Here is a 144,179-nt window from a genome sequence, read left to right as displayed (position 1 = left end):
CAAAAAACAAACATTTATAAATACATTAAGAAATTAACATTAAAAATTATGTAATTAACAGTAAAAAAAAAGGGTTTGAGGTCTAAGGTTCTAAACTCAGTGTAGAAACTTTGCATAATTTATTACCACTCTGGAAAAATGTCAGCTACCTATTTTATAAACTGTATTACCACAGGGAACATGTCAGTATACTATATTCTTGGCTCCACCTTTTAATTTCACACTAAAACAAATTGCATGAATGCCATACAAATTCACGCCCACCAGCATTTGGAGAAGTCTGATTGCATTGGCATGTTCCAATTGTGCCCCCGATGAGCCGAACTTCACCCCCTCACACACACTCCGTGTCAGTGCACAAAAGGGAATATTGTAATGTACAAAGTCCCTGGCACACAATCATCATGTGCACTGCGCAAACACACCAAAAACACTTTTTTTTCATGTGTCAGTGAGTCAGTGCATCTCTGTGACGCATTGACGTGCACTGCAGCTGTGTGCACGGGGTCTAACAGCCATGTTAACGTGATAAATCAGATGAATCCTCTGACACATGGTGGACTGTCAATGGATGTGTGATTACATGCTCATTCTGGACATCCTGCTCCTGTTACTCAGCCGGGATGATAGCTGATCACAGTGCTGCGTGTGCATTGCCCACACATCACATGTGTAAGCGTCACGTGCGTGAACCGCCTGGTCAGCATGGTGGCCGTTATTCACAGCTGATCTAAAGAGAACGGGTGAGAGAGAGACAGTGAGGGAGACAGAGAGAGGGTGCCGGCATTCACAGTCTCATGTGACAGCTCGGTAAGTCACTGCATGTTAACATGTCACATGAGACTGTCTATAAAATACATGTAAATATCCAAATAGTTGTGTTGCTCCTGACCAGTGTTAATTTAACACCGTCAGTGAATTTACTGTGTACAGACCAGGGAATCAAAACATTCAACCACACATTATTAATGGCCTAAATGATGTGTTTTCCCCAGTGACACGAGAGGAGACAGAGTATGAAAGCAGTGCTATTATACGCACATATATTCTCAGTGTTTCACGGGTGCGGGCAGGACAGGCCTGTAGCGGGACTGGATGTACACACACGTTGCGGGTGTGGCAGGTAACGGTCCGTTATTCAGCGGGGGCGTCCAGGAGCCACGTCGGATTTGGTGCTGCTCAGTTTGCCACGCCCCCAGTGAACAGCTGATTTCCAAAGAGGAAGCGAAAGTGCGGACAGAGAGTGTGTGAAGGTGGTGGTGGGGGGGATTCCGACCCAGGAACTGTCCTTACACTGCCCCCCCACTCCCCACCCCTGCTTGCTTTCCACCCAGACCTCGGGTGCGGCATTGTGGGGTTTTGTACTGTGTTGTTTTTATTCCTGGTCTTTTATTACCCGAGGCCACCATATGGCCATCGGGTATTGCAAAGACCTGGCGTCTTCACAGGGAACTGTTGTGTGGGCCGCTGAAGAGGAGGTACTGCTGGCCCACCACCAGAGGGCGCCCTGCCTGAAGTGCGGGCTTCAGGCACGAGAGGGCGCTGGAGCAACCGGGAGTGACAGCTGTCACTCATCACAACCACATCTCCATAAAAGCCGGGCAGCATCGTCACCTCACTGCCGAGAAATCGTCTACCGATCAGGTAAACGATCAGCCGTGATTTTGGTGTCATACAACTTTCTGAACATTTGTAGACGTACCTGTTTGACTGGTCAGCAGCTGGAAGCTGGGAGGAGACGACGTCTTCGCTCCTCCGATAAGTAGTCCTTCAGGCGCTGCACGTTTTTGTTCCTGTGTGACTGATTGAGAGGTGGAGGTGTTTCCCACCCTTTCTGACTGTTTGCTGGGTGTTCACACACCCACCATCACCTGTCTGTTCTTCCTGCCAGCAGTACCTGATCTGACAGCTGGAGGCAGTGGCCACCTGGGGACCCAGCGCTTGGTGGCTCCGGGGTGCTTCAGATCTGGTGGCAGTGGAAAGCGTGTGGGATCCGGCTCTTTTCTGGATGGGCGTCTTCTATCCTCAAGCCTGCCCACACGTCACCGTGACTTACTGACTGTTGATCTCAATTGTGTTGTCTGTTGCGCACATTCACAACATTAAATTGTTATATTTTGGCTTATTCCATTGTCCGTTCATTTGCTCCCCCTGTTGTGGGTCCGTGTCCCTACATTTTCACAACAGGGAACATTCTTGGGACACAGACCTTGGACAAGTTCAAAGATAGCTAACCTTGAGATATTTTAAGATGTATTTTAAGAGGTTAAAATGTCACATTCTGTTTGAATCTGTTCTGCTTTGTTTTTGAGTGGTGGGGGGATGACAGCCAATCAGAGTAGAGCTGCACCGTGATATCTTCAAAACCGCTTTGTTTTGTGTTTAAGTCTCTCATACACTGAGGAAAATAAGTATTTGAACACCCTGCGGTTTTGCAAGTTCTCTCACTTAGAAATCATGGAGGAACATTGAACTTGTTACCTGTATAAAAGACACCTGTTCACACTCAATCACACTCCAACCTGTCCACCATAGACAAGACCAAAGAGCTGTCTAAGGACACCAGGGACAAAACTGTAGACCTGCACAAGGCTGGGATGGACTACAGGACAACAGGCAAGCAGCTTGGTAGAAGACAACAACTGTTATGATTATTTATTAGAAAGGGGAAGAAACACAAGATGACTGTCAATCTCCCTCGGTCTGAGATTCCATGCAAGATCTTACTTAGTGGGGTAAGGATTTTTTTTTTTTTTTCCTCATTTAACCTTTATTTTACCAGGGAGATTAAAAACCTCTTTTTCAAGGGAGCCCTGGCCAAGATGTAGCAATAAAAATACAGTTACAGTATAACAAATAAATTAATTAAAACAAATACATGTGAAGGAGGATGATTCTGAGAAAGCTCAGAACTACACAGTAGGACCTGGTCAATGACCTGAAGAGAACTGGGACCACAGTCACAAAGATTACATTAGTAACATGATGCTGTCATGGTTTAAAATCCCGCAGGGCAGCAAGGTCCCCCTGCTCAAGCCAGACACATGTCCAGGCCTGTTTAAACTTCACCAGTGACCATCTGGATGATCCAGAGGAGGCATGGGAGAAGGTCATGTGGTCAGATGAGACAAAAATAGAGCTTTTTGGAATCAACTCCACTTACCATGTTTAGAGGATGAGAACAAACCCAAGAAAACCATCCCAACCGTGAAGCATGGGGGGTGGAACCATCATACTCTTGGAGTGCTCTTCTGCACAGGGGACAGGATGAGTGCACCATATTGAAGGGAGGATGGATGGGGTCATGTATTGTGAGATTTTGGCAAACAACCTCCTTCCCTCAGTAAGGGCACTGAAGATGGGTCATGGCTGGGTCTTCCAGCATGACAATGACCCCAAACACACAGCCAGGGCAACTAAGGAGGGGCACCGTAAGAAGCATTTCTTAGTCCTGGAGTGGCCCGGCCAGTCTCCAGACCTGAACTCAATAGAAAATCTTTGGAGGGAGCTGAAACTCCACAGCTGAAAGATCTAGAGAAGATCTGTATGGAGGAGTGGACCAAAATCCCTGCTGCAGTGTGTGAAAACCTACAGGAAATGTTTGAGCTCTTTAAATGCAAACAAAGGCTACTGTACCAAATAACACTGATTTTCACAGGTGTTCAAATACTTATTTGCAGCAGTAACACAAATTATTCAAAAAAATCATACATTGTAATTTGCGGATTTTGAAAATTTCAGACCCCTCCATGATTTGTAAGTGGGAGAACTTGCAAAATCACAGGGTGTTCAAATACTTATATCTGTCACTGTATATTATGTAAAAGCTGCCGAGAAATAAAAACTTAAAAACCGAAAACGTCATTTTTGGAACCTTATAACACCTCTGAACTTATTTCACGGATGTTAGCATGGTGACATCACAGGCTGGTAGCTAGCTGCAAAACTCTGTTCTGTTTGTGTGTAAATATATCCTCTGTCATATAATATGTAAAAGATCGCACGAAATAAACACTTCTAAAACTGAAAACACTTTGTAACCTTATAACACATTTTGCAGCGTTATGTGCATGCTAATTTCTGCTAAGTCAAAGCTAACTTCCTATGGCATTAAATTTGTGTCAATACCAGCAAATGCACAGAGGGTGATCTACAAATATTCCTTGATTTGCATAACTTCCACTTTTGTCAAAAGCTCATGTACATGCACACAAAGCCTCCTGCAGACGCTGTTAAGATGTAAATATTGTTTATGACTGACTGATTAATAGAGGGGCTTTTGTGAGCTACAAATTGCGTGTAAGACAACAAGATCTTAATAATTAAACAACTGCAAATTATAAAGAACACAAGGCTCGTACGGCCGAGGGTATTTTAACATTGCATTATATTTTATTCTGTTATTATTCTTTTGTGGGGGAAGATTCATGTCCGCATTGACCTGCACTCTGGGTGGTCCATCTGCACTTTTTATTGCACGAATCATTCGTGCTGGCTCTGTACCACATCCTGGGTATTTGTACACGGCCGTACATTTGTCTGTCCCGTATGACTGCAGCTAGAATTCTGTTTGTTCTTCCAATTCATAGGTGCTCTAGCGTGACAGGGCCCTTACCTACATTTGTCTTGTAATGTTGTCGGGTAAAAATCCATTCATTAGAAAAATGTCCAACCTCAGCTTAAATAAAATAAAAACTGTGCTTCCCCCGTCTGTTTGGGGTCACCACAGAGGGAATGATCTGGTTCTGCTCCACCTGTTTGACACTTTATATTCACAATCATAAAAAATGCAACATAACATCCCACATTTGCACTTACACCACATTTTCTGACTTTCTGCTGAAACGTTTTCCCACAAATGTATCTCTATAGCTGAAGGACAAGCGATCCTTGTACTTTACATTATCGGATTAAATTATCGAGATTTGTTATCACGTGAGATATCACATATCTAGCAGGTCTTCTCAGATCAGGATTAGATTTTGAGACTTGATCAAAATGTTGAAAAATTCTCATTTATGCAATGTTGATCCATCACCAACATCTGGGTGCTGATGAACACAAAAAGTTCAGAAGTTTTCCTCTGAGTAAAATGTTGAGTGAAAATGTTTTTGGTAAAACTCAGCACACAAAAAACCTGAATATAAATCGAAACATTTTATCACAGTACCTCAGAGTCCGTGACGTTGAAGGGAATGGGTTTAGTCGGGACTCTTCCCCACACCAGAGTGAAGGTCATCATGTTGCTTTGACCCTTGGTCACTTCAGTAACAGTCATATTGACGTTGGCGCCACAAATGTCATATTGCAGTGCTTCAAAGTCTCCTGCAGACCATAAAAACTGATCACATGCTTTCACGAGACATCTTTAATATTTGTTTATTTGTTCTGATCAAACTAAACAGTTTATTGAGAAAACATGAATATAACATATTGGTTAGAGTCGTGTAAAATTTGATTCTCTAGTCAGGTTTCTTGTAACTAAATGACTTCACAAACTCACCACATAATCACTAATATTACGTTGTTCCGCTAACATCAGTTTTTATGACTTTTCATACCTCTGTCTGAATTAAAGGTGACTGTATTCACTTCCTTGACTGTGGTCTTGTTTAGTGACCTGGACTGAGTCGGGTCTGATGGACCAAAGGCTGTTCAAGGCTACTTCCACAGCGTCTGCAGACGCTGTGACAGGGATCAGGCCTTAAAAAAAAAAAAAAGAAAGGTAAATTATCTTCAACAACAAGCAAGACCAAGAACTGCCCTATCACTCAGCCACATAGGGCCATATCTTGGCAGTACGGTATATAGTACAATATGGTCTAAAGCAGTGGTTTTCAAACCATGAGGCTCCCCCCCCCCCGCCAGAGTTCTTCAGGGGGTGTGAGGGATGGGTATCATGAACCAGTTCTTTGAGAATGATTAAGAAATGATTCGATCCACCGACAACAGCATTTTTGCTTAACGAGTCCCTTATCGGTCCTTCAGCGGCCGTTGTTTGAGGGTGTTTTATCGGGAGAATGAACATTTCTTTACGTTGATTACAGACCCACTGCAGAGTCTATAATCAACGCTTCTGTAATGGCTCTGCTTTGAAGCTTGAAACAAGAAGCAGTGCTCTGACCCGCTCCTTCGTTGGTTGTCTGCTTCGCTGCTTTTCAGAAGTGACAAGTCTGCTTCTTAATCCCTCTCAAAGCCATTTGAAAATGTCAATTGTGAGTCACTTTGTGTGGATTAAAATTACTAACTGGAACTCTTGTCTTGTTGGAGGTAAGAAATTAGAATTGTCCTCCATTCTGTTCACACAACTCCAAACGTTGCACCGCTCTCTACTGAGTCAAGTTAGAGTCTGGCTGGAATTAATAACTTCAAAGCTAATCACAGTTTAAATCAAATGACACCTCTTTCCAAACATAACAGACTAAAACTTTTTTCCTTCCAAAATGAGACGTCCTGCATTCTTTATGAATTACATTAATGTTGACAGGCAGTGCAGCCGGCTGCAAGAGCTCAGCTCAGAGGTATAGAGTTAGATTTGTGCCATGTCTGAAAGGAAATGCTTTTGAGAAAAGCTACAGATTTTGTTTATTTCTACTTATGTCCAGAGATCAAGGATCCAGTGACCAATTTCATATTTATTTACATTAAGACTCAGTAAAATGTTATTGACACAAAAAAAACCTGCAAAGCCTACTTTTAGTACACAGAAAATTCACAGGAGGTTTTGATTAGGGAATCGGATCGATAAGCGGAATCAATAATGGCATTGATAGATAAAATCTTATCAATACCATCCCTTATTATTTATGTTAAAATGTGTTAGTTATGCCAAAGACATTTAAAAACAGATGTTTCAAAGTTTAAAAACAATGTTTAAAATATGACAAAAGATAAAAATAGAATAGAAAGTTCCTTAAAAACACATGTTTAAAATGTTTGAAAAGGGTGTAAAATGTGTGAAAGAATAGAAAGTTCTTTAAAAACATGTTTAAAATGTTTACAAAGGCTGTAATGTGTAAATGCATAGACAGTTCCTTAAAAATGCACAAATACTTTTAAAATGTGTTTAAGATCTGTAAAAGAATAAAAAGAAACACATTAAGATGTTGAAATTGTATATATGTGTATCGGTGGGGGGGCAGCATTCATTTGTTCTCGGAGGGATAGGGCTCACTATCCCACACTTTGAAAGTCCCTGGTCTAAGGTACATAGGGTAAGTGCACTTTACTATGCAGCACATCATGGAAAATGGTAATAAATAGCTAAATGGCATGAGAATGACAGTCCAAGTGTTTAGTTTCCTGATGCATCGTTGCGAGATTTGGATGCTAACCAGGTGATGACTGGAACAAGGTCTTTGGTACCAAGTCTTTTTGGAGAATCCTTGGATATTGGTGGAATGGTTTTTGTGTCAAACAAACAGCTACTTAGAGACAATCAGACAAGAATTATCACTGCCACAGTGAGGGAACTTCAGCTATAACATTTTGGCTAGGTGTCTGCTCCCTTGGGCATGATCCAGCATAAAAGTACTGTTGCGGCTCGTCTTTAGTCTTCTCAGGATGTCGTCTTTTAGATAAAACAAACTAATTGCAAGTGATATGCTAGAAAATGACACAACACTTTAGAATAATTCAGCCTTAAGCAAGATAAAATGCACAGAGTTTTTAAGTTTATTTAAGCCTTCGACACAAAGCTTAGACAAACTGAGTCCTCTAGAGAGACTGAATATGACAACCGCGCTCGTCTATTTATTGGAGACCCGCGGGCATCGCTCCTCCTTCGACTTTTTTATTTATTTCATTCCCAAGACATGGTTTTCTATTGGAAGCGTCCTCTAGTGAACCCTAAGCAGGTGTTAGGCCATTATTTCAATGTGACAAATGCTCCCATTAAAACATGAAGGATTTACAACTGATTTTTTTTAAAAGACCTTCAGCCACAGGTGCAGCTGGCCTGAGGCCCCCTCCGCACGTGGCCTCAGCCACACGTGCAGCTGGCCTCAGGCCCCTGCACGTGGCCTGCGGAAAAGCACCTAAAAGGCCTTGGAAAGCCCCTGACAGACTAAATGACTAATAGAGCCCTTTTTTTTGGGTTGAACACCTGCTAGTTCAACCAGAGGACATACAGTTCGGATCAGGACACTTGATAGTTCATCACAGTTCAAATATGGACCTAAAAATTCTTCTACAGTCCCTCCTCTGGGACTCGAAAGAGTCCCATTACATCAACTATACTCTTGGGTTGTTTACTGACAAGACATCCTCATTTGTGCATTGCAATAAAAAAGAAAAACACATCACTCGACTTACTGATAACTCTGGTGCGGATATGAATATCAGTGATACTTCACACGGTAAATATATTGCAGTGCAGGTGAACCTACATACTAAGGCACAAGGTGAGCAATTAGCTGGATTATATCAACACAAGGTGACATTCAAACATTGAGTTTTGGTGTAATTCAAGGCACTTAAAATGGCCACATAAAACAAGTTACATCAACCTCTTAATCATGGCAAAGTAAAGGCTTCACATTGACATCAGTGCAACCAATCATCTTCTGGCATCTATTGACTCACTCAACCAGAGGCTCCAACCCATTATACGTGGTTCTACATATTATTTTGTTAAAGCATCACACATTTATTATTTAAATGCATCAAATAACCCCTACGTTACCGCTATTTAGTCAACCAATCAAGAAACAATTCTAAGGTTAGCGCAGCTATGTCTAGTTAAATGATAAACACAATAAATGGTTTCCCTTCATGTCCGTCCTTAAGTCATTTGCCTTAGTCAATCATATAATGGTTTTCATTATAGGCCATTTCTCAACATTCTCCACTTTGTTTTTCTTCTTTTTCAGCTTGTTTTCTAATGCCCTTTTTGGCCAGACGCCAAATTTAGGCGATGCATGTCTCTTGAGGCATGCTATAATTTAAGAAAAAGGGGTCCCTATGGTGCATCTTTACTACTAAATCTACAAACACGCCGTGTAAGGGTCCCCTTTTTATAACTTTGCAATGTGATATCTATGTGTATGCATTTAGCTTTATCTGTGTTACGCAGATGATGGTAAGGACAGACATTTACCCAACCTTCGTTACTAACATATATCCTTTGTTTTTATTTACACTCAGATTTCTGAAACCAGTCCGCAATTCAAACTCAAGAACCAAGATCATAGTCCGTGTTCAGTGCCATTACGTCAGTCCGCGCTCCTCAGCATTTACTCAGCATCTGAAGTTTTGGGAGAAGTTGGGGAACATGGGGAGGTTGGCCTTTCAGGGGTAGTGGGGGAAGGATCAGGAATTCTGGCTTTCAGACAGTCGTGCAGTTCTCTGATGGATCTTTCCAGCTCCTTGTGCTGCTTGGCCAGGTTGTACAGGGCCCCCAGAGAATTCTTGCCCACATTCAGGGTGGTGGTGGCCAGCCCTAGCTGTTCCCTTTCCATATGCTCCATCATGCAGGCTAGCATGTCCATACTAGACTGAAGACCACACAGTTGAGTATGGAGGCCCTCCTGAGCACAAGAGATGTTGGCATTGCCACGGTGTATCCTGAACAGGTATGCAGCTGTCTGACTTAGTTGTGGCATGATTTCCTCAAATAGCTCATGGGGAATGTGATTTGTGAGGGGCAGGAGCTGCTCCAAGGTTTTTGGAACAGACTCTTGTGGAAGACGAAGCTCTCGAACCAAGATTGCCATGTCCAGTGGGGTGACCATGACCAGATTAAGGTTGTGCAGTCCAGGGGACAGGAAGTACAAGGGGGAAGGCATTTCGTGTGTGGGGGGAGTATTGTTGATGTCGCACAGGCAAGTGGGTGGGACACTCTGGGCATTTAGCAGCCTGTACAATGCTCCCCTCTGTCCTGGTGGGTGAGTTTGGCTAAGGTCTACCCCTGCTGATCCTCCTCCAGAGGTACTGGGCTGATCAGAATATCTCTCCTGCCTTGGGGGTGGAAAGCTGGGGACAGGTCCTAGCAGTGAATTGGGTCTAGGATGCACTCGGGCGGTTGCTGCATATGGCCGACCTTGGCTGCCTCCCCTGGAGGGTATCGTTGCCACTGGCACATGTGACTGTCTCCATGGCATCTGCGGAAGGGGTGTGTTCCTGAGTCCAAAGGGTCCTTCAGGTGATGGTGGAGTCCTCGGGCCGACTCTTGCTACAGGCAGATTCTGTGAAGCCGTCATCGCCAGGTGCTGGAACGATGAAGATCCTTCTGTTGCCAACTGGTTTAGCTGCTGGATGGAAGGCGGCTGTGGCGACCAATCATGTCTCGACCATCCCTCCTGCATATCCTCTTCTCCAAACAGTTCTGAGAGTCCAATCAGACTTGATAGAGGCAGATCAGGCATAGGTCCCTGATCAGGGGAGTCTGGTCTCTCAGCCATACTCCTGTGTCCTAGTAATATACATATACGTTCATTATTACAGCTCCATGTCATTCTTTCAGATATTGTCTATCCTATCCCTCATTTTTGTGGGTGCATGTGTGTGAATGTAAATGTGCGTGCATGTCTTCTTCCTCGTCTACAATATCACCAAGCACGGTCCATCCCAGTCCTCCCTATCTGGGGTGTACGCCACAATATTAGGGAGCTGGGGGCTGTCGGGGAGGATAATTGGTATTTCATCCATTTCCATATATTCTGGTTCTCTGTCTGTTTCGTTTGTGCTTTCTTCTAGGGCTCAGATGGCTAACAGTGGGAGCTGTCCTACTGTGGATGAAAGCAATTTATTGACCAGAAATTTTATCAAGGGAATACCACAACATATTACCAGCAAGACCGCCACCCCTGTTAGTGCCAAGATTACACCTATCTGGTATAACCAGTCTTTCCATGATATCCACCCTCTCCTTAGAGTCCCAAACAGTGAAAACAGTGGGCCAATATTCATTCCATTCCCTACAATGTATCCAGAATCGTCAGTTCCATTTCTCCCTCCTATGGAGTTACTTAACAGTTCCTGTTGCATCTCTTCAAGTGTGATTAAGAGCTCTGTCAAATTTCCGTCTTCCCCTGTACGCATGGGAATAGCTGTGCAACATTCGGTGGCTTTGATCATAATACAAACTCCTTGTTCATCAGCCATCATCATCTCGATAGCTAATCTATTTTGCATTGTCATTAGCGAGGTGGCGTGCAGTTGTTCGGTTAAGGCTCCTACTGCTGCCAATGTCCAGTTCAGGTATCTTTGCTGATTATACCACAAGTAATTAATCCACTGCACCTCCTGGAACCTAGAACGGATTTTTGGAGTAACCCCGAACAGAGCCAATGCCCATCCCCATTTATCCGCATCTTCATCTGCTTTAACTCTGCTACTGTCTATGGCTTCTAACTGTCGGGGTATCCCTTCTGGTATCCCGTTTCTTACTGTGATGTTGTAGTCTGTTTTAAACGTCATTATTCCTCTTTTCTTACGAAGTTTCTGTGGCATGGGTTGTATTGAGTTCGGCATTTCAATTACTGTTATTGCTCCTGTGAGCATCACAGGAGCACAAAGGCCTTTCCAATTCGGGGACAGCGATGACAGGAGTTTCCTTTTTTGTCCGCATATCCAAAAGATGTCAGCTAAGGGTACCGTTCCCTTAGCTAAATTTGGAGTAGATACCCATGAAGCATAGGTGAGATTCAGTCCAATTACAGACCCCCCTGTGGCCGGTACTATTTGTTCACACTGTATGCCTGCTGCTGGCAGGGTGTGACAGACGGTAATGTTCCATGCTGTTTTGGCCGGTTTGTATTCTTGCTGCTTTTGCATACACTGTATGTGGTGTTTTGGCTGGGTCGTCCCTACCTGCCAATCGCTTATGTATTGTGCTACTAAGCCTTTAGCTATACAGAATGGGTGTATCATCCCTTTCTCTATTTTAATCATAGGTGGAACGGTTCCTTCTGTACTTAGGGGCACTGGACAAAGTTTACTGTCGGCAGCATATTTTTCATCACCTACTGCCATTTTCATAACACATTGTGTATAGCATTCTGCTTGGTCTGAGTTATGTTGGGGACTCCTATAACAGTTGTTGATATCAGGTAGGGGTTTAGCCTGAGGTATCACACCTTTCCGGTGACAGGCTATGCAAGGCTTTTCACTGATCTGCCTAGCCGAAAATTTCAACCATTGGTAAAATAAATTGGTCTTCAACCCTTGTGTGCGGGCTAGGTCTGTACTGGGATCCCATCTCCCTAAGTGACTGCTTGTTTCTAGGCTTCTAATTGTCCTCTTTTTCCTTGGTTTGATTTTTACCCATTTTGTGGCTTCATGTACTGTAACAGTTACGTCTTGCTTGGTTTCCCTGCATCCTCTTTTATCACAAATTACCTCTATGTTGAGTGTTCCCTCCTCTTCACATTTGATGCTAATGGCTTCGCCTAATATGTAATCCCCCAGCTTTCCCTGTATTCCTATGTTCTTGTAGCTTCGGACAGTGGACTTATCTCTGTGCTTGTTCTGTTGGACCTCAGTGCTGCTTTTGATACTGTTGACCATAAAATTTTATTACAGAGATTAGAGCATGTCATAGGTATTAAAGGCATTGCGCTGCGGTGGTTTGAATCATATTTGTCTAATAGATTACAGTTTGTTCATGTAAATGGGGAATCTTCTTCACAGACTAAAGTTAATTATGGAGTTCCACAAGGTTCTGTGCTAGGACCAATTTTATTCACTTTATACATGCTTCCCTTGGGCAGTATTATTAGACGGTATTGCTTAAATTTTCATTGTTACGCAGATGATACCCAGCTTTATCTATCCATGAAGCCAGAGGATACGCACCAATTAGCTAAACTGCAGGATTGTCTTACAGACATAAAGACATGGATGACCTCTAATTTCCTGCTTTTAAACTCAGATAAAACTGAAGTTATTGTACTTGGCCCCACAAATCTTAGAAGCATGGTGTCTAACCAGATCGTTACTCTGGATGGCATTTCCCTGATCTCTAGTAATACTGTGAGAAATCTTGGAGTTATTTTTGATCAGGATATGTCATTCAAAGCGCATATTAAACAAATATGTAGGACTGCCTTTTTGCATTTACGCAATATCTCTAAAATCAGAAAGGTCTTGTCTCAGAGTGATGCTGAAAAACTAATTCATGCATTTGTTTCCTCTAGGCTGGACTATTGTAATTCATTATTATCAGGTTGTCCTAAAAGTTCCCTAAAAAGCCTTCAGTTGGTTCAGAATGCTGCAGCTAGAGTACTGACGGGGACTAGCAGGAGAGAGCATATCTCACCCGTGTTGGCCTCCCTTCATTGGCTTCCTGTTAATGCTAGAATAGAATTTAAAATTCTTCTTCTTACTTATAAGGTTTTGAATAATCAGGTCCCATCTTATCTTAGGGACCTTGTAGTACCATATTACCCCATTAGAGCGCTTCGCTCTCAGACTGCGGGCTTACTTGTAGTTCCTAGGGTTTGTAAGAGTAGAATGGGAGGCAGAGCCTTCAGCTTTCAGGCTCCTCTCCTGTGGAACCAGCTCCCAATTCAGATCAGGGAGACAGATACCCTCTCTACTTTTAAGATTAGGCTTAAAACTTTCCTTTTCGCTAAGGCTTATAGTTAGGGCTGGATCGGGTGACCCTGGACCATCCCTTGGTTATGTTGCTTTAGACGTAGACTGTGTTTCATAATTATTGTATGGCCTTGCCTTGCAATGTGGAGCGCCTTGGGGCAACTGTTTGTTGTGATTTGGCGCTATACAAGAAAAAAGTTGATTGATTGATTGATTGATTGTAGGCTTTTGATTTAATGTATACCAAATTATATGTTTTTCCTGTGTTTAGAATGCCTTGTTTAGCTGCTATTGCGGCCATGGCCACGGCACAGTCCGTTGTATGTTTTGGATGTCTATTTTCTCCCATACTGACCACCAGTAGTATTGTCAATCCCTTGAATAATTCCTTAATCATTGCTCTGATGACTGTTGAGATGTGCTACTAGATGTGCTACTAAGTGAGCCGTCACTAGATGAGCTGTCACTAGGGATGTGTGGTGTATCTGTGCTTTGTCTGGGTTGTACTTCCTGTGGTTCTTCTGTCGGTAAATCTACTGAGTTGCTGTCCGAGTCTGATGTCTCCTGTGGCCTGTCTATCTGTCGGTCTGTATTTCTGTCTGTCTGTTGGCCTGCGTCTCCAGTTGTTTCTGAGTCTGCATCTGAGTCTGTCGCTGCTCTATCTGGCAGGGATCCACTACTCTCTGAAGCTGTGCGTCGTCTTTGTTCAATCAGTCTCTGTGAGCGCCTTGGCCTGAGTCTGTCTGCAGGGAGGAGTGGCCTTCCCTCGGTGCTTCTTCTGGCTGCAGGGAGGCGTGGCCGTCCCTCGGTGCTGCTGTAGGGTCTCTGGCTTCTCCTGCTTCCCCCCTTGGCCCGGCGGCTCTGCCAAGACGAGCTTGCCGAGGCCGCAGGGGCGCTGGGCCACCAACCCTACAGCAGTGGTTTAAATGAAACCAAGTGTCCTTACCGTCTACTTTGACTGCTGTACGTGAGGCAAGAATAACTTTGAAAGGACCTTCTCGGCGGGGCCTGTCCCACTTCTTTTTGAACACCTTGACGTAAACCAGATCACCAGGCTGGATGCTCTGATTTTCAAGTGGAATCTCTGCTTCTCTGTCTTCTGTAGCACCTTTGACCTGCAAAAAGATAGTTTTGTGTATTTGGGTTAACTGTCTCAGATAATTATGCCATTCGTCTTGTAGCTGCTCCAGCGATGGTCCTTCGTAGGGTCCTCTCAGGTATGGAATAGGCATCGGCCGACCTGTAAGAGCTTCAAATGGTGTCAAATGGGTTAGTCGGTTAGTTTGTGAGCGCATTGACAATAAAGCAAGCGGCAACGCATCCAGCCAGGTTAGTTTGCCATTGCTGTCTGCTATGATTTTTGCTAGTTTGTTCTTTAAAATGCCATTAGCCCGTTCCACCGCCCCATTTGATTGGGGGTGATAAACACACCCAAACTTCTGTTTGATACCCAATTGTTTGAATGTTTCTTGTGTAACCTTGGCTACAAAAGCCCTACCGTTGTCAGATGAGATAGTATCTGGAATGCCAAATCTTGGAAAGACATCTCGGCACAAGAATTTGGCTACCGTTTTATGGTCTTGATTTGCAGAGGCTACTGCCTCAATTCATCGGCTGAATCTGCATATCACTACCAAAACATATCTCATTCGTTTAACTTGATTTTCAGCTCCCATGTCTATGAAATCCATCATAAGATGTCTGAATGGCCCATCAGGGACCGGAATGTGGGCTAAAGGGGCTGTGAATGATTTCCGGACATTGTACTGTGCACATACCTCACACTCATTCAACAAACGGTCCACTGTAGCTGCCATATATGGTGACCACCAGACAGCTTTTAGTTTGTTCATAATTTGGACTCGCGAACAATGATCGGGTCCGTGGGCCCAAATGATTGCATGTCGTAATAAATTGGTGGGTAACACAAAATGTCCATGACTACTGCGCCACAGCTTGTCCGCTGGCCCCTGACTGAGTGTCTCAATAGCGCCTCGTTTAACCCACATTCGTTTTTCTTCTCCACTGGCCCTACTTTGAGCCACTATCAGTGCGTCAAGTGAAACCAGTGGGGCACAATCTTGGATGGTTAGCAGGGGAAACATATTTTCTCCTTGTGCTCCTTTGCGAGCTGCGTCATCTGCTAGATTGTTACCTTGAGCTATGATGTTATTATTCTTTTGATGACCTGCACATTTAATGATGGCTACCTCAGACGGTAATTGGAGAGCTTGTAACAGTTGGGAAATCGCTTCTCCATGAGTGACAGGGGTGCCATCTGCTCTCAGGAATCCCCTTTGTTTCCAAATGTTTGCATGTACATGACATACGCCATAAGCGTAGGCTGAGTCTGTGTAGATATTAACACGTTGATCTTTAGCTATCTGGCAAGCCATAGTTAAGGCTTTGATTTCTGCCAGTTGGGCTGAACAAGGCTGATCAATTCCTTGGGACTCCAGTAATTCAAAGGTCTCGCCATCCGTGTTTAGTTTAACAATCCCCATACCCGCATGCAATCCCGCGGCATCCCGAAAGCATGAGCCATCCACGAACAGGGTTAGATCTGCATCTATGGCGTGATTATACAAATGTTCTCTGGCTCTCAAAAATTTCTCTGTCTCTGCCACACAGTTATGTGGAGTACCATCTAACGGTGTGGTCAATTTGGTGGCGGGATTCACCGTGTGACAACGTTGTATTGTTATTTCTGGAGCGGACAACACAACTTCATATCCAGTGCGTCTAGCTTGTGTTAAGACAAAACGTTGACTGGTTAGCAGGGCATGTAACTGATGCGACGTGTACAACGTTACTGCATGTCCCATGATTATGGATGATGCTTTTTGAAATGCAAAGGCAGCTGCTGCTAGACCCTGATAGCATGGTGGCAATCCTGTTTCAATGTTGTCAAGCTTTGTACTATAATAGGCCAATGGTTGTTTTCCTTCATTTGTTTCCTGCATTAGTACAGCACAAGCATATCCAGTTTTTTCAGTAATATACAAATGGAAAGGTTTCCCATAATCTGGGTTACCTAACGCGGGAGCAGATTGCATGTCTGTTTTTAGGGCCTCAAAAGCTCCCGTTGCCTGATCTGTCCAGACGAGGAGAGCTGCATTGCTTGTTTGCCCCACTGCTCTAATCATGGCACGCAAAGGTGCAGTTTTTATAGCATAATCACAAATCCACGGCCGACTGTACCCTGCCATCCCAAGGAATGAAAGCATCTGTCCCACTGTTTGGGGTTTGGGAGCCTTGATTATAGCCTCCACTTGGCTTGGGGCTATACATCGCGTGGTCCCACACAACTGTCTTCCCAAGTATTCTACTTGTTGTTTGCAGAACTGCAATTTGTCCTTACTTACTTTATGACCTCCATCTGCCAATGCATGCAATACAATTAATGAATCTTTTTCACACTGTTCTTGAGTCTCTGATGCAATAAGGAGATCATCCATATATTGCACCAATGTACTGGGTATGTCAAGGTGTTGTAAATCTTCAGCCAGGACTTTGTTAAAGATGGCTGGGGACAGGTTCAGTCCCTGAGGTAGCCGTGTATACGTTAGCTGTTGTCCCAGAAATGTGAATGCAAACAAATGTTGTGAGTCTGGGTGCACAGGCACACTGAAATAGGCTGAACACAGATCTATTACTGTGTACCATTTTGCTCCAGCAGGGATGCTTGATAGTATAGTATGCGGATCAGGTACTATAGGTGCATCCATTTCTATTATTGCATTGATAGGACGCAAATCATGTACCAGCCGATACTCTTTGGTATTGTTTTTAGGGATAGGATAGATAGGAGTATTGCATGGGCTTGCAGTTTTTATTAGAACTCCAGCTGCCATTAGTCCCTTAATTACTGGTTTTATGCCTTCAATAGCCTGAGGTTTTAATGGATACTGCCTTTGGTGAGGCAGTTTTGCTCCCGGTTTTACTTTTATTTTTACTGGTAAGGCTGTTTTTACTAGTCCTACATCCGTTTTGCTTTTGGACCACACCACTGGTGGTATTTGCTCTAACAATTTCTCTTGTTGGGCCGATAACACCATCTGTCCCTCTGGTCTAGGATTGAGCTCCACTTTTTGAGCTATAGCCTCATCATTTACTTTTAAATTAATTCGTATAAACTGCTGGTCTTTTGACAGATGTACTTGTGGACTTTCCATGTTTTGCCATTCTTCAACTTCTGAGGCTGTCTTTACCATTGGACCTAGGTCATGGGATTCGTACTTTTCAGAGACTAAAAGGGTCACATGATGTGTGGCATTCGGCACTTGATACCATTGTTGTTCAGCTGAAGTTAGCTTGACAGAAGCTGCGGCCCCTTGGGGGCCTAAATAAATTTCTGTGGTGGTTATGTGAAACAGCCGTTGATTCATCAATGCATCCCAGCAGCATGCATAGTCAGTTTGTTCTTGTTTGGCGTCGAACATCAGGGTGACATGTAAAGGTAAACTAGGTGTACATACTGCTTCATAGTGTTGTTCTGCCCAGGGCTTCCATTTTTCCCATTCCAGTTGGAGATTTGAATTTTCTGGTTGTAACTTCAGCCAGTATACCATGGGTTGCACAGGTCGGCCCTTGTTTTCCATGTCCATAAGCACCATAATGTTGGTGAGTGCTTCGTCAGGAAAGTGTATTTGCAGTCCTTGATGGGTACACACTATCTGGGTTTGTAGCTTACATAAAATGTCTCTTCCCAGCAAATTCACAGGTGTATTTTGTGAGTATAACAGGGGTGCTTCAATTGTTTTTCCTGCAATCGTTACAGGAAGTGGGCGTGTAAAAGGTATTATTTGAGTTTTCCCAGAGAAGCCGATGGTCTTAATTACAGACCCAGAGAGGGGGAGATGAGCGCCCATTTTCCCTATGCAAGAGTATGTTGCTCCTGTATCCACCATGAAAGGGAAATCTCTGTTTTGTATATTAACAGTGACGGTTGGCTCTTCCTTAGGTATCATCGAAATAGCCAATGCCACCGTTTCCCCCTCTGTCTTCTCTAGGCCTCCCTATTGCCAATAGGCAGAGGGTCCAACCCAAGGTCGTGCCGGACAATTTCTCATTCGATGTCCAGGTTGTCCACAGCTCCAACACTCATTAGAGGGTTGATCCCCTATTGGGGATGTTGGTCCCATAGGCGGTCCCACTTGACTGTTCCTGGGAGCTGAGTTTTGGAATCTGCTTCCAAATGAAGGTTGGCAAGATCCTCTTCGCCACCCTCCTCTTTGACCTTGAAAGTTCCGTGACTCTCCTCTCCACCCATGACTGTAGGTGGGTCCATTTCCGGGTGTGCCAGTGCTATGGTAGTGATAGTGATGCTCCACTGGTGCCGAGACTTCTCCTGCAGCAGTGCTCCCTGCTGCTCCTTGGGGGCTCTGTGTGGCTGTTACCACAGGTGCCTGTATGGTGGCAGCAGTGTTTGTCGTAGGGGCTAGGCTTGCCGACTCAGAAGGAACAGGGGTCATCATTGGTGCCTGGGTCTTTGTTTTTTCTTTCTTGACTTTGGTTAGCTCTCCCAACTGCATCTGCACCAATTTTTTCGTCAGGGATTTTGCTGCATCTTCTTCTTTTTGTTTTTCTTTCTTGTAGATTTCAAGATGGTGACAAATATGCTCAGAGTATAAAGCCCAATTCATTTTCGATAGTCCCATGACTCCATCTAGGGCTTTCTGAACCTCATCTGGTAGAGCCTTTTTTACAGTTATTTTAAACAGGATTTCAGTTGCTGGAGAATGGTTCCATGCATTTCCTGTTTCCTCCGCCCATCTCTTCTGGAATCGGTGCAGGAACTTCTTTGGGCACTCTTCAGGTGTCCACTCCTCATCATCCAATTTAGAGGGATCCAAGACCTCAGGGTACTTTCTTCTCAGTCCTTCCCACATGGAGTTTCTATAGCGATTAAAGGGGACTTCATCATGTTGATTAGTGCCCATCATTTGTGTTAGTCCAACCTTTCCTGCCAATTCTTCAGTGTCATGTTTTCCCATGACATGCATTAGCAAGGCTTTTATGTCACCTAAAGACAAGGTTACCCCTGCAGTGCCCTCTTCTAAGGCAGTTATCCATCTCCCAGCTCCTTGGGTGATGTCTGGCAGCCTGTTGGCCAGCCCCACCATGTCTGTCCAGCTCCATGGGGTATACACATGATGACCATTTCTAACCACCAATGGGCATATTAGGTCTTCGTCCTCCTCTTCTTCTGTGGGGGCTCCATACTGTCTTCCAGATCGAGTGCGACTGACTGGTTCCAGGCAGTCCATTCAGTCGGTTATATTCTGTTCTAAAGCCGCTATGTCTTTGGCTATACATTGTTGTCTTTGCCTGAGTCGGGCCTCTTTTGCACTCTCGATGATGATCTCACCAGAAATTTTTCGGGTGGGTGGCTCTATAATGTGATTCCCTTGATTGGGCGTCGATTGTTGTAATATTCTTCTTTCCTCGGCGTCCCTATGTCTTTGTATTCTTTCCTTCGCTAGCCGAAGTTGCTCAGCTAGTTCTTCATTATCTCTTCTGGCCAGATCCAGTGTGTCACAGAAGCTCTTGTGCCACTCTTCGGAGCCTCTATAGCCTGTGAAGGTCCAGTCGGCTGACTTATGGTGGGAGGGGACGGTTTTCAGTGGACCTCGATGTGCAGGCGGAGCCTTCAGGTCTCTCTCTTTATCCTCGTCTGCCTCCGTGTCACTGTTATTTGTGGCCCCCCCTGCTGGTCGTGGTGAGCGACCACTTACTTTCGGATTTGGAGACCTTGTATGATCCATTTGACAGACTGAGGACCTGTCTCCTTGTGGCTCTCGAGCTTTTAGTGTCAGTGTGAATTTGCCCTCCACATCCATGCCTTGGTCCTCTTCACGAGTTCCTAATACAAATTGTCCAGCTGTCTTTCCCATATCATGACGTTTATATGGGGGTGGCTCTGATTCCCAGCTCGGTGCACTGGCTTTAGTCTCTTTGGATCTTTCCTCTGTCATTTTTTCTCTTTTCTGCTGTAGCCTCTGTGCTTCCTGCTTGAACAAGGCCAAAACTTCTTTTTCTTCAGTGCGTTTTTTGTTGTTTTTTACGTTCTTCTGCTGATCTTTAATTTCTTTTTTCTGTATTTCTACCGCAACTGCTTCACACATCACCGGATCAAATGATCCCACCAAAGGCCATTGCCTGCCCCCATGTGACCTTTTGTGCCACTTTCTCATACATTGGTTGGCCTTAGTGCGTTTTCCTGGATATTTTCTTAGTACTAAGTCTAGCGGGGTACTTTCCCGACCTTGACCTTGAGAGTTACCCATGTGACCCTGACAAATGCTATGTGAGGTGTTTCTATGGTGTTCTGGTAGTCCCTCAGGGGCTGTCCTGATCCAGACCAGTAAGTTGCTGGCTGTAACACCTGTTTTGTATTTTAAACCCTTAAAAGGAGTAAATTTCCAACTGTTATGCCCGTCTTCTTTTTCTTTAACTAAATACGAAAATTTACCTGTTTCCCACCGAACCTTCCTTGGGACCACAGTCAGAGTCAACCTAGGAAACAGTTCTTCACCTGGATCGGTTGGTAGTGTTACTAAATGATTGAATGGTATGCTAAGTTCTTTATTAGGGTCAGCACAAAGCAGCTCCAGCCACGGGGTTAAACCCTGATGCCACAGACGTCTTATCAGCAGCTCCCAATTAATTAGAGGGAATTGTTCTTTCTTTTGCTTCAGATTGATTACCTTAGTAATCTGCCATAATTTCTGATTGATCTCTTGTTCGTCCTGCCAATGTTCTGCTCCTACCCTGTCAAAATAGGTCCTTTCCAGCCAAAAATGTGTCCTGATTCCCTGGGTTTCGATGTCTCCGTCAGTCAAGTAATGTTCTGGGAGTATTATTTCATCATCACTTAAGTCTCCCATCAAAGACTGTCCCAAGCATTGATCAGTCTGTCAGCTTTTTCACTATAATCTAAGCTTTATCTCTTTTGATTTATAACCAATTTTATTTATTTGATCCTCTTACAACCCTAACACTTCCTAATGTCTTTGCTCCCGACTTTCTATTTTCCTTCTAATTTTTTAACTTTCTGCTTCTAGTCTTTTTCTGCTATATTTGTTTATTAGTTTTCTCTCTTTGAAATAATATCTACCTTCTCTGTATTTACATAGCACTCTTCTCCTGTCTTTTTCTTCACTGTCTGTTTCACACTTTCCTCTCTGCCTGTCATGCACCTCCCAAGTCCTCCTGTTGGGTCTAAATACCTCCCCCTCGTACTCTTTCACATTAATCTTGTATGTCAGCCAGCCTGCAAGTTCTCACAGCTTTACACAGATTACTCTCCACTCTCCCACACACAATTTTCGACAGCTTTATACACAAAAATTATTAAAAACAACTTTCTATATATCTCTATCTAGACTTCTGCCACTTTTCACTCCGCGGCTTTAAACAACCTTTTTATTCACTTAACACCAATGTGTTCTGTTTAAGCATGTATCTCTTCTTCACGTTAGACAGCTTCTCCGGCGCTGTCAGCAACTTCATATATTACTTTTTTCAAGCCCTCTTTGAGCGTACAATATTTCATTTACTTCTACGCCTTACCGCGCCTCGCGTGCGTATCCTGTGCTTAATATATTATTTTTCACCAGCTCCTTTCTGAGCATACAATATTTCATTTACTTCTACGCCTTACCGTGCCTCGCGTGCGTATCCTGTGCTTACTATATTATTTTCACAAGCTCCTTTCTGAGCATACAATATTTCATTTATTTCTACGCCTTACCGCGCCTCGCGTGCGTATCCTGTGCCTTTCTGCACTTTCTTCTACCTTTTTTCTTCACTTACTGAGCTCCTCATGAGCTTAATGTGCCTTTGCACTGAAAATATTCTCTTTTTCTTTTCTTAAAAAAACTCATATTACTGTGTACTTAATTACTTATTCTTCTCACACGCCCCACAAGCGTGTATCTGGTGCCTTACTGCACTATTTTCTGCTTCATTAATTCTCATGTATTCTGCACTAACTCTTCATTTATTTTTTTTTTTTTTTATAGTTTTTCTCTTTTCTTAAAAAATGACGTCCTTTATTGAGCTCTTTTACTTACTGTCAGCGGTGCCACTTTGCACTTTCCTTTTTAATCTCTTTATCATGTACGGTATTTCTACTGCGCCCCCTCAGGCGCTTATCTTGTGCTTTCTCTGCACGTATTCTCTGTTAAACTCTTTTTCCTCACTTATTTCACTTCAGTCTCTGTTAAACTCTTTAAATAACCTTGTATTACCTTGTATCTATTTGTCAGTATACTCCCCTAAATTAACCCCTACAGCACATGCTATCAGCCGGCACGTTAGTAACGAATTTCAACACCAATTATTCCCCAAGCATCCAGGTTAGTTCTCCACGCACTCTTTCCGCACCAGAGTTCATGAACATTCCTGACCTTTCACTCACACAGACATTCTTTTTTTCCCGGGAACACACACACCTTCTGAGCATTTTATCTACAAGGCCTGATAATTTTCAATCTTATCTTTTTTAGTCTCTTATCAATTTTCTTAGTCCAGGTTCTTTTGGGTAAGAGGCAATTAAAAATATCACCTGTCAACTTGGGCGGAAATCCCGACTCACTCCTCCAGATCGTGCAGAAGTTATAAAAGGTTTCTGCTTACCTTTTAGTCGTGATCACTGTTATTTACGGTCTGAAGGGATGAGCTGGACTGCCCCAGGCTGCCGGAATGCCCCTGGACCCTCCTGAAGCTGGCTCGCCAAGTTCTGTCGCGGCTCGTCTTTAGTCTTCTCAGGATGTCGTCTTTTAGATAAAACAAACTAATTGCAAGTGATATGCTAGAAAATGACACAACACTTTAGAATAATTCAGCCTTAAGCAAGATAAAATGCACAGAGTTTTTAAGTTTATTTAAGCCTTCGACACAAAGCTTAGACAAACTGAGTCCTCTAGAGAGACTGAATATGACAACCGCGCTCGTCTATTTATTGGAGACCCGCGGGCATCGCTCCTCCTTCGACTTTTTTATTTATTTCATTCCCAAGACATGGTTTTCTATTGGAAGCGTCCTCTAGTGAACCCTAAGCAGGTGTTAGGCCATTATTTCAATGTGACAAATGCTCCCATTAAAACATGAAGGATTTACAACTGATTTTTTTTAAAAGACCTTCAGCCACAGGTGCAGCTGGCCTGAGGCCCCCTCCGCACGTGGCCTCAGCCACACGTGCAGCTGGCCTCAGGCCCCTGCACGTGGCCTGCGGGAAAGCACCTAAAAGGCCTTGGAAAGCCCCTGACAGACTAAATGACTAATAGAGCCCTTTTTTTTGGGTTGAACACCTGCTAGTTCAACCAGAGGACATACAGTTCGGATCAGGACACTTGATAGTTCATCACAGTTCAAATATGGACCTAAAAATTCTTCTACAGTACCCAAGAACCTGCAAAAGGTCCACATTTCTCCTAGATTCAGCAGATATGTGGCTACTTTTGAAATGCGGGGATGGGCCCCCTGCCTGCCTTGGTGGTTGCCATCCAGGAGTCGGGCTCATTGGTATGGTGGATGTGGTGATGCAGTGCATTTGTACACGCTGTTAGACTTGATCTAATCTGACCTGATCGGTACCGGAGTGAATCTGACAACTACACTGGCTGGAAACTAGCAATAACACTTGAGCTGCGATCAGCATTGCGTTTCAGTGGGTGCAAGATAGGGCCCTCAGTGAAACAAATACCCGAGCTAGAATAAAGAGATTGAGTCAATCACTGAAGACGAGCCTTAAAAGGAGTAACATGCATCCACCGTCATGTAGGCATGAAGTGTGAAATATATCATGTGACAGGCTTCAGCAGACCCCGAAACTCAGTGCATCCAACACTTCTAAACCCGTTCTGTCTTGCACTTTTAGAGATGTGTTACCAGTTTTTGCATTTCTGTAGCTGAGCCTGAAGTAGGTGCTTCCACACTGATGGCTGACACAGCTGCTGCTGACCATCACTGTCTGGACCTCTTTGACCAGGGTGGTGTTGCTTGTCCAGGATTCAAAGGTAAGCACCTGAGAAAAGAAAAAAAAATCAAGCTGAGACAATTATGGCATAAAAGCTTATGCCAGTAAAAGGGCTCCAACCAAGAAGCTGAACATCTATTTGCTGTTTTTTGCAGAATGTTATGAAAGTGAATCTGTCTTTTAAAGTGCAGAATAAGAAATGTCCTTTCCTTTTGAAGGTCCACGTCAGGAGGCAGGTTGATGCTGTGAACTCTGAAGTGATCATATTTTGGAGTTTATTAACTGTATCAGAGTTTTTATATGCTTCGTACCTGTTCATCAGCCACGTCATATTTTAGCACGATGTTCTGAATCTCATTGACAGCACTGTCTGTCTGTGCCGCTGTGAAAGGACTCCTCTCGGAACAAGGCCATGTTGATAAAAGCGGCTCCTCCGTATTGTAATAGCTACAAAAATAAAATGGTATTTCATCATATTTAGGCTGCACTCTTCTGCAATTATGAATAAGATTTGAACAAACACTTTGTACCGTTCAAGAACTGAAATGAGTCCAAATGAAACTTACGGTTTTTCCTTCTCTAGGGCCAGTACTTCAGATTTTTGTGATGCAAATACAAAGGGATTGGACACATAATATGGCTGAAAAGCAACTTTAACCTGTTGGAGAAAAAAAATTAATGTTTTGGTGCAAAACAAATGAAAACATCTAACATGGATGTTCTTCAGCTTCTACTGTTTGAATGGGAAAAGAATCAATTTCTTTTGATTTCAAACAAACAAGCAGTTATTTTTCAGTTTGGATCAAATTTCTTCTTCATACTTTATCTTCCGGGCGGCCAGACCTGCTAAAGTACAGAGCACATCGGTCATCGCAGTTGAGGTACAGGGTGTAGTTCCCAGTGGTCGCAGGTACAAGGAATCCCCTCGTTCGTGAGCTGAAATAATTCATTTTGCCTGGGAAGATGTGAGGCAGGGAGTCAACCCAGGTTTTCCAGTATCCAGTGGTGTTGTGGACATAGCTCCATATGTCTTCCAGGTGTCTAGGTCTTGTGTTATTCCACACCTCCATCTCCAATCCTCTGCTACGTGCATGCAGATGACAGACGTTATGGCTGGTCCTCAACGTTCTGTTGAGTCCCTCTGATTCTGGTTTGGACCATTTACATCAGTGACGGTGTTTGAAGGATGATAAACAATAGGCTCAAATTCTAAATAGACGTTCAGCTTATTTGAGTGCTGATGTGCTGGTTACACAAATTGAATGTCAAAAATCAAACGTCCCACTAAATATCTTGCTTATTTTTGTGGCAATTATTTGTGAAACATTTTAGTCAGTTCAGCCTGATCGGGAATAAGTTTGGATGTGGTTACAGGAATTTTTCAGATGATTTGGTTTAAATTTTAAGAAGACACTTGCCAGGCTTTGTCATATTCATTCATTTTGTAGACCTGCTTACTCCAATCAAGGGTCATGGGGTGGGGGGGCTATCCCAGCAGTCATAGGGCATGAGGGAGAGTACACCCTGGATGGGACACCAGTGTGTCTCAGGGCCACATGGAGTGGGGCAGATAACTAACAATTGTTCATTTCTGAAAACAAGCACCGAAATTGGCACAAATACTCCTTAGACATTACTCTTTTGTAAAAGCATGTTAGCCTCCTAAATGTTTAATAGGCAACCAGGTAGGGGTCAATTGAAGAATTATGCAGGGGTCAAAATTTAAAAATGCTCCAATCATATTGAAAACTACACCACATGTATCTGATCACAAAGATTCCAAAAAGGTATAGTTTGGACTATCTGAGTGAAAATTATGGAGTTATGGGGTAAAAACAGCAAGAATGGTGACAAAGGTCAATTTCAGTTTGTACATGGGTCAAAAGTTCAAGTTTATAAGCTATAATTTTGGTAAAAAGTGATGTAAATTGGTTGAGTTAATAGGGTTTTAAAAAGGAATAGTTTGCACCATGGGTCATGCTTAGTTATCATGTTACAGGGTAACATATGTCACACGTCATAGAATCCAATGGACATTGATCTTGTTTGACCTTCAGCACAGTCAAAACTATTCCATTTATTCACGCTATTAGCACAATCAATAATTTGTGCCACTTTTGTAATCAAAACTGACCTTCGTCAACTCCATTCAGTCCCAGATGGTCCAAACTATACCTTTTTGGAATCCTTGTGATCAGACAAATAATGTGGTATAGGTTTCAATATGATTAGAGCTTTTTGAAATTTTGACCCCTGTGTAATTCTTCAGTTGACCCCATACCTGGCTGCCTATTGAAAATTTAGGTGGCCAACGTGCGTTTACAAAAGAGTAATGTCTATGGAGTATTTGTGCCAAATTTGGTGCTTGTTTAACCATTTGAACGATTCCTCTGAAAATATTCTGTCATCTGCTTCATTATGTTGACAAACACAACTACAGTTAACTGAGAGTCACCAATTCACTGAACCTGCAGGTCTCTGGCAGTGGGAGGAAGCTGCACCCAGAGGGAACCCACGCCAACATGCAAACTCCACACATAAAAGACCAGGTGTGAAGAGAACCTGCAACCTTCTTGAGGTGAGGCAACAGTGCTAACCACTACACCACTGTGCCGCCCGCTTTGAAACATGTCAACATGAGTTTTCTAATCACACACGCGATGTATCGGCTCAATAAAAGCAAATAATGGTAATACAAGCAATGAAGGAAACCAAACACAGCAGCACACACACATTCAAGTGTGAAGACGCCTGCCAGGTAAACCCTTAACTGGACTCTAAAAGGTCAGAAATAAATGACAATGACGGTTTTAAGACGGGTTTCAGGGGTTTTACATTCTGCATTCTTCAAAATACAATATCACGCTTCAGACGGTCTCGTGTCAGTACAAATCACAGTCTTTTGATGCTTGATGACACATGAGCAATGCTCTTTTGTAACATCACACTTTGTTGACAAGTAGAAAAACAGACTGTGGACATTCCGCCGCTGACACCAGCGGAGATATGACAGCAGGAAACAGCTGAGAGCCAGAGAGGCGTGGCTTCAAGCACCGCACGGTCAAAGACAGAGCAGGGGGCGTGGCCTCACCTGGGTGGACTGTCGTGTTGATGGGCTGTGCTGGAGTCCTGCACGTTATGATGATGTCAGACAGACTCTGGATTTCACAGGGCTGACCTGAAAACAACATGTCAACGTTCGTGACTGTCACCATGTTTTGACTCATTCTAGTGTTTCACGCAATTAAAGGATTAATTCATCATAAAGTTTGTCATCTGTTATAATCCCAAAACATGCCGCAAAGGACTTACACAACTGTAACTCCACAGTGGAGACATTGATTCCAGACAAAGGTCGATAAACAGGCGATTTGAGTTTTCCTTTCAAAATTTAAACATTAGGTTGTAGTTAAAGTAGTTTTGCAGTGGAGAGATGTGCTCACTGTCCAATGACTTATGGACCTCACTGCACCACATTTCAGCTTTAGATGTGTTACGTCAAATTAAAAAAAGGTTTACCATCAAGCAAAAAATAAAATTAAATAAAAAATTCTATTAAGGATCTGCATAAAATTTGAGTATGTGCAACTTCAAGGTCGATTACCTGAGTAGAATGACATAAAGCTGAATTATTGTGATAATGTGTCAAGTTCATTGTGCGTAATGGAAGAAGACTGAAATTATGGTTACTTTGACTATTCTTTAAAGGACTGCCAACTGTCTTAATCTTTTTTACCAATAAAATAAAAATTTAATTTGAATAAATTAATTAAACATTTACATGAAGGATCCGCACAAAATTTGAGTTTGCTAAACTTCATGGTCAACTTGTTGAGTAAAACATAAACCAGAACGTAAAGATGTGGATTGATACGTTTGACCAACTTAAAATTTCAAAATCTAAGACAACGCGTGTGAAAAACGTGGAATTTAGTTTAAGCAAAAACAAGTTTGTTCATGTGGTCAATTCTTTACAGAATTACCGACTCACTTATTCTTCTTCAACAGTAAAACTCTGACCTTCAGGCTCCATCGCTCCCCCCCCGTGACCCTTGATGGGAGTAAAGCGGGTGTAGAAAATTAACTGTTGTCCCAACATGGTCCAGAGGATGAGTGAGTAAAAAAAGTCAGTGTAACCGATTGATTAAATTTTTTAGATTTGATCTGTATTTCTACTTTTACTTTGCATCAAAGTCAGGTGACGCGTCAAATCAAACAGAACACAACAGTTTGTGCGTCACTCCAGTCAGTCCTTCACTGCGTTTTAAAGTGTGCATGCTTTCAGTTTGAATGAAGTCATTATCATCAGCTCGTGACCTGATGCATCAACACTGTAATTTGTAAGATTGTTTGTAGTAAGTCGCCATTCATTTGTTCACACGGAACCCTTTGTACTGCTGTAAAGCGTTGACAGTTCGTGCTGATTACCTCCGAGCAGCACGCGGGCTGGGCTGGCTGTCTGGTCGAAGAATTGGCCGTAGATGTTTAAGAGGGTTCCGCCCATCACGCTGCCATTGGACGGGGAGACACCTGTTACCAATGAGAACATGGAACGACAAATAATTCACTGTCATTTCAGTCAATAGGATGAAGGGTGAAAAGTGAGAGTCACTGTTTCTTTTTCTTGTACCTGCGTAAGTCTGGAACATACAGAGTTTTCCTGTATGTGCTGAAACTCAGAGCCGTCCTATCTGGTAAACTCCTAAACACGTTGAGGAAAAAACAGAGCTGCAGTTCATAGCGTGAAAAATGTTGAATGAAAATGGCAAAATGTTGACTATGTAGTTTGACCTCCACCAGGGAAAGTGTGTTTTAGACTATTTGCCTGGTTTCCAGCAGGAAACATCTAAACCCATCTTATCTTCATGAAAGCTGGTGAGGGATGTGGTTTGGGCCAAGGAAGAACCCATCAAGTTCTGGTCTGGTCTTAAGGCCAGAAGAAGCCATTAAAAGTCTATTCATTCACTTTGTGTATCGGTGTATCAGTCACTGTCTTTTGCCCATGATATCTTGAAGAAAAATGATCAGATTTTCACCAAATTTGAACTGGACATCCCAAATGAGAGTATCTCAGACCACTTTGAATTTGAGTATGATTCTGGTTTCTCCAAGACCCTCTAAGGTTCCCCCACCCCAACCACTTTACTGAACAGAGTAGTGATAATTTTTATCTAATTGATTATTATGAATTGCAATGGAACAAAAGACAATTCCTTGATCCACCCCAGGATCCAGACCCACACCCAGGTTTAATGACTCCCCACCACTTCACAAAGTATGATTAATATCAGTCCATATGATTTAGAGTAATCCTGGTGATGACAAATTGTGCCAGTGACTCCCAGGCAGAGCTAATATTCAAAAACTGAGTTACAAAATCTTTGTGGTGACTTATGTTGTGGTTTGGTGCTATATAAATCAGCTGAATTGAATAATTTACTGGCTTTACCTTCTAAAGTCAGAATCCAGGATGTAACTTAAGTTGCGATGACCTGTTGGAAATGTACAATTTAGTAAGTCATATTTCCAAACATTTCACTGTTATTAGCTTTGATTTTAAAGTGACCTACCAACATATGTTCCTGTCATCTTACAGCTCATGTGTCCTCAGTGAGAAGTTTATGATTTGAAGCCAGGATCTGAACAAAGGCTGAGATTTCCCAAATGCAGAGCAGTCACGACAAAAGGTTGAATTTTTAAAGAATACCAGGTTTAATGCTGGACTGGTGACAAGATACAAAAACAGTTGAGGAACAACCAAAATACAAAATTCACCCACTCAGGTTGTGGGGAGATCCAGGGTGTGAGGAGACAAAGCAAAACTTAAGTTGACAATCTTCCAGGGAGTGCAAAAACCAGAAATGAGTACTTACAAAAAGGGAGCAGTGGAGAACACAGGACATCAGAAAAGGTGATCAGTCACTTTAACAACAGAATGATAAGTAGCATGCTGCATGGACAAAGACGAAAAGCAGCACAGGAATCAGCTACCACAGGAAAACAGCTACAATGGACCAGCATGGGACATGAACACAGGAGGTTAAATACAGAGTCTGATGAGTGAATTAATTCCAGCTGGAAACTCAGAAGAAGTGTGAAGACTAATTTAAGACACTAGATGGCGGCAGAGAACAGAACATACATGACTGAAGCGCGCAAACATGAAGTGACCCAACATACTAATAAGCCTAATGACAGAAAGGAACAATGACAAACACAGTGGAAAGACCAAGACACAAGCAACCACAGGAGTGTAGGACAAACTTGGTTGGAAAGAAAGATGAGAGAACAGACAAAACATAATGTAAACAAAGGGCGGGGTCTAACCAGACCGACAGCACTGCACCCTCAGTGAGAAGTACCCAATCACAGAGCGCACATGCACCAGGAACAACACAGAGGAAGGAGGGATAATATGCACACATACACAGCAAGACAGAAGAGGAGACAAAGACAAAAAGTGAGGACTGAGCGCCTGAGGAAATCATGTATAACTGCATTCACACACACAGACGTACACATCCACACAGATGAGGGCCAGCATACATGTCAATGTGGACTAGGAGGGGGGCGTGCCAGGACACATGCGCATATAGCTGAGCACACTAACCAGACGTGCACATACACCTGACTCCAACTCCTTCATCCAAATGACAAACCCACAGATTCACAAAGACAGAAATCATGGACAGAGCAAATACAACAGAAACTTGGACACTGACCATTCAGAAGACAGGACAGACAGACAAGGAAGAAGACAAAATACAAGACCTCAAAAACAACCTGAAGGGACCCTAACAGTTTCACTATTTAGTTCCAGTCTGTATCTGTGAAAACATTTGAAAGTCTTTCAGTACTGTACAAAATAACAAAAGGATTTCTTCTTTAAGTAAACACTGACCAACCATCAGTGGTTGGTCAGTTGGTAACATGACACCAGTGTTAAAAGTCTTATTTCAGAGTGTGAAAAGGCTTCAGGAAAATCAAAGTAGAAACTGAATAATAAAAATTTAACAGAATAAAACATAAAAATATCCCAGAGCATGAAATCGTCAGCAGGCATGAGGGGAGGTGATGGACCGGTGGGTAAAGTAATCTAATAATCTACTGGTATTCAAGCAGCAAGCAGTTGCTCTGCAGTTAAAGTTGTTCTTCAAGGTGATTTAGTAATTCAAACTGCTACATTTGCAGTTTTCACTGTAGTACACTTTGCTGTACTTCTACTGCATCAGATTTGTAATCCAATTACAGATGCAATTCTTACAGTTTGTCTGAATTCGGCTTCAGCATCTCACAAGCCATTCCACCCACGTAGGACCTAAAAAAGACAGGAAAATGTATCTGTTATTGTCCTGCACTTTAATGATGAGAATATATTTAACAAGTGATAAAATAAATTCCTAAATCTGATACAAAAAAAAACAGAAAAAAAGGAGCTGATGATAGGTTACAGAGGTGTAGCCAGGAATTCTATATTATAGTAGCCAAGTGGCCTCTGTGTGCGTGTGTGTGTGTGTATGTCTTCGATCAAGCAAAAACTGGGGAGAGCTGACATTTGCCATTTGGTATGCTTATGTATTTTGGGTCAAGAATGAACGTTGCGAAAACAGAAAGTTGATATGACAAATATTTTTTGGAGAAATTAGCTATTTTTTTCTAACCAGTAAACAATGAATGTTGTGCTACAATGCATGATGGGAGTCTGGGGTTTTGGGATTTTAAATGTTATTGTGGTTTATGTTAGTTTAACAGTGTTGTTAGTGTTATTGATTTATTGTGTTTTTGTAGTTCAATTGGTTTAGTCAGTTTAGTTATGTCTCATGTTGCTGGTACCATGCATGAAAAGTGTAGTGTGTTTGATGTCTTCCGCCACCATCTCTGTTTCTGCCTGTCTAAAATTAAAAGCACCTACTTGCAGCAGAATGTGGGAAAGACAAAATGCTGTGTGTGCATACATGCGCGCACGCGTGTGGGTGTGAGTGTAACTTCAAACAGAGAAACTGTGGAGAGTGAACATTTGCTATTTGGCATGCTTTCGCATTTTGGGTCAAGGATGAATACTGTAAAAATGGAACATTGATAGGACTAATATTTTTGGAGAAGCTATGGATATTAGCTAACAACACTGAACAATGGATGTTGCTAATTACATTCTGGACTCACATGCCATTCCAGCAGGAGGCAGTAAGTCATTTTCATATTAAACGTGTGAGTGTGGTGAGTGATTTTATTTAGTAAGTTCAATGTAGGTACATAATATAAATGTAAATATGTTAAAAATACATGGATGACACAAAACAGTGAAAACACTTATTTCCATTGTAGTCCTTTTAAAAATCATATGACAAAATAGAAGTAAAAATAAAATAAAGTAATTAATATAATAATGATAATAATAACAAAACAGTGTGTATATGATACCAAGAACCTAAACAATTTATAAATACGTTAAGACAGTAAATTAACATTAAAAAATACATAATTAACAGGAAAAAGGGTTGAGTTCCTCTTCTAAAAATTGTTGAGGTCTAAGGTTCTAAAAACATTCCGGACTCACACGCCATTCCAAATCATGACAGAAACTTTGCATAATTTACAGTCTTGAAAAATGTCAGCTACCTACTTTATAGACACTACCCAATATAGAGCCTATGGATCCCCACGGCCAACACACTAGTTTATTTTAAAGATGCATTTGTGTTCATCATAATCATCACAGGACACATAACAGAAACATTCCAACATTTAAAATGAGATGAGACAAAATGATTTAAGATGAATTTTTGGACATTTTAACTGATTTTACCTCAGAAATCTGACATTTAATCCATTTGAACTCTTGGCAATGTTGTTTCCATAGACATCGGTGTAGATTTGTCCTCCCAGTGTCACCAAGGAGCCTGTGAGCAAGAAATGGCTTCATGGTGACATTCAACCTGATTGATTCACAGTCATGACCAAACGTTAACACTAACCTGGTGGGCCGCTGACGGGGAACACAGTGTGGATAGTCGGTGTCCGATACCAGCGGGTCTGATGGTAAATGTAGCAGGGATGTAAGAATACAGTCATTTTTACAGAGTAAAAATGTCAAACTCATGTGAGATCTGGAACTGCTGCACATTTTAACTTGTAAATGAGTGTTGGGCAAACTCACATATAAGCTGCAGTCATACGGTTTATATGCGCCTCTGCATATTTTGCTGTCAGGAATAGGAACTCCATCCACACTGACATGCACCACATATTGGTCTTCGGGCATCAGCCTGTGACAGGGGGAAAAAAAAGCAAAAATGGTTAACCTCATGAGATGAGACAAATGTATGAGGAAGTAGTCTGCGATGGACGGGTGTCCTGTCCGAGGGCGCTGGAGGCACTTCAGTTTGGGAGACTCCACCAACCCACTGCATCACTGTCCATTGGAAGAGTTCCCACAAAGAGGGCCAAGCTTATTACACTGTTAAACCAAACACTCCATTTTAATACAATAATTAAGTTAATGTAACTTAAACTTTGAAAAATGTTATAGTTACTCATTTCCATTAATTAAACTAACTCAAAAATGAATTGTTGTCATAACAACTCAATTTCTTTAAGTGCAATTTAAAGTTTTGGGGCATTTAAGTGTTGGTGATGTATTTCCAGTGCATTCAATTCACTCATTTTAATTGAGTTTATGTAATGGAGGCCAGCAGGTGTCGCTGTGCATATGTACATAGTAAACCTCACTCCCAAAAACTCAAAAAAAATCTCTGGTCACAAGGTCAGAGCCCAGGGTTTTATCCTTCTGGTTAGAGGGTCCAACTTCCATGCCGGAGATCGTGAGTTCACGTCCCAAGGGGAGTGAATGGACGGAGTCATAACAACACAACGCAAATTCAACAAGTAAACCAAAGAATGCATCAAAAAATCTAATCCAAAATGTAATGCAAATTTTATAGGCAGAAATTTATTTGTCACTTTTTAACCTGATTTTCACAAGTTTAATTAACTATAAATTGTTAAGTTACTAACACTTTAACAATTAAATTTTTGAAAATTATTTTATTTAAGTTGGCAAACTCAAATGGTTTAAGGCAATCAGTTTCCTCAAATGATTTGAGTTCAACTAACTCATTGAGTTTTACAGTGTATAAAAGTGCTGCATCCTGCAAGAGTGTTTGTGTCTATCTCATCAGCACACGAGAATGGCACAGCAGCTGAAGTGTCGGTAAGTTAAACATTTTGTGAGGTGCACTAGCACACCTATATGTCTTCATTTTCCACAATAGAAGCAGCCATTTATTAATTAGCTTGAATCTCTAAGACAGTCTGTTTGACTGCAACAGTATGCAAGAGCCACTTGTGTCACAAATAATCACATGTGCTGCACACACCACAGTCTGATACTGCAGCACGGCTCTTCTTCGAAAAGAGCAGCACAGTATTTTGCATTGAGCAGCAGCTGTGAAGAAAAAAAAATGCATGTTTTACTTCGGTCTGAAGGATCAGCATAACGAGGCCAGGGTCACTCCTGGCTCGTCTTTGCTGACAAAATATATTGAGCTCCTCCAGGTTCACAACAAAACATCTGATCGTGGCCCCGGTCAGCCAAGGCCATGTTTGTATTGTTTATACTATGGCAGGGGTCATTAAGACGGCTGTCTGAGTTTGTAAAATCAGAAGACTCAGGTAGATACGTTGCATGGGTATCATCCCACTTTTTCTCCAGGTGCGTCTGTTTTCTGCTTCAACTGGTGGTCCTTGCTCATCGGTCTCATTTCTCTGCTGACATCATCACGAACATTCCACAACAACAGCCACCCTTGGCCCTCCTCGGTGGGACCACTGACTATGTAAGGCTGTTTTGTTCAGTAAAACGTGTTTGGCATATAACTCTACCTGGTATAACATGATCTGGTTGTTGTGCGTCGAGTCTCGCTCCACATCGCAAATGACCGACAGAGAATCTGACACCAGGGTCACAAGGTTCCCAAAATGTGGATGTTCAGCATTCAGCTGGAACTGTTTCTCCTCCGCAAAACCTGTCATAAATAAAAAATAATGTTGATTTTAATTCTCAGTGATCTTGAAGCATGAAATTTAAAGTCATTATGCAGAAAAAGTGATCCATTTGTTTGTCACAGGGTAATATAATCTATTTATTCTAATCTATGTAACAGCCAAGTGGCCTCTGTGTGTGTGTGTGTGTGTGTGTGTGTGTGTGTGTGTGTGTGTGTGTGTGTGTGTGTGTGTGTGTGTGTGTGTGTGTGTGTGTGTGTAACGTTGATCACAGACAAACTGGGGAGAGGTGACATTTGCCATTTGGTATGCTTATGTATTTTGGGTTAAAGATGAACGCCATAAAAACAGAACATTGATAGGACTAATATTTTTTGAGAAACTACGGGTAATAGCTAACAACACTGAACAATGGACATTGATAATTACATTCTGGACTCAAACACCTTTCCAGCAGGGGGCAGTAAATCACCTATATATTAAAAGCAAAGTGGCATCTGTGTAGTGTATCCATGCATGCGTGATTTTATTTAGTAAGTTCAGTGTAAGTACTGTGGTGGACATTCAACACATAATAGACATTATGCACATAATTCACCACTGTGTTGTTGATGGGAGGTGCCGAACTGGTTTCTGAAGTCAGTGAGTTGTGTGAACCTCACACTCACACAGTCATATTCAACCGCTTAGTCCAATCAAGGGTCGCAGGAGGCTGGAGCTTAGCGCAACAGTCATAGAGCGCGAGGCGGGGTACACCCAGGACAGGACGCCAGTCTGTTGCAGGGCCACAAACAGACAAACACAGACACACCCACACACACACCTACTGACAATTTAAAGACCTAACCTGCATGTCTTTGGATGTGGGAGGAAACCAGAGCACCCGGAGGAAGCCCACGCAAACACGGGGAGAACATGCAAACTCCACACAGAAAGGCCACAGGCAAGAATTGAACACATGACCTTCTTGCTGTGAGGCAACAGTACTAACCACTAAGCCACCGTGCTGCCCAGTTGCGCGAACCATTTAGACAAAATAAACAACACGCCGTTGCATTGTCGACATGGGAAACTGTCTCTCCTTTTTCCACCATCACAGTTTCCACACTGGTGACCCAGACGTCTGTCTTTTGAACATTCTGAAGGACATTCCAACATGATCATGACGGCGAATGCAGTGTCTTTGAAGCTTCCTGAGTTCTGGGAGTTGTCGGCTTTGGCTTGGTTCTCTCAAACGGAGGCGTGGTTTGCACTGTGGGAGATTACTGCGGACGACACAAAATATTATGTTGTGTCAAGGCTGGTTAGTCTCCTGACAAATCCCCCTACAGTGGATAAATATGCAGCTCTCGAGGTCCACCTGTTAAAGACATTTGAAATGTCTGATGCTAACAGGGCCAGCAGGCTTTTTCTCTGCATGGCTTAGGGGACAGCAAACTCACTGAGCCTATGGAGAGAATGATAGAGCTCCAGGGGGAACAAAGGCCTGATTACCTCTTTGTCCACCTCTTCTTGCGGCAAATCCCCCCTCACGTGCAAGCAGCTTTGGCCAACACCAACATCACCTCTGGCAGAAGAAGTGGACAGGTTTTTTTCTGGCTGGTCAACATTATGATATGACTGCTGCCACACTCACCCCTGCCCACACCGTCACAACCACCCCAGCACATGCCCTTCACACACCTGCGCTGCTCCCAGGTGATGCAACACTCATGGCAACAGCGTCGGTCACATCGACAGGCTGCTGTTCATCCAGGACACCATCTCTGGGCATCATTTCCTCTGTGATACCAGTGCGCAAAGGAGTGTGCTGCCCGCTTTCAGACTGGACATCCTTGTCCTCCCCTAGAAGCCGCCAACATCAGCCCATTACGCACTTATGGCACTCGACATGTTGACTTGTGTTATGGTGGCCAGAGGTTTAACTGGGACTCTGCTGCCAAGCACGAAGTAGAGCACCATATCGCCACCATGGGCACTTCTGTATACTCCCAGGCGAGGTGTCTCGACCCGACCAAGCTTGGCATTGCCAAAGCTGAGTTTGAGAACATGGAATGCCTCTGCATTATCAGTCACTCCTACAGCCCAGGGGCATCAACCCTTCACATGGTTTCCAAGCCCGGCGGCAGGCGGTGCCCCTGTGGTGATTATGACTGACTTAACGATGCTACAACACCAGAGCATGACCCACTACCCCACATCTGGGATTTTTCAGTGTACTTAGCAGGTATGGTCATCTTCTCGAAGATGGACCTTGTCCGTGGATACATCCAAGTTCCTTTCCACCCGCTGGATGTCCCCAAAACAGCAGTGAACACCCCTTTTGAACTGTTTGAGTTTCTGAGAAGGCCATTAAGCTTTTAGAATGCCACCCAGTCGTTCCAGTGCCTCATGGACTCTGTGCTACATGACCTACCTTTTCTGTTTGTATACCTGGATGACATCCCCATGGCCAGTTCCTCCTAAACGGAACACCTGTCCCACCTATGTGGATACTGTTTGAATGCTTCAGCCTGCATGGGCTGATCATGAACCCAGCTAAGTGCTAGTTTGGTTTGACCACCACTGACTTCCTGGGACACAGAGTCACCAAGGAAGGGGCTGTGCCATTCCTATCTAAGGGAGACAGGGTCTTAACCTTCCTATGGCTAGTCACGGCATGGGGCCTCAGAAGTTTTTAGAAATGGTGAACTTTTACCACCACCGCTTTAGTCCCAAAGATAAATAAATGGTAAATGAACTGCATTCATATAGCACTTTTCCATCTGCATCAGATGCTCAAAGCACTTTACAATTATGCCTCACATTCACCCCGATGTCAGGGTGCTGCCATAGAAGCCACTCACTACACACCGGGAGTAATAGGGGATTAAAGACCAAGGGCCCTTAGTGATTTTCCAGTCAGGCGGAGATTTGAACCCAGGATCTTCTGGTCTCAAGCCCAACACCTTAACCACTAGACCATCACCTCCCCCAAAGATGTTGCGCTTTCCCCTTCAGGGCCACGTGCAGGCCCTGAAGTGTCGAAGCACCTGGTGGATTGGTCCACTGAGAGACACAGCATTCATGGATGCTAAAGCTGCCTTAGGTGCCACGACGGTGCTGGCTGTTCCATTGCCATAGGCTCCAATAGCCATCACCACAGATGTATCAGACTATGCTGTGGGTGCAGTGCACGGGCAGTAGGTGAACGGTGCCTGGCAACCGCTCGTTCTCTTTAGTCCGCAGTTACACCCCAGTGAGTGCAAGTATAGCATTTTTGACCGGGAGCTGCTTGCCCTTCACCTCACTGTTCGACACTTCCACAATGTTGGAGGGCCAGCGGTTTATAGCTTTTGTTGATCACAAACTGCTGCCTTTTGCCATAGCTAAAGTGTCTGAACCCTGGTCTGCCCGCCAACAGTGACAGCTCACTTATATCTCAGAGTTCACCACAGACATGTTGTTGCGGGTCTGACGAACTTCATCGCGGACTGCCTCTGGAGCAGTTGCAGCCCCTGTCCACCTTGGGCTGAGGAACACCCACATGGCGGCTGATGAGACCACTGATCCAGAGGTGCAGTCACTCAGGTCTGCGGTCACGCGACTGCAGTTGATGGAGACTGATTTGGTGTAGGCGGCAACAGACTGACCTGCAACATCTCCACGGGACAGCTACGACCGGTCATCCTTGACGCATGGAAGAGATGTGTTTTTGAGGCTGTGCATGGCCTTTCCCATCCAGGTAGAAAACCATTACAAAAGTTGGTGGCAGCCAACTTTGTCTGGCACGGGCTCAAGAAGGACGTGAGCGACTGGGCAAACTCTTGTGGAGTGTCAGCGCTCCATGGGTGGTGCCTGGGGTGGCACCAGGGGGGCGCTAGGGGGTGCTGGCGCTCCCCCTGGATTTGTCATAGCACCCCCAAGAAAATAATTCCTCATTTATTATTTTAATTTAATTTCAGCCCATGTTTTTAAGGCCTTGTTTACACTGAAACTGAATTTCTGTTATACAATCTTTTTCTTTGTCATTTTCAAAAAGTGTTCCATTCAAGAATTATTGCCATTCTCACGGATCCAGTGAAACCGCATGAAAATGCTGTAGTACATATGCCAGGCCTGTATGTAGTGCTGTACTGTTTCTACAAAAAATGGAGAAGAAGACATGGGGCTAATCAATGTAGCAATGAAAGCTAAAACTTTAGAAGCCGGCTCATGGATTAAATAAAGTATTGTCATCTGACTCATCATCACCGATGAAAACTGTTCTCCACATGATACCCTTGTTTTGGAAGATAACATCTGGAAATGTGTTAATTCGTTATGATGGAAGTTACTTGTTAAGGGTTTTTTTTTTAAATGTTTTTTAAAGAGTTTTTAAAGAAGCCCCTCAGTTTTTGTCTGCTCTGGGTGAGTTTCTCAGACTGAGCTGGAGGACGCCAGCACTTTGTCCCACCACCAAGAAGAAGAAGAAAAAAAAAAGATATGCTAAATTAGACTGTTAAATGACACTGTTAACATGTTAAAGAGGCAGGGAGATGACATCATCCTTTCAGTTTTCCACAGTAAGACAGTTCTGGCATTTTCAGATTTATGTGATTAGATAGATATTCCACTCATAACAGAAAATAAACATTCATCAACAGAACTGATTGTTTTAGACAAAATGAGTGGAATGTGATGTTCAGTGACATCGCATTCAACAATGTCATGATAATAATAATAAATCATTTATAATGCACCTTTCATTAATAAAAAACTCAAAGTGCTACAGGGAAAAAATAAAAATAAAACCAAGGATAAATAAGAGAATAAAACAGAAAATCTGAAGATAAAAGCAGTCACCAGAATAGAACAAAACCAAAATAAATAATAAAATAGAATAAAAAGACTAAGATGCAACAGATTCAAATTATTGAAACCTGTGATAGGCCTGTCTAAACAGGTATATCTTAAGGCTTTTTTAAAAGCTTCCACAGTCTGTGGAGCTCTCAGATGGTCAGGAAGGGAGTTCCAAATGAAGGGCAGCTGATCAGAAGGCCCTCTCTCCCATGGTGTGAAGCTTTGTGCGAGGGGGATGGAGAAGATTAGTGTTGTATGAACGGGGGAACGGGAGGATGTGTAGGGAGTGAGGAGGTCTTTGAGGTATGTGCGGGCATTGCCATGGAGGCATTGGTGGGTGATGAAAGCCATCTTAAAATGGATTCTCTAGGTGATGGGGAGCCAGTGAAGGTCATGGAGTATAGGTGTATTGTGCTCCTGTTTATGTACTTTCATCAGAATTCTAGCTGCACTGTTTTGAATGTTTTGGAGCCTTTGACGGTTTTTTCCAGAGATCCCAAAGAGCAGGGAGTTACAGTAGTCAAGCCTAGAGGAGTCAAAGGCATGGACAAGTTTTTCCACCATCAATGATGATACCAATATATCCCAAAATATCCACGAGTGGAACTGGAAAGAAGTGAAGTCTGTGTCGCCTAAAGAACTACCTGAGGAACAGCAGTAGGCACAGACAAACCAGTGACCCGGTGTCACTCCTGGCAATTAACCCTCAGAGAACACAGCCTCTGGACAGTGAACAAATCATTGATGCTTTTGCTCTTAACCACAACAACAGGTGCAATGTACCGTTATTGTTGGGAATGTGTAAGTACACGGACCCACAACAGGGGGCGCAAATGAACGGACAATGGAATAGGTCAAATAACAACACTTTACTGTTGTGAATGTGCACAACAAGTATAACAGATTACAATAATGGACAAAAGTCAATTCACAAAGGTGTCGTGTGGGCAGGCTCGAAGATAGGAGACGCCTCTCCAAAGTAGAACCGGAACCACACGATTTCCTCCGCCACCAGACCCCGGGAATACTGGAGCCGCCAAGTCCTGAACTCCCAGGTGGCCACTGCCTCCGCGTGTCGGACCTGGTACTGCTGGCGAGGAACAAAGAACAATTAACTGAGGGCGCGTTTGCACCCAGGAATCCGAACGGTAGGAAAGCTACCTCCACCTCTCGTGGAAAAGTTATCTGTAGAACAATGCACAAAATCCAAAAGGATACAATCCGTCAGCTGAGTTACGTTACCTTCTAGGTAGAAACGATATCTCGGCAAAGAGGTGGAGACGTCGTCCTGCAGATATACTCCTGCCGATCAGCTGATTGGTAACAGCTGTTGCAGGTGATGCGTGACAGCTGTCACCCTGGCTGCTCCTGTGAGGCGACTGCGCCCTCTCGTACCTGAAGCCCGCACTTCAGGCAGGGCGCCCTCTGGTGGTGGGCCAGCAGTACCTCCTCTTCTGGCGGCCCACACAACAGGACCCCCCCCTCAACGGGCGCCTCCTGGCGCCCGACCAGGCTTGTCCGGGTGGCGGCGGTAGAAATCGGCCAGGAGGGCCGGGTCCAGGATGAAGCTCCTCTTCACCCAGGAGCGTTCTTCAGGTCCGTACCCCTCCCAGTCCACCAAATACTGGAAGCCCCGGCCCATCCTACGGACATCTAAGAGCCGGCACACAGTCCAAGCCGGCTCGCCATCGATGATCCGGGCAGGAGGTGGTGCCGGACCGGGAGTACAGAGGGGTGAGGTGTGATGGGGCTTGATACGGGACACGTGGAAAACAGGATGGATCCGCAGTGAGGCCGGAAGCTGAAGCCTCACTGCGGCTGGACTGATGACCTTAATGATCTTGAACGGACCGATATACCGGTCCTGCAGTTTAGGGGAGTCCACTTGAAGGGGTATGTCCTTGGTAGACAACCACACTGCCTGCCCTGGCTGGTACGTAGGGGCCGGGGTCCGCCGACGGTCTGCATGGGCCTTCGTCCTCATCCGGGCCCTCAGCAAGGCAGAACGGGCGGCACGCCACACCCGACAGCACTTCCGTAGGTGGGCCTGGACCGAGGGCACACCGACCTCTCCCTCAACCACCGGAAACAAAGGAGGCTGGTACCCCAGACATACCTCGAAAGGGGAGAGGCCGGTGGCTGACGACACCTGGCTGTTATGGGCATACTCGATCCAGGCCAGATGGGTACTCCAGGCAGCCGGGTGCGCGGCTGTCACGCAACGCAGGGCCTGCTCCATCTCCTGATTGGCCCGTTCTGCTTGCCCATTGGTCTGGGGATGATACCCGGATGAGAGACTCACCGTGGCCCCAGTTCCCGGCAGAAGCTCCTCCAGACGTGCGAGGAGAACTGGGGACCGCGATCGGAGACGATGTCTGTTGGGATCCCATGCAGCTGGACGACGTGGTGAACCAGGAGGTCCGCTGTCTCCTGGGCTGTCGGGAGCTTCGGGAGGGCCACGAAGTGGGCCGCCTTGGAGAATCGGTCCACTATCGTGAGAATGGTGGTGTTGCCCTGGGACGGCGGGAGGCCCGTGACAAAATCCAGGCCGATGTGGGACCAGGGGCGATGGGGCACAGGCAGCGGCTGGAGCAGTCCCGAAGCCCTGCGATGGTCAGCCTTGCCCCTGGCGCAGGTGGTGCAGGCCTGGATATAATCCCGGACGTCGGCCTCTAGGGACGCCCACCAGAAGCGCTGCCGGACAACTGCCACGGTTCTTCGCACCCCTGGATGACAGGAGAGCTTAGAGCCGTGACAGAAGTCCAGGACTGCAGCCCTAGCTTCTGGTGGGACGTAGAGTCTGTTCTTCGGCCCAGTTCCGGGGTCCGGGCTTCGTGCCAGGGCCTCCCGGACGGTTCTCTCTACGTCCCAGGTGAGGGTGGCCACGATAGTGGACTCCGGGATGATGGGTTCCGGTGGATCCGACAACTCCGTTTTGACTTCATCTTCATGTACCCGGGACAAAGCATCCGATCTCTGGTTTTTGGTCCCGGGACGGTAGGTGATCCGGAAGTCAAAATGGAAGAAGAACAGTGACCAGCGGGCTTGCCTGGGGTTCAGCCGCTTGGCGGTCCTGATATACTCCAGGTTCCGGTGGTCAGTAAAAACCGTGAATGGCACGGACGTTCCCTCCAACAGATGTCTCCACTCTTCAAGAGCCTCTTTCACCGCAAGGAGTTCTCGATTGCCGACGTCATAATTTCGTTCGGCCAGGGTCAACCTGCGGGAAAAATAGGCACACGGGTGAAGGACCTTATCGGTCTTCCCGCTCTGGGAAAGCACAGCTCCTATCCCTGAATCCGAGGCGTCCACTTCAACCACTAACTGGCGACTAGGATCAGGCTGCACCAGAACGGGTGCAGACGAGAAGCGTCGTTTCAACTCCTTGAACGCGGCATCGCAACGATCCGACCAGGTGAAGGGGATTTTTGGTGAGGTCAGGGCTGTCAGGGGGCTAACTACCTGACTGTAGCCCTTAATGAACCTCCTGTAGAAATTTGCAAAGCCGAGGAACTGTTGCAGCTTCCTACGGCTAGTGGGTTGGGGCCAGTCTCTCACCGCCGCAACCTTGGCCGGATCAGGAGCGACGGAGTTGGGGGAGATGATAAACCCCAGGAAGGACAAAGAAGTGCGGTGAAACTCGCACTTCTCGCCCTTCACAAACAGCCGGTTCTCCAACAACCGCTGCAGGACCTGACGTACATGCCGGACATGAGTCTCAGGATCCGGAGAAAAGATGAGTATATCGTCTAGATATACGAAGATGAATCGGTGCAGGAAATCCCGCAAGACATCATTAACCAAAGCTTGGAACATCGCGGGGGCGTTTGTGAGGCCGAACGGCATGACCAGGTACTCAAAGTGACCTAAGGGGGTGTTAAATGCCGTCTTCCACTCGTCTCCCTTCCGGATCCGAACCAGGTGATATGCATTTCTAAGATCTAGCTTAGTGAATATTCGGGCTCCATGCAGGGGCGTGAACACTGAATCCAACAGGGGCAACGGGTATCGATTACGAACCGTGATTTCGTTCAGTCCCCTATAATCAATGCATGGACGAAGTCCGCCATCTTTTTTACCCACAAAAAAGAAACCTGCACCCATCGGGGAGGTGGAATTCCGGATCAACCCGGCGGCTAAAGAGTCCCGGATGTAGGTCTCCATTGATTCGCGCTCAGGTCGTGAGAGGTTGTACAGCCTGCTGGACGGGAACTCAACGCCTGGAACCAAATCAATGGCACAATCGTACGGACGGTGGGGTGGGAAGGGTGAGCGCCAGATCCTTACTGAACACATCCACAAGGTCATGGTACTCCACCGGCACCGTGCCCAGATTGGGCGGGACTCTGACCTCCTCTTTAGCCTGGGAACCGGGAGGAACCGAGGAACCTAAACATACCCGCTGGCAGGTCTCGCTCCACTGAACCACTACCCCGGACGGCCAATCGATCCGGGGATTGTGTTTTAACATCCAGGGGAACCCTAAAATCACACGGGAGGTAGTAGGAGTCACAAAAAACTCGATCTCCTCCCGGTGATTTCCTGACACCACCAGAGTTACTGGTGGTGTCTTATGTGTGATTGGTGGGAGTAGGGAGCCATCTAGTGCCCGCACCTGCACAGGCGAGGTAAGCGCCACCAGAGGGAGCCCTATCTCCCTGGCCCATCTGCTGTCTAACAGATTCCCTTCAGAGCCCGTGTCCACCAGTGCTGGGGCCCTCAGGGTTAAATCCTCATAAAGGATTGTCACTGGGAGTCGTGTGGCAATATGGGTATGTCCCACGTGAATGTCTTGGCCCACCCCTAACCCAGTGTCTAGGGGCGGGCGTTGGTGTTTTAACCACTCGGGGCAGTCCCTTACTTGATGCTCTATTGAGCCACAAACAAAGCACGCTCCGTGGGCCAGCCTCCTCTGTCTATCTGGTGCCCTAAATTTGGTCCTGCTCGTGTCCATAGCTTCGTCAACAGGGGGAGCTGTCACCACACAGAGCGTAGGGGCCGTGGAGCGTGGGGAGGGCGGAACTCGGTCGGAACCGGAAGGGAGAGGGACGGCGCGTGCCCGGCCACGCCCTTTGTCTCGTTCCCGACGGCTTCTAACCGATTGTCTAATCGTATAACGAGATCAATAAGCCCGTCTAAATCCCGCGGTTCGTCCTTGGCCACCAGGAGCTCCTTCAGGACCAACGACAGTCCGTTTACGAAGGCGGCGCGGAGGGCAGTGTTATTCCAGCCGGACCTCGCAGCCGCGATGCGGAAGTCGACTGCATAAGCAGCTGCGCTCCGGCGCCCCTGTCTCATTGACAGCAGCACGGCTGAAGCGGTCTCTCCTCTATTTGGGTGATCGAACACTGTTCTGAACTCCCTCACAAACCCATCATATGTCAGAAGGAGCCGTGAATTTTGCTCCCAGAGTGCTGTAGCCCAAGCGCGTGCCTTGCCACGAAGCAGATTAATTACATAAGCTATCTTACTAGCATCAGTCGCGTACATGACGGGACGTTGTGCGAAGACGAGCGAACACTGCATAAGAAAGTCCGCGCATGTCTCCACACAACCCCCGTACGGCTCTGGAGGGCTTATGTATGCTTCAGGGGAAGGTGGGAGGGGTCGTTGAACGACCTGTGGAACGTCACTGTTGCGCACAGGATCGACAGGAGGGAGAGCCGCAGGTTAAGGAGGACGTTCTGCTCGGTCATTAGATCCAACCAAGCCGTAAAAGCGGTGAGGATTCGCTGCAACTCACCGACCATTCCTCCTGCAGACGCCTGTGCGCCCTGCTCTTCCATTGGCCGTTCAACAGCCGGTTGACGCCCCTCGGGGTCCATGACGTTGGCCGAGATATCCTGTTGGGAATGTGTAAGTACACGGGCCCACAACAGGGGGCGCAAATGAACGGACAATGGAATAGGTCAAATAACAACACTTTACTGTTGTGAATGTGCACAACAAGTATAACAGATTACAATAATGGACAAAAGTCAATTCACAAAGGTGTCGTGTGGGCAGGCTCGAAGATAGGAGACGCCTCTCCAAAGTAGAACCGGAACCACACAATTTCCTCCGCCACCAGACCCCGGGAATACTGGAGCCGCCAAGTCCCGAACTCCCAGGTGGCCACTGCCTCCGCGTGTCGGACCTGGTACTGCTGGCGAGGAACAAAGAACAATTAACTGAGGGCACGTTTGCACCCAGGAATCCGAACGGTAGGAAAGCTACCTCCACCTCTCGTGGAAAAGTTATCTGTAGAACAATGCACAAAATCCAAAAGGATACAATCCGTCAGCTGAGTTACGTTACCTTCTAGGTAGAAACGATATCTCGGCAAAGAGGTGGAGACGTCGTCCTGCAGATATACTCCTGCCGATCAGCTGATTGGTAACAGCTGTTGCAGGTGATGCGTGACAGCTGTCACCCTGGCTGCTCCTGTGAGGCGACTGCGCCCTCTCGTGCCTGAAGCCCGCACTTCAGGCAGGGCGCCCTCTGGTGGTGGGCCAGCAGTACCTCCTCTTCTGGCGGCCCACACAACAGTTATGAAGACATCAATGGTAGGTGAAAGATTTTTTCCTCTGCCTGCTGTTGGCAGAATGCGGCTATGTGTACATGTCCATGAATGTTGCAGAGAGCCATCGTGACACACGAGCCCATGGCACCCTCAGCACCTGCAGAAAAAAATCTCTGGAGCTGCCACTGCAGCGCTCCAAGATCCACTGCCACTCCAGTGTGCCCCTAGCACACTTCCCTGTACCTGAGCGGAGATTTGGCCACATTAATGTGGCCCTTGTGTGTTGTGTGGGCCGCTGAAGAGGAGGTACTGCTGGCCCACCACCACCAGAGGGCGCCCTGCCTGGAGTGCGGGCTCCAGGCACCAGAGGGCGCCGCCGCCCCACAGGAGCAGCCTCGGTAACAGCTGTCACCCATCACCTGAGACAGCTGACGGCAATCATCAGTGGGGTATATCAGTAGGACGGCATCTCCACCTCATCGCCGAGATATCATTCTTACCGGAGAGGTAACGTATTGACGCAACAGAGTGTATCTTTTTGGATTGAGCTAGGTATTTGGATTACTGTTCCAACGAGAGGTGGAGGTAACTTTCCTGCTGTTCGGAGTCCTGGGTGCAAACGCGCCCCCATCTGACTGTACTTTGTTTCCTCGCCAGCAGTACCAGGTCCGACACACGGAGGCAGTGGCCACCTGGGAGTTCGGGACTTGGCGGCTCCAGTATTCCCGGGGTCCTGTGGCGGAGGAAGCCGTGTGGTACCGGTCTTACCTTGGAGAGGCGTCTCCTATCTTCGAGCCTGCCCACACGACACTTTTGTGAATTGACTGTTGTCCATTTCTGTGATTGGTTGTATTCGTTGTGCACATTCACAACAGTAAAGCGTTGTTATTTGACTTACTCCATTGTCCGTTCATTTGCGCCCCCTGTTGTGGGTCCGTGTTCCTACACTTTCCCAACACTTGTGGGCCCCTTACTGTCTTTAATAGGTTTCACACACCTCATTACAATGGTGGATAGGACCACTCGGTGGCCGAAGGCTGTTCCGTTGACAATTGCAACAACTGCTGAGGTGCCCCTAAGGAGGACCTCCTGTCCTCCTCAGCTGAGTTAATCTATGGCCAACCACTGCGGGTCCCAGGAGATTTCATTCCTCACAACACCACCTCCTGACTGGCTGCCCACCAACGGAGGGTACTTCAGATTAAGGTTTGGCTTTTCATGCCTGTGCCTACTTCACAGCATGGCCTTCTGTCTTCCTACACTCCCTCATGTCTGCACTCAGTGGAGTACATCTTTATTTCTCATCTTTATGTACACAGGTGACCACTGCAGCTTCCCCATGATAGCCCATTTCATGTATTGAAGACGGGGACAAAAACTTTGTAGTCGACATAAGTGGTAAAGTCAAGCACATTTCGGTGGACCACCTCAAGTCGGGCCACTTGGATCTGGACAGACCCATGAGGCTTGCCCATCCTCTTCCATGGGGGTGCCCTCCTACTCAGCCCAGTCCACATGGGGAAGGCCTAGGGTTCTCTCATGCCACAGTGCCTCCTACAGTCCGATGCGAAAGAGTTGTTGCGGCCCGGTTATTTGTTCATAATTATATATGACATAATTCACCATACCAGGTTGTCTTCTGTGGTTAGTGTGTTCTCTGTTGTGCATTTCACAATGTGCTGAGGTGTGTGTCTAACATCTGTGTCTCTGCCTCTTTCATGTTTTCCTGTCGCGACCGCTGTGTTGTTGATGGGCGGTGCCAAGCTGGTTTTTGAAGTTAGTGAGTTGTGTGAACCTTTCAGACAACATAAACGACACACCATTGCGTTGTCGACGTAGGAAATTGACTCTCCTTTTTCCATCCATCACAATTTCCACAGTACATAATATAAATGTTAATTCCTTACAAAAACATGCATAACACAAGGAACTGAAAGCACTTATTTCCATTGTGGTCCATTTAAAAATCAAATTACTAAATAGAATTAATAACAATAAAATGTTGATGATAATAATAATAGTGTGTATATGATAACAAGAAACAAATCAATTTATAGATACATAAAGACAGTAAATTAACATTAAAACAATTATGTATTTAACAGGAAATAAAAAGGTTGAGTTCGCCCTCTAAAAACTGTTGCGGTTTTAGGTTCTAAAAACATTCTGGACTCACGCCATTCCAACTCATTATAGAAACTTTGCATAATTTATTACTGCCTTTGAAAAATGTCAGCTACCCATGTTACAAACACTACCCATGGATCCCCACGGGTGATATGCTAGTTTATAATTAAATTATTATTGACTGGAAATCTGGTTGAAGTCACATATGTGGATTCTGAAAAGTCAGGAAGTTTGTCTAACATGTATTCTGTATAAATGTGGACAAGCCAAGAACAAATGGTTTTCTTCCTGAGGATTCTCTCACGTACCTGTTCCTGTGATGGTGAATCCATCCCTCCTTTTATGCTCCCTGTGTGTGGTGACACTTGTTGAATGCTTTGGGAACTGAAAAAATATAACACAACATTCTTGAACGCTGTGATGCATGCACGTGTTTGTGCACTCTTAAAGCTCCAGCTATTGAATATGTCTTTTATTTAAATCAAATCAAATCAATTTTATTTATATAGCGCCAAATCACAACAAACAGTTGCCCCAAAGCGCCTTATATTGTAAGGCAAGGCCATACAATAATTACGGAAAAACCCCAACGGTCAAAACGACCCCCTGTGAGCAAGCACTTGGCTACAGTGGGAAGGAAAAACTCCCTTTTAACAGGAAGAAACCTCCAGCAGAACCAGGCTCAGGGAGGGGCAGTCTTCTGCTGGGACTGGTTGGGGCTGAGGGAGAGAACCAGGAAAAAGACATGCTGTGGAGGGGAGCAGAGATCGATCACTAATGATTAAATGCAGAGTGGTGCATACAGAGCAAAAAGAGAAAGAAACACTCAGTGCATCATGGGAACCCCCCAGCAGTCTAAGTCTATAGCAGCATAACTAAGGGATGGTTCAGGGTCATAAACCAAACTTTCTCCTCATGTTTCAGACTGTACTTACCACAGCAGCACCAGAGTGTGAGGAGCAGAGCTGCTACCCGGAAATGACTCCACCGCCTGTTCTCCATGCTGGAGATCTGAATCCGCCTCTCCTCACAGGTCCAGCTGTGCAACACTGACCAACCACCGGTGATCGGTCAGTTGGGAACACGACACCAATGTTAAAAGTCTTATTTGAGAGTGTGTGCTGTAAAAGCTTCAGGAAAAATTAAAAGTAGAAATAGAACATATATACATACGAGATCTATCAGAAAAGTATCCGACCTTATTATTTTTTTCAAAAACCATATGGATTTGAATCACGTGTGATTACATCAGACATGCTTGAACCCTCGTGGGCATGCAAGAGTTTTTTCACGCCTGTCGGTTACGTCATTCGCCTGTGGGCAGTCTTTGAGTGAGGAGTCGTCCACCCGCTCGTCGATTTTTTTCATTGTTTAGGAATGGCTCAGAGACTGTTGCTTTGTTTGATAAAAATTTTTTCAAAACTGTAAGGCACAACTGAGTGGACACCATTCAATAAATTCAGCTGGTTTTCGGTAAAAATTTTAACGGCTGATGAGAGATTTTGGTCTGGTAGTGTCGCTTTAAGGACGGTCCACGGCGCCTGACGGCGATCTGCGCTTCGAGGCGGCAGCGTCTCGCCATTTCAAGTTGAAAACTTCCACATTTCAGGCTCTGTTGACGCAGTAAGTCGTCAGAGAACAGAGAACTTTCAGAAGAAGTCGGCATGAGGAGTTTATTCGGACATTCCATTGTTAACGGTCATTTTGTAATGAAAGAACGTGCGGGTAGAGTCGCATGTCGGGCTGGACCCGACCGCAGGGGGTCGCGGCAGGAAAAACACCTCCGTTGGAAATCTTAACGGGCAAGTTGGAACATGCCCAAGCTGTTAAACAATTTCTCAGTTACTCACTTGTTGAAAGCCATTAAAAGCCGCCTGAATTCTACAAATGGTTTTCAACACGGAGGTGTTTTTCCTGTCGCGGCGCACACAGATTTGCCGAGTCGTCACGGAAACGACTCGGCGAATTTGCGCGTACGTCTTTCATTAAAAAAATGTCCTTAAACAGTGGAATGTCCGCATAAATTCCTCATGCCGGCCTCTTCTGAATCTTCTCTGTTCTCTCACGATGTCCTGGGTGAATTAAGCCTTAAATTAGGATGTTTTCAGCTCGAAACAGGCCGACGACAGCGCCTGGAAGCGCTGCAGGACGTCCCGCTCCGTGGGAAGTCCTTACACCGACAGAAACACCCCATAATCTCTCATCAGCCGTTAAACTTTTCACAGAAAACCAGCTTAATTTCTCGAATAGTGTCCACTCGGATATTCCTCACAGGTCCAGAAAAATTTTTGATAAAGCAACGCGCGCCGTCTCGAGCAGCGTGTGAAACAAAGGAATTCAGCCGAGAGGGCGGGACCACATCTCACTCAAGGCCTGCCCACAGGGAAATGACACGCGTGAAAAAACTCACGCATGCGCACGAGGGTTCAAGCATGATTGGTGTAATCGCATGTCATTCAAATCCATATAGTTAAAAAAAAAATAAAAGGGTCGGTTTATTATCTAAGAGACCTCGTATATATATATATATATATATATATATATATATATATATATATATATGTGTGTGTGTGTGTGCGTGTGTGCAAAGAGAGATATATAAATCATAAAAATCATTAAAAAAATCATTTTCAAATCCATATCCCAAGCTGGATCAACAGCAAAATTTTAACAGGCTTACTGATAAAATTAACCATTATTCTAATTTTTAAAGAAATTGGCTAAAACATTTTTGAGCAATATTAAGACAGACAGTTTGACATAACTTCAGAGGCCCACGAGGCCCACTTCTGATAAGAAAAACAAATAAAGATTACCTGTTAAATAAAGAGTCTGCTGCAAAAAACAAAAGAGAGAAACTGTTTGAGCTCAGGAAATCTGCAGCATTATGTATTGTGCCCTAGGCCCTGCCTCTTCACCTGCAATGGAAGGAGCCTCCTTGGGGGGTCCTGCCTGTAATGTATATCTGAAAAAGGTAAAGTTAAACATTAAAGCTTCATGAAAGAAAAACAGGATCAAAATTGCACTTGGCAGATTTAATTGCACCAGACGTTTCACAGATATAAATAATAAAAAAATTAGAATAATTTATAGAATACAAAATAATACTAGAGCATACTGCATACATACGAGGGTAGGCTGAAAAGTTCTAAGGCTCACTATAATGCAGTTAATGCATTACTCCTTCACGGGGAACCTTAGAACTTTTCAGTCTACCCTCGTAGAGCGTAAACCTCCGCCAACACTAGTTTTCAATTCCATAAATTTTTACCTTGGAAAAAATTTTCAAGGTCAAAGTCCTGCTAGAAGTGGCTTTTCATAAGCTAAAATATAATTAGGGAATAACCCTGTTGTGTCTGATGATTTGCGGACGTTCATGCTGGTTATACGGCCGCAAAATGAGCTTTACCAGTGACCAGTTTTGTAATGTAATGAAGTAGAAATACTTCGTTACTGTACTTAAGTAGAATTTTGACGTACTTTACTTTGTTATTTACATTTCTGGCAACTTTCACTTTTATTCCACTATTTCTTCAGAAAAATGTATACTTTTACTCCGATACATTTCTCTTAAACATCTTCGTTACTCGTTACTACAACATAAAACTACACAGTAAAATCACCAGTTTATGGTCCTACTGGTACCATATGTTCACTGGCAGTGTAGGTCCTAGAGCGCAGCGCCTTTCACCCCTGCAGCAACAAGTGTTGTTTGATAAACACTTTTAAAAGACAAAATAAAAATAAAATAAAATATGACAGGTTGAATCTACGCCCCCGCTGAAGAAGAGGAAGACTGTGGACGGTGAAAACCATCTCCGCTTCAGATACCAAACACACACACACTGACGAAACTAGGACAAACAGACTCAGGGACAGCTTTCTTGTGCAATGTCTGTAAACCATGTGCAATATTCCCGTGCAGTATGGTTCCACAGTTGTATATAATTCTCGCTTTACACTTTACTTGGTCCACATTTTATTTAATTTTATTTTACCTTATGTTTATAGTTGTACATATACTCTGAATAATTTACCGTTAAATGTCACTGTCTTTTATATTGGCTAAAAATTTCTCGCACCACGGAAAGCACCTTTTTGGAGTTGCACTCAAATCTCGTTGCAATGCAAATTACAATGACAAAGGCGATTCTGATTCTGATTTGATTCTAATAGCTTTGAAAACATTGAATATTTGTGAAAAGTATCATATTGTTTAAATTTATTGATATCTTAAGCTAATGTGAATTGCAAGTGATTTTCAGATACAATATGCTCCTTTATTGCTACACATGGCAGAGACCCCCCTCCCCATACATCATAAACATATATTGTGCCTGCTTCCTGGTTCAGCTGTTTTTTTTTTGTTTTGTTTTTCAGCCCTTCTTATATAATTGTGAAGGTGGATAACAGCCTAGCAGAACAGACAGCATTGCTAATTGTATGTTATCATCAAGGTTGGGTAGGATTACTTTGAAAGAATACATGTGGATTACATGTATGTATGTACATACATTTGGATTACTTGTAATCTGATTACTTTTGGATTACATTTCAAAGTAATCCTACCCAACCCTGGATATACCTATAAATTATACGCCAATATGATTGGATTAAACACTAAAGAATAAATAGCAATACACCCTTGTCACGGATGGGTAATATTTTTCATACCGCCCAAGTAATCAGCCAATCCGGACAGCGTGGCGCCATGACGAAGAGGCGTGGTCAGAGGAACTGTGAAATACTGGTGAGTCACTATTAATAATTTCTTACGTGTCCAACCTCGTAGGTTTGTTGGGAAAGTGTAGGAACACGGACCCACAACAGGGGGCGCAAATGAACGGACAATGGAGTAAGTCAAAATAACAACGCTTTACTGTTGTGAATGTGCACAACGAATACAACCAATCACAGCAATGGACAACAGTCAATTCACAAAAGTGTCGTGTGGGCAGGCTCGAAGATAGGAGACGCCTCTCCAAGGTAAGACCGGAACCACACGGCTTCCTCCGCCACAGGACCCCGGGAATACTGGAGCCGCCAAGTCCCGAACTCCCAGGTGGCCACTGCCTCCGCGTGTCGGACCTGGTACTGCTGGCGAGGAACAAAGGACAGTTAGATGGGGGCGCGTTTGCACCCAGGACTCCGAACAGCAGGAAAGGTACCTCCACCTCTCGTTGGAACAGTAATCCAAAAAACTAGCTCAATCCAAAAGATGCACTCTATTTGCTTTGATACGTTACCTCTCTGGTAGAAACGATATCTCGGCAAATGAGGCGGAGATGCCGTCCTGCTGATATACCTCCGTAGTGATTGGGATCAGCTGTCTCCGGTGATGGGTGACAGCTGTCATCCTGGCTGCTCCTGTAAGGCGGCAGCGCCCTCCGGTGCCTGGAGCCCGCACTCCAGGCAGGGCGCCCTCTAGTGGTGGTGGGCCAGCAGTACCTCCTCTTCAGCGGCCCACACAACAAGGTTGATCGCTGAAATTAAATTTGTTAGTTCTAAAAGACATCGTAATTATTTATAGGAAAACGTTCTATTTTTTTTTCTACTAAGGTTTGAAATTTGAGTGTTTACACAGGAGAGAAAAGTGAGAAAATGTTAATGCCTGTTTGAGAAAAGTGTGTAATGAGGGGTTTTACAGCTTTAAAACATCTATAATAAATGTAAAAAATAACGCTGACTACTTCACGGATTTCACCTATCGCGGGTTATTTTTAGAACGTAACTCCTTTTCGCGGCCTCGCTGTTTTGCGGATTTTTTTTTTTTTTTTTTTTTTTTTTTTTGTGCATTTTTGCATGCTTCTTCTTCTTTTCTTTTTTTTTTAACAGCACATTGTTTTCTGTGTCCTTATCAGGTGTTCCGGTCGCAGTGCTCTCACTGCCTCCGATGCGCTTACTGAGTCTGCGGGCTCGGTAAGTGCCGCAGCGGGCCACTCACACCGCCCCCCTGTCTGCTGTGCCGAGCTGCGTCCAACTCCAGCAACAGGTCCAGAGACTGCGCTCGCTGTTTTGATGCACAGCACCCGCTGCATGGTCTCGGTGACCGCAGCCGCACAGCTCTGTGGCCATGACTTGGATTCTTTGTGGGTCCCGCATCCGTACCCCCGGAGGCAGTGAGCGAAGGGAGAGCACGTGCATTGTGTTCTAAGTGCATTTATCATTTATAGTTATATGATAAAATTGTTATCAAGTTGTTTTACCAATGACAACTTGATAACTGATATTATTGTATTGTTATTGTGTCTTACCCTTGTGGTATTTAATTTACCATTGCTGGTGTTATATCTTCACTGCTTTATACCTTTGTGGTACTTCATTTTCCGTTGTTGGTATAAGATATCTACTGTCATATATCCTTGTGGTACTGTCATTACTATAGTTGGTATGATTAATCTTGTCGACTGTGGTGATGGTAGTTGTATGTGTATATGTATGTGTTGTATTTTCCTAATTTCAATGTATTTACCCCTTTCTGTTTCTAGTTCATTATTTGTATTTTTTATTATTATTTTCTTTCTTCTTTCTTCCTCCTTCATCACTTGTTTGGATGTTTGAAGGAGAGAGCATATCTCACCCATATTGGCCTCTCTTCATTGGCTTCCTGTTAATTCTAGAATAGAATTTAAAATTCTTCTTCTTACTTATAAGGTTTTGAATAATCAGGTCCCATCTTATCTTATGGACTTCATAGTACCATATCACCCCAATAGAGCGCTTCGCTCTCAGACTGCAGGCTTACTTGTAGTTCCTAGGGTTTGTAAGAGTAGAATGGGAGGCAGAGCCTTCAGCTTTCAGGCTCCTCTCCTGTGGAACCAGCTCCCAATTCAGATCAGGGAGACAGACACCCTCTCTACTTTTAAGATTAGGCTTAAAACTTTCCTTTTTGCTAAAGCTTATAGTTAGGGCTGGATCAGGTGACCCTGAACCATCCCTTAGTTATGCTGCTATAGACGTAGACTGCTGGGGGGTTCCCATGATGCACTGTTTCTTTCTCTTTTTGCTCTGTATGCACCACTCTGTATTTAATCATTAGTGATTGATCTCTGCTCCCCTCCACAGCATGTCTTTTTCCTGGTTCTCTCCCTCAGCCCCAACCAGTCCCAGCAGAAGACTGCCCCTCCCTGAGCCTGGTTCTGCTGGAGGTTTCTTCCTGTTAAAAGGGAGTTTTTCCTTCCCACTGTAGCCAAGTGCTTGCTCACAGGGGGTCGTTTTGACCGTTGGGGTTTTACATCATTATTGTATGGCCTTGCCTTACAATATAAAGCGCCTTGGGGCAACTGTTTGTTGTGATTTGGCGCTATATAAATAAAATTGATTGATTGATTGATTGATGTTTGCTATTATTGTTGCCCTCCTTTTCTGTTGTACTGTACATCTTATTTTGAATAAAAAAAAATGTGCGCACGCTGACGCACACACACACACACACACACACACACACACACACACACACACACACACACACACACACACACCAGTTAACACACACGTAAGGGGAAAACTACTGACAAAACGAGCCGGCGTGTCTTTCATTTTGAAATGTTCTAGGAGAAGCGCTGCATAAAAGAACGGCACTCATCCTGACACCAATTGCACCGCCAGAGGCGGATCCAGACTTTTATAGGGGCTGAGGCCCCCTCCCGGTTTCTCCAGACACCACACTGGCTTGCTTTTCTTTTCATGTTGCCATTTCACTCTCCACTCGTTTTGGATTTTACTTTTACTCAATACTTTTACCTAAAGTACATTTTACATGAGAAATTTGCTTTTGATAATTAAGTACAGTAAATGTCAGATACTTAGGACTTTTACTCAAGTAATATTTTTAAGGCAAAGTCTATACGCCCAACCGTTGGGCAAATAAATATAATGGCCTACCTTATTCGCCCAACCATTGGGCAGATAAGTCATACACTGAGTGTTACATGCACAACCGTTGGGCAGATAAATATAATGTCTTATCTTATTCACCCAACTGTGATCGTGTACTTGACATGTTTTGTGCATCTAAACTACGTTTTTTACACCACTTTTTAAGGCTCTATTGCGGCGTATGTTTGACACATTTAATGGCGTCGTCTTTAATTACTGCAGAAACACCGCAATGGATGAAAACAGACAAACTTCATAAGCATTTTGAACAGAAGCCTGTTAACAACGACAAAAACAGTGTTTGAAAAAAATGCTGCTTGTTGGCTGTAAGATGGTGTTAGTTTGACACAGTTCCTTGGGTGTGATGAGCCAAACAGAACCACTTTAGATCTCAGCCCCTCCGCAGGGTGCGAACACTCCCGTAGCCGGCGAAAAAATATCCGCCTTTTTTCCCTCCCGCGTTGAAACCGGAAATGAGCTTACAAGCGCGCTCATTGGTCGGTCGGTTGTGGTTGGGCGTATTTGCTCGCATATTTACTTTAGTGACCCAACGGTTGGGCGTATAGCCACTCTCTATTTTTAAAGGAGACTTTAACTTTTACCAAAGTAATTTTATGGTAAGATACTTGTACTTTCACTCAAGTATCACTTTGAGGTACTTTATACAAGACTACTGGCGACACGTTAGCAGAGCTAGTAAAATGGATATTTGCGATGGTAATTCAGCATGAACGGCCGCAAATCATGAGACACAAGGGGGTTATTCCCATTCTAGCCCAATTCCATCCTTTGCATGGTTTATTTTTCTGTAGGTAATTCGGTTGGCGAGGCTTACCGTGAGGCAGCTCCAACAGCGGTCAGGACACGGAGTAATCCATCAAAGGTGAAAATCCATCAAATCTATCAAAAGTGAAACGGTAATTCTGTATCAGGATCCACATCAATACTTCCGTGTGGTAGCTTAAATTCACCCATTTCGGCATTATTGTCGGTAAGCAACTTTCTCTCGCTCTGAGCTAACAGCGCCATTATGACATCTGCGTAGCAGCGCACGGCCGGTCAGGGCGTGGAGTAATACATCCAAATGTGAAATGGTCAAATATTTTGTCACGGGTAGCTCAACATTATACAGTCTAAAATCTCACACGATTAACCAATCAGATTTGTGGAAAAAATGTAATTGGATTAGAATACAAAATATACAGCAAAAGAACTTTTCAATGCTAAAAAGAATCAAACATCTGCTAAATCCGCAATAGAGATCAGATGCTGATCAAACTTTTTGTCATGATTCTCCTGTTAGGCCCTTGTTATGGTTTTTTCTCTATGCCTTCCCTCTTCCATCTTCTGTCTGTGATTTTCTGTTTATGATTTGGTAGTCTCTGGTTTGGTTTATCATTTATCTTCTGTGTATCATACTTTAGTCTTGTGTCTAGTTCAGTCTTAGTTTCTGCCCAGCCTTTAGTTCTCCCCATTGCATTATCATTAGTTGTATTACCTCTTTGTTTTCTTTTGTCATATGTTGATTATCTGTTTATTTTACTGTCACCATTTGTGAGTTCCATTTTAGTTTAGTCTGAGCCTTTATTTTTTGTTGATCTCTTTTCAGTACTTAAATTTGTTTCCTGGTTATTTCTTTGTTCTTTCATGTTAGGTCTTGTTTATTTTACTTCTTATTTGGTAGAACGTGGGTTTTGTTCATCTGTGGTTTTGGCCTTTTGTTTAGATCACTGTGGTTTTAGGTTCATCCTGAGTTGGGTCCTGTTTGGGTTTGGTGTGGGTGTGTCCTGTCCCTTCTGTTTGCCACACCCCCTTCTAGATTATTCTCCTACACCTGTGTCTTGTTTCCTAATTTCCACTGGTATTATTTAAGCCCTTCACTTTCTCTTCTCCCTTGCCAGATTGTTGAATTCATTTCGCTTTCCAGCCATTGTTCATAGTCCTATTTTGCCTCGTTTTCTGCTTGCCTGTGTTTTGACTTTGCCTTGTCTTTGACTTTGATTTTGTCTTTGCCACTGAACTCCACGACGCTATGTAGTTTGACCTCAGCCTGTTTTTTTAAACCACGCCTCAGCTTGTCGTCTTGCTGCCACCTCTGCCTCGCTGCTGGACGAACCTGTGTACTGAATCCCTGCTCATTTAACCATATTAAATCTTTTTCTTATTTCAATCTGCTTAAGAGAGTTTGCATTTGTGTTCTGCTATGTTTGTGCCATGCATCCACCCAGCCTGACACTATTTATTGAGAGTGCCAGTTTGCACCTCACTATCACAAATTAAATTGACTGAGGCACTTTTGATTGAGATATAATACAAAAAGTACATCAAATGGGTTTTTCAATATTAAATTCAAATGTCCACAAAATCCACAATCCAGATCAGATGCTGATCAAACATTGTTCGGTGATAGTGAGTGTCAGTCTGCACCTCACTTTCAAATATCAGAGTGATCGGGTAATGATTGATTAAGATGTAATGTAAACTATATATTAAATGGGCTTTTCAATATTAAATTTAAATGGCCTCAAAATCTGTAATCTGGATCAGATCTGGATCAAACTGTGTCAGTCAATAAAGGACACCATCCTACATAATACTTACAAATATGAAACAAATGTGATCTTTTTTGACAGAGTTATGAATTTTTGAAAATCCATTCAATGTTAAAGATAGGGATTTTTCCTGACTTTGCCCTTTGACCTATGACCTTGAAAATTTAATCGCCTCTTGCCTATCAGTACATGAATCTTCAGTTAAAAAAAAAAAAAAATCAGAATGATATATGAAAAATGTTGGATCTAGGCTGTTCACAAACAAACAAACAAACAAACAAACAAACAAACCAACAGGGGTGATAACATAAATATAGAATAAAGTGTGGTAGAAATAAATGAACAGTGGTGCAGACACCTGTGGAATAGAATGCAGTGTGGCAGGAAGATAAAAATAGTCAAATCAAGTCATTAAAAACAAAACGTGTTAATCAGACTTTGAGTCATAATGAGAACAAAATCACACCTCAAAAATGTAAAACACCTGCTTCCCATTGAATTCTGGCATTCCTCAGGGATGTGTTCTGGCTTCTCTGGTTATGTCTATGTGGCACTGGGCGTTGGGTTATGGAGAACATCAGCTGGTCTCTGTGAGGAAAGTTTCACTGACCATGGCTTTACAGAAGATGCTGTGATCTTTGTAGAAACAAGAGTTATTCTCATTGCAGCAGTTGAGACCCTAAGTGAGGATTCTGAGTTTCTGGCTTTGCATGATCAAAATCCATAATAACTTCCTGCACACATCAGTAGAGTATCTGTGCAGTGACAGTGTCTAAATTATCTAGATAACATGTGTTAAGTTTTTGATATATGCCCCTTAATCTTAATGTGAAAACAAATCTCAACAGTATAATTGTTGGAGCCTGACTGTACATGAGACCATTTATTGAACAGCTTCTTTCCTCCCCGGCGTCCGTGCGCCCCCTGGTGGTTTTACACCGAATCACAATTCTCATTATTATTATTATTATTTATTTGGGATTAAACTCATAACTCTGTTTCAACAAACTGGAAATACTACTCAGAAACACTCCTATGTCAGCCTGTCTAATCTATTCACAGAACATTTTCATTTCTCAACAAACACTTTTTGTTTTACATCCATCATCTAATTTTCGAACAAAGAACTAACACTTAATTTTTTTCCACCCTTAGCCCCAGAAAGCTGTTACGTTTATTGTTATCTCACTCACTCAGTTTTTTGTGGCCTGTGAGGTCTCTCCTGCTGGGTGTGAGAGGTTCAGTCCTGTTCTCCTCACCGTCAGTCTCTCCACTGGGTTCTTCAGCCTTTTTGTTTGCGTGTTCCTCATCTTCAGTCCCTATTATTTGTGTTTTGTTGGTTGCTTGTGGAGTAAGGTCCTCAGTGTAGTACTTTTTGACAAATGTGGTGTTTCTGGAGTATGTGGCCCCGCTTGATGACTTGATAACCACATTGTTGCCGTCCTTCCCGATTACCTTATGTGGCGTCTTGTTGAACGTAGTGGAGAATTTGTCCACCTTATCTTGGTTCAGCAGAACCTGATCTCCAACAGTCACATGTAAGTGTTTTGCTGTGTTCTTGTTGTCAGTTGAATTTGATTTCAGCATCTGTGTCTCTCGTCTCTAGATCCCTTTGTGGTGTCATTATGTCCAGGAGCTTTCCTCTTATTTTCCTTTTGAAGAGTAGCTCTTTCCAGTTGTGGAATGGTCAATAGATTGATAGATTGTGACATACTTACAGAGTTATTTTTTCCAGTCCAGTCCTTCAGATTGTGCAATGTATTTTCCTTTCATCAGTGAAGCATTGGTCTATAGTGGTTAAAGGGTTGGGCTTGAGACTAGAGGGTCATCAGTTCAAATAACAGCCTGACCAGAAAATTACTAAGGGCCCTTGGGCAAGGTCCTTAATCGCCTACTTGCTCCTGGTGTGTAGTGAGTACCTTGTATGGCAGCACCTTCACGTCGGGGTGGATGCGAGGCATTATTGTGGATGGATGGATGGATAGCTTTATTATCATTGTCATTACAACAACGAGATTGCCACACTCACATTCCACAGACAAACAGCAATTATCCACAATTATTACTTGTTTACCGTAATAATGGCACACATCAGAATTAAGACAACACATAATTTGACATTGTTTATGTGCACTAAACTTGAAACAGTCCGTTTTCCAAATTGAGGCAATGTGAGAGTGTGGTAGCTGCTGCAACTGGAGTCGCGCCACCTGCCAGCTTGGGAAGAATGGGGGCCTGCCGCAGGGGGGCAGGAAGGGAGGTGAAAGGGAGCATGCTCCAGTCCATGTGTAAGTCTGTCAGTTTATTGTCTTTGTGGGTTGAGATAAGAATGGAGCCGAATAATCTCACCAGAGCCTGAATAACTTCCTCTGGAGGTAAACAGTGGGCAATTTGTCCTTGAGGCTAGATAAGCCTGGAGTGTTGTAGCTGAGCAGTGAAAAACTTTTAACAGTTCCCACTTGAGCAGCCAAATCCCAATTATGAATTTAGAATATTCCCAATTATGAATGAAGAATATTCACCGGCCTCCGAAACCTTCAGCTTCAACTGCAAGGCACGCATCAGCTCCAAGGTATCATCCAATTTGCGTCTGAGTTCAAGAGTCAACACAGTCTGAGAATGCACTGCCTTGCCAACCTCGTTAATCATGACGGACAAGCGAGGGCCCGTGGTTCTTGATGCCGCCATCTTACCAATTTTCCGGTAGATCAGGGCAGCACATAAGCCAAAAAGTACCAGCCCTGCTGCCATGAGACCAAAAATGAATAAATCCTCGACATCCTCAACAGAGAAAGGCACCAAACATGCAACAGGCCAAGACCCCCAAGAGTCGAGGACATAGCCCGCAAGATACGTTCCATCTGGGCAGGTAGGATCCCCCGGTCCTGACCTTTTAGAAACAAATGGTGTCAATAGCGTTCAGAGACCAGCTGATCAATTCCATGGTTAATCCAATAGTAGTGCAATAGATCCAGAATCCAATATAGTTTTGAGGAATTCACAGTCTGGTGAAGTAGGGACTTGAAGGTTAAAGGCAGAGAGATAAGGGAGAGTGGAGGAGATGTGACCTCGTCGGAGTCCCAAGCACAGCCTTATGCTGAAGAGGACATGCCCTTGAAATGGGTGTTTCAACAAAACAATGACCCCAAGCACACTAGTAAACAAGCAAAATCTAGGTTCCAAACCAACAAAATTAATGCCTCGCAGATGTGAAGAAATCATGAAAAACTGTGGTCATACAACTAAATACTAGTCTGGTGATTCACAGGATTGCTAAAAAAGCAGTTTGAACATAATAGTTTTGAGTTCGTAGCGTCAACAGCAGACGCTATTATTGTGAACACCCCCTTTTCTTTTTTCTTTTTTTTTACTAATAGCCCAATTTCATAGCCTTAAGAGTGTGAATATCATGAATGTTTGGTCTTGTTGGATTTGTGAGAATCTACTGAATCTACTGGTACCTTGTTTCTTTCATGTAACAATAAGAAATATACTCAAAACCTGGATTAATCTTTTTAGTCACAAAGCACTATTATTATTCTGAACACCACTATATATATATATATATATACACACACACACGAGGTCTGTGATAAAAGTAACGGACCTTATTATTTTTTTCAAAAACCATATGGATTTGAATCACGTGTGATTACATCAGACATGCTTGAACCCTCGTGGGTATGCCAGTTTTTTCACGCCTGTCGGTTACGTCATTCGCCTGTGGGCAGTCTTTGAGTGAGGAGTGGCCCACCCTCTCGTCGATTTTTTGATTGTTTAGGAATGGCTCAGAGAATGCTGCTTTGTTTGCTAAAAAATTTTTCAAAACTGTAAGGCACAACTGAGTGGACACCATTCGATAAATTCAGCTGGTTTTCGGTAAAAATTTTAACGGCTGATGAGAGATTTTGGTCTGGTAGTGTCGCTTTAAGGACGGCCCACAGCACCTGACAGCGATCTGCGCTTCGAGGCGTCGTCGTCTCGCCATTTCAAGTTGAAAACTTCCACATTTCAGGCTCTGTTGACCCAGGAAGTCGTCAGAGAACAGAGAACTTTCAGAAGAAGTCGGCATGAGAAGTTTATTCGGACATTCCATTGTTAACGGACATTTTGTAATGAAAGAACGTGCGGGAAGAGTCGCATGTCGGGCTGGACCCGACCGCGGGGGGTCGCGACAGGAAAAACACCTCCATTGGAAACCTTAACGGGCAAGTTGGAACATGCCCAAGCTGTTAAACAATTTCTCAGTTACTCACTTGTTGAAAGCCATCAAAAGCCGTCTGAATTTTACAAATGGTTTTCAACACGGAAGTGTTTTTCCTGTCGCGGCGCACACATTCGCCGAGTCGTCACGGAAACGACTCGGCGAATTTGCGCGCACGTCTTTCACTACAAAATGTCCTTAAACAGTGTAATGTCCGCATAAAGTCCTCATGCCGGCCTCTTGTGAATCTTCTCTGTTCTCTCACGACGTCCTGGGTGAATTAAGCCTTAAATTAGAATGTTTTCAGGTCGAAACAGGCCGACGACAGCGCCTGGAAGCGCTGCGCGACGTCCCGCTCCGTGGGAAGTCCTTACACCGACAGAAACACCCCATAATCTCTCATCAGCCGTTAAAACCTTTCACCAAAAACCATCTTATTTCTCGAATAGTGTCCACTCGGATATTCCTCACAGGTCCAGAAAGGCTATTCAGATTAAGAGATTCCGATGGGCGGGGTGCAGCACTCCTCACTCAAGGCCTGCCCACAGGCAAATGACATCACCGACGCGTGAAAAAACTCACGCATGCGTACGAGGGTTCAAGCTTGTCTGACGGAAAAACATATGAATCAAATCCATTTATTTTTTGAAAAAAATAAAAAGGACCACTTTTTTCATCACAGACCTCATGTATATATATATATATATATATATATGTGTGTGTGTTTTAATATTGCAAAAATCAATAAGTGGTATTTATGAAAGTGTGTTCTTCCACACAGAACTGTGCAAAAACAAACAAAAAACTTCTAAATTTCAGGAAAATGTCTTTTTAAAGTGCGTGACCAGAAAATGCGAAATGTCCAAATACTTCTATTCAAAATATTTCAGTACATAATTATTATCAAGTTACAAATTTTACATCTTCTGAAGTACAAATATGAATAAATAATAAGTTGCATGACGTCCTCAGTAGTAAATCTACAAAGACCGGACACAGACGTCTGTGATCATTTGGTAATAAGAGCTGTCAAAACCTGATTTATCTTAATGGCAGATTAAGAGAGTAGTTATATTATCAAAAGGTGCTACTTTATATTTATTGCTATTAAATTTGTAACACTTAAGTTATGCAAATTAAATACACATTTCAGCGGTGCACAAATGCATAATTTACAAAACTGATATAATGACAAATCAAAATGTCCTAAAAATGCCCGCACCCCACCCCCCACTCCGTACGCATCCCAACCACAGCTCTGTCATACCGCAGGGACATTTTTCACCCAAACTATTTTTCATTCTGTCCACTAAAAATAAATAAATAAATAAATAAATAAAACAAAAAAGGCAAACCAACCTTTTTGAAATGTTGTTTAATCACATGTGGGTAAAAAAAAAAAAAAAAAGACTCAAACATGAACAACCAAAACGGATATGATTTTAACCCCCCCCCCCCCCCCAAAAAAACAAACAAAACAAAACAGCAGCATAACAAACTAAAATTAATACAAAAACACACCACAAAAATAAAAAAAATAAGACATCTGTATTGTTTACAATTAGATCAAACACTGGAACTATTTTTTTTTTTAAATTGTAGATCTACAATGATTAAAAAACAACCCAAAAATTAGAGGATTTGTTGGCTTCACAAAGCTGCGTGTTGAGCCAGAAATGCTCTGATTCTCTGGAGGAGCTCTTTCTTCACGCTGTCCGGTACAAGAGCTGCAAACAAAAAAATAAAAAAATTAATGTAATATGACCAGAAAACAAAAATACTTATTACCATCCAAATAAAACTAAAATACTGGAGGAACTTTCCCCTTTATCAGATGTTTTTAAATGAAGCTGGATTATGTTTGGTTTGAATGATGGTGAAATGTGTCATTTTGTAGTTCAGCACTGATTCCCACTGTGGTCCAACTGAAACTGCTCCAGGGTTAGAGGTCAGAATGTGTGTTTAGTCTATACAGGAATGTTCAACCTCAGGAACTTGCTCGCTGAGTGACGCTGAGCACTGTGGATAAATTGGGTGTCCTGCTCTTTTTCTGAACTCCGCTGACTTGCTGGATGGTATTTGGTATCACTATGGACACCGACTTGCAGCCCATTTCTCTGGATGTCTGACCTGCACCTCTTGGTTGTATATTCAGTTTATCCACCTTCTTCTTCTTGCGACTGAGGCAGCGGTACAGCTTCACACAGGCATTGCAGCCAGCTCGCTGTGGAAGGGGTCTGTCAGGTCTACGGTTGCACCCTCAGGTGGGCGGGGCACTCATGAACAATATTGTGTGCCATCTGTTCCATGGATTAGCATAGAACACTATGAAACACATTTCCTTCCTCCCGCCTGACCCCAACGCAAAATAGACAGCAGTGTAAATCAAAGACGCCACCATCAGCCATGTCTACAAGCCACCTACATCCCATCTCCAGAGACTCCAGCCCTGCTTCTATATCAGAGACCGCAACTGCCAAGGAAAAACTTGGTGCAACAGTCCAACCAACCTGGACGGCACCTTGCACGAGGACTGGACTTCAGCATGACCCCATGCAACCAGACTGCTTCCACTCTGGCAGGTGGACCACAATCTCAACCCTGACCTGGCTTTTTGCAAGTGTAAACAGCCATTTGTCCCATTGTATCATTCTGGACCAGTTCCTCAGATGACAATACAGGCCACCCATGATCAACCCAGGAAGCCCAATCACAACCAGTCCCAACCAAACCAGTGGAGAGGTGGTATTACCCAACATTACATATGATGACTCGTACGTGCGTTTTCAAGTTCTAACGAGTATGTGATCTGCCTCATCTTTCGTCTTGTCTAGTTACACCATCACAGATGACCACCCCATTGAGTCTGGTCTGCTTAGGATTTACTCACAAACACTGGGGGAGGTTTTCCTGACCACTATCGCCACCACCCTTGCTCATGAGGTAAGGCTGGTGTCACACAGGATGACCGGGCACAAAATGAGGTAAATATGAAAAACTAGTCAGGACTGTACCAAACCTCCCCATCCCAGTATCAGGGTGTTTGAGTTCCATCATAGAGTTATGGGCATGTTTAAAACCCCAGTGTCATTGTGTCATGTTGGCCAAGCCCCCCCCCCCTTTTTTTTTTTTAAACAAAGTGCCTCTTGATACAGTACTGTATTCTGTTTTCACACTATGGCATCCAATAAAAAACTGCCATGATTATCATGCAAGGCTGTGAAATGGAAATTGTGAAATCTAAGGAAAACTTGCAGGGGTCTGGGGGAAGCAGTCCTCCATGAGCTGGGGTCTAGGGCCCGCGGGGCCCCAGAAGCCAAATCTAATGATACATTTTCAGCATCTCCTGAAAGAAACAATCTCAAAAGAAGTACATATTGAAATGATCCGAGATTCAACCTTTCATTTGAACTGTCAATGATAATGTTGAAATAACATAATATGACCTGGAATAGTTCCCTTTTAATTGTAAACCAAATTATGCATCACCTCAGAACTATTAAACTACATGAAATTCATGAAGACTGAAAAACTGTTAAAGCATTTAAAAACCACAGCTAAAGCTTGTAGAATATTTTGAAAATCATGGTAAAATATCAATAACATACCTTACAGTAAAAAAAAAAGGCACAAATTCTTGTGTGAATTCCTGTAATTCCATTAAAAACCACAGTGCCTTTTTCCCCCAATGAAAGAAAGTTTAATAAAAAAAAGTCACATAATTTTGTGTGAAATCCTGTTTGAACAGCACAAGGTTTATTTTCCAGGGAGATAAAAATTCTTACGGTTTCCCGATGACACAAGAGGCAGTTCGCTTTTCCCATTTCTTTTATCTTTCAGATGTGTTCATGAAGATGACTTTAAATTCAACCCAGCGCCAATTTCACAGATTCTTGATTCCTTATCAAACAGTCTTTCTTGCCATCTTCCCTCTGTCTGACATCGCTCCGTGACACAGACATGCCACAAAATTCTTCTTTTTTAAACTTGATGGCTCTAAATGTTTTGCAATGTCCACGTTACATTTAGCTTAACAGCGTCTTGTAGTAGGCACACAGAGTCGCCGTAGCAACCAACCAGTCCCGCTTTACGACAATTGTCATAACAGCCACGCTTTGAGTGAGGCATTTTTCTCAGCGGGACTCCATGGATCCGCAGACACTGATGTGTATAACCGATATGCATCAGTGTACCAGGATTTATAAAACTTGCACAATGTCATAAAAAAAAGAGAACACTGCAATAGCCATTTTAAAAACTCAGTGATGTTCACGCTTACAAAGTACAACACTAACACCCTGCCCCATGATGAATTTTGCGGAATTCCGCGACTCTACTGAGTTTTCACAGCCCTATGGCACTGAAGCTGTCCAGGAGGCAAGTCATGACTTTCAACCACAAAACCTTCAGGGTTTGGCTTCGCACATGTTTAAATATCACTGGGCATCATAGTAACAGCAATTTGCCGTTTGCGTACAGGAGCGTATCAATACCAACAGGCTTTTTAAATGTCTCAGTGTACCTTTTAAAAATGATGTTCTTGTAGTTTAAATGTTCTTTTTCAGCTTGGCCACCTATCCTTCGTAAAGCCCAAAGTCTAATTAACGAAAGTTTGCTCAGCCAATTGACAGCAAGGAAACATCCGATTTAGTCATCAGGAGATGCTGGTGCTGCTCCAGACTTTTGAGGAATGTTTCACGAATTGAAAGACTACATGCTGGCAAATAGTAGAGAATGCGAATGTGGACAGATGTGGATCCAGATCCAGATGTGGGTGGGCTGGTATGGTGGCTTACCTCGGCCTTTGGGGGTGACCTCTGTGACCAGGTCCTCCACGGTGACGTGCTCCAGGCCCTTTTCTCGGATCACATCTGAACACAAGAGCTGGTTAACGTGAAAGATTCTCAGAACTTCAGAGTTAACTAACTGCAAAGGCTGGGGTTAGTTAACTCACCGTAAATCCTGGGGTTAGTTAATAGTTTACCTTTGCAGTGGGCCTTCAGCTCGTCCTTCCAGCCGCACTCCACCAGTTTGGCCCTGAGCAGCTCCTTCAACCTGCAGAAGCACATTTCAGTCACACTCCAACCGGCGGCCGGTACCGGACGGCTGAGCTTCCGTTACCGTGTTACTCACCGCTCCCGTTCCCCCATCTCGATCAGCTTCTGGTTTATCGCCGCCCTTAGTTGACACTCTTTGCTCATGTTCTGCCCCCCTCCCCACCCCACCCCACCCCAAAAAACAACAAGAACCTGCAGCGTTAATTTATTTAATCGGTTCCTTCCTTTAACAAGCCTTTTTTTTTTTATCAAAACACACTACCTTTGTAGCGGCGGATCGCAGTCCCGTTATGTAACTGAACCGTGTCAAACATGGAAATGTTAAAGGTTCCGCTTCAGGCGGATAACTGCATTAACACTGTGATTACTGCCCCCTACCGACCGCGAAGGTGAATAAATTCAATAACAGCTGTGCAGGCAGAAGCTCTGAGACAAAACACATTGGATATTATATTGTGTTTTGAAAGATTTTAATATGCCCAAGTGGTGCAAAATAATATAGTTTATTTCTACAGTGGACAATCACAACATAAATCACTTCATCATCATCATCATCATCATCATCATCATCATCATTATTATTATTATTATTATTATTATTATTATTATTATTATTCATAAATTTGAAAAATTATATTTGTTTTTCAATTATAGCAATAATGGATTTTTTTAAATATAAAAATGTCTGTTGACCATCTAATGGCGAAATAACATCTTAAACAACTGATATACGTTTTTATGTTTAGATATACTACATTTCCCATGAGCCACCAAGAAGTTCATGTGCCATGTAAAATGGGTCCGCATGCCACAATAACAGGAAGCTTGTGGCGTGAAACAATCTTCAGCTTCCGTTCATCTGAAAAGTCTGCGGTGTTTTTTGTCCAATCATGGCAGCTTCGAATTATTCTTTAAAAGTTAACAGAGATTTGTTGGAGCCGAAGTTTGAAGGTTACAAGTTGTCACTGGACCCTATACCGACGTACAGCGTGGAGCTGGATGCTGGTGAGAAAAACTAAAACTACAAAATCTTGCTAATGGTCTATTTTAGTTTATTTTATCTAGTTAGTGGGTAGAAAGTCGTTTAATTGTGTTATGACACTGCAGCTCCTTGGTAGCTGTTGAACTTCAGTTCCTGGGACTCCCCTGGAGATGAATCTGTTACCTCGTTACCTGTCCAAGGTTACAACTCCTGCAGACCATCTGTAAATATTTCGGAATTAGACCTGGACCACATCAGAATTATGTGACTACGCAAGACTTCTGGAATTGTGCAAAGTGGTGGTCCAGAAGCCGAAGTATTTCTTAAATTTCCCAATTTTTTTGAAATGCATTTCAGAAAAATTAAACCCTAACTGTTATGCCAATTCTAACTGTAAACGGTTTAAGGTACAAGAATTTGCAAGATTTCCAGGCAACACATTTCCTCCTGCATGGAACATGTACACCAGCTTCCAGAGACTTTGCACCCTAGTGGCCAAAGTTAGAATTGAAACATGCCCTTCAGGTAACGGATACAAGCAGCAGAAATAAGGTTCCTCCATCACGTATCTGGGTTTGCGCTCGGGGGCAGGATGAGGGGCTCGAGTATCTTGGACTCTGTGTGGAGCAGCTGATTCTTCACATCAGGAGGATCCTCTGAGGTGGTTGGGGCATCTGGTGAGGTGAGGACGCCCCCTGGTTGTCTCCCTTGGGAGGTCTTCCACACTGGTTCAACTGGGAGGAGGTCCCAGGAAAGACCCAGGACACGCTGCAGGGGTTATATTTTTCAGCTGTCTTGTGAATGCCTCAGAATCTCCCAGGACTTAGACAAGGATAGGGAAGTGTGGGGTGAGCTGCTTGGTCTGCTGCCACCACGACCAGAACAAGTGGCATAATATGAATGAATGAATGAACGAACGAACGAACATGCCCAACTTTGAAAACATCCGTAGTCTTTGTGACACAATCTTGTGTCAAAATTTTTCCTTGAAATACAAATTCTCTTTAGAGATATTGCATACAGAAGATTTCTGAGACCCCACCCCCTGTTTTTTACAGTTTGTTGGCTGACATTTTAGTGAGGTGACTTTGAGTATGAACTTTCACCTCTATATATGACGCTTCTTAAAGATATTACAAGTTTTCTGAAACCCAGCCCCCTGCTCATCACAGTTGTTTGAGACAAGGCCAACAGTGTGTGTTTGTGTGTGTGTGTGTGTGTTTACGTGTGTTTACCTGTTGAATAAGATATTCTGTATTTTAGGCACCTGCGCTAACAATCAAACAAGCTGTTGTTTTTGTGTCACACCATCTTCCTCCAGAGAAAGATGCTGTCTGTTTGTATGTATGTGTTAGTAAATACAAATGAATAAAAGTGACAGTTGATGAGTTTGCCAGAGGTTGTGTGTTTGAAAGCTGATGCAGTCACACAATATTAACGCTGCAGTAGTTTCTGTACTAGCTGCCATAGTGCAGCAGATAACAGAATATTTACAGAGGAATCCTTCAAATGGTGATACAAGCACCAAATTTGGCAAAAGTACACCTTAGATATTACTCTTTTGAAAAAAAAAAAACCAGACTGGCCAATTGAATTTTCAATAGGTGGTCACGTAGGGGTCAATTGAAGAATTACATAGGGGTCACAATATAAAAATGCTCCAGTCATATTGAAAATTATACCATATTATTTGTCTCATTGTAAAGCTTCCAAAAAGGTATAGTTTTGACCATCTATGACTGAATTCTATGGAGTTATGGGGTAAAAACAACAAGAATGGTGACAAAGTTCAGTTTCAGTTTGTACAGGGGTCAAAAGTTAAAGTCGCTCCAGTTTTGTTCAAAGGTGATGCAAATTATTGGTTGAGTTAATAAGGTTTCAAAAAGGAGTAGTTTGCACCATGTGTCATGCTTAGTTATCATGTTATGGGGTAACATATGTCACATGTCATAGAATTCAATGGATGTCAACATTATTTGACCTTTACTTTAGAGACCAAGCATTCAACACAGTCAAAACTATTACATTTATTAATCCAAGTAGCTCAATCAATAGTATGCACCATTTTTTACTAAAATTGGAGCAACTTTAACTTTTGACCCCTGTACAAACTGAAATTGACCTTTGTCGCCATTCTTAAGGTTTTTACCCCATAACTTCATAACATTCAGTCATAAATAGTCCAAACTATACCTTTTTGGAATCTTTATGATCAGACAAATAATGTGGTATAGTTTTCAATATGATTGGAGCATTTTATGTTTTAACCCCTGCATAATTCTTCAATTGACACCTACATGGCCGCCTATTGAAAATTCAAGTGGCCTGTTGGTTTTTTCAAAAGAGCAAAGTCTAAGGAGAATGTGTGCTGGATTTGGTGCTTGTGTCACCATGTGAAGTTTTGTTTATTTGCTGCTCCACCAGTGGTTCCTCTCTGTGAGTGTTTTGTACCAGCTGTTATCTTGTCCTGACTTTTGCTGAACTTTCCTTTTCGTTTGTGTTGCAGCTGTTGAGGAAGTTAAGTTGAAGGATTATCAGTACACTCTGGATCATATCCGTGCTTTTGGCATGTACAATTACCTGCACTTGGATCCTTGGTATGAAGACAGCGTTTTCTTTGTGGATTGCAAAGGACGGGTCCTCGGCCTCACCGTCACTCTGGTAAGCAATAAACGCCACACACATTTTTGTTGTACTTTGTTGCTGCTTGTTGTTGAGTTGTGGCAGTAACAAGTCAGCCTGCTTGTTTTTGTTGCTGTATAATTGTTTAATGTGTTCCTGCAGAATTATTTCTCAGGCTGATTCCTTTACATACATTATTACTTGTTGTTGTGTTGTTAACCTGGAATCTTGTGGATATGATGTCTGCTTACACCATTAGGGGGGGCTACACATTAAGAAGTGTTTGTGTTTACTCTGCATTAGACAAATATTCTTTCATATCAGGAACACTGAAAGAAAATTATGAAGATTTTTCAGCTTTTTCCTTCACTTTTTATTTTTGCCAGCATCTGCTTCAACACAATGTCCAACTTGCATGATACTTTCTCATTACTTGTAATCACAGGAGTGATTATATAAATGACAGATGTGACTGATCCTGTTTTGAGGATTAAAATCAGGACATCATGTGCCTTTCAGCTGTGACTTTTTTCAGTATCAATGAGGTTATTAATCATGATTACAGATAATTGGTGCTGTGTCCTTGCTTTCATGTCTAAACTGGCATGAATGATGATTGTGGGGCTAATAATCCAAAATAAAGTGTTTCTCTCTTAAATGACTGTGGAAATGTATTGCTGAGATTCTAATTACAATCATCACATGATAATTACTGTGCTGGGTGAGTCTTTTGTACATGTATGAAGGGAAGCGGTGCCCCTCTACAGCCTGCACGTGGATAGTTCATGCTCTTTTCAGGATATTGATGGCACAGATGCTCAAAAAAATTGATCCAAAAGGTGCATCGTACATTAGTTGGTGATATGAGTTGTTTTACACCATGGCAACAATAGGGCATCTTATGCACAGCTCTTTGAAGTGCTGTTACTTCAATGAGTAATAGATGTTTATGAGGTGGCATATCTATTCTAGCTTGCTAAGAGTCATGAATAACAGGGATAATGATATAAAATTTGATTGCTTTGAGTCCCTTTGTAAGTGATTTTTCTGTAAACACGTAAATATCTTCTTGTGGTCAGTAAGATGGGTATGAAAACAGTACCCCCCCCCCCCCCAACCCTGAACTGGAAAAAGCAGGTTTAGAAAATGGATTGATGGATTAACATCTTTGCATGTTTTTGTGACTTCTTGTTATGATAAACTTAATATCTTGTGTGTTAAAAAACAAAAAAAGTGACTGCAGATAATTGGACAGATAATAGTTTGTTGCAGTCCTCTTTTTTGTATGTGTTAATGCAGCAGTTTTATTGTGAAATTTATGACAGTTTGAATGAATACTGCTGTATTTTATTGTACTAAAAGTTTGATAAAAATATTGTGGAGTAATTCTTTAGGGGTTATGAGGTCATGTCACTAATATTTAGATGTTACTTAAGTATTGAAGAGCCTGTGTTTTGCACAGCTGCCTGCAAATAAATGGACATTTATAGGGCTGCAGCTATCGATTATTGTAGTAATCGAGTATTCTATCGATTATTCTGGCGATTAATCGAGTAATCGGATAAAAAGTACTTTTGTGTTTTAAAACATTAACAGTCCAGGGCTCTCCCTAAGTCATGGCACAGTGTCACTGTGTCACCACGGAAACTGTCAAATTTAGTGTATCCCTTTGTGTTTTTCTGGGTAATTTTTTTTTTCACATCTTTACCAGTTTTGGATCTTTCCTGGTGTCAGGAGCTCAGTCAAAGTCTTGACATTTTGCTGAAATGGTGATGGGATGTGGCTTTCTGTTTTTTGTTTTCCCCAACTTGTAAAATTTAACCATTTTTATTCATGTATTTATTTATTAAGGTGGTGGACTGGGTCCCTGCATGAATTTCTTTTTAACGCTCCCTCTGCGATTCAGCCAATGCATTTCATTTTCTGCTGGAGGTTGAACATGCAGCCTCGCAGTCACTGGTTTATGTATTATTATTATTTTATTTGAGTTCCCGTGTTTGTGAAGCATTGTGTGTTGCCCCAAAAAAAGCGAAAATTAAAAAGCGAAACACTCATTGCGAGTCACACATAAGAAAGAGCGGACTTCTTCCAGAGACTGTGGACGGGACGGAGCTGTGTGAGGGCAGAGCTGAGCTGCTCACACCGGGCAGAGAGAAACAACAGCCGTCCGCCGCGCAAAGACCGGCCAGCCGACGAAACTGTTTAAAAAGAAAAATAATAAAAACACTGCTTTGCTTTAAATGCAGAGTAAGCTATTTCAGATGATCAGCGTCTTTATTTCACTCTGTTTGTCACGCTGGAAAGCTGTAGCTTTTGTGCTAATTTGATTAGCGCTTGCTCTACTTCTTCTTCTGTTTGTTTTTCTGGGGGCATTACAGCACCACACACAGGCCTGGCATATGTACTACAACGTTAAACGAAGCTTCGAGGCACAGAATTTGCCTCGAACATTTTTTGTAATCGAATTATTCTAATTACTCGACTAATCGTTTCAGCCCTAGAAATTTATATTATTGGGAGAGCCACATCTGGCAGATTAAAGCAAAACTAAAATTGGAGAGTACTTCAAAAGTGCACACTTTTGCCCAGGCTTAGTTTCCTGTCTAGATGAATTCAGATTTCCAACCAAATCCATAATACATCAATCCATTTTCTATACCCGCTTACTCCAGTGGAGTAAGGTCACAAAGATCGCAGGGTCCATCATACACATGTCAGATGTCAAATATTTTTATTTACACAATCAGAGATCTTTCTGTTCAAAAATAAATGCACTTTGAAATCCTCGTTCTTCAGATTTCAGCCTTGTTACTGAGTGTGTTGGTGATGCGACAAGAGCACTGTATTGTCTTCACTGGCATTTTTTTTGTGTGTGGACAAGATAACTCAAAAATGTGTGGACAGATTTCTTTCAAACTGGGTGGGAATATTATTTTTGTTAGATATGTGGAGATGATTAAATGTTGTAGTAGTTTGGTTGAAGAAAACATGATAAACACTTTGGATTGATGATGGATGATGAAAGCATATGTTGATCAAAATATTTGTGATTGATTGGTATGATTGAAGTTACACATGGTCAAAAACACTATTACAGATAGATTTATATTCATATCATGATGTGCATCAGCCCTCTGATCACTTCCATTTTTATTTGAAAAATTGATGGGGGGGGGGGGGGGGGAGATCCAGTACTACTCTGTTATACTTTCTCCATCTTTCAGTGTAACATGCACAAGGTTGTGTAGGATTACTTTGAAATGTAATCAGATTACAAGTAATACAAATGTATGTACATACATACATGTAATCCACATGTAGTCTTTCAAAGTAATCCTACCCAACCTTGAACATGCATTTGAATAGTCACTGAATTGATTTGTGCCATCCTCACGTTTTCTCCTGTCACTGTACGTGTTGTGTTCAGATAGACTCTTTGCAGATATGCTGTCATGTTTTCTGATTTAAATTCTGACTGAGTGATCTGGATGTTAGGATACGGCCTTGGGGAAGCCGAGAGAGGTTTACGGTATAACCACTGATCCGAGCCAGTTTGAGGGTCGTCTTTGTGCCTCCCTCAGCCTGACCTCAGCCACGTGGGCTGCACTCTCTGACGGCACCGGCAGACTGATCCTCCTTCGCACTGGCAAGAGAGGAGACAGCTCTCACATGAAGTGGGAGGTAAGAATATCAGCTGCTCTCGCACCTCACTGCTCCATGTACACACTGTCAGACATTTTTGTGTGTTAGTTATCAATTGAAATTGGATCTCGAACTCAATCTGCCGATTTAGAACTCAGCCTATAATCTGCTATCGACCTCTGTTGGTGATTTGTGGGAAGCACAACATTGCTGCTTGAAGTTTCTTGCACATCAAACCTGTGGATCCATTTACAGCGGCATGCATTATTGTTGGAGACTTTTTCACAAAGCAGCAAAAAGTAGAAAACCTTAGTAGACATATATAAGCGCCTTGGGGCAACTGTTTGTTGTGAGTTGGCGCTATATAAAAAAATTGATTGATTGATATATAATGAACAAAGGTTTAGTTGCTTTTTACTTTTCTTGTGATGCCAGTCGATTGCTCATAATGTTAGTGTTCTGGGTGCTGATGAAGGGATCATTCTGTCAATTAAAGATGTCATCAGAATACTACAGGTGCAGCACCACTCGATTGTCTGTGTATACTAACCAGTTGTCTGGGTCATTTTTATGCCTCGCGCGGCGGGCATATAGCATCCGGGTTGTCCGTTTGTCCATCCATCTGTTCGGCCGCAATTCGTTCGCCGCAATGTAGCTCGGCACCTATTGCTCACAGAAACTTCATATTTGATGGGGACATGCCTTGAAGGAGTACTTTGCATGGGTTCGAAGGCCAGTGACCTTGACCTACTTTTGAAGGTCACCAATGGTCACAACCGTCAAATCCTTCGCCGCAACGTAGCTTCGCACCTATTGCTCGCAGAAACTTCATATTTAATGGGTACATGCCTTGGAGGAGTACTTCACATGGGTTTGAAGGCCAGTGACCTTGACCTGCTTTCCAAGGTCACCAATAGTCACAACTGCCAAATCCTTTGCTGCAACGTAGCTCGGCACCTATTGCTCACAGAAACTTCATATTTGATGGGTACATGCCTTGTAGGAGTACTTCACATAGGTTCGAAGGTCAGTGGCCTTGACCTACTTTTCAAGGTCATCAATGGTCACAAAATCTTCGCCTGAAATTTGTTCACCACAATGTACCTCGGCACCTATTGCTTGCAAAAACTTCATATTTGGTGCATACATGCCTTGGAGGAGTACTTCGCATGGGTTCAAAGGCCAGTGACCTTGACCTACTTTTAAAAAATTACCAATAGTTGCATTTGTTCGAAGGCTACCGACTTTTTATGGTCACTGTTGGCCACATCCTCTAAATATAATGTCAATCTCCAATTTTTCCACTGTATCCCAGTTTACATCAAACACATGAGGGTTCAACCAAATACCTACCCCACACATGTACATATTACTGCTCTTTACGTGGAAAATAGTACTGCGCGCAGGGCATTTCGTGACAAATGTCTCTAGTTTAATACTGAAATGCTTCTTGATAATTTGGTTTGTATATATTTGATGTGTGGTTTCCAACTGATTTTCTCATCTATTATTGCCCCAAGGAATTTATTTTATTAACCCTTTCAATCTGCACCCCATCTGTCTGTATTTGCACTTGCTCATTCCTTCTACAATTCCCAAATAGCATTAGTTTTATTTAAGTTAAATGACGATTTGCTTCGGTCAAACCATATTTTCAATTTGTTAATTTCTTCAGTTGTGTTCTCCAGCATTTCCTCCAGAGTGATCTGCCAAGATAGAAAATTACTGCGTTGTAGTGAGGGCAGAATACTACTAGAGTGATTTTGAATAAGAAAAGTTGTTTGGTTTGTTTGTTTTGTTTGTTTTCTTTCATCAAAATGGATGCTGCACTCACTGCAGTTTGTCTGGAATAGTCCCATATTGCATTTCAGGGTTTCTAGAATTCACAAATTTTCAGGCGGGGGGGATTAGTAATTTTGAGTTTCATCTTTTTTTGTTTTTCACCGCTTTAATCCCTGATACTTAACTGTGACTAATGTTTTACACATTTTAAAAATCAGGAAAATCATCAGAAGTGTGAAACTGGACTTCTGCTGAACTGAAACCAAATGACAAGGAGCAGCTCAAAACTGTTCTAATTAATAACCTGACACATATTTTTAGAGCATAAACTGCATCATATTTGCATTTTGGGCATCTTGTGCTAAATTTCCAGTTTGTCCCTGCCCACACAGGAAGCAGTTCTTTTAGCATGATGGTGATATGGACAAGTACAATTATAGCAAACTCTTAAATGAGTGGAATCTTGAATGAATAAGATGGTAGAAGGATTCATACTTGCTAAAATAATTAGAAGCTGCAGTAACTAACACCAGCATATAAAGACATGTACTTTATCAGATTTGAGTTGTAGTTAAGAATGCAGATACATTTCATATTCATGTTACTGTATTAGTCATAGGCACAATTTTACAGCATCTTACAGATGAGATGATTGGGCTTAAAGGACGTGTCACAGCGAAATCATAACAAATTCAATTTAGGCTGTTGGTGACCATCCGATGATCCACCGGAATCAAAGTATATGGCATTCACAACAAACACCTACGAAGACTGCCGAAAGCAAAGTACTCGTGAATGCACTTTTTTCAGAGTATTTCCAACAGCATTTATGCAGCTTTGAGGAAAAGGTCCCAGCATGCACTTAAATGGAATGTACCTGCTAATGTTAAGAACAGAGCCACAGATTAATTGCAAAGTTTTCATAAGTGTGATTTTATGTTATGATGACTTGTTTTTAAGTTATACCTGTTAAGGTTGATGCAGTCACGGTAAAAGTAGCAGCTGCCCTCCACTGTGAGAAAACTTGCATGCATTGTCATCATGACCTTAGCCTGTTAAAAACAGTCTCTGCTGGAGGCTCAGCTTTGTGCACGCTTATAAGTGTTATCATCGATATAACTGTGAAAAATTTAAGAAATACATCTGTGTGATCAAACAGCCTGAAAAACAACAGAGAGGTGCAGGTTCACGGTGGGAGCTATAACAATGTACTGCTCTGGTACAGAGAACAGAAAATGCACACATTGAGATCCAAAATCCCACAGACTCTCTCGAAGTAAAATAAAAATAGCAAAGCCTACCAGCTCCACTAACAAGAACAAAATACAAAAGGAAGAAAACTGAACAGGGCACTCACCCACTTGTAGAATGACTTCCAAGATTAAATATGTAAAGTGCTCACTATCAAAGAAGTCATTGCACACAGATCATGCGTGATCGCCAGCTGGTGAACAACGGCCCACGACAGCTCCGCCATCAGCTCCTCACAAAGTTCTGTCTTGTTTCTGGCACATTGGATAGAAATAAAGTATTCTGACTTTTTCCAATGTAAGAAACATATCTGCATGTTCGGGCAGCCTATAAAAACAGCGTCATGGAGACATTCCACATGTGCATTCATGGTGGCAGTAAAACAGTGTCTTTGCTACACAGACAGCAGTGTCAGCACACATTAGGTCCAAAATCTGACAGACTCTGAAAAAAATTAACATTTTCTGTGTGAAGTGTGTCACTTCCTGTCTGTGCATTGTCTGTAAATCTGAGCCACCACTTTCAAATAAAAGCTCAGAAGCTTTGTTATCACTCTGTCAGCCATCGGGATGTTGCTGCTTTTCCTAAAATGTACATCACACGCTGACAAATGCTGAGTAAGATGTTTTTCGGAAATGCACCTGTTAACTTGTCGAGCAAGAGGAATAATTAGCAGTGAAATAAATCAGTGGTCACTAAACATGTCTGAGGACAATCCAAGCAAGAAGTCAAAGGAATTGTCTGTAAACCTCTGAGACAGGATTGTCTCAAGGCAGAAGTCTGGGGAAACGATCAGAAACATTTCTGTTGCTTTTAAGAGCCCAGTGAGCACAGCGGCCTCCATCATCTGTAAATGGAAGAAGTTCAGATCCAGCAGCACTCTTTCTAGGACTTACTGCCCGTCTAAACTGAGCTATCGGGGGAGAAGGGCCTTAGTCAGGGAGTTGACCAAGAACCTGATGGTCACTCTGTCAGAGCTCCAACATTCCTCTGTGGAGAGAGGAGAACCTTGCAAAAGAACAACCATCTCTGCAGCAATCCATCAATCAGGACTGTATGGTAGAATGGACAGATGGAAGCCACTCCTTAGTAAAAGGCACATGGCAGCCCACCTGGAGTTTGGCAAAAGACACCTGAAGAACTCTCAGACCATGGAAACAAAATTCTGTCATCTGATGAGACCAAGATTGAACTCTTTAGCGTGAATGCCAGACGTCATGTTTGGAGGAAACCAGGCACCATCCCTACGGTGAAGCATGGTGGTGGCAGTATCATGCTGTGGGGATGTTTTTCTGTGGCAGGAACTGGGAGACTAGCCAGGATTGAGGGAAAGATGAATGCAGCAATGTAGATACATCCTGGATGAAAACCTGCTCCAGAGCGCTCTTGACCACAGACTGGGACGGCAGATCATCTTTCAGCAGGACAATGACCCTAAACATATGGCCAAGATATCAAAGGAGTGAATTCAGGACAACTCTGTGAATGTCCCTGAGTGGCCTAGCCAGAGCCCAGACCTGAATTTGTTTGAACATCTCTGGAGAGATCTGAAAATGGCTGTGCGCTGACGCCCCCTATCCAACTTGATGGAGCTTGAGAGGTGCTGCAAAGAGGAATGGACAAAACTGCCCAAAGGTAGGTGCACCAAGCTTGTGGCATCATATTCAAGAAGACTTGAGGCTGTAATTGCTGCCAAAGGTGCATCAACAAAGTATTGAGTAAAGCGTGTGAATAATTACGTACAACCCCAGTTCCAATGAAGTTGGGACATTGTGTAAAAGGTAATTAAAAACAGAATACAGTGATTTGCAAATCCTCTTCAACATATATTAAACATGAAATATCTTGTATTTGTGGTGTATTCAATTGAATATAGGTTGAAGAGGATTTGCATCATTGTATTCTGTTTTTATTTACATTTCACACAACATCCCAACTTCATTGGAATTGGAGTTGTATTTATTATTCTATTTATTTTAATGAACATAGTATAAATCCTGCTACAGTTAATAAAATGTTTGTGGCTGCAGCCTGTGTTCAGTGAGGACGTGGGGGAACCCTTCACCATCCTGCACAGCGTCTCACATGTCCAGACTGGAGTTCAGACCATGGAGGTTCTGCTGCTCCGCATCCAGAAAGACCTGACGGAAACCACAGGAAGTGGATTCTCTGTGTGTCTGGAGTGGCTCACCGTGGCGAACACCGCAGGGCAAGGTGAGCGGTGCGCTGACCCATCAAGCTGTTAGTCGGCATGTTGGAGATAATGGAGTCAGAATTATTTTCATCTGCCTTTGTGTCTTGACAGCACTGATGCCCAGTAACCTGCAGAAATCATTTACTGTGCTCGAAGACTAACAAAGTCTGACTTTAATGGAAAATAGTGATTCGTACTCTGAAGCACACATGGTCTGCAAGAATTTTTCATTAATGTTTTGGCACATGCTGTGTCAGAAGTGCACATTGACTAATGCTGAGGATAACAGAGAAAAAGATGCTGCCTTTTCAAAGTTATTTCCTCTTTTTGCATGTGTGGGTTGAAGACAAAGCCTTTCCTGATGACTTTCATTTGTATTTGTGCAGTACTTCAGCGTTAGATGAAGTCCACATTCTTTAAATGCTAATCATCTCTGCTGCTTGGTCTTCACTTTTAATTAAAAACAGCTATAAAACTCCGGAGGGCTTGAATATTAATGTTCAGGGAATGTTGACTCCTCATAATAACACTGATTAATTGTCAGGCAGTATGCTTTAAGATATCCGTTACAAGATACAGGAGTGTGACTGTACTCGTATATTATATTCTTACAAGTCCAGCACTTGTATATCTCGATGGCAACTGCAATCTGGTCTTGTTTGTATCTCACTTTGAAAGTATTTGTCATTCTTTGTCTTACGTAAAAATGTTATGAAGTCATCACCATCAAAACCTCATCTGTATTTGGATGTTTGATGTTGTAGGGATTATGTTTTTCTGTCTTTCACCTCTTTGATGTTCAGGTTATACAGATATATTTCTACATGCACACTCCTTCCATTATAAAACTGAGCCACAGATTCTTTATAACACTAATTTGTCTCTATAAAAAAAATCAATAAAATAAAAAATTGAAGGTCAACATCACTGCATGTCAGCCAAAAATAAATCATTGAGATAACAGATTCTGTAGAATTTTTTACGTTTGATGAATGTCAGCATGAAGCAAGATTTAAAGTTCTTGTTGCTATGACAGATTTACTTCACTTGGGCGGCCAAAAGACCATATATGATAGAGCTCGATAGTAACACTTGCTCAACACTGTCGGATAGTTGTCTCATCTCAACATATGAACATGTGTGCCACACGAGGCCGCCGGCAGATTTTGATCAACTGTCGACTTCCGCAGATGGCTGTCAGAACGTTTTGGCATTGAAATCCGACACCTTTCAGATGTGCGCCAATTCATATGTCTGACGCCACTCCGCACAATTCCGGCTATGTGTGAGGGGGGTATTACAGACTTCTCCCGTCTTTGTAGGTGGGAAAAATTTGACAGTAGATCAAATTTCAAGATGTTCAAAATTTTGCTCCAACAGCATGGGGCAGTTTGTGTACAAGTTACTACGACGACTAACGAGAATTATATAGGCATGTTTGTGGTGTGGATGAGTCTGCGAAAAGCCCATTATCCGACCGCCTGGAAGCTACGCGGGACCTGAGAGGCTATTTTTGGAGCAGCTGCCCTCTTGGGTATACAATTCCACCTGCTCTGTGCGCCAGATGCTAATTATTTTGTAGCGGATTAAATATTTTTCTGTCAAACCTTGGACGTTGAAAACCCCTCTAATCGCTTCTGGAATCATGGAAGACCGTTTCATCTGGACACTTTTATTCCCTGTCTTTCCTGCTCCATTTTGGATCAACTTAAAGGTAACTATTTTTAATGCTTTAATAGTGTGGTAAAACAGTTGCATGTTCATTCCTATCTGTAAACGTATGTCTGTAATAGATTGAGCTCCGCTGTGTGTGTGCACTGATAGAATGACTCGTGCGCAAAACGAGCATTCAGGCACCATGCCAGCTCGTAAAAGAGTGATTTTGTAGTCAATAATGGACAAACACAAAAGTTAAAATTTGGATCACAGTCTCAAAATGGCTGTGTGTTTAAAGCCGTGGAAGAAATAATGCCAGTGAAGCCGCGAGAAGGAACGCAGAGCTGTCCAGGAACACAGAAGGAGAGGTCGCAAAAGAGCAATTTTGCAGACATAACACAAAGTTAAAAGTTGTATCACGGTGACTGTAAGCCGTGGAAGAAAAAAGAACTGATTTTTTTTTTTCACAGTTGCGGCAGCGGGTGTATATAATTAAAGCAGCCAACTCATTGTGGTATGTTTTTGTTGTTGTTGTTTGGGAAGTGATCCACAGTTGCGGCAGCGTGCACTCACATGATGTGCTGTTGGAATGCAGGAGCACTTTCAGTTACAGACTCATTCCACCCAAATGCACTACGGAGCGCTACATTGCTGCCTGTGGCCATCAAACTGTACAACTCCTCTCTCTGAATGTCATACATCTTGGTTCCACAGACTGGACTCCTTTTTCATTTCTACATCCTGTGTATATTGTATATTTGTCATTTATATTGTGTATTTGTACTGTTTTTCTGTTTTCTTTTCTTTACTCTTCTACTTGATATTTTGCACTGAGCATGTGGAACAAACACAGTTTCCCCTGGGTATTCTGATTCTGAAATTGCCTCAAATCACAAATGTCAATACAGTTTTGATACGTGGTTGCTCAGTTAAGTACATCTTCAGCAAAAAAATGGTAATAATGTCCTGCAGTTCAGTCTGCGGTTTGCTGTTCCTTATGTATTGGGGAGTTAAGACTCTATCTATGAAAAAACTATATATTCATTTGTAGAGTTGTCATGAACAACAAACTATTTAAGGGTAATTGTAGTCCTAATCATAATTTTATTGACATTTGAGCTCTGACTGATGGATCTTTGCTGTAATTAGTTGTCTTCTGTATGTGTACGTTTAATTTTATGAGGGTGGGGGACGTGTTCTGTTGTAGCTTGTGCTAGTCACTGATTACTGCACACTTCTGATGTCTTTTGGCGTTTGTGTGCAGGTCAGGAGAAAAATTATGAGGTGAAGAAGAGAAGAACCCTGACGGGGAAGTCAGTGCCACATTACGCAGCAGTAGAGCCGCAGGGGAAAGGGTTGATGGTCGCGTCGGAGAAACTCTTTGTCTTCACGCATGTGGATGGCCATCCCCTGGAACCACCTGAGCCAGAGCCTATGGAGGTGGACAAGGCAGGTGGGTCACAGGTCCTGCCGGGAACTTTGCCAACTTGATAGAAAATTACGAGTTGGGTTTTTTGATGCAGGACAGTGGAACAGCAATGAGCTTTTGCTTTAGAAGGTCCAGGGTTCACTTCCACCAGTGTTGAGTCTGGGGGTTTCATCCAAGTGCAGCGGTTTCCATCCATCCATTTTCTTCCGCTTATCCTAGGTCGGGTCGCGGGGGCAGCAGCTCAAGCAAAGCCGCCCAGACCTCCCGATCCACACACGCCTCCCCCGGGTCCTCCGGGGGAACCCCGAGGCGTTCCCAAGCCACCTGAGAGACGTAGCCCCTCCAGCGTGATCTGGGTCTTCCCCGGGGCCTCCTCCCGATGGGACGTGCCTGGAACACCTTTCCAGTGAGGCGTCCAGGGGGCATCCGGAAAAGATGCCCGAGCCACCTCAGCTGGTTCCTTTCGACGTGGAGGAGCAGCGGCTCAACTCCGAGCTCCTCCCGAGTAACAGAGCTCCTCACCCTATCTCTAAGGGAGCACCCAGCTACCATGCGGAGGAAACTCATCTCGGCCGCTTGCACTCGCGATCTTGTTCTTTCGGTCATGAGCCAAATCTCATAACCATAGGTGAGGGTCGGAACGTAGATCGATCGGTAAATCGAGAGCTTTGCCCCCCCTGCTCAGCTCTCTCTTCACCACGACGGTCCCTGGGTTCACCGCCTACAGAGGGGGCCATGGGGGTCCGGTGCAGAGAGGACTGGGTGGCAGTCGAGGGCAGGTGGTCCGGCGGCCTGGTCCGCACTCACAGCCTCTGGCTGTTGGGACTTGGAAAGTCACCTTGCTGGGGGGAAGGAGCCTGAGCTTGTGCGGGAGGTTGAGAGGTACCAACTAGAGATAGTCGGGCTCACCCCCACGCACAGGTTGGGCTCTGGTACCCAACTCCTGGAGAGGGACTGGATGCTCCACTTTGCTGGCGTTGCTCACGGGGAGAGGCGGCGAGCTGGGGTAGCGTTGCTTATTGCTCCCCAGCTCAGTTGCCATGTGTTGGAGTTCACCCCGGTAAACGAGAGGGTCGTGTCCCTACGCCTTCTGGTTGGGGACAGGTCTCTCACTGTTGTCTCAGCCTATGGGCCAATCAGCAGTGCAGAGTACCCAACCTTCTTGGAGTCTCTGGGAGGGGTACTAGATAGTGCTCCGACCGGGGACTTCATTGTTCTCCTGGGGAACTTCAACGCCCACGTGGGCGGCAACAGTGAGACCTGGAGGGGCGTGATTGGGAAGCACGGCCTCCCTGATCTGAACCCGAGTGGTGTTCAGTTGTTGGACTTCTGTGCTAGTCACAGTTTGTCCATCATGAACACCATGTTCGAGCACAGGGGTGTCCATAAGTGCACGTGGCACCAGGACACCCTGAGCCGGAGGTCAATGATCGACATTGTAGTCGTATCATCTGACCTTCGGCCACGTGTCTCGGACACTCGGGTAAAGAGAGGGGCTGAGCTGTCGACCGATCACCACCTGGTGGTGAGTTGGATCCGCTGGGAGGGGAGGAAGCCAGTCAGACCTGGCAGGCCCAAACATATCATGAGGGTCTGCTGGGAAAGACTGGCAGAACCCTCTGTCAACAAGGTCTTCAACTCCCACCTCCGGGAGAGCTTCTCCCAGATCCCGGGAGAGGTTGTAGACATGGAGTCCGAATGGGCCATGTTTTCCACCTCCATTGTCGATGCGGCCGCCTGCAGCTGTGGTCACAAGGTCTCTGGTGCCTGTCGCGGCGGCAATCCCCGAACCCGGTGGTGGACACCGGAAGTAAGGGATGCCGTCAAGCTGAAGAAGCTGAGTCCTACTTGTCTTGATGAGAGCACGCTATCACACCCATTTAATGTGATTCTTCCAACTGAGTCACTATGGTCAACCTTTGATTTGAAATGTCAACTGTTTTACGCAAAGCTTTTATATTGCAGTAATATTCAGCTGCACAACACACTTAAATCATTTGTCTTATTTTAATAACGCTTATTTAATAACGTTATTTTAATAACACTAATAGGCTCCTCTGGTTGCTGATGACGGTGTGCAGAGGGTGACTGGCATCGTCCATAATGTCCACCAGTTTGTCCAGTATTTTCTTCTCTGCCACCATCACCAGAGAGTCCAGCTTCATGCCAGCCATGGAGCCAGCCAGCCTGATCGGTTTGTCCAGCCTGGATGTGTCCTTCTTGGGTGGCTACTGCAGACTGGTAGAACATCCACAGGAGTCTTCTGCAGATGTTAAACGACCGCAGCCTCCTCAGAAAGTACAGCCTACTCTGTCCCTTACTGTACAGGCGGTTGGTGTAGGTTGTCCAGTCCAGTTTGCTGTCCAGCCACAGCCTGAGGTACTTTTAGGAATACACAGCCTCCACCTCAGCTCCTTCGATCAGAACTGGTCTTGTTCTGGACTTCCCAGAGTCAATTGCTAGCTCCTTTGTCTTTGAGGTGTTGAGCTGTAGATGGTTTGTGTGGCACCAGGCAAGTCTTACTAGGTTCCTGTACTCCTCTCTGTCATCCTTGATGCATCCAACAGTGGCTGTGTCATCTATGAACTTCTGGATGTGATACAGCTCAGAGTTATAACAGAAGTCAGAGATGTGGCGCATGAAGAGAAGAGGGGTCAGGACTGTGCACTGGGATGCTCTGCTGTTGCTGATCACAGTGTCAGATGTGGTGTCCCTCAGCCTGACATACTGCGGCCTGTCTGTGAGGTAGCTGGAGATACAAGTGATCAGGCAGGGGTCCACTTGTATCCTGTTTAGTTTGTCCTAGAGCACAATGGGCTGGATGGTGGTGAAGCCACTCGAAGTCCAGGAAGAGTTTCCTCACTGTGCCATTTCCCTTATCCAGGTGCGAGTGGACTCTCTGTAGCAGGTAGAGGATGGCATTCTCCACACAAACACCTGCCCGATATTCAAACTGCAGACAGTCCTGGACGTGTTGTACCTGGGGCTTGAGGAAGTCGAGTAAGAGCTGCTCCAACATCCTCATCAGGTGTGAAATGAGTGCCACTGGTCGGAAGTCATTCAGCTTGTTGGGCTGGTTCGTCTTAGAAACTGGAACGATGCATGAAGTCTTCCAGAGGGTGGGAACTCTCCCTAGCTGCAGGCTAAGGTTGAAGATACGTTGTAACAGTTCTCCCAGTTCAGTCGTGCAGCTCTTCAGTAGTCAGGGACACATCTAGGCCTGCAGCTGGGATGAAGCTTCTTCAGCTGTCCTCTGACCTGGTCCACAGTGTTGTATGGAGGAGGTTGTGTTGGGGTGGGGGAGCTGCTGCTGTGATGTCTGAGGGGAGGTGTGCTGAGGGAAGGAGAGAGATGTCTGCAGTGAGCGAGATGGTGGGAGGCAGTTAAGTTTGTTCGCGTTCTCCCCCCCCCCCCCCCCCCATGTCTCTAGTCTTTATATTATGGCCTGTGATGGTTTTCACACCTTCCCAGACCTCCTTCATGTGTTTGTGTTTTTTGTTTTTTTTTTTAGCTTCTGGTCCACCTTTCTCCTGTAGCTGTCCTTTGCTTCCCTCAAGCATTGTTTCACCTCCCGCTATGCTGCCTCCATTGCCTTTATGTCTCTGCTCCTGAAGGTGGCCTTCTTCCTGTTGAGGACAGCTTTGACTTATAATGTTACCCATGGTTTCTTGTTAGGGTAACAGCGGACAGTCTTCGTTGGACAGATCACGTCTGCACAGAAGTTAAGATAATCATAATCGGTCAGACAGTGTGTCAGCCCCTCTATGTCCTATTAATCAGTTAATCCCAGACCATGGTGTTGTAGCAGTCTCTCAGAGCACTTTCCATTTCAGGGGACCACCTTCTGATGGAGAGAGTGGTTTCCAGCTGCCTTTAGACCAGGGGGTGTACTGTGGTTGTGGGTGGACCAGGTTGTGGTCAGACTTTCCAAGAGGGGGGCGGGGTGGGATTCTGTATGCATCCCTCACATTAATATAAGTCAGTTTACCTGTCGTTTCTTGTTGGACAGTCCACAACCTGGTGAAAAGCAGCCAAAGTAGAGTCCATAGTTGCATGGTTAAAATCCCCATAAACGATCATCAGTGCCTTAGGGTGCTTTGTCGGCAGGCTTGCTGTGACAGTGTGAATTGTCTCACATCCAGTGGCTGCATCTGCCCATAGGCATCCACGAGCTCTAGGTTGGGTAGTGTTTGTAAAATAGGTAGCTGACATTTTTCCAAGTGTGGTAATAAATTATGCAAAATTTTTATAATGAATTGGAATGCTATGTGAGTCCAGAATGTTTAGACCTCAACATTTTTAGAAGAAGGACTAAAACTTTTTATTTCCTGTTAATTACCTAATTTTTTTTTAAATGTTAATTTACTGTCTTGATGTATTTATAAATTGTTAGGTTCTACACACTGTTGTTATTATCATTATTATTATTACTTCTGCTTTCTCAGTTGATTTGTAAATGGACTACAGTGAAAATAAGTGTTTTCAATTTGTTGTGTCATCCATGTGTTTACAATTATATTATGTACTTACATAAAACTTGTGCCAATTCAACATGCAGATCCACCTTGGATTTGCTGTGGCGACCCCGAGTGCAAACAGAGCAGCCGAAGGGACTTACTTACTTACATAGCTCTTCCTAAATAAAATCATGCACACACACTTAACATATAGATGATTTACTGCCCCCCACTGGAATGGCATGCAAGTCCAGAATGTAATTGGCAATGTCCATTGTTCAGTGTTGTTAGCTGATATCTGTAGTTTCTCCAAAAATATTAGTCCTATCAACTTTTCGTTTTGCTGGCATTCATCCTTAACCCAAAATACAGAAGCATACCAAACAGCAAATGTCAGCTCTCCACAGGTTGTCCGTGATCAAAGTTATACTCATGCACACAGACCTTTTTGTCTTTTCTGCATTTTGCTGCAAGCAGGTGCTTTTATTTTTACACACCTACAAACGGAGACGGTGGCGGAAAACATCAAACGCACTACATTTCTCACTCATGGTAACAGCAGTGTGACATTTAACTAAACTGGCTAAACCAATTGAACTACAAAAACACAATAAATCAATAACACTAACAACACTGTTAAACTAACATAAACCACAGTGACAACATTTAAAACCCCAAATCCCTGAACTCCCATAGTACATTGCAGCACAATGTCCATTGTTCACTGTTGTTAGTTGATATCACTAATTTCTCCAAACATATTAGTCCTATCAACTTTCTGTTTTCGTAGCATTCATCCTTGACCAAAAATGCATAAGCATTCATTCATTCATTCATCTTCTACCGCTTAGTCCAATTAAGGGTCGTGGTGGGCTGGAGCCTATCCGAGCAGTCATAGCGCGCAATGCGGGGTACACCCAGGACAGGACGCCAGTCTGTGGCAGGGCCACAAACAAACACAGACACACCCACACACACACCTACGGGCATTTTAAAGAGTCCAATCCACCTAACAGTTGTCTTTGGATGTGGGAGGAAACCGGAGCACCTGGAGGAAACCCACGCACACACGGGGAGAACATGCAAACTCCGCATAGAAAGGCCACGGGAATTGAACCCATGACCTTCTCACTGTGAGGCAACAGTGCTAACCACTAATCCATCATGCTGCCTATCAAAGCATATCAAATGGCAAATGTCAGCTCTCCCCAGTTTCTCTATGATTGAAGCCATACATGCACGCACACACATACACAGAGGCCACTTGGCTAACTTTCAGAGCTGTTTGTCATTGCAAAGAGTCAGTGGTAATTAGCTGAGGATTCATCATTTCAAGCCGACCCGTTAATATAAACCTGATTAGTGGAGCTTTAAAACCAAAGCCACAGATTTGACTTGTTCAGCTTATTTTATCCACATTATGTTCCAGCCCGTGGATACTCTACAAATTACAGGCCAATTTTATATCATCTGTTATGTTGAGAAAGCACTATTGTTCTTGGATATATAAAATTAATAATAATAATAAATTAGAGTGAAACTGAGCAGATAGCGATCAGTCCTGTTAGCAAGACTGTAAAAACAGTGAAACATCTGCTCGTTTTGCCTGCCTCCAGGAAAGATGTGATCTCATCGTCCTACTCATTCCTTGGCATTTTGGTGATGAGACACTTTCCGGTCAGATTCATCATACAGTTGCAGCTGCTTGTTTTCATTCTTCTGCTGATTACCTTTAAGAGCGCTGAGTTGAAGGCATGAACCGAGTAGATGGTTTGTAGCCATAGAAACACCAGAGCATGCTGCCATCAGTTCAGTATTCACAATCAGAATGGTGCTTTCTCAGATCTGTTCATTTTTCTGTGTAAGAATATGTCAAAGCAGTTTATTTCTCTTTCAACTAAAGCAATGAAGAGCGTTCATTAAAAGCCTGTAACATAATGTGCTGCAGGAGATCACTTTCTATTTTAGGCACCATAAGAGTGATAATGGACCAGTCTTTCACCCAGCACAAAGGCACAGTGTTGGTGTCATTTCTAGTTTCCATCCAGCACAGTTTTTGTCTTCACACCTGGACCCGGTTTCATAAAGCAGTCTAATTTTGTTTAGTCAAATAAACTCACTTAGTTGACTAATTTTTTTGACATTAGTCATTGCACATAGCGCTTAGTCAGCTAAAGTTTTGCGTTACCTGACTAAAGTTTTTTGCCGGGTACAGAGGAGGCTAATCTTATTTTAGTCGACAAAACTTCAGTGTCTTACCACAAAAGTGGTGGCTATCACATACCACTACTTGATGGAACACTCAAGCGCAGCCCTACGTATGCTCGTATTCCTCCACGAGGAGAGCTTCCTCCGCTTTTGGCCATGGTTGTAGCAGACAACAACTGTCATGATGTGTTTGTGACAGTTCTCACATTAGCCACTGGGCTTCGCAGTTACGCTGAGCAGAGTTGTGTGCACAAAAAGGGATGGAAGTGTAGAAGAACTGTTAGGCTAAGACCTGAACATGTCATTCTGCAGTTGATATGTGTCCGTAAATGTTCATAAAGCCAGTTAACGAAACAAAGCCTGGATAGTTCATGACAACAACCAACCCGGAAGTAAACAAAACTATTGCGAGGTGGAGGCATTTCTTGGCGACGACAGTGGCGAGGCTGTTATGTGTTACTGTTACGGGTCCAGACGGGACTGGTTGTGAACAAAAACAGATTCATTTACAATAAACCAATGAACAACGCTGCGCTGGTTAGATGGCCTGCTGAGCCAAGACAGGGCCCGCTTGTAGCGGTGGAACATCTGGGAGCTGCAGTGCACACATGGACAGACGTGGGAGTCTGAGAACAAGCAGGAATCCTGGGGTATATAGGAACTGGATCCGGAGCCAGATGGGTGCACATAGTTGAGGACGGGAATTAGGAGAACGGAGGAGAACAGAGGTGAAGGTTTGCACTCATAACACTGAAGCCTTTAACAGCAAGCAGTTCACTGTTGGCTTAAAACAGGAATGTTCACTGTTCTGGAAATAATGTGCACAGTCTAGGAAATAAGGTTTGCTGTTCAGGAATCATTCACAGTTCACGAGTATCTTCAGAGGTTAAGTGCTGTGCATCTGGACGCAGTTCCAGTTAAGCAGGACTTGACTTTAGAAATGACTTGGAAAGTTCTTAGTGGTTTAATATCAGAGTTCATACAGTTCTAGGAAAACAGTTCTTGGAGCCAGTTCTTAGTCAAGCACAGTCACTGACAAGAACAGTGTGACCTCACAGAACATGAAGGAACTGAACTGAAGCATGGCAGAGCTATGCGCTCTGTAGTTGAGAGCTAGAGAGTTCCACAGTGACGTGGTACAGATAGTCATGGAGCCAGGAGCATATGTGACATGGAAGCCGCGCATGAGAGTGTCTGGAAGCACCAGGGAAATCAACAAGGTATAATACGGGAATTAGTTGGCCAGGTTACCTTGAAATGAGCTGCGGAAAGCTCCGACATCTGAGCGCATGGAACCGGCAGAAAAGACGAGGTCAAGGTCATGGAATCTCATGCAGGATGCGATGCAAGAATCTGGCTTCATGGCATGGAAAACCAAGAATCTGGCAGTGAATAAGCTGAAAGCCTGGGTTTAAGTAACCCACTGCTGATGAGCTGCTCATGCACATCAGGTGTGTGGCGGTGATGTTCCTTGGCTCTGCAGCGTGCCATCTGGGGGGAAAAAAACTAACAAACTACATACAAGGTTTTAAAAAAGGAAAGGAGAGAGGCAGACCATGACAGTTATGTCCATAAAAATCGTTGAGTAATGTTAGGCGGCTCATCTACAAGTTTAGCCGTCAAAGTGAAACGGAGATTAGATAGATAATGTTGGACAACTAACCGTAGTCGACTGTGTAACTTTAATAGACTAAAACATTAGACTGCTTTATGAAACCGTGCCCTGGTGTCCACGTTCTTTGTGTCCGCTGTACTGGACCATTGAATTAAAGAAAGAGTTGAGCCAGAAGACTAGGCTCTTGATTTGCCAGTCCATTTATGTGCCTGTCCTCCCCTAAAACCCCTTTCAAACCGGGCTTGCATACAGTTGCGTTGTGATGCGTATGGAGTACGCTGAAAAGTTGCGCAGCTTTTAGAGTAGTCCCTTTGTAGACTGTTATGTGCTTGCGTGTGGTTGGGTTCCTAGTCTTGCTTTCATGTGCTTACTGCCACGTATGTAGCCCTCGTCTCTATTTTTCTGCCTCTTTTTCTGTCCACTTTTTTTTTTGACAATGTGGAAATGCGCTCCATTCTCAAAACTGTGAATGGCAGTCATGTTTCCAGATTTACAGTGGGAGAGAAGCTGCTATCTTGTCCGTTGTTCCATGACGCTACAGACTGACACGCAGATGACTTGGTCTGTGAGCAGGAGTTAATGGACTTATTTAATTTGCCACAATTGTGAGAGAACTGGAGGTGAAAGCAAAGTGGAGATGCATCTGGCGGTCGCGCACACGATCTGTCCATGAGAAGTGGATGGTGGACATGTACTCTCGCTGGCGATCTGTCCACAAAGAGTGGACATGGACGTGTCCTCTGAACGTGGAGGCTTGACCCGCCTCTTCTTCTTCTGTGGTTTTGAAGCTTCACTGCTAGCAAAGTCCAGCGGGCTGAATAAAATCTATCAATCCAGGTATGTGCTGATAAAATGATTTTTCACCCTGGCATGTAGAATTGCAGAGGCGTGGTGTACAGTAGCGCAGTGTTGTGTAGATTTACGTACAGTAGTGGAGTTTTGTGTAGACTTGCTTAAAAACTGTACTTTCTGTGGCCAGTGCTCTATGCCAAAAAAAAATTAAACATGTTTAAACATATTGAATTTTTTTGCATCCACCTCGCATAGCGCTCAGCATACTTCTGCGTAGGGGAGCAAAAACTCAGCGTAGAGCTGCTTAAACTCGGCGTAGTCAGTACACTGCAGTATGCAACTCTACCTTGGCCCTGGTGTGAACGGGGCTCAACCCTGTCCTCCCCTGAGCTGTAGGTAGTGACTGAAAGAACAAGAATACTGATGCAAGTGGCATTGAGGTTTCTCTGTTTGGTATCTGGGCTTACACTTCGGGACAGGGTGAGAAGTTTGGATATTTGGGTTCTGTGATGCTGCTTTTTTGCATCTAAAGCAGCCAGCTGGCGAAGATGCTCTCTGATTTCTCTCCGGAGGTCTTCAAGGCATGTCCATATTTGAGTAGGCCACGGGGAAGACTCAGGACACGCTGGAAGGATTACATCTCCCAGCTGGCTCGGGAACACCTTGGGAACTGTTAGAGGACTTTTCTGTGGATAGGGAAGTATGGTATGAGCTGCTTAATCTGTTGCCACCGTGACCTGGATCCTGATAAGTGGCAGAAAATGAATAAATGATGAAAAGAAGACATGTTCTGTCCCTTGGAAATGTTGGTGTGTCCACCCCCTGATTTGTGTGGCTGTAAGTGATGATTTGTATGAACAATAATCATTATATTTAAAAAAAACAAAAAAAAACAATCGTCTAAAAATTATGAAATATTGAGTGACCACAATCTAGTAATTAAAATGTAGTAAGTCTTCACATTCAGATTCCTTCATTTATCTTCTTCATATTCTTACGTGATGTACTGTTAGTAGAATCCGTTATGATTGGAAATTTGCATTCAGAGTGCAGGGATGGACTGTCTAATACTTTATGTTCAGATGAAGCTTTTAAAAAAATCTGTGGTATATGATCTGAACAAGAGGTCCACTAGTCCCTTTTCACACTCGTACACCCTGTAAACATGCAGACAACAGCGAACGTCTTCCTGAAAAGATTATTTCAAAATGCTCGGATGACTCGGCGTGTTTATTGATGGTGCAGACGCAGCAGAGTAGTGGCAGCTTTTATCAGCTCTCTGCTTTTTTTCACATGGAGAGGGAGAAGTGGGGAAGAGACATCTTCAAAAACGATTGTAAGCGATGGGAGCAGAAATGCAGCAGGGGCAGGACAGATGGTGGCTGTCCTGGTAGAGAAAAGATGTACCCGTACACAAAGTAAATGTGGAGAATTACAGAGAGATGATCAATAAATGTACTAAATCCATGGAAAAAGGCCATGGAGAGCATATAGCTCAGTCATTAGAAAAGAAGATTGTCAGAATTTTGACTTTTGTCTCATCAGTGACATGATGTGAAAATTCTACAGAATGATCTGTTAGATATTGAAGGAAGACATTCAAAGAAATATTTTGATGTAATCTACTATAACCCCAATTCCTTTGAAGTTGGGACGTTGTGTAAAATATAAATAAAAACAGAATATGATGATTTACAAATCCTCTTCAACATATATTCAACTGAATACACCACAAAGACAAGATATCTAATGTTCAAACTGATAAACTTTATTGTTTTTGTGCAAATATTTTCTCATTTTGAAATGGATGCCTGCAACACGTTTGAAAAAAGCTGGGACAGTGGTATGTTTACCACTGTATTACATCACCTTTCCTTCAAACAACACTCAATAAGCGTTTGGGAACTGAGGACACTAATTGTTGAAGCTTTGTAGGTGGAATTCTTTCCCATTCTTGCTTGATGTACGACTTCAGTTGTTCAACAGTCCGGGGTCTCCGTTGTCATATTTTGAGTTTCATAATATGCTACACATTTTCAATGGGCGACAGGTCTGGACTGCAGGCAGGCCAGTCTAGTACCTGCACTCTTTTACTACGAAGCCACACTGTTGTAACACGTGCAGAATGTGGCTTGGCATTGTCTTGCTGAAATAATCAGGGACGTCCCTGAAAAAGACGTTGCTTGGATGACAGCATGTGTTGCTTCAAAACCTGGATGTACCTTTCAGCATTGACGGTGCCATCACAGATGTGTAAGTTGCCATGCCATGGGCACTAACACACCCCCATACCATCACAGGTGCTGGCTTTTGAACTTTGCGATGGAAACAATCTGGATGGACTTTTTCCTCTTTTGTCCGGAGGACACGATATCCATGATTTCCAAAAACAATTAGAAATGTGGACTCATCAGACCACAGCACACTTTTCCATTTTGCGTCTGTCCATTTCAAATGAGCTCCGGCCCAGACAAGGCGGAGGTGTTTCTGGATGTTGTTGATGTATGGCTTTCACTTTGCATGGTAGCGACGAACAGTGTTAACGGACAGTGGTTTTCTGAAGTGTTCCTGAGCCCATGCAGTAAGATCCTTTACAGAATGATGTCAGTTTTTAATGTAGTGACGCCTGAGGGATCAAAGGTCATGGGCATTCAGTGTTGGTTTTCGGACTTGCTTCTTAAGTGTAGAAAGTTCTCCAGATTCTCTGAATCTTCTGATTATATTATGAACTGTAGATGATGGAATCCCTAAATTCCTTGCAATTGAACATTGAGAAACATTGTTCTTAAACTGTTGGACTATTTTTGATGCAGTTGCTCACAGAGTGGTGATCCTCACCCCATCTTTGCTTGTGAATGGCTGAACCTTTTGGGGATGTTCCTTTTATACCCAATCATGACACTCACCTGTTTCCAATTAGGTGTTCTTTGAGCATTCATCAACTTTGCCAGTCTTTTGTTGCCCCGTCCCAACTTTTTTGAAATGTGTTGCAGTTATTCTTTTCAAAATGAGCAAATATTTGGACAAAAACAAAAAAGTCTATCAGTTTGAACATTAAATAGCTTGTCTTTGTGGTGTATTCAGTTAATTATAGGTTGAAGAGGATTTACAAATCATTGTGTTCTGTTTTTATTTACATTTTACACAACGTCCCAACGTCATTGGAATTGGGCTTGTACAAATTTGAAGTGTCAACATAATTTGATGAATTTCTCTGACAAACAGTGGACTTGGGTCAGATTCCCGTTCACACCACATTCAAAAAGACACATCATCTGTATTGTCTCAGTCCACCCAGCTATAAGAGGGCACCGGCCTTCGATGGTAAATGACCTGCAATGGGCTGGCGTCCTGTGGGGGTGGGGGGGTCAAAGACTCTCATCTGCTTCATGCTGTGGTATCCTAGGATAAATACCGGCACCCGTGGGATTCAGGGCTTATGTGGGGGCTTTCGTCTGCTCCTTGACAGAGTCATCCTCACATTTTCATCTCTGTTCAAAGTACATTTTGAGTCGTAGCATCAGCAGATGTGCAGACAGAGAGTGGCACTAATTAGAAATCCAACATGTGCTCTCTGACAATGATTAAAAAATTAATCCACTGCAACATTTTATGCAGTCTTATCCAGTATAGGACGGACATTAAAGCTGAGATGTGTAGGGTTTAGTGTCATCTTGTGGTGAGGTTGCTGTCACTGTAGAGAAGCTTGAATCTTCGTCTGGACTGGGTTGCTTGACGCGAGGACATTTCGCTTCATATCGCAGAAGCTTCCTCAGCTAAAATTCTTGCTCTGGTAGTCTGACTTCTGTCTTGACCCTTGTAGAGAAGAACAAACAGAAGCCACAAAAGCTGGAGTTTTAAACCTAACCAGACCCCTCCTACCGAGAGAGTACACTACACTGTTCTGTTTGTAACTAGGGATCCTGTCCTTAGGGTGAACTAATTTCTGTCTCAAGGTGTTAACACCCTAAGGACAGGATCCCTAGTTACAAACAGAGCAGTGTAGTGTACTCTATCAGAAGTCAGAAAAACTGTAACGAACACTACATAGGTGAGACTAAGCAGCTGTTACACAAAAGGCTATACCAGCACCACAGAGAAGGCGCCAGTGGACCTCAGTCTGTAGTTCATCTTCACCTTAAAGACACTAACCACACGTTTGAGGACAAGGAAGTTAAAATCTTAGCCAGAGAGAAGAAATGGTTTGAGAGAGGGGTGAAGGAGGCATTGTATGTGAAACAGTTGAAACCCAGCCTTAACCAGGGAGGGGGTCTGAGACATGCTTTGTCCCCTGTTTACAATGGTGTACTCAGGTCAAAGCAGTTTCAGTCTTTTGTTCATGGTAATGAGTCATTCACGTCATCAGGAGATGCGTCAGGAGAGCCGTCAGGAGAGGCATCATTCCCATCATTAGGAGGGACAGCTACCCTGTCATTAGGAGGGTGCTAACTAGAGCACAATAGGTGTTAATTAAAGCAGTTGTTTAGTCACTAGCCAATAGCAGTCTGCCTCTCGGTAGGAGTGGTCTGGTTAGGTTTAAAACTCCAGCTTTTGTGGCTACAGAAGTCAGACTACCAGAGCAAGAATTTTAGCTGAAGAAGCTTCTGCGATTGGAAGCGAAATGTCCTCGCGTCAAGCAACCCAGTCCAGTCGAAGGTTCAAGCTTCTCTACTGTGGAAACCACCTGGACAACTGAGAGCCTTCACAGAAATATATGCTGTCACTGGTCATGATTTTGTGTCTATTCATGGTGTCACTTTTTTGGTGATGGGGATCCATGCTGTCTTGTCTTCTCTTGAGGTAAGTAACATGTATGACCCTCTCTTTCACAGAAAATGAGAGTTCTCAAACTTAGCCTGCCTTAGCAATCTGGAGACTGTGCATAGCAACTACTGATTCGTCTTGCCTTCAGTCTTCTGGCTGTTCTGGGCTACTATATCCACATGGCGGTGAGTGGGTGGCTACATGAAGAGAGCATTCTGACATGAAGTGAAAGGTTTGGCAGCTCTCTTGTCTCTTCCTTATTATATTCTTTGTTGTTTCAGTTACCAACAAAAGGTGCTAATGAACACATTCCTCACATCACCATCAGATATGAAGCGTTTGTTACTTTGGATGATTGAGTTCAGCTTCACTACTTGATAATCTGTGATCTGTGAGTTCTCTCTAAGTAAATTTAAGTGGTGTTGGTGTTGCGCTTGTACTGCAAAAAAGTGAGGGAGTCCATCCCAGCCATTCTAGTGTAGGCAGTAATTCAAAAACAATAAATCTTATTGTCTTCTACGTCTCCAACTGAAAAAGGCATATAACAAGGACAAACTGATTAAAATCTCGTCAGTGTTGATGCACCAGATCAATCAAATTCACTGTCAATAAAAATGGGAGTGTCAGGGCGCAGTTCTGTGTGCTCAAAAGGCAAAATTGCAGCGGGTCTATCAGAGACTGTCCTTAGCAATGACAGCAGCATAACAGACAAATGGGAGATGATGGATTCATTGATGGCAGTGTAGAAGTTCACCATCATTGTTTTTGGCAGATTGAACTTCCTCAGCTGCCACAGAAAGTACTTACTCTGTTGTGCTCTCTTGGTGAGAGAGCTGACATTCAGCTCCCACTTGAGGCTCTGGATGATGGTGATCAGCAGATAATGGAAGGACTCTACAATAGTGACTGGGGAGTTACACAGGGTGGTAGGGTTGGCTGGGACTGGGTTCTTCCTGAAGTCAACAACCATTAACACTGTCTTGAGGGCGTTTAGCTTCAGATTATCCTGTTTGCACCAGGACACCAGGTGATCGATCTCCTGTCTGGAGACTGACTTGTCCCCATCAGAGATGAGACCAATGAGGGTTGTATTGCCCACAAACTTCAGTAGCTTTACAGACTGGTGGCCAGCGGTGCAGCCGTTGGTGTACAAGGAGAAGAGTAGAGGGGAAAGAACTCAGCCTTGGGGGGATCGGTACTGATGGACCGTGTGTTAGAGACGTGTCCCCAGCTTCACATGCTGCCTCGTGTTGAACAGGAGGCAGCATGTGCAGTCCTGAGATAGTCCTGCAGCAGGGCCGGGATGATCGTATTGAAAGCAGAGCTGAAGTCCACAAACAGAATCCTGGCCTAGGATCCTGGGGAGTCCAGATGCTGGAGGATGAGGTGGAGGTCCGTGTTGACAGCGTCATTGACCGACCTGGCTCTGTTGGTGAACTGTGGGGGTCAGAGATGACATGAGGTGTGTGAGGAGAAGGTGCTCTAAGGTCTTCATCACCACAGAGGTCAGGGCGATGGGTCTGAAGTCATTAAGTCCTGAAGTTCTTTGGTTTTTTTTTTGGAGATGGGAATGATGGTGGAGGCTTTGAAGCATGCTGGCACCTGGCATGTCTCCAGTGAGGTATTGAAGTTCTCTATGAACACGGGGCACAGTTGGTCTGCACAGTTCTTCAACATGGATTGGGAGACAGTCAGGTCCGGCTGCTTTGCATGTGTTTTACTTTTTGAAGAGCCTGTTGACATCTCTCTCATGAATGAGAGGGGGTGGTGGGGGAGGGGTCGTGGTGGGTTGGAGCTGTTGGTTGTCATTGGGGATGGTGGTAAGACTGTCCCACTGTTCAAAAAAAATCTTTCATGCATAAATATCGTGCAACGTGGCACGATCTGCTCGCCAACACTACGTGCAGCTTGTCGAGTAAAGAAGTGAATAGAGTAAGTGATTGTGTCAGCGCACCGCATCAGAGCGCAGCTCATCTGAACGATTATAACAAGATGTTAAATCTGCCATAAACATACTTTTACAGCTGCACACAAGAAGGAAAGAACTGTTTTACCAAGCCATGACAGTGTAAACATGACAAATAATTACGCTTTTAGACTGCTCCAAAGGCTTTCTCTAGCTTGTTCAGTGCGTGCACACGAATGGCTCCGGCTGGAGCAGTCCTCTGTGATTCAGGAAGGAATTAGAGCCATTTTCAGCAGTCAACTTGCAGAGAAAATTATTAATCTGCTACCAAATAATTATTTTCTATACGCAGCGTCCAACACAGAGCGCGTGGCAGCCGGTGGAGCAAAGCACTGCGTCCAGCTGGGAACACATCGGGTAGGATCATCACAACGATGTGTGTGCAAGTGCGCAGATCAAAGTCGTGCAAGTGTCAGGGCACTTTTAGACTCTTTAAACCTGACCTTGTCCCCACTCTTGAAAGCCTCCTCGTATGCCTCCTCAACTGTCTTGAGTTTAGGACTGAACCAAGGTTTGTCATTGTTATACCTCACCGTGGTTCATGATGGTATGCAGCAAGTCACAGGAGCTGATATATGAAATCACAGCAACTGTGTTCTCTTCCAGACTTTTTGTGGCAGTCTTGAACATATCCCAGTCCGTTTTTTCTGAAGATGCTTGTAGATCCTCCGCAGCCTCACTGCTCCATAGTTTAGATGTCCTCACTACAGGTTTGCAGAGCTTCCATTTCTGCCTGTAGGAATCAGGTGGACCATGGCATGGTCTGAGTGGCCCAGTTCAGTGATGAACAAACCTATACCCTGCCAGTTTCATGAGTTGGTGTCTGCATTCTGAAATCAACTATCACTTACCTTGAAATGTTAACAGAATGTAGCAAGCACTTGTACCAAAGCAGCATTAGCCAGCGGGGGGATGTTGTGCTCTCAGAGCACTCTTGTTCTTCATTTCACAGATCAGTATGAGGAGTGAAACTGTTGATGCATTTAAAAGTTTCTGATTCTTAAAGCTGAACATGCATCCAGCTGTAAGAATCCATTCCTGCTTTGTCCTTTTTCATATGTGTAGAAAGTGGGAACCTATAACCTGCGGCAAGAAATAAAAAGGAGAAAATATCACTTTATGGAAATGCTGTTCAAATTTTCCATTTGATAGGTGGCTAAAAGAAGGATTTAGGATGTGAAAGCTTCAAAGTGATTTTATTTTGCAAGCATTTAGTTCATAAAGAAACTAACAACCCTTAACTAGAAAATGCAGTTTGAGCACAAGCCTTTAAATCCGTTTGAGAGGATTGTTCAAACTACTGTTATCTACTTTGAAGCCAAAGGCATCTTACTGGATGTCTGAGCCTGTTAGAGGTAATGTCGAGGAAAATCACGGGGCATTACTGTAGTATGTACTAGAAGTAAGCAAGCGAGTAGTTGACATACAGTTGCATGTACTGCACTGCCGCCAACTTACATGTACTTTTGATTCTGATGTTTACAGATGACACCCATGCTTACCCACATGTGCTGTGAAAACTTCTGTTTTGCAATGGCAGACTTTTTTTTTTTTAACAGTTCATGTACAGTAGTGTTCAGAATAATAGTAGTGCTATATGATTTAAAAGATTAATCCAGGTTTTGAGTATGTTTTTTATTGTTACATGGGAAACAAGGTACCAGTAGATTCAGTAGATTCTCACAAATCCAACAAGACCAAGCATTCATGATATGCACACTCTTAAGGCTATGAAATTGGGCTATTAGTAAAAAAAAAAAAAAAAAAAAAGTAGAAAAGGGGGTGTTCACAATAATAGTAACATCTACTGTTGACGCTACAAACTCAAAACTATTATGTTCCAACTGCTTTTTTAGCAATCCTGTGAATCACTAATGTTGGGAAAGTGTAGTGACACGGACCCACAACAGGGGGCGTAAATGAACGGACAATGGATAAGCCAAAATATAACAATTTAATGTTGCAAATTGTGCACAACGGAATACAGACAAATGCAGTTTGAGAATGATAGTCAATTATACGAAAAGTGACGTGTGGGCAGGCTCGAGGATAGAAGACGTCCATCTAGAGAAGAGCCAGGTCCCACACGGCTTCCACCGCCAACGGATCTGAAGAACACCGGAGCCGACAAGTCCTGAATCTCCAGGTGGCCACCGTCTCCAGCTGTCAGACCTGGTACTGCTGGCAGGAAGCAGAGACAGTTAATGGTGGGTGTGTGGATACACACCCAGTAAATCCTCACACACAGATACAGTTCCTCCGGGAGGGAGCACCTCCACCTCCGAAGTAGGAACACACTAGCAGCTCCTGTTACCACTTATCTGGATGGAGTGAGAGGCGAAGACGTCGCTTCTCTCACTACACGCCAACCCAGCAGAGTGCACCACAGGAAAAACAGCTGCAAAACAGATCACACGTAAGTCACAGTAGGGATACAGCAGAGAATATTACCTAAGTAGTAGATGATATCTCAGCAGCGAGGTGGAGTTGCTGCCCGGCTTTTATGGTGATGTGGTGATGATGAGTGACAGCTGGTGCTGTTGATGAGTGACAGCTGTCACTCCCGGTTGCTCCAACGCCCTCTCGTGCCTGAAGCCCGCACTTCAGGCAGGGCACCCTCTGGTGGTGGGCCAGCAGTACCTCCTCTTCAGCGGCCCACATAACAACTAAACTAGTATTTAGTTCTATAACCACAGTTTTTAATGATTTCTTCACATCTGCGAGGCATTACATTTGTTGGTTTGGAACCAAGATTTTGCTCGTTTACTAGTTTGCTTGGGGTCATTGTCTTGTTGAAACACCCATTTCAAGGGCATGTCCTCTTCAGCATAAGGCAGCATGACCTCTTCAAGTATTTTGACATATCCAAACTGATCCATGATACCTGGTATGCGATATATAGACCCAACACCATAGTAGGAGAAACATGCCCATATCATGATGCTTGCACCACCATGCTTCACTGTCTTCACTGTGAACTGTGGCTTGAATTCAGAGTTTGGGGGTTGTCTCACAAACTGTCTGTGGCCCTTGGATCCAAAAAGAACAATTTTACTCTCATCAGTCCACAAAATATTCCTCCAGTCTCTTTAGGCCAGTTGATGTGTTCTTTGGCAAATTGTAACCTCTTCTGCACGTCTTTTATTTAACAGAGGGACTTTGCGGGGGATTCTTGCAAATAAATTAGCTTCACACAGGCGTCTTCTAACTGTCACAGCACTTTCAGGTAACTCCAGACTGTCTTTGATCATCCTGGAGCTGATCAATGGGTGAGCCTTTGCCATTCTGGTTGTTATTCTATCCATTTTGATGGTTGTTTTCCGTTTTCTTCCACGCATCTCTGTTTTTTTTTGTTTTTTTTTTTTTGTCCATTTTAAAGCATTGGAGATCATTGTAGATGAACAGCCTATATTTTTTTGCACCTGCGTATAAGTTTTCCCCTCTCCAATCAACTTTTTAATCAAACTACGCTGTTCTTCTGAACAATGTCTTGAACGTCCCCTTTTCCTCAGGCTTTGAAAGAGAAAAGCATGTTCAACAGGTGCTGGCTTCATCCTTAAATAGGGGACACCTGATTCACACCTGTTTGTTCCACAAAATTGACGAACTCACTGACTGAATGCCACACTACTATTATTGTGAACACCCCCTTTTCTACTGTTTTTTTTTTTTTTTTTTTTTTTTTTTACTAATAGCCCAATTTCATAGCCTTAAGAGTGTGCATATCATGAATGCTTGGTCTTGTTGGATTTGTGAGAATCTACTGAATCTACTGGTACCTTGTTTCCCATGTAACAATAAGAAATATACTCAAAACCTGAATTAATCTTTTTAGTCACATAGCACTACTATTATTCTGAACACTACTGTATATGCACGCTCCACATTTAATTTTTTTTTTTTTTGGGGGGGGGGGGGGTTGTTTCAGTTACTAGCACCCAGCTGCCTGATGGGATAGTGTATTGTAGTGTATTTTATCTGCACACTGTGAAGGTAGTAGATCGTCCTCTTACTGTTCAAATCCTAAATGCATACTGAGTATTTGGATGTCCATCAGATTGTGACTTATTTAATTTATTTTTTTGCCTGTTAATGGAGGAGGGAGTAGACTGGTTGTCTGCCAGGGTGATTGCCATCTAGGACCCAAAGCTTTTTGTTTTGTCATGTATACAGTGACACCAGCGCATGCTCCCAGACTTGAGTTGTCTAAGTATAGTAAACTAGTACAAATATTGTGACGTAGCCATTGTCAAGGTCATTCTTACTTTCACGTCTAGCACATTATGAGGGCTGATTCAGAAGATTTGAGCCTGAAATAGAAAAAAATATGGTGTGGTTCTCCATCATTTGCATTCTGAGAAACCAGCATGTCTTGAAAATATTTGAAGTTTTGACTCACTGGGTGCAATGTTGAGAAATGTGGTTTCTCAGAATGCAAAAGATGGAGAACCACATTCTAGTTACTTCTCAATTACCTTTCATATTTTGGATTTGAAGGAAAATATGAGCCTGAATATTATACTTTCTTCTTAAATATGAGGATATTTGCTGCTACATTATAATTCTGTACGTTTGTGTGTAATTGGACACAACACGATGTGCATTTACAATGGGCGGGCCTTCACAAACCTAATCTAACTGGCTCCTCACAGATAGAGGGAAGCCGTCTCCATATCTGAAGCCCACGCATGCATAATGGGAGTGTAACCAAACCCTTTGTCTGTTGAGACTTTGAACCAGTTAAAACCAGGTTCCAAGCACTTCTAAACAGATAACAAAGGCAAATACTTGATAACTAACGTAAAATAAGGAGTTAACACAGATCTTATTTAACAGAACCCACACAAACACTGAGAGAACATGCAAATTACACACAGAAAGACCCAGGCAGGAAACAATCCCACAACCTTCTTGATGTGAGGCAACAGTGTTAACCAGTAAGCCACCATGCTGCCCAAGATGAGGTTGTGTGCTTTGGATTATGAGCCCTCCCTTCCTAAATACTCTTCTTCTCCTCATCATTCTGGTACAACTTAATCTTTTCTCCTCTGTTCTTATCTAAGGCCACAACAAATGGCTCAGATCATCATTGGTAAATGCTGCATTGAGTCAAACTGTCACCTACAATCTAAACTACTGCATGGCACTAGTTTGAGAGTTTGATGCAAAACAAGTGATATTAGACAGAGAAGAAGGGCCTTTATTATCCTTGTACATACATAAAAAGAAATATGTCCTCTGCATTTAACCCATAATAATTATACAGTGAGGAAAATAAGTATTTGAACACCCTGCGGTTTTGCAAGTTCTCCCACTTAGAAATCATGGAGGGGTCTGAAATTTTCATCTTAGGTGCATGTCCACTGTGAGAGACGTAATCTAAAAAAAAAATTACAGACCTGTTAATTTTTCTTTAAGAAGCCCTCTTATTCTGCACTCTTTACCTGTATTAATTGCACCTGTTTGAACTTGTTACCTGTATAAAAGACACCTGTTCACACACTCAGTCTATCACACTCCAACCTGTCCACCATAGCCAAGACCAAAGAGCTGTCTAAGGACACCAGGGACAAAACTGTAGACCTGCACAAGGCTGGGATGGACTACAGGACAACAGGCAAGCAGCTTGGTAGAAGACAACAACTGTTATTTATTCGAAAGTGGAAGAAACACAAGATGACTGTCAATCTCCCTCGGTCTGAGATTCCATGCAAGATCTCACTTTGTGGGGTAAGGATGATTCTGAGAAAGCTCAGAACTACACAGGAGGACCTGGTCAATGACCTGAAGAGAGCCGGGACCACAGTCACAAAGATTACATTAGTAACACATGATGCTGTCATGGTTTAAAATCCTGCAGGGCAGCAAGGTCCCCCTGCTCAAGCCAGCACATGTCCAGGCCCATTTGAAGTTCACCAGTGACCATCTGGATGATCCAGAGGAGGCATGGGAGAAGGTCATGTGGTCAGATGAGTCCAGAATAGAGCTTTTTGGAATCAACTCCACTTACCATGTTTAGAGGATGAGAACAACCCCAAGAAAACCATCCCAACCGTGAAGCATGGGGGTGGAAACATCATACTCTGGGAGTGCTCTTCTGCAAAGGGGACAGGACAACTGCACCATATTGAAGGGAGGATGGATGGGGTCATATATTGTGAGATTTTGGCAAACAACCTCCTTCCCTCAGTAAGAGCATTGAAGATGGGTCATGGCTGGGTCTTCCAGCATGACAGTGACCCCAAACACACAGCCAGGGCAACTAAGGAGGGCCTCCATAAGAAGCATTTCAAGGTCCTGGAGTGGCCTGGCCAGTCTCCAGACCTGAACTCAATAGAAAATCTTTGGAGGGAGCTGAAACTCCAAACGTGAAAGATCTAGAGAAGATCTGTATGGAGGAGTGGACCAAAATCCCTGCTGCAGTGTGTGCAAACTTGGTCAAGAACTACAGGAAAGATTTGACCTCTGTAATTGCGAACAAAGGCTACTGTACCAAATATTAACATTGATTTTCACAGGTGTTCAAATACTTATTTGCAGCAGTACCATACAAATAAATGATTAAAAAAATCATACATTGTGGTTTCCGGAATTTTTGTTTTAGATTACGTCTCTCACAGTGGACATGCACCTAAGATGAAAATTTCAGACCCCTCCATGATTTCTAAGTGGGAGAACTTGCAAAATCGCAGGGTGTTCAAATACTTATTTTCCTCACTGTAGTTAGACACAATCCAACCACTAGGATCAGTGGCCAGCCACAGTCCGGCGCCCCAGAGACCAAGTCCAGATGTAGAGAAGGTGTCTTGGTCAGGCCCAAAGAAAGAAGCAAACCCTAAAGGAGTGTTCAAAATGTATTTGCGGTATCTTAATTTTGTGCTTCATCAAATTTTGGCATCACTTTGATCCCACACAGTACTTTGCATTGACATTAAAGTGAAAATTATGAATGAATAAACATTTAAGACAGTGAATTATTAGGGGGTTAAGACAGCACCTTAAAGTGTGCCCAAGAAATTAAATGATGTGCATATTTTTACAAAACACTGGGTATTTATTTTCATTAATATTGTATATCCACTTACTCTAATTAAGGGTTATGGGGGGCTGTAGCCTATCCCAGCAGTCGTAGGGCTTGAGGCGGGGTGCACCCTGAGCGGGACGCCAGTCTGTCGCAAGGTGACATATAGACAAACAAACACATTAACACCCACACATACATCTACAGTCAATTTAAAGATTCCAGTTCACCTAACCTGCATGTCTTTGGATGTAGGGGGAAGCTCAGAAGGGTGTGCACATATTTGCAGAGCTTAAAGACTTAAAACATGCAAAAATATTGAAAGGTGTTCATATTTCTGCAGAGCTTTAGAGATTTAAAACATGCAAAAACATTGAAAGGTGTTGATATTTCTGCAGCGCTTTAGAGATTTAACATGTGCAAAAACATTGAAAGGTGGGCATATTTCTGCAGAGCTTTAGAGATTTAACATGTGCAAAAACATTGAAAGGTGGGCATATTTCTGCAGAGCTTTAGAGATTTAACATGTGCAAAAACATTGAAAGGTGGGCATATTTCTGCAGAGCTTTAGAGATTTAAGATGTGCTAAAAAAAAATCTAAAAAATAAAATTTCTTCAGTAGTATACTGTGGACTTTTTCATGTAACATAATTCATTTATTTCAAACCTACATTGGCCTTCAGTTCTGTTTTTCCTCTTCTTTTTTGTATTTACTTATTTTTATTCTGACCACTGGAACAAGACTGTCATTAAAGTTGTCTACTTATTTCTCTGATTTTTAGAGCCAATTTACTTCTGGCAGCAGACAGCTGAGGACATCACCGTGTCTCTGCGTATGCCTGAGGGGTTCACCAAAGAAAACGTACAGTTCCAGTTGACTGCGGACCGTGTGAGAGTTGGAGTTCAGGGATTCCCTCCCCTACTGGAAGGCCAGCTGTTCACATCTGTCGACCCTGAAGCCAGCACCTGGATCATCAGAAATGACAAAAGGTTAGCAACCTAGAATGTGTACCTCTGTTCTTTCTGATTTATCTCTGATACACAGACACAACATAGATTCTGAATGAACAGAAAAAAGAGGTCTGTCTGTTTGTGAACAGCCTGGATCCCACAGTTTTTCATATATCATTATGCAATGATATATCATCATATATCATTATGAGGTTTCATATCCTCATAGGCAGGGACTGATTCTATTTTCTATTTAACATCTAACGATTTTTCAAAATTCATAACTTTGTCAAAAAAGATCAAATTTCTTTCATATTTGAGAGTGTTATGTAGGATTGTGTCCTGTATCAGCTGACAAGTTTGATCCAGATTACAGATTTTATTTTTATACAATAAGTACAATAAATTTATGCAAAATGACTGGAGACGTCTCTTCAACATTGTGTTGAGGTCTGGGACAGTGCCTAAGGAGTGGCAAACTGGGGTGGTGGTCCCTATATTTAAAAAAGGGGACCAGAGAGTGTCTGCCAGTTACAGGGGCATCACATTACTCAGCCTCCCTGGTAAAGTCTACTCCAGGGTGCTGGAAAGGAGGGTTCGGCCGATAGTCAAACCTCTGATTGAAGAGGAACAATGCGGGTTCCGTCCTTGTCGTGAAACAACTGTATAGCTCTTGACTCTCACAAGGATCCTGGAGGGTGCCTGGGAGTATGCTCACCCAGTCTACATGTGTTTTCTGAACTTGGAGAAGGCATATGATCGGGTACCCCGGGAGATATTGTAGGAGGTGCTGCAGGAGTATGGAGTAAGGGGGTCCCTTCTCAGAGCCATCCAATCTCTGTACTCATAAAGCGAGAGCTGTGTTTAGGTGCTTGGCAATAAGTCTGACTCATCTCCGGTGGAGGTTGACCTTCGCCAGGGCTGCGCCTTGTCACCAATCCTGTTTGTGATATTCATGGACAGGATATCAAGCCGTAGTCGGGGGAGGAGGGTTTCCAGTTTGGTGGGCTCAGGGTCTCATTACTGCTTTTTGCAGATGATGTAGTCCTGTTGGCTTCATTGGCCGGTGACCTCCAACACTCTTTGGATTGGTTCACAGCCAAGTGTGAAGCGGCTGGGATGAGGATCAGCACTTCTAAATCTGAGGCCATGGTTCTCAGTAGGAAATCAATGGATTGCCTGCTCCAGGTAGGGAATACGGTCTTGTCCCAAGTGAAGAAGTTCAAGTACCTCGAGGTCTTGATCATGAGTGAGGGGACGGTGGAGCGTGAGATTGGCCAGAGAATCGTGCAGCAGGGGCGGCATTACATTCCTTCTACCGTACTGTTGTGACAAAAAGGGAGCAGAGCCAAAAGGCGAAGCTCTACTGGTCAATCTTCATTCCTACTCTCACCTATGGTCATGAGGGTTGGGTCATGACTGAAAGAACTAGATCATGGGTACAAGCGGCTGAAATGGGCTTCCTCAGGAAGGTGGCTGGTGTCTCCCTTAGAGATAGGGTGAGAAGTTCAGTCATTCTGAGGGAGCTCGGAGTAGAGTCGCTGCTCTTTCGCGTTGAAAGGAGCCAGCTGAAGTGATTCGGGTATCTGGTAGGGATGCCTCCTGGGCACCTCCCTAGAGAGGTGTTCCAGGCAAGTCCGTCTGGGAGGACACCCTGGAGAAGACCCAGGACTAGATGGAGAGATTATATCTCCACACTGGCCTGAGAACGCCTCAGGATCCCCCAGTCAAAGGTGGTTAATGTGGCACAGGAAAGGGAAGTCTGGGGTCCCCTGCTGCAGCTGTTGCCCCCCGTGACCCAAACCTGGAAAAGTGGTTGAAGATGAGAAATGAGTGACTGGAAGACATATGCACAAGATATTGGACAATATTGAACATAACTCTGTTCATTATGTAATCATCGTGCAGAAGGGGGAGGAATTATATAGTCATTGATCAAAATCAATCACAAATGCACAACACAAAGTGAGGAATTGCACAAGTAAGCATCCCCTCAAGAAGATCATCACAGCCAGATTTTGTAGGGTCTGAAATTGTTGCTCACAAGAGATTGACATGTTTTTGTTTTGAAAACTTTGTCAGCTTTGATAAGCAGCTGCAACAGTGGTTTAAAGTTCTGCATCAGCTCATGCAGTTCTTGGAATCAGTTACCATAATTTCCGGACTATAAGCCGCTACTTTTTTCACACGCTTTGAACACTGTGGCATTTACAATGATGCGGCTAATTTATGGATTTTTATAGGCTTTTTCATAAGTTGAAATATGTCAGTTGATGCTGTCAATTGATTTCCTGAAAGCTGCGCTCCTCATGGCAGTGTTCACACACAGTGAAAATATAAGGTCTTACCTGTCTCTCTCCGGCACTTTGCACCAGAGTTGCGCCGTCAGATCAGTTAGCGGAGCGGAGCCTTCTCCCCCCACCCTTCCAAACCGGTTCTCTGTCTTGGCGCAACAAGTACAAAAAGTCACAGCGCCTCATTAACGTCTCATTTACCACAGACTCCATCTGATCCTGGCTGCACGCGATGAAAGTTAGAAAAACAAAAATTTTAAATTACTCAGTTCTCTGTGTTGAGCAGAGACACCCTGTGTGCGCTGAGTGACATGCGTATCAAGATTTACATGTAACACTTCAAGGGAAAAAAACATTTACGGTATGTAGTTACGGTAATTAAAAGTTAAAAAATCTTTATCTCACATATTTCTGTGTAAATACCTCATGTTACAAAGTGGAGACCCGCGGCTTATAGACAAGTGCGGCTTATTTATGTACAATTTCTTTTTTCTTTTTAAAATTGGTGGGTGTGGCTAATATTCAGGTGCACTCTATAGTATGGAAATTACGTAGTTTCATTGTTATACATATTTTTTTTTTTTTTTTTTTTCTGCAGTTACCTGAACACCGGCTGTACATTAATTTCAAAATCTAATCCTTTCTGTCTGCAAACATATATATTTGGTGTTTCTGAGGTGAATGGAATCAGGTTCACTTCTAAGTATATTTCAAAGAACTTACACCTCCTTTATTAAAATGCATAAAGGATATAATTGCAGAAGGGTTACATTTATTTGCATAGTTTTTGATTAGTGAATGTCATAATAGAACTTTTCTTATCAATAACTAAATAAATAAAGTAACCTGATTTTACTATGGCAGTTTCATATTTTCAGATCATGTGAACTGCTACCGTGTTCTACACTTAAATTTAAAATGATTTTTTTGGCTGCATGTCATTTTGTTCATAGTTTATTTATTTGTCCATTTTACATTTAACAGGGCAGTTGTGGTTAAGGAAAGGTTCTCAGCATCACTACTAAAAATGTGATTTTGTTTTATTTAGTTTATTACATTTTTTGAAATGTGATTCAGATTTTATTCTAATTTATTCACTTTCCCCTTTGGTGAACACGCCTCCCCCATTATTAAGTAAAGAGAATAGGTTCTTATGTTTATCATTTGTGTTATTGTGCACTCACATACTGTACACATTTTACAGGTGCAGCCTCCTGTTTAAGTAACAAAAGAGTTTGCGGCACAGGAGAAGTAGTATTTCTAGCTGTGTAACACATGTTAGAAATAGATTATCCTTGTTAAAAGTTTGTGGAAAAATGACCCAGATATCTTAATAAGATAATGAGCATACATATGTTTTTTGCTTCTTTTTTTTTTTTCCCGTCTCCCAGCCTGGAGGTGACCCTTCAGAAGCGCAGCGAGGGGCTCATGTGGCCGGAGGTGGTGATGGGCGATCGGCGAGGAGAGTATGTCATGAGTGATGAGCAGGCTGCCCTCATCCATGAGAGACTGACCCATCTGACCTCTGAAGACCTCGTGAGTCTGACACACTCTGCTGTGCTTAAAGGGACTTTTTTTTTTTTCTTTTTGTCATCATTGTTAGAAAATATCATAATACTGTCTGCAGTACCTGCCTTTCCACACACCAAACTACAACCTTTTATAAAGTGGTGGTGTTCTATCCAGAACTATGCATAATGTCTTCCTGGGCCAATGTGCCACCTGACATCTCACCAGTGGCGGCTGGCCCATAGGGGGCGCTAGAGCGCTGCCCTCCTAGATGTGGAGGAGAAAAGTCATAATATATATATATTTAAAAAGTATTATCAATGTCAGTTTTACTTAATAGTATGTGCCTACATGTAATATGAATGATTAAAACAACACTTCCTCCAACTGACTCTCATTCAACAGTGCATTTCCACAGACAGAAGCAGAGAACGTATTGTTCCTCGTCTTGGGCGATCATTCAAAGCGCCCTTGAAGTGCAGAGAAATAACCAATTGTATGTAGTTGCTAGGGAAAATTAATAAATATTTGGCAAATCAACATTGCCAAAATTAATGGCTTTGGGGCGCCGGAATTTTAGCCCTTGCTACAAAAATGCGGGAACATTAGATTGCTACAGTCAGTGATACACGTGACGCTGCAGCTGCTGCTGCTGTCAGTCAGTCGGGCAGGAAGAGATGATGGTGACGACGACATTTGGATTATATTTATTTATTTTTATTTTGTCTCCGTGTGTTTTGCTGGAGTAAGTTGAAGAACTCTTCAGAGGTTTAAAACGGGACAAAACTAATCAAATCAATGACACCAAAGTTTGGCGGGGATCCTTTTGGAGGCGCATGGAGGTGCGCACATCAGATCTTTCTCGTGGTTTAATTTCAATTGCACATCCCGGTTGGAGGTGAGTCGTTTGTCTGACTCGTTATAAACCGTGTCAGGCTTCATTCACACTGTCAGCGCGCACACGTCACGGAGGCTGCTGATCTGCGCTCTTTACTGCGGGGTGGAAAGGAGCGCATCCACCTGTGCCAGCTGCGGACTGACTCCTCTGGATCCACTTCAGCTCAGGTGAGCTGACGAGCTGCTCGGATTTATTCCCGAATGTTGCTCCTGGTGTGGAAACGAGGATGAAAATTTAAGATAAAACGAATGAGTGATGATTTTTTTGTTTGTTTGTTTTAGGGGGTCAAAGCTGTGATCTTTTTTGGGACAGCAGACCAGTTATAATGGTAATAGGGGAGGCCGGGGCTGTTTGTAACAGTGTTCAAAGCTGCAGCCATGCTGGTATTTTGATTTCACTTTACACGTTATGAGGATCAGTTCACAGAAGTGAAATATTCTTTGGAGTATTCCACACTCTAAAACAAATTATTTGCTCAGTTTAAAAACAAAACAAAACCCTAAAATAGCAATTTACATGTTTTTTAAAGCAAATGACACAAAGGATTAATATCACATTACATACAAGCCACCAATCAAATGACAAGGATCTATTTAGGCGTTATATAAAAATAATTACCTTTGAGACAAGAATCCATATGCATTTTCCACCGTACAACGTGCATGAGACAACTTGTCGCTGTAGATAATTTCTCTGTGATTCTGGGAGCGATGAGAGAATGGTTTCATCAGCCATGTTCTGAGAGCAAATGCGTCATCAGCTTCAAAATTATATGGCACAAGCTTTAATTTGTATATTGGCACAATGAATTTTGCGACAGTGTAGGGATCTAATTCATGCAAGTGTCAAGGTGGCTTTTTCAAAGATGGCTTTAGTCATAGTGACAAAATACTTCAAAGTAACAAAGTCCAAAAAGGATTATACTTACTGAACAAAGACAATGAAAAACAGTTCAAAGTAACAAAGTCCAAAAAGGATTATACTTACTGAACAAAGACAATGAAAAACAGTGACAGGACTGGAAAGAACCAACCAGCAAATGAAAAGACAGACAGGTGAGGTTTATAAACAGGAGAACTAATGAGTGACAGGTGTGAAAACGGAAATACTGGAGACACAAGAAGCAAACAGGTAGACCTGGAACTAAACAAGGTGGACATCACGGGGGAGTGTGAAAATACACTTGATCATGAAATACAATCCAAAATATAACAACATTAAATGCCAGAAACAAATGAGGACCAAACCATAATCAATAACTAAACAAGCGGGGAGCCACAAGAACCTTGGACGAACAGGAACTAAAGGAACGTACAAATACCACACCACAGATTAACAAAAATGCCCATTAATCAAAGAACCAAAGATAATATACACAGAAGTGAGGAAGGTGAGGAACCACAGAGAGCCAACGCAACATGGAGACCGACAGTGGAGGCACACGCCCACCACCGCCACATACTCTGAAACAAGATGACACCTGGACACGCACAAACCCCCTCACTCACACCCACACGCACAGACGCACGCGGACTGTGAGTGCACATAAAGGACTCACAACCATACACGCCCACACACACAACTTCACACACCTCATCACACACACAGATACCGGGAGACATAAGGCCAGGTTGCGAGGGGCGGGGCCATCTGACCTCAAGGATAAGGCGGTTGCCGCGCACGGCTGACGGGGTAACCATGGCAACCATATGCGGCAGGGGAACGCGAGAGGAGACGGGTAGAAATATTCATTCACACACCCACATGCACAACCTCAAAACATACACAGAGGGGAGCTGCACGTATGTACATAAACATGCACGCAGGGCACTGGAGGGAAAGACATGCTCACCACACACACACAGGACTCAAACGTGACTGCCTCTGTCTTCTGTCTCTTCACACTCTCCTCTCACGTGTTCTACAGATATTTTAGCCACTTCCTTCCTCACCCTCTCACTTCAGTCGTATCAGACCACTTGAGGGCTTTGGTGCAAATGGAGGCTTTTACATGCTAATACATGCAGACTGACAGTGTAAGTGCAGCTTGTGCTCTGCTCTCCTGTTCCTCTTTTATTGCACAGATCGTGAACCCTGATGGGGCCAAGCCTGCTTGTAACCCTCAGGAACTGGAGGAGTGCGATCGGTTCCCAGAAGACAGCTTCAGCCTCACACACTTTGATGGCGAGTTGCTGAAACCCACTCAGGTGGTAAGTAACACGTCTGTTCTTGAGATGAATCCTGCAAAGTCTGAGCATCGCAGTTTAGTAAGTAAGTAGGTTTATTTATATAGCACCTTTCAAGATAGAAATCACAAAGTGCTTCACATAAGAACAGAGAAATTAAAAACAGCAGAAACATAAAACCATAAAAACTAGGTAAAAGCCAGCATATACAAAAGGGTCTTTAGCTTCACTTTAAATGTTTCAACAGAGTCCACGGAGCGTAGGTCCAAAGGCAATGCATTCCACATTTTAGGTGCCACCACCTCGAAAGCACAGTCTCCCCTCGTCTTCAGTCTTGTCCTAGGCACAACCAATAGGCCCAGGTCCGAAGACCACAGAGACCTACTTGTCACATATGGATGTAATAGCTCAGTGATATAAGATGGCATTTGACCATGCAGAGCTCTAAAAGTCAGTACTAGAATTTTAAATTGGAGTCTGAAATCAATCAATCAATCAATTTTTTTTTATATAGCGCCAAATCACAACAAACAGTTGCCCCAAGGCGCTTTATATTGTAAGGCAAGGCCATACAATAATTATGTAAAACCCCAACGGTCAAAACGACCCCCTGTGAGCAAGCACTTGGCTACAGTGGGAAGGAAAAACTCCCTTTTAACAGGAAGAAACCTCCAGCAGAACCAGGCTCAGGGAGGGACAGTCTTCTGCTGGGACTGGTTGGGGCTGAGGGAGAGAACCAGGAAAAAGACATGCTGTGGAGGGGAGCAGAGATCGATCACTAATGATTAAATGCAGAGTGGTGCATACAGAGCAAAAGGAGAAAGAAACAGTGCATCATGGGAACCCCCCAGCAGTCTACGTCTATAGCAGCATAACTAAGGGATGGTTTAGGGTCACCTGATCCAGCCCTAACTATAAGCTTTAGCAAAAAGGAAAGTTTTAAGCCTAATCTTAAAAGTAGAGAGGGTGTCTGTCTCCCTGATCTGAATTGGGAGCTGGTTCCACAGGAGAGGAGCCTGAAAGCTGAAGGCTCTGCCTCCCATTCTACTCTTACAAACCCTAGGAACTACAAGTAAGCCTGCAGTCTGAGAGCGAAGCGCTCTATTGGGGTGATATGGTACTACGAGGTCCCTAAGATAAGATGGGACCTGATTATTCAAAACCTTATAAGTAAGAAGAAGAATTTTAAATTCTATTCTAGAATTAACAGGAAGCCAATGAAGAGAGGCCAATATGGGTGAGATATGCTCTCTCCTTCTAGTCCCCGTCAGCACTCTAGCTGCAGCATTTTGAATTAACTGAAGGCTTTTTAGGGAACTTTTAGGACAACCTGATAATAATGAATTACAATAGTCCAGCCTAGAGGAAATAAATGCATGAATTAGTTTTTCAGCATCACTCTGAGACAAGACCTTTCTGATTTTAGAGATATTGCGTAAATGCAAAAAAGCAGTCCTACATATTTGTTTAATATGCGCTTTGAATGACATATCCTGATCAAAAATGACTCCAAGATTTCTCACAGTATTACTAGAGGTCAGGGTAATGCCATCCAGAGTAAGGATCTGGTTAGACACCATGTTTCTAAGATTTGTGGGGCCAAGTACAATAACTTCAGTTTTATCTGAGTTTAAAAGCAGGAAATTAGAGGTCATCCATGTCTTTATGTCTGTAAGACAATCCTGCAGTTTAGCTAATTGGTGTGTGTCCTCTGGCTTCATGGATAGATAAAGCTGGGTATCATCTGCGTAACAATGAAAATTTAAGCAATACCATCTAATAATACTGCCTAAGGGAAGCATGTATAAAGTGAATAAAATTGGTCCTAGCACAGAACCTTGTGGAACTCCATAATTAACTTTAGTCTGTGAAGAAGATTCCCCATTTACATGAACAAATTGTAATCTATTAGACAAATATGATTCAAACCACCGCAGCGCAGTGCCTTTAATACCTATGGCATGCTCTAATCTCTGTAATAAAATTTTATGGTCAACAGTATCAAAAGCAGCACTGAGGTCTAACAGAACAAGCACAGAGATGAGTCCACTGTCCGAGGCCATAAGAAGATCATTTGTAACCTTCACTAATGCTGTTTCTGTACTATGGTGAATTCTAAAACCTGACTGAAACTCTTCAAATAGACCATTCCTCTGCAGATGATCAGTTAGCTGTTTTACAACTACCCTTTCAAGAATTTTTGAGAGAAAAGGAAGGTTGGAGATTGGCCTATAATTAGCTAAGATAGCTGGGTCAAGTGATGGCTTTTTAAGTAATGGTTTAATTACTGCCACCTTAAAAGCCTGTGGTACATAGCCAACTAACAAAGACAGATTGATCATATTTAAGATCGAAGCATTAAATAATGGTAGGGCTTCCTTGAGCAGGCTGGTAGGAATGGGGTCTAATAAACATGTTGATGGTTTGGATGAAGTAACTAATGAAAATAACTCAGACAGAACAATCGGAGAGAAAGAGTCTAACCAAATACCGGCATCACTGAAAGCAGCCAAAGATAACGATACGTCTTTGGGATGGTTATGAGTAATTTTTTCTCTAATAGTTAAAATTTTGTTAGCAAAGAAAGTCATGAAGTCATTACTAGTTAAAGTTAATGGAATACTCAGCTCAATAGAGCTCTGACTCTTTGTCAGCCTGGCTACAGTGCTGAAAAGAAACCTGGGGTTGTTCTTATTTTCTTCAATTAGTGATGAGTAGAAAGATGTCCTAGCTTTACGGAGGGCTTTTTTATAGAGCAACAGACTCTTTTTCCAGGCTAAGTGAAGATCTTCTAAATTAGTGAGACGCCATTTCCTCTCCAACTTACGGGTTATCTGCTTTAAGCTACGAGTTTGTGAGTTATACCACGGAGTCAGACACTTCTGATTTAAAGCTCTCTTTTTCAGAGGAGCTACAGCATCCAAAGTTGTCTTCAATGAGGATGTAAAACTATTGACGAGATACTCTATCTCCCTTACAGAGTTTAGGTAGCTACTCTGCACTGTGTTGGTATATGGCATTAGAGAACATAAAGAAGGAATCATATCCTTAAACCTAGTTACAGCGCTTTCTGAAAGACTTCTAGTGTAATGAAACTTATTCCCCACTGCTGGGTAGTCCATCAGAGTAAATGTAAATGTTATTAAGAAATGATCAGACAGAAGGGAGTTTTCAGGGAATACTGTTAAGTCTTCTATTTCCATACCATAAGTCAGAACAAGATCTAAGATATGATTAAAGTGGTGGGTGGACTCATTTACTTTTTGAGCAAAGCCAATAGAGTCTAATAATAGATTAAATGCAGTGTTGAGGCTGTCATTCTCAGCATCTGTGTGGATGTTAAAATCGCCCACTATAATTATCTTATCTGAGCTAAGCACTAAGTCAGACAAAAGGTCTGAAAATTCACAGAGAAACTCACAGTAGCGACCAGGTGGACGATAGATAATAACAAATAAAACTGGTTTTTGGGACTTCCAATTTGGATGGACAAGACTAAGAGACAAGGTTTCAAATGAATTAAAGCTCTGTCTGGGTTTTTGATTAATTAATAAGCTGGAATGGAAGATTGCTGCTAATCCTCCGCCCCGGCCCGTGCTACGAGCATTCTGACAGTTAGTGTGACTCGGGGGTGTTGACTCATTTAAACTAACATAAATGGATGGGGAGCCAGTGCAAGGAGGAGAGGATTGGGGTTATATGTAAAATATCATTTGAAACTCTGAGAAGGGCAGTTTCTGTAGAGTGCAAGTGGCGGAACCCAGACTGGAATTTATCAAGAATATTATGTTCAGCTAAAACCTCATTAAGCTGTTTGGCCACCACTTTCTCTAAGACTTTGGAAATAAAAGGCAACTTTGAAATTGGTCTAAAATTTTGAAGGAGTGAAGGATCAGCATTAGGCTTTTTTAAAAGAGGGTGAATAACTGCCTGTTTAAAATACTGAGGGACATAGCCGGAAAGCAGTGATCTATTTATTATCGATAAAACAACCGGGCCAATAGAATGGAAGGCCTTTTTTAAAAAAGGAGGTAGGGACAATATCAAGTGGGCAGGAGGAAGGTTTCAGTGATATAGGTTTAAAACTATCCAGAACTGATGGCCGGGTAATATAGGGAACAGAAGAAGAAAGAGAGGGATTAATATTTGCCCTGATATCACGAATTTTGCTGATAAAAAAGGACAAAAAATTGTCACAGTCTTCATTTGACTGAATGATAGCAGCAGGAGATGCAGGTGTAACAATGTCTTTGATTGTGTCAAACAAAATTTTTGGATTCTGTCGGCTGTTAGAAATTAAAGTGGAAAAATAAGCAGCCCTCGCATCTTTCACCATATTATTAAAAGAGATTAAAAGCTCCTTTAAATGAAGGAGGTGGACCTGGAGCTTTGTAGATTTCCACAACCGCTCCACTTTCCGACATGATCTCTTAACGCTGCGAATACTGTCATTCATCCAGGGGGAGGAGTTATTCAGAGGGGCGTGTCTGGTTTTAAAAGGAGCCACTCTGTCCAAAATTGAGAGACAATGATGATTAAAAGAATTAACTAAAATATCAACATCATCTGAACTAAACAACTCAAGGATAAAAGCAGCAGAAAATACATCTGCAGTAAAATGATTAAAAATGCGAGAGCAGATCACAGGAGGAGCAGACGGACAATCCAGATTAAGAGACAAATTAAAAATAATACAAACATGATCAGAAATAAAAATATCCTCAGAATAAATAGACTCAATATTAAGACCCAGAGTAAAACAAGATCCAAAACATGACCTTTGCTGTGTGTGGGGCCAGACACGTGTTGGATCAAGTTGAAAGATTCCATCAGACTGATGAATTTAGCAGCAGATTTATCAGAAGCATCAACATGGAAATTAAAATCACCAACAATTAAAAGTCTGGACAGCTTGAGAATTGTAGATAAAAACTCACTAAAATTCCTTGAGGAAGGAAGTGCATTGACCAGGTGGACGATATATTAAAACACAATAAAAAGGATTAGTTCTCCCAACTTTTAACATCAGTGATTCAAAAGATGGAAACGATTCTGAACTCACACGTCGACACACAAAGCTGGTCCTACAGACCGCAGCAAGTCCGCCACCACGTCCATACAAACGCGGCGAGCTGAAGAATCGGAAATTTTTGGGACAGAGTTCAATGAGGGGGGCGTGTTCCATTTCCCTCTGCCAGGTTTCAGTTAGAAACAAAAATTCCAGGTCCTTGGAGCGAATATTCAAAATGAAAGTCTTGTTATCAACGGAGCGCGCATTTAACAGCGCCATCCTGAGTGGAGCTGCAGCTGGATTCTCCACAGCAGACTGCCGGGGGAAGGCACACAGGACCTGCGGAGACGAACCACTTCGCCTGCGGGTTTCACACGCCAGTGGGGGGGCCACCACAGCCACAGGAAAATCAGGAAACACCTGACGGAGACAGCAGGGCCGCCGGTGATGATCCAGTGAGGGAGATGGGCATTTTACATTTTATGTCATTTCTTTGGGTTCTTGCATCATTCATCCCTGACACTCACTGCGTCATCCCCAGTGAGCAGACGTGTTTGGGACCGGCACTGCAACAAGTCACTTGATTAAAGAATTCCACAAAGGCCTAGTAATGAAGTAGCAAGAACGCTCTCTTCATTTCCATAATCCTTGTGATTTGCAATGTTGAGACAACTCAAACTTTGTGGTAGATATTTTTATTTTGTTTTTGTTTTTTTTTTTTTTTTTATGAAGGCTGTTCTGTTTTGAAGGAGCTTTTCTCATCACTTTATTGAAATGATTTTTTTTTTTTTTTTTTTTTTTGTCTGAGCTGCAGGAGCTTTCAAGGTCACATTGGATTTAGAGTCCAGGCTTTTAAACTGAATATTAAAATCAAAGAATATGTTCACACAGTCTGACTTTGAAATCTGTTTTGTCAAAAAGAAGCAAAAAAAGTTATAAATTACTATAAACAAGGCTCATCATGTTTCTCGAACCCAGCATTTTCAAATTACATTTGTTCAGCCATTATTCCAAAATATGAAAAAATAGATTAAAAGATAGGGCCTTGTGCCTAGGTTAAAAATTTGACTCAGTGCTTATCCTGTATATGTGGATATTTGGAATGGCTGGTCCAAGAAATTGTTTAAATATACACCAGTAGGAAAACCTAAGTCATATTTCACCCTTCTGCTGCTGATGATGTTGGGTGACCCGGAAAGGTGAAACTCATTTGTAATGGTGATTATGAGCAAATAGTTAATGTGAAGTCATATATTGCATTTCTTTTGTTTTTAAGCAAAGAAAAAATACACTTACTCTCAATAAATAATTATAATTTAACATGTCAACGTATGGCTGACACTTTCCCAGGTAAAAACCTGTCTCAGTAGTCAAAAGTGAATCCTTTCATTATGAAACTAGAGCACCGTGCTCATAGAGCGCAAACCTCAACCAATACTAGTTGACAGTTCCACAAAATTTTACCATAGAAAAAAATTTTGAAGGTCAACATCCTGTAGAAGTAGCTTTTCATGAGATAAATTAGATGTGGTCAAATGTCGGGAGCATGTATTTAGTTCATGCACTTCAATGTTTTTTGTTTGTTTGTGGTGTTGTCAGTTTTTTTTCCAACTTTTTTGGTTTCTGAATTCTTTTTCAGATAATTTTCACAGAACATTGGTTATCTCTGCTGTGCACAATTTGTCATTGCATTTTGGCACTTGGTTTCCATCTGATAACTGATTGCTTCCCCCATATTTTATGATGAAATAATGCTGAATTTATGTGGAAATGATTGTTGTACAAAAGCTTCAGATTTCTGTAGCTGAGATAGATGATGATTGGAGTGCAGTTTGAAGCAGAAACGAGGTGATAATCAGTGAATCACTGCTGACGCTCAGAAATGACTCATGCGCAGTGAAGGTCAGATGGACTGATTTTTAGGGCAGACTGTTCAAACTTTGTCAGGTGATACTGAGTGTCAGTTTACACCTCACTTTCAAATGTGAGAGTGAATGGGGCATATTTGATTAAGATATAATGTAAAATATGCATTAAATAGGGCTTTCAATGTTAAATTTAAATTGCCACAAAGTCTGTAATCTGGATCAAACCCTGTCAGTCGACAAAGGATAATATCCTACATAATGCTGTGAAATATTTAAAAATAATCAATCTTTTTTTTTTTTTTTTGACAGTTATGAATTTTTGAAAATTCATTCAATGGTAAAGAAATTGATTTTTCCAAACTTTGACCTTTGACCTTGAAAATTGAATCACTTCTTGCCTACCAGGATAAGGATCTTCAGTAAGAATTTCATAACGATATATGAACAGTTGCGGGCTCCAGGCTGTTCACAAACAGACAAGCAAACAGGGGCGATAACATGACGTCCTGCGTAATAAAACTCTAACATTAACTATTCAGTTTGAGGGGCTTTGTTTTCTCCCATCTGTATGAAATAATTAATATGAGTAATGTTTTTTTTTTTCACCTCTCTGTATTTATTCCACAAATGGTAATCGTACTTTTACCATCAGGCTCTTGTAGGACATTCAGGGCTGTTTGTTCCATTGGTGCCTCCATGCAGGCAGGTTTTCTTTTTTCTTTCTTTTTTTTTTTCTTTTTTTTTTTACACCTCATCCAGGAAGCTTTATCCTTTTTATTCTTTACTTTCGACTCTTAACTGTATCCATTTTTTCGCTTCTATCTCTTGCCGGATGTATTATTTTGTCGCCACCCCAACTTATTTTTTATATATATATTTTTTAAAGAGAAACCCTTTCATCTAAAATTTGGTAACTGCTCTTTTTATTTGCCATCTATGTCCATTTGCTTCTGTTTGGTTCCAGTCCCTATTGAAAAGCAGAATAATGGTCTTTCTGTTTGTGCTATTGATTGAGGCTGAGTCACATCCACTGTGGCCGTCTCTAAGACCCTTTTCAAAAGATATTTACATATTTGCTCACTGAAAATGTCATACATGCTTTCATTTGAAAAGCAAACCGACTTGGTGAGACTTTGACAGAACAGCACAGAACACTAAGAAATAACCCTTTGGACAGCAGGTAACATAATACTGATATTTGTGCTGTGGGCTCTGTGTATGTGAGTTGCACAGATTAAAAAAAAACCTTTCATTTTTACCGATGTTCACTGTGAATTGCGAAAAATGAGATTAGTTCAGTTTTCGTTCTAACTCTGTTTTGTGTGTCACAGATCTCACAGTTCAGTGCTTCCTGTTTAGTCCAGCAAAACCTAGGGACCTTTTTCTAAAAGGTAAAGTTGAGCACCTTTGCCAGGAGAAGGCCTGTCGACAAACACTCGATGATGAAGCCGGAGAGCGTTTCAGCTGCTATTACAACTGTTGTTATTGCACCATCAGATGCCATCCTCTCTTCTCTCTTACTATTTTTACAAATGCGGCAGCTTTTCATCAATAAAAGCACAGGATTTTTTTAATGTACACTGAAAAACTTGATTTTTGCAGTCACTGTAACTATATGTGTAGAAGTACTACTTGCCTATTCCGATTACAGAATTGAATCTAATGCACAACAAAGCTTTATGACATATTAACAATTACGTATCAAACATCTTGTATAGATATTAAGTCTCAGTTCTTGCATAATCTGTTGAAATTTGATGTCTTTTTTTAAACTTTGAATTGTACAGCAATTTGTCTTATCTTGAAAGCACTTTATAAATAAGATGATCTTTTTTTCAGTTTATACTTTAAAATATGTTACAGAAAATCACCTGTTTCAACACTTTACTGATATTGTTATGAATAGTACCTGAATTACACACAAAACCCCCACAACATTAAATGCTGAAAAAAGTGTGTGTTGATATTGGATAGAGTTCTTTTTTTACCTGCAGGTTGACATCTGAGCAGAGTTATCTTTTGCACACAATATTTGATAAGAATCTCCTGGTACTTCAGACCTGAGCTTATCTTTAGTTTTGGTTATTGTTGTGTGTTTAGAAAAGCTTACGAGTTTCTCTGTTTTGCAGAGATTAAGGTGGATGCAGACTGTAGATTCCAACGGTCAGTCAGACGCACTGTTCTGCTGCTGGCTTTAAAGAAAGTAAAGAAAACTGTCTTATTTTATCAGTCATTTTTGTTACTGGGTTTGCTTCAAGGTTAGACTGAGTTTCCAAAAATTTGGACAGATTTATAATTATTGGGGAAAGCGATAAAACAAATGAAGACTGATACATTCTCACCTTATTATTTCTGATTCTGAGTGACCAGGTTTCAAATGTAATCATGTGTTTTGTTTTTTTTCCTACTCCAAGATGCACCGATCAAACTGCTCGTTTCCATTGCACTCTAGTTGTCGTTGAACATTTCCGTTCGGCATCTCAAAGGTTTGACACTTGAATTGAAGTTATGTGCTTGAGTTTTTGTGTGAGATGACCTGAGAAGGTTTAATGCTGCCAGCTGGCACTTCTTGTTTTGCACAGTGTTGATGTTGGAACAGTTGAGTTCAGAGCAGTGCACCGTGAAGGGCTGAGTATGTTTTAGCAACAGATGACATTAATGATTTATTAGCTGTTCTCAAGCCGCTGTGCGATCCTATATAATTCTTTAGGTCCGTTGACGTCGGTATATACCTCCACCTTTAATGACCAGGTCAAAACTTTGTCTGAAAAAATAAACGCCTGCCTTAAATAAGTGCCGGGTATTATGTGCATTAAAAACATTACATCTGGTCACGTCACTGTTTTTTTTCTAAGTCTGCTGCAGAGTCATACCTTATATCCTAAAGCCTGATTTACATTTCTACAGCTCCATAACTTCGTGGTCATGCACTGACATTGACATGCGCATGACCCTTTTAAAGTTCTCCATCGTGTTAGTGGGTGTTTTGATGCAATTTACAGCATGAATAGTGGCTTTTTTCTGGATCAATTTGTCCCGCAACATGCTCCACTTCTTTATACAATCATCAGTCTCCAAACCAATGGTACGGTACGTACAATTTCCATCATGAATTGCAGGTCATTTGAGTGTCTTTTCAGTGTTGTAAAATTCGTCATATTTGTAGACTTTTCTGCCAAATGTATTTGATCCATGATTGAAATGTAACTGGTGTGTGCACTGCAAAAACTTTTAAAATATGACAGGAGAGGAAAGAGTGAACACCTAAAAGTGACAAATCACAGCCCTTGCAGTCTCCGTTGTTTAACAGATGCGTGTCAGGCTACGAGGAGGGTTCGCAGCCATGCAGAGGGCTCTGATCTAAAGCGGTTGTCTTTGGTTTGCTACACCCAGGGATGTGTGTGAAACGTAACACCATATGACGGCAAGCAGCATTTTAATAATTGCCGTCCTTAAATAAAGGCCTGCCTCCTTTAGGTGCCTGGTCTGAACATGGTTTGAAAAAAAATTAATGCCCGGGCTTTAAATCGAGGAAATACGGTATGTCAGATTTTTTTATTTTTTCCTCTATCCGAACAAATGGTATCAGACTAGACTAGCAGGTGGACTTGCATCAGATACAGTTATCTACAGAAGAATCAGGCACACATGTAGGTGGACTTTTATTTCTGTAAGGAACCTTTTATTCAGTAAAGGTTTTTATCCTGTAATGATGAGCATCCTACACCCACCTTAATCACTGCGCAGCCTCTGGGTTCTCCTCGTCCCAGTAATGTTTCATGAAATGCGCTAAATAAATCTTGCCTCCTTTCTGTCTGCAGGTGAATCTTGGGAGCCACCAGTACCAGTTCACAGTTAACGTGGACCCATCTGAAATGCCATGTCTCTGCCTCCGTCACGACGTCGATGCCCTGGTGTGGCAGCCGCGACCTGAACAACTCAGCAACATGTGGGAACACATTTCCACTTTCAATGCCTTGGGTAAGAACTTAAACCAAAATTATGATAATAATATTGGGCTTGATTTATCCACAGACAAGAAAAAAAAAAAAACTTTGCGTTTACAAAAACAGAAAACTGTGAGTTGGTGTGGTGGTAGTTTTGGTATCTTGGCTGAATTTTTAGTTTTGATGAATATTTGCATTTGGCCAGTTGAATTGTTCATTCTTTCTGCTTTTGAACTCTGTTTCCGCTGTCATCACGCCATGTTTGTACCAGTCATACTGCAGGGAATTTGTAAATGGCTGCAGTAAAAGCAGGGCATTTATCAACACTCTCGCAGTGTAGAAACACAACGAATGTATGGAATTAAAGTGTGAAACGAGACAGTGAGCAGCTCTTGTATTCTGCAAAACATTGCTGGTTTTGTAAATCGTCAGTTTTCAATTCTTACACTTTGTTCCTTTGTAAGTGCTGCTGTTCATTCTGACAATTTCTACTAAAAATTTAAACCCCTTCTCCTCATTATCAACCCCCCCCCCCCCCCCCCACACACACACACACACACACACTGATCCCAGGTTATGTCCAGGCTTCCAATCGGGAGAAGAAGTTTTCAACCTGCGCACCGAACTTCTCCTACGCGGCTGTTTGCGAGTGTCTGCGCCGCGTCTTCATCTACTATCAGCCGTCACCGATTGACACGGTGCTTTTTAACAGGAAGCAGGGCCGCCACGTAGCACAGGTTGCCAAGCAACAAGTGGCCAGCCTGGACTCCAGTAAACCAATATTGGGCTTCAGAGCAACCAATGAGAGACTGTTTGTCTTAACCTCAAGTCATCTCTTTGTTCTAAAGGTCAATAATAATTAGATTTGGGTTTCTGAGTTTCAGGTTTCCATCTTCTTACCTGCCCGGAGTGCAACCATTCCAAAATCAGAAATGTCTTCATATGCAAATTTCTTCTATATTTGTCTGCAGTAAATTCAGTGTCCAACAAAATCTTAAGTTTTGTGAAACTTCTATAAGAATGAGATGTAAAAAAGACATCTTTCACATCTAATCCACAATTTTCAAGATGTTCAAGAAGAAATCAGTGGTTAATTCTCAAATAAACTGAACTTGGAAATGAAAAAATAAATAAATAAGTGTATTTTAACATCTGTGTGTGTGTGTATTTATTTGCTCGTGCGTCTGAACTGTCAGAATGGTGGTGTATGATTCGTGTGACAGAGCACGAGCAGCGTGTACCATACTGCACGAGAGCAGCACAAGGGGTTTGGAGCTAATTGTGTGTATTTGCCCATTTGCATTAGTGCCACCTTCAATTTTGCAAAATATGTTCAAGATACAGAACTACTCATGAGACAGGTTAAAATAAAAGTCTTTCACTTCCATTATTAAAGGTTGTCAATCACCAGGTAAAAGCAACATCAACAATTTTACAGTAACTGAACATTTTGAAGAAAACTGAAGCAGCTACTCAGGAAAGCAGAGAAACGTCTTGGAAGACCAACAAAAAAAATCAAGTCACTCAAGTGACAGCTAAAGCTCATGTCACTTGAGTTACTGTTTCTGAACTTTTTTATACATTTCACTGTGTTGTTCCAGTTGTGGGTAGTTTGCAATGTTGTATAGTAATGAAGTAAAAATACTTAACTTCTGTACTTAAGTACGTTTTGGGAGACTTTGTACTTGTTTTTTTTAATTCAGCTTACTTTCACTTTTACTTCACTACATTTCCAACCTTAATTGCATACATTTTCTATTCGCCATGCCGTTACTCGTTAAAAAAAAAACACACACACGAAAAAAGTTGTTTTCACCCAGAGACACCACTGATTACTAGTGACTGCAACGAAGTCAGGCGGATTTGTCATGAGGTATGTCCGATAGGCTTTTTTTCAGTTGCGCACTTGGGGGGGTGTTTGTCAGGAAAATGATAATTTCTCTACATTGATTGCACACCTGCAGCGGGTCTGTAATCAACTTTTCTGCAGCGCGGCTTTGCTTTGAACCTTGAACCAATTGAAGCAGTGATTCGCAGGTCAAAGCAGTGCTTCGATCTAAGATTCGTGGATTTTATTTCGCTTTATCCTAATTTTTCCAGCTAAAACCCTGAAGACCATATGTCTGAGTAATATTTAATATTTTTATGTTAAACCGACCTGTTATGGTCTTCTGAAACAGTGGATAGATGTATTTTATAACTTAAAAACGGGACCGATGCTAACGCATTAGCATGTCTACGGCATTTTCAATGTTAAAGTTAGCATTAACCTGTTCGCATCAGCATGTTTGTGTTTATTTGTTTTCTGTATAATTAATGGCTCAGTGTTCGTTGTTGTAAAAGAGTCAAATTGTAATTTTTTTTAATTTATTTTTATTCATATGTTATAGCAACAACAATAATAGTTTACATAATAGACAATAATATTCAATAATAATAGACTAATAATGTTACAATACAATTTTAGAGAAAGAGACAAAGAACCTAATGAAACAAAACACAACAGAAAAGATAAAACCATGTAACAATGAAAATCAATAAATACCTATAGAAATAACTTTCCTGTGAACACCTAGTGAGTAGCCTCCTCTCGTTTAGGTTTTAAAACCTTGCTTCTGAAGTGTTTTTGTGTGACGTGCACAATTTTCAGTATTTTGACTAATACCAGTCATTTGCAAGCCTAGATAAACTTTTATATAAAAAAATCAGTCTGTTTTTGATTATTAACATTTACTTGTACTTTTACTTTCAATAATTGAGTACATTTAGTTGTACATTACTTGTCATACTTAAGTACAATAAATACAAGATACTTTGACTTTTACTTGAGTAGCATTTCAATCAGTGACTTGAACTTATACCAAAGTCATTTTTTTAATGGGTATCTGTACTTTTACTTAAGTGTGATTTTCCGGTACTTTATACAACACTGGTAGTTTGTGTGTGGGTTTGTTATGTTTCACTGATTGTATTGTATCACCTGGCTGGCGGGAAAAAGGCCATGGAGATTGCTCACTTTTGCCATTTTGGTCAAAGATCATTGTGAACTTATTTTTTCAGTTCCTCCAAAAATTTGTGATGCTCGGATTTCAGCAGTTAATTCAACTATTATACACTCAACAAAAATATAAACGCAATACTTTTGGTTTTGCTCCCATTTTGTATGAGATGAACTCAAAGATCTAAAACTTTTTCCACATACACAATATCACCATTTCCCTCAAATATTGTTCACAAACCAGTCTAAATCTGTGATAGTGAGCACTTCTCCTTTGCTGAGATAATCCATCCCACCTCACAGGTGTGCCATATCAAGATGCTGATTAGACACCATGATTAGAGCACAGGTGTGCCTTAGACTGCCCACAATAAAAGGCCACTCTGAAAGGTGCAGTTTTGTTTTAGTGGGGGGGGATACCAGTCAGTATCTGGTGTGACCACCATTTGCCTCATGCAGTGCAACACATCTTCGCATAGAGTTGATCAGGTTGTCAATTGTGGCCTGTGGAATGTTGGTCCACTCCTCTTCAATGGCTGTGCGAAGTTGCTGGATATTGGCAGGAACTGGTACACGCTGTCGTATACGCCGGTCCAGAGCATCCCAAACATGCTCAATGGGTGACATGTCCAGTGAGTATGCCGGCCATGCAAGAACTGGGACATTTTCAGCTTCCAAGAATTGTGTACAGATCCTTGCAACATGGGGCCGTGCATTATCCTGCTGCAACATGAGGTGATGTTCTTGGATGTGGCACAACAATGGGCCTCAGGATCTCGTCACGGTATCTCTGTGCATTCAAAATGTCATCAATAAAATGCACCTGTGTTCTTCGTCCATAACAGACGCCTGCCCATACCATAACCCCACCGCCACCATGGGCCACTCGATCCACAACATTGACATCAGAAAACCACTCTCACACACGACGCCACACACGCTGTCTGCCATCTGCCCTGAACAGTGTGAACTGGGATTCATCCGTGAAGAGAACACCTCTCCAATGTGCCAAATGCCAGTGAATGTGAGCATTTACCCACTCAAGTCGGTTACGACGACGAACGAGTCAGGTCGAGACCCCGATGAGGACGACAAGCATGCAGATGAGCTTCCCTGAGACAGTTTCTGACAATTTGTGCAGAAATTCTTTGGTTATGCAAACCGATTGTTTCAGCAGCTGTCCGAGTGGCTGGTCTCAGACGATCTTGGAGGTGAACATGCTGGATGTGGAGGTCCTGGGCTGGTGTGGTTACACGTGGTCTGCGGTTGTGAGGCTGGTTGGATGTACTGCCAAATTCTCTGAAACGCCTTTGGAGACGGCTTATGGTAGAGAAATGAACATTCAATACACGAGCAACAGCTCTGGTTGACATTCCTGCTGTCAGCATGCCAATTGCACGCTCCTTCAAATCTTGCGACATCTGTGGCATTGTGCTGTGTGATAAAACTGCACCTTTCAGAGTGGCCTTTTATTGTGGACAGTCTAAGGCACACCTGTGCACTAATCATGGTGTCTAATCAGCATCTTGATATGGCACATCTGTGAGGTGGGATGGATTATCTCAGCAAAGGAGAAGTGGTCACTATCACAGATTTAGACTGGTGTGTGAACAATATTTGAGAGAAATGGTGATATTGTGTATGTGGAAAAAGTTTTAGATCTTTGAGTTCATCTCATACAAAATGGGAGCAAAACCAAAAGTGTTGCATTTATATTTTTGTTGTGTATATCTATCTGTATATGGAGATATAGAGTTTTATGCATCTCTCTGTGTATGGCTGTCTCTCCATTTAGTTTTCATTTCAATGGAGCTTTATTGACATGAGAAACGTTTACATTGTCAAAGCAAGTGTTACGTAGAGCAACAATAATGTTCTCTCTCTGTCTCCATGTATATTAGGTGTTGAAATCCTGGTATCTAAATTTTTGAAGTGTTCATTTTTCCACAAATGTAGCTAAGGTCAGGGCTTAATTTGAGGGGGAGCAAGCCGGAGTGCGCTCCGGAACCTCTGACGTTGGATCCGCCAGCTATTTATACTGGATCCGTGATCCACCACCTCTCTTGACTAACAAAATATTTAAAGGAATCACCGCGATTGCTCTCACTGCCAATCACACCGCCGCCCTCCTGTCTGTTGTGCGGAATTGCGCCAAATCTGGCAACAGGTCCAGAGATACGCTCGCTGTTTTGATCCGGATGTTGACCGTAGCCGCAGAGCTCCGTGGCCACCGAGAGAGGACTTGGATTCTTTGCGGGTCCCGCATCCGTACCCCCGGAGGCAGTGAGTGAAGGGAGAGCCACGCATTGTGTTCTGCGTGTCTGTTTATAATCTTCTCGCACAGAAGAAAAAAGAGAGTGTTTACACAAGAGAGAAAAGTGAGAAAATGTTAATGCCTGTTTGAGGAAAAGTGTGTAGTGAGGGGTTTTACAGCCTTAAAACATCTATAACAAGTGTAAAAAATAGCGCTACTTCGCGTTTTGCCGCGTTCACACTGGGCGCGATCAGACGCTACAAATTCGCGGGGGTCGCGTGGCGACGGACGCGCCTCCTTCGCCCGGTGTGTCGCTCTGCTTGGGTGGACTTTCGCTGCGAAAATTCGCCCCGGTGCATCATCAAATAGGAGGAGCTTCCATTCCGCTCGGCGTCAAGTCATCATGACGGACCTTTCACACGGAGCGAGTTGTTGTGAAAAGCTCCCAATACAGAGAGTATCATTATTTGCTGCAGGAGCTGAATCTGGATGATGGCCGCTTTCAGTGGTCCTTCCGCCTCTGCAGGGACCCAGTTTGAGGACCAACTGTCCCGTTCACGCGCGCGCATGTAAACAACTTTAAAAAAAAAACTCCGCTGCTTGCTGCAGCTCGCTCCTCCCCCAAAAAACTCTGTCATAATTGTGTTTAGAAACCAGTCACCATTTGTTTTATTATACATCTGTGTAGTTAGTTAATATAATATTCTCCACACAGACATTCGCTCGCGGCTCTCCGCGGCTTGCTGTGAGGCTGCTTCTTGCTCTTTCCCAAAAAAACTCTGTCATAATTGTGTTTAGAAACCAGTCACCATTTGTTTTATTATACATCTATGTAGTTAATTAATATAATATTCTCCACAGACATTCGCTCGTGGCTGTCCGCGGCTTGCTGTGAGGCTGCTTCTTGCTCTTTCCCAAAAAAACTCTGGCATAATTGTCTTTAGAAACCAGTCACCATTATACATCTGTGTAGTTAATAAGTAAAATAATCTCCATGGATGATTACCTCGCGTGCACGTAAAAAAAAAAAAGAAACTCCACTCCCCCTGCTGTGGTGCTGCTGTTCGCTCCAAAAACTCTGTCATGATTGTGAAATAAAGGACAAAAGAGACATAAGTCCTGCTGACAGGCTGCTACCAGATACAGGACATGTTCACATCTTCAGTCAAACTCCAGACATCTCCACCTCACTACATATTCAGTCCCTGATTGGTCATCGCGGCGCGAAGAGACAAAAAAGATCAAATTTTTCAACTTGGGGAGGAGGGCAACACGTGGTGACGCGACGCAATATCGCGCCACAAACGCGCAAAACATTCAAAATCACTTCACTTGCGTCACGCTGCGCGGTTTGGTGCCAAAACGCGTCCTTACATAGGGATTACATGGTAACCTGTGGCTGCAGTCACTCGCGTCATGCCCGGTGTGAACGCGGAGAACGTAACTCCCGCGATAAACGAGGGACCACTGTACAGGAATTTGTACTCTATCTGGATTTGGTGTGACTAGGCCTACAATACATGCCCAGTTTATTTTCGGTGTGGCGCACAGCGTTGTTTGCAAGCCCCCCCGCCTTTCTTTTTTTTTTTCTGCACCGGAGCCACCCATCCTCTGCGCTCCGGGACCTCCCACTTTACAAATTAAGCACTGGCTAAAGTTATTATCGTGTCGTATTTTTGTTTTTTCTTACAGGTCCTTGTAAATGTTGTGGAAATGCTACATTTTGAGCACAAGCTGCAGCAAGTTAACTGACCAGTGTAGACTGTAGTAAATGTGTATTTATCTTGTGTTATTAGGGTAGATGCAACACAATAAAATCTGAAAAATGGCTAACCGATCACATTGTAAATTTTACTACCTTCATTCCACTTTAAAGGGGCTATAAATGAGTTCCTGCCACCACATATCGCACTTCCACCAGCATCTCTTGACCAAAACCACATTCAGCCACTCCTCCCCAACCATCTCTCCTCCTCACTGTTTCCTCTTCATCAAGCAGAAGGAACATCCAGTTGGTGCCCCTTAACACAGTGCTTTCCAGTCCTGATCATCAGAGATCTCAAATGTGCACATTTGTCATCTGTTCCTGCTCTGATAAAAGCTGATTAGCTCATTGAGGTATGCTCAGCCACTCAAGAGCCACACACCTGACTGAGGCAACAAGCTGTCGGTAGACCAGGTAGAGATAGAACATGCAGGTTTCAGGTCCCTGGGCACTGGGATTGGGAGCCACTGGTTTAACAAGTCCAACAATTTTCCCTGTGGGAACAGCTCACAGGGAGAATTGTTATATGTTGGTTTGGGTCAGAGTCAGACCATGTTCTTCGTAAGATGTATTTTTAGTCTCTGAACATGGTTTCTTGGAGGACTTTCTCAAAAGTCACTTCTGTCCACCATCTTGAATGCAGTTATGCGGCGAGTACTGCTGTCTCTTTATAAACGTGGAGAAGGTCTAACAAGGCCAATGGTAATAAACATGCCTGTGTGAGCAGTCCAACAACATAAACGTTCAACAAAAAAACTCAAACACACACAAAGGGAGCGTTACTTCATTCTTTCCATTAAAAAAAAAAAAACAGCCACTGGTAGATATTTCAGTTCAAAACAATTATAGAACCACTTTTTTTGATTTTTGATTTTTTTTTTTTTTTTTTTTTTACATTTTTAACAAACCGGAACAAAGCACAGGGCACACTAAACAAATGACATAAAAATAGGGCGAAACAAAGACAGAAGGCACAAACCAGAAATGGCACAAAAAAAATCTACCCAGTGGGGAAAAAGCCACAAACCAATTGTAGACAAAGCCGCAAACCGGAAATGACATGAGCTGTCTGTTGTGAATCCGATCATCTGGTCAAGGACTTTTCAAACCTGATTGAGTCCTTTAATTTTACCCAGTCCGTATCTGGCCAGACTCATGAAAAGGGGCATATTTTAGATCTTGTGTTGTCTTATGGTTTATCTGTCTCTATTAAGGAAATCGGTGCTACTCTGTGTATTTCCGATCATCTACAGTTGTATGTTAAAGTTTGGGCACCCCTGATAATTTTTATGATTTTCCTTTATAAATCATTGGTTGTCTGGTCAGAAATTTCAGTTAAATATGTCATATCACAGACAAACACACTGATATTTGAGAAGTGAAATGAAGTTTGTAGTATTTACAGAAACTGCAGTAATTTAATAATAATTTAATTTAAACAAAATTAGGCAGGTGCATAAATTTGGGCACCCCAACAGAAAAAAATACATCAATATTTAGTAGATCCTCCTTTTGCAGAAATAACAGCCTCTAAATGCTTCCTATAGCTTCCAATAAGAGTCTGGATTCTGGTTGAAGGTATTTTGGACCATTCTTCTTTACAAAACATCTCAGGTTTGTTGATTTCCGAGCACGGACAGCCCACTTAATATCACACCACAGATTTTCAATGATATTCAGGTCTGGGGACTAAGATGGCCATTCCAGAATGTTGTACTTGTTCCTCTGCATGAATGCTTTAGCTTTTGAGCAGTGTTTAGGGTTGTTGTCTTGTTGAAAGATCCAGCCCCGGCGCAACTTCAACTTTGGCACTGATTCATGAACAGTGTCACCCTTAACTTTAACAAGAGTCCCAGTAACTGCACTGGCCACAGAGCCACACAGCATGATGGAACCACCTCCAAATTTTACTGTAGGTAGCAAGTGTTTTTTCTTGGAATGCTGTGTTCTTTTCTTCCACTTGTTATGTCCAAATAACTCAGTTTTAGTTTCATCAGTCCACAGCACCTTATTCCAAAATAAAGCTGGCTTGTCCAAGAGTGCTTTAGCATACCTCAAGCCACTCTATTTATGGCGTGTACGCAAAACAGGCTTCCTCTGCATTACAGCATCATACAGCATCTTCTTGTGCAAAGTGCACTGTATCGTTGAACAATGCACAGAGACACTATCTGCAGCAAGATCATGTTGTAGGTCTTTGGAGCTGGTCTGTGGGTTGACTATGACTGTTCTCACCATCCTTCACTTCGGCTTATCTGAGATTTTTCTTGGTCTGCCACTTCGGGCCTGAACTAGTACTGTGCCTGTGGTCTTCCATTTCCTCACTATGTTCCTCACAGTGGAAACTGACAGCTGAAATCTCTGAGATAGCTTTTTGTATCCTTCCCCTAAACCATTATGTTGAACAATCTTTGTTTTCAGGTCATTTGAGAGTTGGTTAGAGGTTCCCATGTTGCTACTCATGGCAACATGGGAGGCAACATGAAGGTCAAGGGTCATTTAGCTTGCCAAACCAATTTTGTGTTCCAGTAATTAGTGCTAAATGCATTCAAATCAATAAAATGACAATGGTGCCAAATTCATGCAGCTGCCTAATTTGTTTAAATAATTATTGCGCACTTTCTGTAAATACTAGAAACACTGGTTTCTAGTATTTACAGAAAGGGGCTGATGAGATTTTGTATGTTTTTAACTCCACATGCAATGAGATCTTGGACCATGTCACTCCTATTAGGCTAAGTGGCTCTAAACCATGCTCACAGCCGTGGTTATTGAGTCAACGCGCATACTCAGATGGGCATGTAGACACGCAGAGAGAAAATGGAAAAAAGATCATCTCACTGTATCTCGACAAATTCTTCATACCTGTATGTTTGCTTATCAGAAAGCTGTCAAATCTGCCAAAGTAACCTATTTCTCTGCTTTAGTTAGAAATAATGGCCATAAGCCTCAGATTCTGTTCAATGTCTTGAACTCTCTTATTAATCCCAGTGATGTCTCCCCTCTTGTGCCAACACCTACACTTTGTAACAATTTTTTTTTAATCACAAAAGCGTCTGCCCTTAGTCCAGCAAATTTAGGTGTTAGACCCATCACAGACTCAGATTTTTCTCCATGCTCTGCTGCCCTAGATCAATTCAAGCATTTGTCCTTCTCCCAACTTTCTGACATAGTCAATCATCTGTGTCCTACAAATTGTTCTTTAGACATCATTCCTCTTCGTTTCCTCAGAGAAGTTTTTGATTCAGTGGGAGCCACTATTTTGTTGCTGGCTAACACCAGTCTTGCCTCTGGCTCCATGCCTTTAGCTTTTAAACATGCTGTGTTGAAACCTTTAATTAAACAAAAACATGGCAATCCTTCCATCTTTTCAAATTTTAGGACTATATCTCAACTCCCTTTTTATCCAAGGTGTTGAAAAGAGCGGTCTACATCCACTTGCAGTTGTTTTTAGCCCAGCATGAGGTTTATGAAAAGTTTCAGTCTGGCTTCAAACCCAGATATAGCACCAAAACCGTTCTACTGACAGTTTTTAATGATTTGATTTTGGCTGCTGACTCAGGTAGTCCTGCCATCCTGATGCTTTTAGACTTGTCAGTGGCCTTTGATACATTGGACCATGTGATTCTGCTGCATCGTCTCCAGCAGTGTGTGGACATTACAGGCTCTGCTCTCACCTGGTTCAGTTCTTACCTCACAGAGCGGAGCTTTTCTGTGCATCTGGGCCACTTTTCTTCAGATGTGGCCCCACTGACCTGTGGAGTCCCTCAAGTCTCCATTCTAGGTCTGTTGTTTTCCTTTTGTACATGTTGCCTCTCAGCGATATCTTTCAAAAATCCCAAATATCTTTCCATTGCTTTGCCAATGATGTCCAAATTTACCTGCCACTAAGGTCATTAGGCAATGACTCAATGCAGCCTTTATTGGATTGTTTGAGTGAGGTCAAATCTTGGATGTGTGATAACCTTTTAAATCTTAATGAATCCAAGACAGAGGTTATCCTGTTTGGGGGGAGCACTTCCACAGCCTGCACTGCTGATGTCCTGGGTCCCTTGGGTTCCAACATTCATTCCAGTGTGAGGAACCTTTGGGTGCAGATCAGTGCTGTTGTTAGAACAAGTTTCTTCCAACTCTGTCCCCTTGCCAAGCCCAAGCCATATTTCTCTAGGATTGATCTTGAGAAGGTTATCCACACCTTTGTCACAACTAGACTGGATTATTGTAACTCTCTGTACGTTGGCTTGGATCAGTCCTCTCTAAACTGCCTCCAGCTTATTCACAACGCTGCTGCTCATCTTTTTTCTGGAAAGAAAAAGTCCAACCACATTATGCCGGTCTTGGCTACTCTTCACCGGCTTCCGGTCTGGTACCGGGTTGATTTTAAACTTCTTTTAATTGTTTTTAAAGCCCTCAATGGCCTGGCCCCAGTGTATCTTTTGGAGCTTGTTTTTCCTTACACCCCAAGCAGCGCCTTAAAGTCTTCTGACCAACTGATGTTGGATGTGCCTAGAACTAGATTAAAGACGAGAGGTGACAGTACCTATGCACCGGGCTCTGGAATTGTCTTCCCTTTAATTAGATCATCCTTGTCCCTAGAGGCTTTTAAAGCCTCTTTTAAAACCTGTTTCTTTTCTCTGGTGTTTCCTAAATGAACGATTACATCTCTGTTTGACCTTAGTATTTCTTCTGTTTTTCCTGTTGCTTAATGCTGACAAATTATACCTTAGTTGTAGTCTTTTGGTAGCATGGCCCAGCAGAGGGTCAGCCCTTTGAGCCTGGTCTGCTTGAGGTTTCTTCCTCAATATCATCAGAGGGAGTTTTTCCTTACCACTGTTGCCTATGTGCTTGCTCTAGGGTTTGCTAAGGTTAGACATTACTTATGTGTTGCGCCTGAGGCAGCTTTGCTGTGATTTGGCTCTATGTAAATAAAATAAATTGAATCAAATTAAATAATTTCCTACTACTTTTTACTCTTTATTTTACTTTGTCTTTTATTTGTTTTATTCCCTGTTGTAGTTTTATTATTTTTAATTCATATATTTACGATTGGGGTAACTTGGTGCCCATTTTTTAATTATGTACAGCACTTTGGTTAACTGCTGTCATTTTAAATGTGCTTTAGAAATTAAGGTTGAGTTGAGTACCATGCTCCAGTGAGAATGGGTCCGAGCAACAGGAGTTGGTTATCAACGCCACTTTAGGGGAATAATACAACAACTTCATCTAATCAGTAGATCAGATGAAGTGCCTGCTTTGCATTTTCCCATTGTACAACCCCTGGCAAAAATTATGGAATCACCGGCCTCGGAGGATGTTCATTCAGTTGTTTAATTTTGTAGAAAAAAAGCAGATCACAGACATGACACAAAACTGAAGTCATTTCAAATGGCAACTTTCTGGCTTTAAGAAACACTATAAGAAATCAGGGAAAAAAAATTGTGGCAGTCAGTAACGGTTACTTTTTTAGACCAAGCAGAGGGAAAAAAATATGGAATCACTCAATTCTGAGGAATAAATTATGGAATCACCCTGTAAATTTTCATCCCCAAAATGAATACCTGCATCAAATCAGATCTGCTCCTTAGTCTGCATCTAAAAAGGAGTGATCACACCCTGGAGAGCTGCTGCACCAAGTGGACTGACATGAATCATGGCTCCAACACGAGAGATGTCAATTGAAACAAAGGAGAAGATTATCAAACTCTTAAAAGAGGGTAAATCATCACGCAATGTTGCAAAAGATGTTGGTTGTTCACAGTCAGCTGTGTCTAAACTCTGGACCAAATACAAACAACATGGGAAGGTTGTTAAAGGCAAACATACTGGTAGACCAAGGAAGACATCAAAGCGTCAAGACAGAAAACCTAAAGCAATATGTCTCAAAAATCGAAAATGCACAACAAAACAAATGAGGAACGAATGGGAGGAAACTGGAGTCAACGTCTGTGACCAAACTGTAAGAAACCGCCTAAAGGAAATGGGATTTATATACAGAAAAGCTAAACAAAAGCCATCATTAACACCTAAACAGAAAAAAACAAGGTTACAATGGGCTAAGGAAAAGCAATCGTGGACTGTGAATGACTGGATGAAAGTCATATTCAGTGATGAATCTCGAATCTGCATTGGGCAAGGTGATGATGCTGGAACTTTTGTTTGGTGCCGTTCCAATGAGATTTATAAAGATGACTGCTTGAAGACAACATGTAAATTTCCACAGTCATTGATGATATGGGGCTGCATGTCAGGTAAAGGCACTGGGGAGATGGCTGTCATTACATCATCAATAAATGCACATGTTTACGTTGATATTTTGGACACTTTTCTTATCCCATCAATTGAAAGGATGTTTGGGGATGATGAAATCATTTTTCAAGATGATAATGCATCTTGCCATAGAGCAAAAACTGTGAAAACATTCCTTGCAAAAAGACACATAGGGTCAATGTCATGGCCTGCAAATAGTCCGGATCTTAATCCAATTGAAAATCTTTGGTGGAAGTTGAAGAAAATGGTCCATGACAAGGCTCCAACCTGCAAAGCTGATCTGGCAACAGCAATTAGAGAAAGTTGGAGCCAGATTGATGAAGAGTACTGTTTGTCACTCATTAAGTCCATACCTCAGAGACTGCAAGCTGTTATAAAAGCCAGAGGTGGTGCAACAAAATACTAGTGATGTGTTGGAGCGTTCTTTTGTTTTTCATGATTCCATAATTTTTTCCTCAGAATTGAGTGATTCCATATTTTTTTCCCTCTGCTTGGTCTAAAAAAGTAACCGTTACTGACTGCCACAATTTTTTTTCCTGATTTCTTATAGTGTTTCTTAAAGCCAGAAAGTTGCCATTTGAAATGACTTCAGTTTTGTGTCATGTCTGTGATCTGCTTTTTTTCTACAAAATTAAACAACTGAATGAACATCCTCCGAGGCCGGTGATTCCATAATTTTTGCCAGGGGTTGTATAAAACTGGAAAGGCCATTCTATCCCTATCAAATGTTTTTAATGAATCCAGAGATACTACCAGTCCTTGTACATCATTATCACTGGCCTGTTGTGTTATGTTCAGAAGCCTCCTTTTGTTTAGAGGAACTCCTCCTTTTAATAATGCCTGTTTCATCGGCCCTACCAAAATAGGTATCAGTGGTCCAAGCCTCAAGGTCAAAACCTTAGCTAAAATCTTTGTGTACACATTAATGAGTGACACAGGCCTGTAAGAAGCTGGGTCTTCAGGGTCCTTGTGTTTGTTTGTTTGTTTGTTTTCCCAGAATCAGACTTAATACTGGCCATTGACATTGTTTCAGGCAGATGGTGGTCAGTATCAAATCTGTAGTTATATACTCTCGCTAGATGGGGAGTGAGCTTGTCTCTAAAAGCCTTGAACCATTCGACCGACATCCCATCTTGGGTTATTGCCTTTAAGATTTCCCTCTCCTGAATAGGTGCACCCAGTGATTTATGTTGCTCATTAGTCAGTGTTGGTAATTTAATTTTTGAAAAGAGCTTGTTGAGTGCATCTTTGGTAATGTTATTGTCAGATTTGTATAATGACCTGAAGAATGATCCAAACACTGAGTTAATGTTTTCCTGTCAAAGTATCTCTTCCCTCCCAAGTCTCTAATCCCTGCTATTGTATTGTAGTTTTGTTTCTGGTTTAATAAGCATGCCAAATATTTAGTACATTTGTTCCCATATTCGTACAGTCATTGCCGTTGCTAAAATAATGATCTGGAGGCCTTCTTGTTCCAAAGTGAGTTCAGCACTGCTTTAATAGCTAGAATCTTGATAAGGTTGGTTGTAGTTGGGTTAGGCTTGTGAGCTGTTTCTACCTTTTTTCTACTAAAATCTGCTTTCAGTTCATTTTGTTTCAGCATTAATGATTTCTTTCGATGTGACACATATGAAATGGTGAATCCAATTCAGAATTTGTTTCTCTGTTATCATTCATTTCAAAGAATAGCTTTATCTCTGCCTTTTCATTTTCTCTTTGAATTCCTTGTCACTAAGTGGGTCTGATGGGAATCACCACCTTTGTTTGCCTAATGTGGTTTAATTCATAATCAGTTCTAAATAGACTAGGGTATGATCACTGATATGGATCGATCCTATATTACATTCAGTCACTTGTCCTATGTTTTGTGGTAGTATGAAATAAAATCTGTTTGTGAATATGAATTGTGTGCTCTAAGCCGTGTGCAGTTGCTCGCTTCTGTTGGCTGTCATCATTTCGCTGAGGAAAATCCAGTTCCACGCTCGGTTGTTATTTAATTGTCAGTCCACAACTGAATTAGAGTGCACTGTTTGTTTTTGTTATTAGCTGAAGCAGCGTCTTCGGTTACGTGGAGGCGGGCTGTCAAACACGCTGATGTCTCCAAGGAGCAGCGCTGTGTTTACGAAGACATTAAGCAAGAAATGCTTTAAAGCCATCGAACTGCAAAGAGCTGGATAATGACACGTATACACACAGCAGGGCTTTAACAGTGCACATCATAGATGGTTAAAATTTAGTCTCTTTCTTTTGCAATCAAAAATCTTCTTCCAAAATTATTTCTGATTTTTAATGAATTGATTATTTTTTAACATTTGTTTAGTACATTTTTTTACTTTGAAAATAAATGTGTGCAAAATTGTTTCTCATTTTAAACTAATTAAAAGGAGAATCAATCTGTTTGTCTGTTTCACACATTTTTGCTCTTATTGCACATTTTATTTTACTTGCATTGTATTGGCCCTATTGAGATATCCCATAATCCTTTGTGTGCCAGAGAGTTGCTGCTGCCTCTAATTAATGTGATGAAAGCATAAAAATATACATTTTGGTTGCATAATGTTCATTTACAATTGTCATCATGTGGATTCTCTGTGCTGTTTAGACCGCAGCAACTGGCCAGTAGATTGCAGTAGAGACTCTGAAAACTTGTAATAAACCTGAGTTTCTGGCATGTTTACATAAAACAAACACAATAACATCTATAAACCCAGAGAATATATTCACGAGAGTTTTAGGCACGGTATGATGCACATCACACCCAATCCTTAAAAACCTCCACTGGCTTCCTGTTAGGTTCAGGATTGAATATAAGATCTGTCACCTGACCTATCAGTGTGTCTATGGCAGTGCACGGGTGTACCTCAAAGATGTGATCACTCCCTATAATCCATCACATCATCTTCGCTCTGCTGACAGTCACCAACTCCAGTTTTCAAAGGCGAAACTCCGCACTATGGGAGATAGGGCCTTCCAGACGGCTGCACCCCGACTGTGGAATGCTCTTCCCTACCATCTAAGACTGCCACAGTCACCTGAAACTTTTAAAAAACACGTAAAGACTTGCCTGTTCTTAAAAACTTTTTCTTAATTTTTTTTTTTCCCACTTCTACTGTGTTTTATTTTGTTGTATTTTTATGGTAGCGCCTTGAGATTTGCTTGTCAAATGTAAGGCCCTTTATAAATAAAATTTATCATTATTATTATTATTATTATTACAATATACAAAGAGTTTAATGCTGTTGTAAAACTTTACCCATAATGCACTGCAGCATGTGTGGTCCAAACACTAAAACCTTCATTTTTGCAGCAATACAGAGGACCAGTTATAGCTCAGTCAGTCAAATAATTTAAATAAAATGAAAATAAAATTGTTACTCCTGAACCTGTGTAGATGGCTGGTCAAAGAAAGTTAAAAAAGGTTTCCACACTTTGTAAAATTTCTTTTCAGAGCCCCTCTGGACAAATCTTATCTTCTCCAGTTTAAGGTGAAACAGTACATCTTTAATCCAGTGTGACACTGTGGGTGGGGCAGAGTCCTTCCATTTCAAAAGTATCAAACGTCGTGCTAACAATGTTGAAAAGGCAATAAGTTTTTGACCTCCAGCGGGTAGCATCAAACCATCAGTGACAACCCCAAATAAAAATAAAGTTGGATCAAGTCTTATCCTCACCCCAAATATGCAAGAGAATGCCTCACAGACACCCTCCCAAAATGTCTGGATTTTTGAACATTGCCAAAACATGTGAATTAAAGTGGCCTCAGATGATTTGCATCTTTCACAGGTTGGGTCAATTTGGGGGTACATCTTTGCCAATTTGGATTTACTGAAATGTACTCTATGCACAATTTTAAACTATATAAGCGAATGTCTTGCACACATGGAGGACGAATTGACCTTCTCCAAGATATGTTCCCAGTCTGTTTCGGTATAACTAATTTGGAAGTTCTGTTCCCAGGACCGCTTAATAGCAGTCATGGAAGAGGAGCCCAAACATGTAATTAAGGCAAGCATTGCAGAAATAGCTTTTTTCTTGACAGGATTGAAACACATAATATCATCGATTACATTATTGGGGGGTTTATTAGGGAATCCTGGAATAGAAACCAAAAGGAAGTGCTGAATCTGCAAATACCTGAAAAAATGAGATGCAGGTAAATTATATTTACTAGCCAGCTGTTCAAAGGAAGCAAATGTATTTTCAATAAATAAATCTTTCAAAAGTCTCAGCCCCCGTCTCTGCCAGCTGTGAAATGTAGCATCATTTAGTGAGGGGGGAAAAGAATAATTAAATGCTATTGGGCAGCCAAGGCCTATTCTCAACAAATCAAAATGCTTTCGAAACTGGAAGCAAATTTTGATAGAGTTATGAATTATGGGATTGTTAATTGTAAAACTTTTTGATAACGGAATTGGTGCACCAGCAACAGACAACAGTGTAAATGAATCACAAGAAAGTTTCTCAGTTTCCACCCAGGCAGGGCCAGTGTCGTCATGTTGATAGTGCATCCAGTAAGACAAACAACATAAATTGGACGACCAGTAGTAATAACGGAGGTTTGGTAGGGCTAAACCTCCATCTCGCTTTGATTTTTGCAAATGTTGCTTGCGTAGCTGTGGTTTCTTATTATTCCAAAGAAATGATGTAATAACCCAGTCTAGTTTCTTAAAATAGGTGTGTGTTGGGGGGTTTGGCTGGACATTTTGGTGCTGTTTTCTTTTCTTTGCTCTCCAGGTGGTATGCAAACTGTTTTTTTCTGTGGAAAAGGTGCTGGCGGAAGAGTCCTTCACCCTCATCAGAACTATTGGCTGCACCTGTGGAGGATGTTCACGTGCAGACTTAAAGACTTTCAGCTGAAGCAGATAATGAGATGGCGTTCTGCATTTAAGCCATGAGTGATTTGAGCAGAATTGCCGGGAACTCGACCTTGTGACGTTCGGTTGTGAGACACTGAGGACCGTGCCAGGGTTTGACACATCGTGCCTGTGAAGGAGGACGGGTGAGGGACACATGCTGTCAGCACACATCAGAGGTGATTATCGTCTGAATAATCGTTAATAGTAATTTGGCGTTTTGTTACGCAGTATATTTGAACATTGATGAGAATTGTGCAGTTTGCTTCTCACTGCCGTGGCGTACGGATTGATGATCCTCCACCTGTTGTGAGAAGCTGCTCATTTACATAAGG

General features: G+C 42.7%; 2 protein-coding genes, 1 long non-coding RNA gene and 1 pseudogene across 4 annotated transcripts; 1 reads left to right on the top strand and 3 right to left on the bottom strand.

Moving 5' to 3' along the window:
• The window catches only part of LOC117502381, a 107,917-nt pseudogene extending 74,134 nt beyond the window's left edge, over positions 1-33,783 (bottom strand).
• A 31,417-nt stretch (positions 33,784-65,200) lies between these two features.
• LOC117501825 (transcription and mRNA export factor ENY2) lies at positions 65,201-68,887 on the bottom strand. 2 transcript variants are annotated; one of them, XM_034160785.1, is made up of 4 exons: positions 68,739-68,887; positions 68,560-68,660; positions 68,402-68,476; positions 65,201-65,332 (listed from the first exon to the last, which is right to left on the bottom strand). In XM_034160785.1, the coding sequence occupies exons 1-4, from the start codon at positions 68,804-68,806 to the stop codon at positions 65,256-65,258; spliced, it is 321 nt and encodes a 106-aa protein (XP_034016676.1). In that variant the 5' UTR covers positions 68,807-68,887; the 3' UTR covers positions 65,201-65,255. The 2 variants fall into 2 exon arrangements, with proteins under 2 accessions (XP_034016676.1, XP_034016677.1); XM_034160786.1 differs by having other exon boundaries at positions 68,590-68,660.
• A 595-nt stretch (positions 68,888-69,482) lies between these two features.
• Positions 69,483-126,700, top strand: nudcd1 (NudC domain containing 1). The gene is made up of 10 exons (XM_034160939.1): positions 69,483-69,667; positions 72,151-72,305; positions 75,762-75,947; positions 80,972-81,155; positions 84,056-84,244; positions 107,826-108,033; positions 111,680-111,824; positions 114,780-114,905; positions 125,582-125,741; positions 126,281-126,700. The coding sequence occupies exons 1-10, from the start codon at positions 69,553-69,555 to the stop codon at positions 126,568-126,570; spliced, it is 1,758 nt and encodes a 585-aa protein (XP_034016830.1). The 5' UTR covers positions 69,483-69,552; the 3' UTR covers positions 126,571-126,700.
• Positions 120,556-127,247, bottom strand: LOC117501964. Its single transcript, XR_004558143.1, has 3 exons — positions 126,746-127,247; positions 124,586-124,587; positions 120,556-120,570 (listed from the first exon to the last, which is right to left on the bottom strand). It is a non-coding gene; the product is annotated as an uncharacterized LOC117501964 (long non-coding RNA).
• Between the last annotated feature and the right edge of the window lie 16,932 nt (positions 127,248-144,179).

This window comes from Thalassophryne amazonica, chromosome 20, assembly GCF_902500255.1.
Source record: "Thalassophryne amazonica chromosome 20, fThaAma1.1, whole genome shotgun sequence".
Taxonomy (NCBI): Eukaryota; Metazoa; Chordata; class Actinopteri; order Batrachoidiformes; family Batrachoididae; genus Thalassophryne; species Thalassophryne amazonica.
The sequence above is the reverse complement of the archived record's forward strand: the minus strand, read 5'-3'. Positions and strand labels throughout refer to the sequence as shown.

Bases quoted from the DNA above. Each gene is read 5' to 3' on its own strand.
- LOC117501825 (XM_034160785.1), bottom strand. From the start codon at position 68,806: ATGAGCAAAGAGTGTCAACTAAGGGCGGCGATAAACCAGAAGCTGATC. The intron at 68,661-68,738 runs GTGAGTAACACG...GTGCTTCTGCAG, and splicing joins GAGATGGGGGAACGGGAGCG to GTTGAAGGAGCTGCTCAGGG. The intron at 68,477-68,559 runs GTGAGTTAACTA...TCTTGTGTTCAG, and splicing joins AACTAACCCCAGGATTTACG to ATGTGATCCGAGAAAAGGGC.
- nudcd1 (XM_034160939.1), top strand. From the start codon at position 69,553: ATGGCAGCTTCGAATTATTCTTTAAAAGTTAACAGAGATTTGTTGGAG. The intron at 108,034-111,679 runs GTTAGCAACCTA...CCCGTCTCCCAG, and splicing joins ATCATCAGAAATGACAAAAG to CCTGGAGGTGACCCTTCAGA. The intron at 111,825-114,779 runs GTGAGTCTGACA...TTTATTGCACAG, and splicing joins ATCTGACCTCTGAAGACCTC to ATCGTGAACCCTGATGGGGC.